The sequence below is a fragment of the Xenopus tropicalis genome, chromosome 6 (assembly GCF_000004195.4).
Source record: "Xenopus tropicalis strain Nigerian chromosome 6, UCB_Xtro_10.0, whole genome shotgun sequence".
NCBI classification, from domain to species: domain Eukaryota; kingdom Metazoa; phylum Chordata; class Amphibia; order Anura; family Pipidae; genus Xenopus; species Xenopus tropicalis.
The window spans coordinates 139778361-139922539 of NC_030682.2; the positions used below are offsets into that span (position 1 = coordinate 139778361).

Genomic DNA, 144179 nt, shown 5'->3' on the forward strand with positions numbered 1-144179 from the left:
ATTTTCCTGCACAAAAGGGCGAATAAAGCAAAAACAAACACATTCCAAGGACGTATTTCCATTGCAAAATCAATAGGGAAAATGAGAAAGTATAGTTGCCCTATTTCCATTGGGGTCTCCAGATTTCCCCCTAAAGCTGCCCATACACATGCCAATAATATTATAAGTACCTGTATGGAGGCCCACCTGTACCAACCAGTATTCATGTACTATGGGAATCAGGCAGGTTTGATGATTTCATCTGTCGATGCCCTGTGTTGGCCAGTGCTTAGTGCAACAAAAGATGGGGACTGCATCTCCTCCGCACTTTCAGTTCTGATCAGTTATGTTCTTTGCAAGCCCATAGGCTGGTTGGTTTGAGAATGTACTTGATTGGCCCATGTATGGCCATCGTAAAGGGAAACTCCATCCAAACACAAGTTGTTACAATTTCCCCTGCCAGGATTTCAAATGCAGATTTCAGATGCAGAAGAACTGTTTTGCAGCTGGATTTCAGCATATAAAATGGTATTTATTCCTACTGTTTGAAGGAACAGATTACAGGGATAGGGATATTAGGGGTTTCTGTGCTGTGTGGGGCTCTTTAACAAATTGTGGTTTGGGGGCAAGGAGAGCATACGCATTCTCAACAAAAAGGAAAGCTGACAACTGATTTAGTGCTGCAACGGGACAAGAGGAGAGACACAAACCACTTCCAGTTGCAAACACCTTTACCAATAGCTTTTTAATCACTGCAACTTTTTAATGAATGTATATTGGGAAGTAACGTAGAATATCATTTTAATTCCTTATGCAAAAAAAAAATTGAAAGTTGCAAGAAGTTAGAAGAAGGCAAATAATTCAAAACCTATAACAAATAAATTCTGAAGACCAATTGAAAAGTTTCTTAGAACTGACCATTCTATAACATACTGAAAATTAACTTAAGGGAGAAGGAAAGGAAAAAACTAAGTAAGCTTTATCAGAAAGGTCTATGTAAATACAGCCATAAGCACTCACAGAAACACTGCACTGAGTCCTCTATCCAAAGATACAGGATTTCTTGTTTGTTTTCCTGTGCCAGAGACACGCAGCTCTCTCCTCTCCTGCTCCTCCCCCCCTTAGGAATGTGTGATCTGAGCCAATCAGCAGGAAGCTTCCTCATAGTCTTACTAACTGCTCAGGTACAGGGGTCTGGGTCTTGGTGCAGGAGTGAGGCATTATGGGAACTTTCTTTACAGAGCTCATTGTTTGTTTTTCCTATGAGGCTTCTGATCATCTGAACGGGAGAAATATGGGGAGACTTAAGGGCACTACTGAGAGAACTGAAGGTATGCCTGCAGCTTGAGATTAACTCTTTATTAGCCTTTCCTTCCCCTTTAAATGTAAACCACCCCTTTACAGGAAACATTCACATTATTTCTTTTTCTAGCTTTCAAGGTATTAGCCGTTTGAACAATGCGGATATAATGAACTTAAAACAACGGCACCACCTGCTGGTCAATTTGGCCAACTGGTCGCGGTCGACAGAAAACAGCGTTAGTGAGCAGAGGAAAGTCTTGTGATGCTGTTATGCTTTTCATAGGGTGACAATTAATGAGGATTAATAATGTAGAAACCCAAGGTGACTGTTTCAGTAAGCCAAGCCCTGCCCCCGGCTGATTGAATTGCCCCTTGTGAGTGGCAGGCAGAAAGCTAGATACCCCATGGCCATCAGGCTGCTCATTTAGCGACAACAATCAACCGAATGAGGGAAAAAATCAAGGAAATAAAGTTGACAGAGTTCACAGAAAGGAGACCCTTCTATAGCCAGTGGCAATTTTATACCGGCAGCCAATCAGAGAGCTACTTGCGCAATGCTTTGCAGGTAATGTATTATGTTGCAGATATTTCCGATGCTGTACGGCCCGCAGATCTGTAACCAAAGCTTGGGAACAGGAGCTGAACGTCTAACCGTGACAGTATGATGGATGCAAACATCCAGATTCGCCTCGTGAACTTTCAGCTGTCACTCATCCTACTCTGTTTATATAAAAACAACACAAACAGGTACAAGCATCGCCATGGCAACAGAGTGAAACTTCATCCTCCGATCAGATAAGGTATCAGGTGAAACTCCTGTGCAAATCACATGTGTTTGACCTAAAAGTGTCGCCTAAACCTGAAGTTATAAAAACTGTTGAACAAACAGAACTAAGAGAATACAAGAGAGGAAAAGATAAACATTGGATTTAAATAAGAATGACGGGGAGGGGGGGTATTTAGAAACAGCATTGAGAGGGGCATCTATGGGGTATTTACTTGTACACTGTGCGACAGCAGAGAATTTGCCCCTGAATAGAACCTTATGGCTGCTGTCAGTGCAGTTTGTTTAGCAGATTAAGGGTAAGAACCAACGGAGCGAGTTACTTCCCTGCGATAGATCTCTTCTATGTGGGTGAGTAAATTATCCAAAAAGGCTTTTCACTGGCAACAACAGAAGTCGCCGGTGGAATGCCCTAAAGGTGCCCATACACCATAAGATCCGCTCGTTTGGCGATGTCGCCAATTGAGCGGATCTTCTCCCGATATCCCCCACCTACGGGTGGGCGATATCGGGAGAATCCAGTGTAATTCGATCACTTGGCCCTGGGGCCAAATGATCAAATTATAACGACGGGTATAGGAAAAGTCGGTCCGGGGACCGCATCAATGAGCCGATGCAGTCCCCGATCCGACTAGATTTTCTAATCTGCCCGATCGAGATCTGCCCAATTTCAGGCCAGATATTGGTCGGGCAGGCCAGTCGGGAGTGACCATATATGGGCCGCTAAGCTGCCAAGTCGGTCCAAGGGACTGATATCGGCAGCTACTATCGCCCGTGTATGAGGACCTTTAGAATAGCTTCAGTTTCCAAAGATGCTCGAAGTTGCCTGCAGGAGGAAACTTTGCGATACTTTGGATTACCGAAGCGACACAAAGGGCTTTCCACCAATGACTTATGTTGTTGCCAGTGGAAAGCCATTTCGGAGAGTTTACTCGCCCACAATAGAAGAGATCTATCGCAGGCAAGTAACTCGCTCTGTGGGTTCTTACCCTAAAGGGTATTAAGGCTACAAATGCTCATTTATCAAGTGCAGGGCGGGTGCAAACGGGCGCAATCTTTCTGCACACTGCACCCTGAAGTCTGCTCAGGATCCCTTGGGTGCAAGTGCTCTGTAGTGACTAAAACAGATCTCTGTGGGAGCTACTGACACCTTTAGAGATCCCTCTGTACCAGTAGCCACACTGTGCTGGATTAGGAAGAGTTGGACAGTGCGAGGGGCGCCAACAACTATACGGAAGCGCAAGGAGGATGCGAGTACCTTTAGTGAATGGGATTATTTTGCTCAAGAACCGGTGCAACTGTGTTTTGACTTGTAAACAAGCCCTTACGGCACTGTTTTTTTGGGTTCAATCTCCAGCCTTTGGTCAGTTTATAACAGCGGTTCTCAACCTGTGGGTCGGGAACCCTTTGGGGGTCGAACAACCCTTTCACAGGGGTCGCCTAAGACCATCGGAAAACACATATTTCCGATAGTCTTAGAAATAATTTTATAGTTGGGGGTCACAACATGAGGAAAAAAAGGTTTGCGGCATTAGGAACCACTGGTTTATAGCAAGGTAGCACAATAAAGTAAGTTACCACAATAGCGTAGAACATTTCCCAACACATTTTTTAAACTTTTTCCAGACATAAAATGCTTCCTTTTCATAAGGGTACATCTTTAAGAGCTGCTTTCCCTAAGAGAAGGGGGCTACGATTTCCAGATGCAGGTATAGATTTGGATCCATATCTCATATATTATCTATATTTTACTCCAATATGTTTTTAAACTTCTTTTTCTACTCCTACTTCCAGTTTGCAGCAACAGCACTTCCTGTTTATTGCTGGTCAGCAGGTTGTGGATAAGGCATTTGTGAGTTTGGTTGCGGGTCCAGTCTCAAAAATTGGTTCTGTGCAGAACTCTACTCCAAGCAACAACTACAGTACGGAGAGTTCCCTATGCCAGCCTCGAGCACCCCCTGCCTCCCTCCCTTCCCATAACCTTCCTCATCTCCTCTAATGCCAATCAGGACACCCTTGAATATTTTATTTCCCAGAAGCTTGTAGTTACATTCCTGAGAAAAGCCAGTTCCATCTTGTGCAGAGATAAAACACCCATAGAAAACACGGCACAAAAGCAACGACAGGCAAGTCTGAAGATACTGACAGAAGAGCTTCATTACATGCTGCGAGTCAAAACCCAGTAATTTGTTCTCTTTCACAAGCAGCAAACAGGTGTCGGGATTTATTATCTCTCACAGGCAATGGGAGGGAAAGGCAGGAAAATAAAGAAGCAGCTTGTGCCAGAAAGAGCACCTGGTGGCACCGCCTGGCAGGTCTCCCCGAAATACTTCCTAAATGACTCAGGATTGAGGAGAAAGCACATTGCATAGGAGAAGATCCATTATGTTCCCTCGTACATGTATCTTCTCCCTCGCACGTGCATCTTGGATGAGAGCTTTGACTTGGCCATTTGAGGACAAAAGCCTTTTGCTCTTGAACTGGTCCAATTTTACTTTGAAGAGCATATTTGGGATAACTGTAGAGATAACTGTAGAGATGCACCAGATCCATCATTTTTGGACTTTTTGGCCAAATTCTGATTCCTCCACAAAACAGAACCCTAAATTGCGATTAGTTGCTTTGAAGGACAGCTCCTCTTGAGTTAAAGAACCCTGTGAATTCTTGTATTCCTAGGAATAGATTGTGAGTGACCTATTTGATATGGGGAGCCTCCGGAGGTGTAACAGGGTCATTATCAAACTGTGATGGATCTAAATAGACATTAACAGGAAAGCTGTGAATTGAAAATGGTGATGTCATATACATCATCTAGTGATATCATATACCATGGATAAACGGGCTGTACAACTAATCCATATTTGATTTTGTGGGATAAATATATTGATTTAGTTTTCTAATTCTGCTTTGCTGCAATAAATACATATGAAACCATAAGCGTGCCCACCAATGCATTTCACTGCTTAAGCAAACTCTATTCACACACAAAACAGGTAATTTTACTTGGCCTGACAGCTATATGTTAGTACCTCAAAGGGAGGGCAGGTCACTATAGGAACTACTATAAAGAAATAGGTTTATTCACAATAATCCTGATGCGTTTCGTGTCAACACGTAGCCATAGGATTTTTCTCTCTCTAAAGACTGATTTCAGTGTGATCCGACAAATCCCTCAAATTATAATAAGGTTAGTGGGCACCGAACATTCGCACATCTAGCGATTTTTCCTGTGGGCAAGAGTAATATTCTTTAACTTGTCGTGGGTCAAGTCTCCTTCAGCTTGGAGTTATATCCTACTGGGAGCAAAGACTTGGGGATCATTATTTTATTTATTCTAATTGAACATTTGATATTTACCCTAAATGTAAAGATTACCTAAGGGGTGTGGTGAATACTAGGGGGCACATTTACTAATCCACGAACGTCCGAAAAGCGTCCGAATGCGTTTTTTTCGTAATGATCGGTATTTTGAGACTTTTTCACGAATTGTTGCGAATTTTTAGAGCGCTCAATACAGAAAAGTCGCGATAATTTGCGAAAGTCGTAATGGCTATGAAAAAGTCGCGACAATTCACGAAAGTCATAATGGCTATGAAAAAGTCGCGACAATTCACGAAAGTCATAATGGCTATGAAAAAGTCATGACAATTCACTAAAGTCATCATGGCTATGAAAAAGTCGCGACAATTCACTAAAGTCATAATGGCTATGAAAAAGTCGCGACAATTCACGAAAGTCATAATGGCTATGAAAAAGTCATGACAATTCACTAAAGTCATCATGGCTATGAAAAAGTCGCGACAATTCACTAAAGTCATAATGGCTATGAAAAAGTCGCGACAATTCGCCAAGTCGTAACGGTTACGAAAAAGTTGCGGCAATTTACTAAAAAAAAGTCGTAACGGCGACGAAAAAATCGCAAAAAATACGAAAAAGTCACAAAATGTTCGTTTTCCAATCTGAATTTTTCTCATTCGGATTCGTGGATTAGTAAATCAGCCCCTAGGACTAAAAAATTCCTACATTGGAACTTCATTCCAAAAATGTCTTTTCATAAAAGGGCACTTGTGTTTTATTGTAAAGTGGGACTTCCATTTAACCAGTAAGTTCCACCCCTCCGATACATCAGAAGCGAGATTTTCAGGTTAACACACCTTGAAAGGCAGCGAGATGCTATAGGAAGGAACCCTTTTCTGCCTGCCTGCTGGTTAATGTGATTAGGCAAACAGAGGAGAGTAACGCTCATGACTAGCACAATTCACAACAGCAGGCACTTTTGACTCAAACAGTCCACATTTCAAGATGGGGAAATGTAGGGGAAGGGAGGCTTCAGTGCAAAATAAAGTTGTGCAACAATCAAGAAAGAAAGTGAAACAAATTCACATTGGCAAAGTTCTGCTGCTCTAGAAACGTATTAAGTTTCGACCAGAAACTAGAGATTTTTTATTTTACGGACCACAACGGATTGTAGCATTACCATATCCGATTAATTGTAGTATTATTAGAGCAGATCTGAAACCAAACATTATTTTTATTTTTGTTCTAGAAAATAAGTTGCTCTGTGACGCACATCAAATAAGTTATGTCTGTGATGAAAATGTGCCTGTTGAAGCTTCTACTTCATTGCAAATGATCATTAAAGGAAAAAGAAAGTCAAAGTCACTTGGGGGTGCCAAAATGTTAGGCACCCCCAAGTGACTTTGACCACCTACCTTTTACCCCGGGCTGGTGCCCCTGTGAGGAGAGAACAGCACCAGCCCGGGGTAGCTGCCGGCGCTTACTTCTTCCTTTTTGCTTGCGCGCGCATGCGCAGTAGAGTGAAAAGTCGAACTTAAACATTGAAGTCGGCTTTTCACTCTACTGCGCATGCGCCCACCGCTGGCATTTGCAGCAACGGAAGCAGGAATCGCTCCGCTCCAGGTACCCCGGGCTGGTGCTGTTTTCTCCTAACAGGGGCACCAGCCCGGGGTACGAGGTAAGCGGTTAAAGTCACTTGGGGGTGCCTAACATTTTGGCACCCCCAAGTGATTTTGCCTTTCGTTTTCCTTTAACACTTTGAACAGATACCCCACCAGCACCAAAAGGCACAAGAGGCAATGTCGGGACAACACTGTGACCTAGGGTGGAGGTTGTTAAGTGAGAAGACACGCGGAGCTACTTAGTAGCAGCTACAGAAACAGACAATGCTGATCATTTACTGATAATTGCCCCTCCGTGAGTTTAGCAGAGGGAATTCTCAGTACTGTTTATGGCAGTTTCCTGGGGTTTAGTAGCTGTGACAAGTAGCTGCTACTAGTAGCTCCATATGTCTTCCCCCTAAGGGTTACTGACGGATGAGGAGAAATCTCCACTACCGCAGGCAGCTATTCTCTAAAAGCCTTCCCACTGGCGATGATGCAAACTTTCAGTGAGACAACATGTGTCACTTTGGCTTTCCAAAGCTGCCCCACGAGGAAACCTCAGGCGACTTCAGAAAGCCAAAGAAACTTAATGTTTTCCTACCAGAGATGTACATTATCACAGGTGGGAAGGCATATGGAGATTAGTCCCCGTGACATAGAGGAAATTTGTAGTGGGCGACTAATCTCCTTATCTGTCATTGCCCTAAAACAGGGGTCCCCAACCTTCTTTTTTTTTTTTACCCCTGAGCAACATTCAAATGTAAACAAAGTTGGGGAGCAACACAAGCAAAAAAAAATTCTGGGGGTGCCAAATATGGGTTGTGATTGGCTATCTGGTTGCCCCTATGTGGACTGGTAGCCAATAAGAGGCTCTGTTTGGCAGTACACCTGGTTTTTATGCAACCAAAACTTACCCCCAAGCCAGGAATTTAAAAATAACTACCTGCTTTGAGCCCACTGGGAGCAACATCAAAAGGGTTGGGGAGCAACATGTTACTCCTGAGCCACTGGTTGGGGATCACTGCCGCCCAAAAAGTATGATTTGCTGCAAGTTAATTCTCCATTAAAATTAACGAGCAACAGCAAACTCCTGAGCATAAAAGTATTTTATATTAAACTGTACGCTGGAGACATATTATGGATAAGCCTCTTTTATGGCTCTACTGTTACCAGACACAAATTTCAGACTACAAGTCCACTTGGACTGGTTATAATTTTGTACTATCAACATCAGACGTCATTACTTGTGGAGGAGATTTTCAAATGAAGTATCTGACGTGCAAAAACAAAAGTAAAAACTATCGATGTGCGTGCAGAATAGAGTTCACCAATTTTATTGGTAGCTGCAAGGTTAGCAGAGTTTGCAAAGCAGTACTATAAAATCACAATGAACAGCACTGGAAAACCCCTGCAAAAAATCCAATTACCCACTGACAGAATACAAAGTGGCTACACAGGATAAAAACCATGAAGTGATCGGGAGAAATGCAGAGTGCGGATGGGGACGGAGCTCACGGAGCTGTACTGATATGAGATTTCAGTGGGAAATTAAAAAAAGAACCGTGTTGGCTAAACGCGAAGCGGCAGAGAGAGAGCCGAGGACGTTGTAGTTCAGTGACGTGTAGCTCTTTTCGCTCTGCAAAAATATTTGGTCGCTCAGAAGCTCAGCTAGAAGCAAATTCCAGAACAAGGAACACAGGCAGCAAAACGCGTCGCTCAAACGTAACTACACTAGACAAAAATATGTGTAATAATGAAAAAAAAACTAGTGGTCATTGTTTTGTCCGCTATTCCAGCTCCCTACCCCACATAAAGTACAACTAACAAAGACAAAAGAAAGAATGTTGTAAAAATGTATTAAAATCTGAATTGTACAAGGTATGTGCTCCCCACATAGTTCTATTTACAGTAACGTCCTCTGACTGCACAACAGCGACTTTGGCACAGCACTGACTTCCGGCCTTCCCCAAAGTCATCGTCCTCGGTGTTTCACGGTTTTCAAAAAGAGAAAAGGTACCCCACTCACAGTAACTGGAACTTCTTGTCGTTTGTCTGTGGGAAGTAGGGGAAAAATGATATCTGTTAATAAAATGGTTAAACAAACATTTATTATTTTATTAAAATGCACAGTTATTTACACATATCGACCGCCCTGCTGAACATATGCAAGAAAAGCTGGCTGAAAGCATACATGGCTCCCAACGCCAAGGAGAATTCTGAAGGGAGGGACTAAGCAAGCTGCCAGAGTGCCAGGTATTTGAAGATTGCATTGAAGCTTTTAACTAATATTTTTGTTTGGGGGGTTGACATGCCCTTTGCTAAAGCACAAGATCCAGAGTAAGAGTCCCTTTTCAGAACTGGTAGGGGTTGGGCCTCGGTTGAGAAGGGGTGGGTTTGGCGCAAGTCTGGACATTACTAGTTCCCCAACATATTCAATAAATAATGTTTTAGGGGGAGAATGACAATGTTTGATGATACCGCAAAGTCTATAGTAAGGAAATTTTGAGAGTGGCGTAACAGCACGGGGGGCCCAGATGGTGGGTCTGTGTAAGTTTCCCCTTTCCATCCCCTTCTCTGAAATATTTGCCACATGCCCCAAATGAGCAGCGAAGATTAAAGGGAAAACTAGCACACATCAGACCCTGCTGCCTGGGCCCCCGTGTCCCCTGGATGTGCAAGAGCGAGGGTGGAAGGGAGGGGCTGTGCTACAGGGTATGTGCCAGGCCGCCTCAAAGATTTTTTGTGTGGGGCACAGCCCAATCAAGGTACTCCACTTAATATACACTGAGCCAATGGCAGGCAATTACGACTCTGATGCAGAGAGAGAAAGCTATGAGGGTGATAGGCTATATTAAAGGGGAACTCCACCCAAACACAACTTTAGCTTTTTAAAAAGACACATAATTTCGAGCAACTTTAAAAATAATATCAGTTAAAAAATATGCAGCCTTTTCATGACACTCAAATAAAATGTAACAGTAGTCGCCTGTCCTCAGCCTACATCCTCCCAATCCCACAATTCCCTGCTGCACACGTGATGTCAATAAGGAAAAGAACATCACAGTGCAATGCATTGTGGGTTGTGTAGTTGCATGCTGTCTGTAAGCGGTGGAGAAGCTGTTACCATTAGTAACATCAATGTTTTAGTCCCTTCTCCCCTGACAGGATTTCGAAGGAGTCACATGACCTGTTGACCACATTGAAATGTTGGAACGTGCTGGTTTTTGTCCTGTTGCAGTTTAAGACAAAATGCAACAACACAGATATTTCAACAAAAAAATATACTTGGGTTGTTGGGGCTTGCGAACCCCAACTGTGTGCGGCTAGAGTTTTACTGATTCTTTCCAGAACTCTAGTCAGGCCCTCTTCTTCTTCTTCAAACCACTGCCTGGTTGCTAAGGTAAATGTAACCCCAGCCCTTTGGCAGGTAAGATTTCAGCCACCAATAGCATCCTTTTTTTCTATTCTGGCAGAGAGGAAACTTCCGCGATTTCAGTGAAATCGCGCCGCCGCGTATGCCATCCCACCGGCGATTTACATTTTCGCCGGTGGGATGGCAATTCGGGGAGATTAGTCGCCCCCGAACAGGGAGATTTGTAATCTCCCCGTGTGCAAGAGCCCTTACACTCTCTTTTATATTATATATCTATATCTTTCTATATAGCGATAAATAGATAGATATACATAGATATACGCAAATACACCCATACAATATAAAATTCACATTACATGACAGCATGGAAACCAGTGCATTCTGCATCAAAATGAATAATCAGCCCTGAAGCATCAACTCCTAAGAAAGATTTAACCTTGTAATTTGCTGATGTTTCACTGGGAAGTCAGTCATTTTGTAAAGAGACATTCAGAGGATTTGGATTTTGGGAAATACAGCCACAATAGCTAGTTCATATATAAAGCTCCTGGCCCCCAAAGGTTTAGTTCCCCTTTTAACAAAATGCTTGAGATTTAGCAGTATTACATATGTACAGATCCTACTTACAAATCAATCATCCCTTTTAGAAAGTCTGCGCCTAACGTGTCTTGGGGGCTCCCAGGTGTCGCTATCATCCGTGTCTCCATTCTCTTCCTCATCATCTTGGTCATCCAAAAAGTCATCCTCGTCTTCTTCCTCTTCATCAAAAGGATCCAGACCAGCATCCTCTCTTTGATGCCTTTCTGCAAACCATTCCCTCACCTGCTCATAGCCCATGCGAGATTTGGAAACCAATTCGTCGAGGTCTTCCTCGTTAAGGAATTTGTGTGTCCCATAGTAGTCCTTTAGCAGTGCTTTCCCAGTTTTGTGTTTTGGCACCGTCACCCTCTCCCAATTATTTGTCCTTCTTGGACCCTTTGGACGCCCTCGAGGCCTCCCTCTTCCTCTACCTCTCGGCCTGCCTCTTCCCCGTTTTCGAGTTGAGGTTTGGCCATTCATAATGTTCTGGTTCTGCCCTTGATATTGGTAGAACCATTTCAGATTGTTATGCTTACACGCATACCTCGTGTCTCCAAACCAGGCCACAATATCACTCCTGGCAAGTCCTGTTTGATCCGCCAGCTTATCGTATTCTGCCGAGGATGGCCACTGTGAATGCACAAATGCATTTTTAAGCATGTGCAACTGTTCCGGGGACTTTTTTCCAAGCTTTGCCGGAAACATTGCCCCCGACTTATTTCCCAAAGCATCACTTTCCCCAAAATTTGCGTCCACCTCTTCTTTTATAGACAGGCCTGCATTACTCTCATTAAGGTCACTTGCTTCCTCCTTTATGCCTGTAGATCTCCTTTTCTCCGAGAACCAGGCATCGACTTCTCTTCTTGTTAGTTTAGTCTGAACCCTTAATTTGTTTAGTTCCTCATCTGTGGGTACAGAGTTTTTTAGAAAACTTTCCTCCAAAGCATCAAGCTGTTCTGCAGTCTTTTCCTTAAACTTCTGAGGTGTGAAATCTGGGAAAGGGTTCCAAGTTTGCCTGCTGCGTTGCGGTGGTGGCACGAGAGTAGGAGAGTCTATTGTTTCATCGCCAGAATCGAAGATTATGCCCCCACCGTCACTAGTGAAATGAATACCATGACTACCCTTTGAATTCCTTTGGTTGTATCGCGTATCACTAAACCATTTTTTGATCTCCCCTTTTGTGAGACCTGTCAGTTTTATTAAGCGTTCAATTTCGGAATTATGTGGAAACTGGCTTTTTAAGTAGCTAATTTTCAGTGCAGTCAACTGTTCCTTTGTTTTCTTTGAACGCATACTGAAATCAATACCTATCACAGTCTGTTCCTGCTTGGGAATCTGTGGTGCGGGGATAGTCAACACTCGTTTTGTTTCTGGTATTGGTTGGGTGGTGGCCAGTGGGGCCTTCTGCAGCTGGGCACTGTTTGGAACTCCAGCTACAGCCAATGCTATGGGTGTAGTCACAGGTAATGCATTTGTACCTGCAACCTGGGTGAGAACAAGACTTGGCTGACCTACTATTTGGCACGTTTGAAAAATAGAAGGCAAACCATTGGCACCAGTGGACAGATGAGCAGGAATCACTGTAATTGTCTGAGGAACGGTATGAACTGTACCGTTGCACTGCTTTCGCCGCGCTTCTTCCACTTCTTCGGGCGTCCAACTGACCCCGTGCTTGAGGCGCTGCGCAGAGAACCAGATTTTTACTTGCTCCTCTGTGAATTTGGTTTGAGAAGTAAGGAGTTTAATTTCCGAGACTGTGGGGTAGGGAAAATTGTTGTAAGCACCGTGTAAAAGGGTATTATTGTCCATGGCAGCGTTGTAGCTGGGAATGCTATTGACAGGTATTAAGACTTTGGAAACGATATTGCAATTCTGTTGTGCCTGAACAGCTGTGATAACTTGTGCTAGGCCAGACTGAAGAACATTAGCCGGAGTTACAATGGTACTAGCGAGTTCTGGGGCATTAGTGATAATGTTATTTACTGTTTTAGCCGGCTCAGAAACAAGCGGAGGTGTCTTTTTTTCTGTCTCTTCTTGCAGTTTCACCTTTTGGTCACTCTCCCTTTTTACATCAATGTCCTCTGCACTGTCATCACCTGCATTTTGAGACACTGTAATCCGCTTCTTGTCGGACTTGTCCTTCATTAGTTTCATGATTGGGGTCTTGCTAATTGATATTCCTGGGGAGTTAGGCTCGTCCTGTTCCTGGTTTTCCTCTTGAACAAAACTGCCGTCGAATGTCAGATCGTTAACCGTTTGTTCGAAAATTGTCTGGTTGTTGCGTTTGACCATGGTTAACTTAAAGTTGTCCTCTCCAGGATGGTACTTCATGTTGTGCTCGGAGAGAGAATCATACCGTTTAGTTAGGAAGTTACACTCCACACAAAAATAGGAAGAATTCAGCACTACATTGGGGTGTTCGGAATCTACATGGAAAGTAAACATATTTAAGTCCGGAGTCTGAAAAGAACAGTATTTACATTCGTAACCGCCTTCGACTGTTTTATTTTGCTGATTGTCAGAATCGTTGGGTTCTACCGTATCATCTTCACTGGAGGAGCTCTCGGGAGCAGGGTTCTCTGCTGTCGTAGGATGAGGAGACCTTTCTTCGTTATCTGAATTTATTTCCAGATCAGGATCAGGCTCGCTAGCGAGCACCATGCATGGTGTTGTCGATTTCCGTTTACTTGCCATAGCAAGTAGCAGTCTCCAAGAAAGGTGCAGGCAGGGGATTCCTGCTATGGACACACCCTCCGAAATGGCTTATTTGTAGTCCCAGTTTTTTTTTGTTTTTTTTTTTGCTTATGCTAAGAATTTTAACATTTGATTTGATGCTGTGGTGCAGGATTAATAAGAGTCATGGTGCAAGGTACCTGGGGAAAAGGACAAAAAAAAAAATATTAAAAATGCTGCATGGGTTCACTTTATACCCAGTATCACTCATTCACCCTTAATCCTTTTTTCTACTTTGTGCAATGTATCCCTGTTCGGCAATGTATGGAATCAGGAGTGCTAAGTCTTTGATTGGCCTAGATCAGTGCTGTCCAACTTCTGTTGTACCGAGGGCCGGAATTTTTCCGACCTACGTGGTGGAGGGCCGATAAAGGAAGCCAGTTTTGACCACTCCCCTTTTTGAAACTGCACCCACTTGAAACCACACCCATGTTATCACATGACCATACCCATATTAATGGTTGTAGTACAGCAAAAACCTGCCATACTCTGCCTGCCCTACCCTGCCTGTGTGTGCCATACTCTGCTTCCCTACCCTCCCTGTGTGTGCCATGCTCTGCCTTCCCTACCCTGCCTGTGTGTGCCATACTCTGCCTTCCCTACCCTGCCTGTGTGCCATACTTGGATGGTTTGTGCCATACTTGGCCTGTGTGTTCCATACTCTGCCTGCCCTACACTGCCTGTGTGCCATACTTGGATGGTTTGTGCCATACTTGGCCTGTGTGTGCAATACTCTGCCTGCCCTACACTGCCTGTGTGTGCCATACTCTGCCTTCCCTACCCTGCCTGCGTGTGCCATACTTTCACTGTGTTTGCCATTCTTGGCTGGTTTGTGCCATACTCTGCCTGTGTGTGCCATACTCTGCCTTCCCTACCCTGCCTGTGTGTGCCATAATGCTGGCACTGCTCCTACAGTCTGCACAATAACTATATATTAAAAAACTTTTTCATTGCAGTACCACCTCAGTATATGTTCTTTTTGTAGTGTGCAGGGATTATTTGTGGGTTTCTACTGCTCCTGAGGTGTGAACAGGGGAACAATGTGGGTGATTACAGCCTGAGCCTGAGGTGTGAACACTGCAGGGGGTGAACAATGCAGATATTAAAAGGTGTGAACAATATAGGGAATTACATATTTAAACAATACAGGGGGATTACAGCCTGAATCTGAGGTGAGAACCATGCAGGGGGCAGTTAATCACAGTACTGATACCATTTAAAGCTTACACAAGAGTAAGCCATCAAAGCAGCCAGACAGGTGGGGGCCACACAGAGGTTGGACAGCACTGGCCTAGATGTATACTGTGGAATGGAAAGGAGGCATAATTGACTAGATGTGGGCATTTCTCTCCAACAAATTGGCCCATGGGGGTCACACACTATATGGCCACCTTTCTTTTGTTGCCTAACCAACCGATATCCAGAGTAAATAGATACTGGTTGGAACCAGTAGGCCACCATAGACGGACCAGTTTTAGGTGTTCTTTTACGATAATGGACCGCCGAAACGTTTTGATCATATAAAGCACATCCCTGAGGGCGAATTATTCTTATAAAGGTTATGGAACTTCACTATAACTTTAATATCGATGCATTAATTCAAGTAATGCACAAGCTATGGACACACATACATGTACCTGGATGCCAGCTGGCCAGTAAATGATGTTATAGCAATGTTACTGGCCAAATATGACAGACAGGGAGGCTGCAGTTTGCTTTTTAAGGCAGCAACAACGTGTATATATTAGGTTACAATAATTAATAAGTTAATAATATATTAAGTCCCTATGTTCCAGGGTTACTGCCCAAGGTACAATGCTACCATGACATTCATTACGGCAGGTGTTTTTATGACATTTTTTATTTTATTAAATTAACACCAACCCAAATAATCTAAGGTTAATACAATCACAAGCTGAATATCCAAGGCTATTTTGGTCTGAACATCTACAGCTAAGTTATCAGCTAGGTATCGCTACATATATAGTTGATTGATTGTATAGATAGGTGTGAATGTGTGTACTTGGGACTTGATGGACATTGGTCTTCTTTCAACCAAACTTAAAGGGATGGTTAACTTTTAGTATGTTATAGAAAGGCCAATTCTAAGCAATTTTTCAATAAGTCTTAATTATCAGTATTTTTGAAAACTATTGCTCAGTTTTATTGTTGTTGTTCCTTTATATTATTTATATTACTTGTTTTTCTATTGAGGCCCCTCCCCTATTCATACACCAGTCTTTCATTCAAACCACACCCTGCCTTGCTAAGGTAATCTGGACCCTAGCAACCAGATAGCTGCTGAAACTCCAAGCTGGAGAGCTGCCAAACAAAAACTGAAATAATTAAACTACAAATAATAAATAATGAAGACCAATTGCATATTATCTCAGAATATTACTCTTTAGATCATACTAAAGGGTAACTCAAAGGTGGACAAGCCATTTAAAAATTTAATAATCCAATTGCAGTGGTGCAATACAACTTATTCAGGCAGGTGTAAAGTGAGGAATAGTGATTGGATTATGGCGACTGTATTACCTTTAAAGGAGTGGTTCACCTTTAAGTTAACTTTTAGTATGTTAGTACTTATTCTTTATATATATTTTTTAATTATTTCTCTTCTACATCTTTCCAGTGGGGGGGTCACTGACCCCAGCAGCCAAGCAACTATTGCTCTGTGAGGTTACCATTTTATTAGTGTTACTTTTTATTTCTTATCTTTCTATTCCGTCCCTCTGCTGTTCATATTCCAGTCTTTAATTCAGACCACTGCCTGGTTGCTAAGGTAAACAAAACCCTAAAAACTTGATAGCTACTGAAATGCCAAACTGAAGAGCTGCGGAACTAAATAACTGAAAATCCACAAAAAATGAAAACCAACTGCAAATCAATGCCTGTCATACTAAAACTTAATTTTAAGGTGACCAACCCCTTTAAGGCTAACATCCCACTTGGACATCAATACTAACTGTAGATATTAGTATCACAATAGCCTTGGATACTATGATTGTTCAAGAACTTATCCAGGCCCCTCTTATAGGCATTAACAGAATCTGCCATTACCCCATCACTAGGAAGGGCATTCCCCAACCTCACTGCCCTCACCGTGAGGAACCCCTGACGCTGCTTGAAATGGAAGCTCCGTTCCTCTAATCTATAGGGGGGGCCTCTGGTGCGTTGATTGTTTTTATAACCCCTTCTGATATACACACAAGTAGTTTTGAGTTGAAATCTGACCCACATTCACAGTGACAGACGGATGCCACTGATATCATAGAACCAAATGTGACATTAGCCTAAGGTTTTAGCATGCTGGGGAAATCACTACATAGACAAAATGAGGCCCTGAAGTTTGCAAATATATATATATAATTTGTTATAAATGGGACTCGTGTCCATGAAGATTTTCATTTGTCCTGATCGCCATATACAGTGTCTATACAGTACATCTAAACAGGGAAGACAGCGCTTTGTAATTTCAAGAAACAAGGCCCGGGTACCAGTTGGAAACAAGGCCCGGGTACCAGTTGGAAACAAGGCCCGGGTACCAGTTGGAAACAAGGCCCGGGTACCAGTTGGAAACAAGGCCCGGGTACCAGTTGGAAACAAGGCCCGGGTACCAGTTGGAAACAACGCCCGGGTACCAGTTGGAAACAACGCCCGGGTACCAGTTGGAAACAAGGCCCGGGTACCAGCTGGAAACAACGTCCGGGTACCAGCTGGAAACAACGCCCGGGTACCAGTTGGAAACAACGCCCGGGTACCAGTTGGAAACAAGGCCCGGGTACCAGTTAGAAACAACGTCCGGGTACCAGCTAGAAACAAGGCCCGGGTACCAGCTGGAAACAACGTCCGGGTACCAGCTGGAAACAACGCCCGGGTACCAGCTGGAAACAACGCCCGGGTACCAGTTGGAAACAACGCCCGGGTACCAGCTGGAAACAAGGCCCGGGTACCAGCTGGAAACAAGGCCCGGGTACCAGCTGGAAACAACGCCCGGGTACCAGTTGGAAACAACGCCCGGGTACCAGTTGGAAACAACGCCCGGGTACCAGTTGGAAACAAGGCCCGGGTACCAGTTGGAAACAAGGCCCGGGTACCAGTTGGAAACAAGGCCCGGGTACCAGCTGGAAACAACGCCCGGGTACCAGTTGGAAACAAGGCCCGGGTACCAGCTGGAAACAACGCCCGGGTACCAGTTAGAAACAAAGCAGGATAAAGTAAATAAACCAAACGCTGCACTCACAGCCCTTCTATAAAACAGGGACAGGTGGTTTATTTTGTGTTCCAACAATTCAGTGACATAATGGCGCCTTCCTCTCCACAAAGGGTGAAACCATTATGTGACAACTTGGGAAGCAAATATGTCCTGTTTCATAAAAGACCTGCAAGTGCAGATTCTATATATCTCTCTGCAATCAGGAACGATCCCATGATGGGCCAAAACAAACTGCCATGGGGGGCCCATACACCGGCCGATAAATCCCGGGGATTCGGCCGTCGGCTTACTGGCCAGTGTATGGGTCCCTCCAACAGCTCTGCCCAGTTTGGCCAAATATTTTCCAGTCAGGAATAAAACATAGGGAAAACAGCACTGCACTCTAATTCATGAACACGCAGAGATCATGCAAATAAAAAAAATAAAATCACATATAAATGATATATATATAGCAATGAATCTCCTGCTGGGTGCAGGGAGGAGTTCAGATATCTATCTATAAAGCTATATATATATATGTGTGTGTGTATTTGGGCACAGAGTGATGTCATCACCCATACAGCTGAGTGACGTCATTGGCATCACATGACTCCCTAAATTGTGCGTTTTATAACCAATAAGATTCTGTGTTGCACAGTAAGAAGCAGCTCACCTGAGGGACTGATATCCGTGTGTATTGCAGCAGTGGGACAGAGCCATTACAGAGAGGGTAGAGCTGCTGTGCTGCTTCCTAGGGAGATGGAGGCCAGTCAGTAAGGGCTATATAACTGGCTATATAACTGGCCCAGCAGGGCAGTGACTGCCCCACACCGAGTCGCCATCAGGGGGGGAGGGTTTGAGGTTGTAGGGGGGCTCGGCTGTGCTGGACCTATTTACATTACCGGACCCCCTATTGCCAGTAACCTGCAGGGACAGTAGTTGCTAGAGTCCCCGGCATGTTGTTCCCCCTACACTGCCCGCCAGCCCCACTCTCCCTAGCACAGCCCGCACTCCCGGAACGCTACCTGCATCTCCTGCAAAACTGTTAAGTGCAGGCTCCCAGCCTCCTGGCTGCCAGGAAATCCCGAGGCCGCACGTCTCATCTCGCGAGATCTGGCTGCTCGGAAAGCGCCGTGACGCACGACGTAGCCGCCTTGTGGGTGTGGCCATCCAGCGTAACTGAGACTTACACAATCGGTAGTAAGCCGCGGTTACTCACCTCACAATCCGTTTTGCCTCAGCCCCCGCCTCCCGCTTTAGTTAGAGAACAAAAAGAAAATAATAAAATATTTGTTTTCCGTGTAGGTTTCTTATCTTGCCCGCCAGCCCCTCAGCTCCATGTTTCCGTAGAAGCCATTTATATTTTCTCTTCAGAGTTCCGACCAATTCCAGGATATTAAAAAAAAAAAAAATATCTATTTCCAGGTTGTCCACAGTCGCTTCCGCTATTCGAACCCTCTCTCCGTATTTTAACAAAAATGGAGGTTTTGTGCAAGTGAAGTCATTTTTCTATTTCAGGTTTATTGAACAGTATGTTACAGTAACAATCTTACACATCAGCTACAAACTTGGGATTGTGGAGTTCAATGACAAATTTTCAAGCTTTCTTTGCTTCATGGTTTTAGAGTTTTTTTTTGGCCTTTTTTGCTTTTTGTAGCAACTTTTTATCATTCATGCTTTTTCAGTTTGGATATTTTAGTAAATGACTTACATTCATGGAAAGTCATGGTTATTGTTTATCATACCTCCCAACATTTGAAAAATGAAAAGAGGGACAAAAAATTTTTTATTGGCCACGCCCCAATTGCCACACCCCATTTAAAAAAAATACCCCTTTTATATAGATCAAATGGCGGGCGCAGATGAAAATGTGCTATACCCTCATACTGAACGACCTAAGGAAAACAATATAGCAACTCCTACATTAAAATACAAGTATAGAGAGAAGGCAGTCAGTTATAAGTGAGTTATAACTAAGTACCAGTTTTGCCCCACCATACACAGTAGCCCCCCCCATACACAGTAGCCCCCAATACAAAGTAGCTCCCATACACAGTAGCCCCTAATACACAGTGTCCCCCTATACACAGTAGCTCCCATACACAGTGCCCCCTATACACAGTAGCCCCTAATACACAGTACCCCCCAATACACAGTGTCCCCCAATACACAGTGTCCCCCTATCACAGTAGCCCCCCATTCACAGTACCTCCCATAGGCGCAGCCTTCATCTGCAGCTTCGTTATGGCTCTCCTTGTGCAGAGGGACAGGCCCTTTTATAAGGTTGGCCCCGTGCGTAATGACGTCACACCCACAGGCGCAACCTTATAAAAGGGCCTGTCCCTCTGCACAAGGAGCCGCATAACGAAGCTGCAGAAGAAGCAAGAACATCCAGCTACAGCAAGCGTATCCCGCTGTTCCGGATAATTCCATGAATGTCCCGCAATGCGGGACATTCATGGAACTATCCGGGACAGCGGGATGCGCCATAAAAAGCGGGACAGTTGGGGGGTATGGTTTATTAGTGACACATAGATCAATACTTTTGGCAGGGTCGCCATTAGGGGGAGACAGTGGTCCCGGGCCTGGCTGTAAAAGTTTTTTAGGACGGGCCCACTTTAAACAATTACGGGCCATGTCATTGGTGGTCAGCGGGTAATCCGATTGGTTGCACCCTATGCGTATGTGTGACGCCAGTACGTACGGGACACAACCTTATAAAAGGGAGGATGTAGTGGGGAGCCAGAGGACCCAGCGGAAAGCGGGCCGTAGTATGAGAACACTGGGGGAGGACCATTAATGTTTTAGGGGGTACCTGCCCTGGCAAACCTTAACCCCCGGCCAACACAGGGCCCTGGCTACCAATGTTTTAGGGCATGGGTAGGGAACCTACGGCTCGGGATCCAGATGTGGCTCTTTTGATGGCTGCATCTGGCTCGCTGCTAAATCTTTAATAAAAATAAATAATGGGGGGGCGTGGCCTGCGCTTGGCGGATAGAAGAAGTGTTCTAAGCTTTAGAACATGTCTTCTATTCGCCGAGCGCAGGCCACGTCCTCCTCCACATTGCATCCGCATCCGGCATCCTTGGCACCCACCCTACCTTATTTATCTGTGGCCTCTTGGGCTCTAACATAGTCTCTCCATGGGAACCAAACTGCATAATAGTCATTATACTAATTGTAGCGTCAACTCTTCCGACATTTCAGGAGTCACCTGATTTTCCCACCTGACCCCCAGTCTCCCAATGGTTATTAAACTCCCCCGGTTCATCCATTCAGTGATGTCATCACACACGTGGAATGACATCAAATAAACACCCCCCACTATCCCCAAGCATGCCGGTTGTCTTAAGCTAATGCCTTATGGAAAGACCGTGATGAATGCCTGTTACCGCAGGTAACTAATCTCTCCGAAATGCCTTTCCACCAGTAACAAAGTGAATTGGCGGTGGAAAGGCACATGCGTCGCTTCATTTTTTCCCAAAGTTGCGCAAAATTTCCTACCGTAGGAAACTTTGTGCAACTTCTCTCAACATCTATTAGTCTTTCTAACCTCCTCTCATTCTGTCAGTAATAATCTAACATCTTCCTTTTATCATCTGTGCTTCATTATATCCATACCTGCCTATCACTTGTATGTCCATCATTTATCTCACTCTATATATTTCCTGCTATTATTGATTTGCTTCTCATATACTGTACAAGTCTTCTTACCATCCATCCATCTTTTTGTCACTTTCACCGTCTCTTTAGCCGTCTGTCAATTTCTCTCTTTCCTTCTAAACATGTTACTCATTGTCTATTCATGTTATAACTTATCTTTCTTGTTTCACCGGTCTCTAACCATCCATCTCTTTACTAAAGATATCTTTTTCTATCTGATTCTATCCACACATCAGCATAGCTGCTTTTCTTGTAACCCTCTGTTATTGAATGAATAGGGGTTTATCTGTGGGGCAGCTTTCCCTCTCGCTAACCATTAATCTATATAAACACCAATTACTGATCCATCCAATTCTTTCCATACTGGTCATTCTAGTTGTACCTATTATCTAACCATCTTTTCTTCATTCTCTCCATACCATCTATCACTGTGACAATCCCTGATTCTCTCTATGCCCGCACCTTTAGTATCTATTCATATCTACCCATCTGTTGCTCTAAAAATATTTTCCTCATTCTCTCCATTTCTTAGGGCCCGTGACACATGGGGAGATTAGTCATGCTGCAACAAATCTCCCTGTGTGTCACGGCCCTTACTATCGGTTCCCCATTCGATGGCTACCTGCCTATTGTCTAACCAGGTTCTTTTATCTCTAACAAGCTTTTACCTCATTCTATCCACAACTCTCTTTTTTTAACCATATTATTCTAATGCTGTCTACCAATACCTGTCTATCATCCATCTCCAGTGTTGGACTGGGATGTCAAGGGCTCACTGGGGCTACCACCTCGAGTGCCCACCACCCCAGCATCCATTGAATCCAACACACAGAACCTACATTAAAAATACAATAATCCTAATTTTTTTTTTTTAATTAAAAAAACCATATATTATTTCTAATTACAAAGCAGTAGCATTATTGCGTTCATGGTTACTACCATGTAAAAACAAGCCCCTCCCTTCACCCTTTGTTTAAACTGTTTTGTCTTAACAGATACGCAGCCAATGATAGAGGAGGAGCTGTCAGCTATTCCAACTCTTCTTACACTGGATTGTTTGGTATAAATAAAAACTTTATTTTGATGACAATATACCATTTCAGAACCAGAAGTCAGATATACAAGATTTCACCTTGGACCTGGCTATACAGGTGGTAAAAAAATCATTTTCCACAATCGTATTTACAGATTTCCAACTCTTAGACTCCATATAAAGAGGGGATGGGGGCGATACACAAATGTGAGGTGCACATTAGTATGAAATACGGTCTGTATCTGAATAATACCTTTTCCAAGTAAATATTTACAAGTAAATAGAACATTTATTAAGGCTGCATATATTATATATAGATCACATCTGGACAGGGCATGTGAGGTAAAATCCATACATTTCATTTTCTGAAGCCATTTATTTCATCTTCCATTTCCTGCAATAAAAATACAAATGTGTAAGCACTAGATTCACAAAACCACTCAGAGCTGACATTATGCAGGGGGGGAGTTGTGCGGCTAATATTAGTCTCAATTTTTAATACCCACAATGCATTGTTTATCAACAGCACCCTATGCAGCAGCAGGTTTACTCAAAGCTCACTCAAGTCCTTTATCAGCCATCAGTTATTAAAGCCATTTATTGTCAGTATGATGAATGTAGTTACTAAAAGATCCATTTAACAATAAAATTCACGGTACCTGTAACCTAGACTCAATTGTATCCCTCCCTGAACTTACGTCAATGATATTAAGTCAGTGATCCCCAACCAGGGGTGGGCAAAATAAGGCCCACGAGCCACATCCAGCAGAAGTATGGACCCTGATTGGTTGCACCTCGTGAGGGTAGCCAGGTGGACAGAAGCAGCCGGAAGATGCAGGGAGAGCCGGTGGGGGGGTGATGGAGGATATTGGGAAGCTGGGGAGTGGAGCTGCAGGATGCTGGGGAGTGGAGGCCCCGTGATTTCTGATGGCAGCCCTGGATTACGCTGGCCCGGCACGGCACGGCTGTAAATCAATGTGGCCCCTGAGCCAAAAAGTTTGCCCACCCCTGTCCTACAGGCTAGTAGTCCCCCATAGGGCTACCAAATAGCCAATTGCAGCCCTTATTTGGCATTCTAAAAGAACTGCTTTCATACTTAATGTGGCTTGCCAACACTTTTTACATGTGGCTCACAAGTATAAAAGGTTGGGGACCCCTTCCTTAAACTTGTGAAAATTATCTACCATCCGCCCAAACATATACCTTTTGGGCAAAAAATCCAGTTCTTTGAACAAAGTCCACAGGATTGCCTGGGAAAGCTGACTGTGCCTAGGTGGTGAGGGAATGATGTACCCCAACCTATGTTTTTAATGCCTTGCAACCCCGGAATTGTTACCGCCAAAGGTGCTTTCATCTGTACCCATATACACCCATAAATTACTCCCACTCCCTCGTGCTGGGCTCTACAGAACCTCAGGATCCTGTTTTGTAGCAAGAGGTGGTGATTGCAGTGGATCTTCAAATGACTCACTAAATTGCATGTCTCACCTTATTGCCCTAGGGATCCCATTTAGCACTTTAATTAAAGGAAATGTAATAATGCATTTGATGGGAGCCTCGGTGTGTACTACAGCATCCTGGCTACTGATAGTAAATAAATGCAATTCTGATTAAATGAATATACAAAAGACAATTAAGATCTAGATCTATAGATGGGAAGTGGGCCTGAGGCTTAAACCCAGAATCACCCTAATGTACCATGTTAAAAGCAGAGGGGTTGCAGCTTGTTTGTGAACACTATACATGCTTCATGATGCACGTGGAAGCCCACTGAAGACACGTATCGGTCTAAAAAACACAACGAAATGCTGTATAAAAAAACTATACCTTTAGTAACATCGTTTTATCGTAGTCTTTACGATGTCTGTATATACACTGGCTGAGTAAGGCATACATCTTTTCCAGCTGAAATACATTATATTCATTGCTTCTTACTACAGCTTTGTCCAGAAGATTCTGCAAAACGTGAAACAACAATTATATATTTTGTATTACACAAAAGAATTCTAGGATCACAATACAGAAACATCATTCAAAAGGTATGTCCGTAGCAGCCAAGTTATGCACGGCAGATCTGTGACAGTTAACACCTAGGGTTAAGAATTATGGCATTAGGAATAGTTTAGACTTGCCTTAAGTTTCTGATGATCAACATACAAGGCTGGGGTCGCTTCTGAAAGTACCTCCATAGCTTCCTCAACGCTGACCAATTGCTGCTGTTCAACCTGAAGTTGTCTTCCACGGGTCATACGCATAAAATGTACATCTATGAGGACATTCAGAATAAGTCAATTCACTTCCCACTGTGAATACTTAGTGTAACAGATACATACATACATGCATGCAGACCTGGACTTACTACTGGTTGTAATCTAGCCTATGGAAAATTTTGGAGATTTCCTTGTGGTTATGTTTTGAACTGGGAGCCACTGCTTGGCACAGCACTGCCTTGGGCTGGGTTATATGTAGAAATGTGGGTTTCCTGCAGGTAGTACTTTTAGGGCTAGGTATCTGCGAGGGCCAGTGGCCCAATTCTCAAGTAACATTTTAGGTTTGCAGTGACAGAACTTCCAGTTTCAAGCTGACCAGCAGATAAGGAAGTGGACAGTCTCAACGGGCAGAGGGTTAAAGATCCAGGTGGGTTCAGGTTTCAGAAATAGGACCCAAGCAGGACTTTACTGGCTGATTAGTAGCTGTGCTCAAGGATAATGCAAGAGGTTCGTTACAGTTGTCATTCGTGCAACACGTACATTTCAGTGAAACTAAAGCTAGTGCTACGTACCACCTGATTCACTGTTCTCTACAGCATCAGCTTCTTTTCTTGTTGGCTCTTGAGGTGCCGTAGATTCAGGTTCCTCAGTATTAACAGCGGCTTTTAATGTGTGCATTGGAAAGTCCTCAGTATGATTGTCTGCTGCAGGCGTCTCATTCCCTGCGTCGGCTGAAGAATCCAGCTCTATCTCCGTATGGTCAAGGCTCGATTCTGGATTTTCCTGGTCAGCCTCACTTTCAGCCTTTCCATTAATTTTCTCGTTTTCATTTTTAAAAGATGGGAGAAGCTTCTTTTTTTTAGTACAGTTACCCGAACTCCAACGGCTTTTCCTCCTGTATTTCTTTTTATATTGGGCTACAAAGGACATTAATGAAACAAATCAGATATAAAAAGCAACACAATACCTATATAGAATACATATCACCACCGAATGTTAGAAAAACTTTCTTCTGCAAAATATCAAGTAACATCTGTCAACTTCTGGTTTTCATGGTAATAAAATGTTCCGCACCACTTTCAATATTAAATGAAAAGCCCCGGACCAGTGACATGGATAGCTTTGCAGCAAAATGTTTACGTGAGGTTTTACTTTGCCTTATGCTGCTCTGCATAATCCAGGTTGCTTTTCAGTTAATATCAGTAGTTGTGACAAGGGCATTTTGGCTGCTGCTCACCACCACTAATGGAAACTGCCTAACACAGTTAGTACAGGCAGTTACTAAAACGTAAGGTGGTTTAAATTTAAATCAACTGAAAGTGGAATGGGTGGTTTCAGCATAATGTAGGCCAAAATTTAGCTTAGAAATAGCCTGTAGAGCTACATATGCATGCATTCACCATCTAGTGACAGATGCAAGGGAAACACAGGCATATACAAGTACTGACTGTGTAAGAGATAGTGAAGTGTGGGTTGACCTGCAACCCGCGGGTTACAATTAGGTCAAGTGGGTTAAGGTTGAAATTTGGGCGACAATTGTAGGTTAGGGTTGGGTGCAGGGCAGACTGGAGAAGCACACTTTCTGCTCTGGATGTTTCCGTGTTGGAACTTAAAGTAAGCACAGAAATAGCACACAGAGCATACGGGTAGGTTTTGGGTCTCAAAGCTCTCGCTCAAAGAACTTTCATATCTAGTATAAATAAATCTAAAGCAACTGGACTTGTTAGGTAATCATTGAAGACGTTTCACTACTCATCTGAGCAGCTTCTTCCGTTCAACTGACTGGTATGGTATCGCCACCGAATGTTAGAAACCCTTTCTTCTATTGAACTGAAGAAGCTGCTCGGATGAGTAGTGAAGCGTCTTCAATGATTACCTAACAAGTCCAGTTGCTTTAGATTTATTTATACTAGATATACCATGACTTGGATGAATGAAAATCTTCATAGACCACTTTCGTGATGTTCTGCTGGCTGTTACTGCAAGCGCAGGCCCATGCATGATTAATTGAGTTAACTGCCAACACAACATTTAAAAGTAAATACAAAACAGCATTAAGTAGTTTGTAAATAAAATGTTAAATTGTAGAATGAATTTGCAAGGTACACAGTGTAATATAGTTTTAAAATGATGGCAGCATTCCAGCATAAATCTATGCTGGTGGGGGGGGGAAGCTATTTCTATGGCACTACAATTCATGAAAAACGTTCAGAAAATGCCATGTCCCAAGAAGGCTGCAAACCCAGTACCATAATGATTAGATATGACAGTAGGTGAAGAATGGCACATAAACACAGGTTTAACAACGTACGTGCACTTGGTGTGCTGGCTGCCAGGGGTACCGACGACTGCCCTGTCTTCTCCGTTTCTGCTTTCTTTCCATCTGTAAAGCCATTTTGTTTCGGCAGAACATGGTAAAAAGTTGGTGCAAATGCGGAAGCACAAAAACCTTTGAAAGGAAAAGAATAAGCGTGATATTACAATACATTTTTAATGACAACAGTATTCAGTCACACAACTGAACATTTTCTTGCATTCAGGGATATATAATGGACAGTTGTCCTTTTAATAATGGTAGCACCACCCTACATTGTGTGAATGTTTTAGCACAAAGGTTTTCAAAACTTCAAGAGATTAAAAACCTCTTTGCTGTGCATGTTTAGATACTTCTTTATACTTCAAATAATGCCCAAGCTTGTGATGCTCACCTGTGCCCAAATTATTTAAGCTGTGATCACAATATGCGGATCGCCAGAGTTGATTAAGTCTATAATAGTGCTGGGATCCCTCCAGTCTGTGCTGGCCAGGTGTGTTATATGGAAAGCTAGCTCCGCATGATTTATTTTAGACTTGCTGAACTGACAGCCCCATCTGAGGAATGGAGTATCCAAAAGGATTGGTGGACAGTAATTACAGTCTTGGATACCACGAATGTCTTCAAATAAACACTCAGCAATACAAGACAGACAGAAGAAGTAGCTGGCAATTGTATTGAGTCTGGACATAAGGTTATTAGCTTAAAATGTTAAATTATCAAGTCAGTTAAACCTAAAAGGAAGCAGAGGCAAAACAAATATAACCATCATCAGATACTTGATAGGTAACCTTCTTGCCTATTTATGCTTATATATATTCCATAGATTCCATTTTAATCTTTACTGACTATCATAAATGGATTGCTTATGCCATTTCTTCAGGAATTATGGATGTTTCAATACTCTTAATGGACAGTTTGAATGATTAGTAGCAAGGTATACCTTTTATTCCTGTTATATAGGATGCTGGCCACTAGATGGCGTTGGCTTATAGGATATAAATGAAATTGTTGGCTGTCAATGCAGCTTGATAAAGGGCTAGCAAACTACTTGGGAGGTTCTGTAGGACACTGTCAGATCAACCAATTGCATCCTACAAGGTTGGATGTAGTTGAATGGGTTAAAAAATAATGTGTGAGAAAAATCTGGATGTGTAAACATGGAAGCTTTGCCATTCAATGCGACAAACCTGTCTTAAGGGAAGGTTGCATGATGTGCCTGCATCCAGCAAGATAAAATCTGATGGGTGTCTGACTTATTAAAATACATGGTGTTTGATGTAGATGCAGGAACAAAACACCATTTGAGTTACATTACATGATCAGATGTAAAATCCTTCAAAATCTTGTGCTGTTGCAGAACAGAAAATCTCACCCACAAAATCTGATCAAAATATTTCATGTAGTTTAGCCCTTAGCCCTGAAATAATGTGCCACTGTGCCCTAAACACGCAATAAGGGCAAACACAATCTGCCAACACTACACTTGGTGTGTGCCCTTGCCTTAAAGGCATTTTATTAGGGAAAGTACAGGGCACTTCCAAGTTCCTAGCCCTTTGAGAGCATTATTTTGTTTTGGATACCTGTTAATTCTGCATGTAGCCAAGTTTTTCAACAAAAAACATTTATCCCTGTTTATGCCTATAATACTCCCCCAATTCAAGGGTAGATTGGAAATGTTAGTGTAATCACCAATGGCAGCCCGGTGATTTTGCGGTCACTAGTCCCTGTCCCCAAAAAGCATTTGATTATGGAAAGACCAACTGTGCAGAGTTTAGTCTTAGTTTTAGTCTACTTGCCATGTATATGGTCAGATTGGCCACAGATCTGGCAATTGGCTACTGGGTCAACAACTGCAGATTGCAATTCTATTAACTGGTCTGTTTGTACATTTCTGGGCTTACCTGGACATGAAATAGATTACCCTTCTGCCTGCTGCATATTTCATAATTAGTTCTGAATTCAAGCTAGACCATTGCTTGTTACTGTACCTCTTTTCTTGCGAGATTCTTGGATTTCTTCACAAAGCTTTTCAAATTCTTCATCCAACTCCTCTTTAATTATTGCGTAAGTGGCATCTTTGAGAGTGCACGCTCTGTGCCTGATCAAACGATCTGAAGTTGAATGAATAAAGTACCTGTTACTTTCTGAATAATAAAAATAGTATAAACTAGGTAACCGCTTGTAAAATGGACGAAAGGGAATAACTCACCTCCTGGGTCCTTATCAGGGTTGTACTCTAAAGCATTGCTACATATGAGATCAATATCTTTTAAATATTCCTTCACAGTGTGATACTTGTGCAAATCAATTTTGCTGATGACAGTAGAGAGATCCATCGGCTGTGCAATGACAGTCACATAATCAGGCACCTGCAAACAAAATTTTGAACACTGAGCCAAGAGGAAGAATGCACATTTGTACCCTAAGGGGCAGACTTATCAAAATGTGAGTTTAGAGCTTAATTCATTAAAACCCACCCACGTTCTATTCATTCCAATGGGATTTTTAGAAGCGTATTTATCAACAGGTGAAAGTTAGAACTCACCACTTGATAAATACACTTATTTAAAAACCCACCTTTTATAGTTAAGGGACATGTGCAGAAACCAATCTACACACTTACTAGAAGGGGGTGGACTTTTTTTGTTTAAAAAAACTTCTCACTAGTCCAGTTACCTCTTCTGGATCAACAGGCTTGGTGAAAACTCTGAAGCGTTTGTCTATGGCAAGTCTGTGGGAGACGTCCCTTAAAAAGAGTCTCAGCTCTCGCAGTGTGCTCTCTTCCTGCTCTTCCAATTGTTTCAGTTCCTCAGCTGAGAGCGTGCGTGGCTCAGGTGGAGGAGCAACAGGCAAAACCTCCAATGCCTGCAGAACTAAAGCACAACAGGACTTGCTATAATAATAAGGTGAATTACAACAAAAGAAAAATGAAACAACTGCCAGAGATGACTAACCTGCTTTCTTTTTAGAAACTGGAGCTTTGGCAGCTTGATTTATTATAAGATCCTCAAAGAACACCCTCCTTTCCTCTTTGTTTGGCAACAGAACATGAAATACTTCACCATACTCTTCCACAAAAAGTTCCTGCAACTGTGGGGAAGAGAGTTATTCCTCATTATTTGAATTTACATTTTTTCCCCTATTTACCTGCATATATTTTAAAGTTGAGTTCACTGAAAGTTAACACTTGTGACTACATTGAATAACAGTTTACTAATGCATATGATGGTAAATGAGCCCTTATTTCTTAAAGAGCTTAAAAAATTGAGGTCACAGCATTCACTGGGTTAAACAAAGCAGAATTAAATGAAAAATAAAGCAATTAAAAAAAAAAAAATCTACCTCGTGCGGCAACTTATAATGATCCACATCGCATGTTGCAAGGAGGAGAATAGGTGAAAAGGAAGGAATGCTTTTCAGCAAAGTAACAAATGTTGCCTTCAGTGTGTCACTGACTGTTTCCCACCACAAATGAATATGTGGAATATACAGTATACTTGGGGCAGTTCTCTTAGCTTCCCGAAATAGCTAATGGGACAAAGAAAATGAAAGGGAAAAAAACCCATTAATTCTATTCTATAAGACAAAACGTTAACATTTACTTGATTAAAACGTCTTACTATAATAAATTAAGCTAACCTTCATTATTTCCCCTTTATGCACCTTAGTGTTTTTTGACAGTGTAATTCATCACCGTTCTATCATCCATTTGCCTATGACGTATTTGGGCTGATTCTTGATAATCTGATTTAAGTGCGTTTTTATCAATTAAAAGAAGAGACCCTTAGGGCATATAGTATAATATAATAGGTGAAACCATGGCAATGTCTACTGGCAGGTCACTATTAGGCCCAACGTATCTTTATACTAAGTAAACTAATATATCCTGGAATTAAATCATACAATTCCCATGCTATAACTAAGATATATCCGACTGAACAAGCCAATACACTCTTTCATGCAATTTGACAGCACATAAATACATGCACTGTAGGCTAAAACTTCTAATTTGCTTTCAGAGAGATGGTGTTCAGAGAGGTGGACTAAATGATAAAAGGATATTTGTAAAGGGATAGACAAGAAATCCTTTATTCTATAATAAATTATAAATGTGTACTGGTATGTGACTCCTCAGTAAAGGAAAATCTTAAACCTCCCATTGATTTAGTCACATTCAGCACTTTGGGAACACAGGGGCTGTAAGGCATCTCTAAGAGGAATACTGCACAGAAACCACATCAGTGGCCATAGTAAAGTTACCTGAGCGCATGTCTCTTCAGGAGATGTAGCACCAACACCAAACAGAACAGCAAGATCTGCTGTGTATACAGTAAACTTCTCCAAGGCATGTATAGCTGCAGGAGCCAGATGTGTCCCTTGCCCATGCCCAGGTTTCCCAGCCAATAGGAGCCTAGGCCTATAGGATGTTGGATGATTATGTGCACTCCTGGGAAAACAACATGTTTGTATACAGTGTTAGATAAACAACTTTTTTATATGCATAAAAAAAGTTAACACCCACTTTAGACCCTTAAGTTGCTCTAAACACTTAACAGTTTAAAAGTATTAGGCAGGGGTGCAGTGAGACTGTGCCCACAACAGAAATAAGATTCTTTATGCTCTCACACACATCAATTTATTAGAGACATTGGCCATATTTGCCCAAACTCACCAACATATGAAGTAATTAGAGGTTAAAGGGAGCTTGAGAATGGCACTGGATAGAAGGCAAACCAGAACGCCAAATTTAACCCAACCCACTTTCTATTTAAAGCAATAGTTCAGTGTAAAAATAAAGGTAGCCTGTGCAAAATGACATTTTAATTAGTTAAATCTAGAGTGAACAGATGTCCAACGTAATAGCCAGAGCACAACAACATGTTTCTTTGCATCTTTCTGCTAGTGATTCAGTCCCCCTTCTTCTAGTCACTGACTAACAAGTTAGAGATGCCAAGGAGGAGCTGTGTTCTAATATGTTAAGACACCCATTCACTCCAGCCTTACATTACATTTTTAGTTGACTATATTGAACACTTATTTTTCACAGCGTTTTAATCAGTTTTATTTGTACACTGAATTGTTCCTTTCACAAATCAGCCTGAAAAGTAAATCACCCATGGCTAACTGTACAGGATTGTCCTCCCACTATATACAAAGTTCAACTGAAGTTTCAAGACTAAAAAGGTTTAAAAGCACCATTCTTTCCTACTAATAGAAGGCAAAACATGCACAAAATGTATCAACCTCCTAGTACAGGTGCTCCTGACTAGCCATGGGTCTAGCTTCTCTGTATAGCACCACAGAATATAGAAAAGGCAAAGTAAGTCAGCACTGTGAAGGCAAGTAAAGCCTGCGGAGGGCCCTGTGCTGAAATGATTTGTTTGCAGACCCTGCACCTGTCCTCACAGGTTGCCTTGGACTTTTAACCCACATATCTACTACTATGGTAAATATTGCAGTTTACTCAACTAAATTAATGCTAAGAAACGTAAATTCCCTCTTCTCAGATTTTAAACAACCTTCAGCTATTCAGATACCATTACTCCTTACATGCTTTGCCCACACAAAGAATAACAGGAAAGCAGACCGACTTTCAGATGTGACTAAGATGCAACAAAGGGTATTAACAGAGGCCTTTTGTACTAAGAACTTGCAAGAGCACAGATTGGCCTACTCCTACTGCCAACGTTCATTCCAAAGTTTTAACATTGCCCACTATGATTGCTTCAAATAACAGCAATACGTCAAGGAGTAAAAATTAGTCTCCAAGTGTATTCTTAAAAACCAGCAAGCTGCACCTCCTGTGCATAAATACAAATATGCAAAGGAAAGCTGTGAACTAACAAACCAAAATTGTCTCACAGCAAATATTCTAGTTAATCAAAAGCTCCTTGTGTATTCAACTATACATTCATAGGTAACAAATTAACTGTCTACATATGTTGTGCCATTTTCTTAAATCATATTAACCCCTGCATGATATAGAATACTTACATATGTAGCTGAAGAAATGGCCGATTTGGTTTGTTTGGCGTTTTGTTAGGTAATCCATTGTCAAAAACTGATAGGCCCTCATCATCACTATATAATAAATCTTCATCCAGCAGGTGATTGGAAAGTTCTAGTAAAACAAAAAAAGTAAATTAGCCACTTCAAAACACCTGGTTATGTTTACTTTTCCAAAGTCCAACCAGGGACATTGGAATCCTTAAACATTGCTATCTGAAATCATCAACCCTTAGATAGGATGTGGAGCAATACTACAAAGGGGAGAGATTGTACTGGGAAGTTCTCTATATAAACAAACCCCTCCCCTTCCCTCACCTCCAGAAAGGGCATCTCATTATACAAAGGTTTCTCTTTGTGGACCGATTTGTTTTGATGTTTGAAATACCAAAAAAACAAAGTAATTAAAGAGGCAAAAAATATGTTCAGCGCAAGCCCTATGGACATTTGAACTAGAGTGAAACTGAATGGTTTCAATACAGCTATAATGGGAGAATTCATCATATCTGAACAAAAAAAAAGGGTTCTGTCTGCAGAATGTTTGGAGCAATACAAATAATTTTCACTGTTAGACATCTTCCCAGGAGGTAAAAGGAACCCAAATGTGAATGTAATTAGACTCATACCAGATTGTTTTTCTTTCTTGATTCCTTCAAGAGCATGAGGAAATATTTTTGTCAGAGCTTTCAGGACTTTACAAAGTGTGTTCTGAAGAAGTGGTTGGATTATTGGAGACAGTGCTTGCCCAGGAGATATGACCGCTCTCTGGGATGCTGGCACGATTTTCTGCATGGCTGTAATGAAGTCTTTAGCAGTAATCTTTATAGAATCAACATCCAGTTGCAATTTTTCTGTTGTGGTATAAATCTGGGGATATCGGCGGCGCAATGAACAAAGAGCTGCTTCTGCACACACAGACTTTATATCTGCTCCACAGTATCCTATAGGGGAATAAAGACAAATGTGGTTAAAAAAAAAAAAAAAAAATTTGCCCCTTACATCCTGCTAATTCTTAAACTCAAACTTCTAAATGCAGTTCTCAAAAACTATAAATGGTGTGTAATCTGGAAAAATCCAGTAAATTAACAAATTACATAGATCTAGTCTTGTGGCAAAGATTGTATTTAACTTTAAGACTTGTTTAATGGCCCCTAGAAGAAATGTTTACAAATGCTCCCCCCTATATAAACTGAAGTCAGACAATACATTCACTCCCAAGATGTAGAAACCTGAAACGTCTTACCAACACATTTTTCAGACAATTCGTCCAAAAACAGGTCCGATGGCTTTGGGTTCCATTCTTTTGTGTGAATCTTGAGAATATCCTTTCTTGCCTTGAAACAGAAGCAAATAAAAAAAAAAGTAAAAAAAATGTTTAAACGTTATTCTTCCCAACTTTTGTTAAGGATTCCCGAGCAACACTTAATAGGGTTATGAAACTTGTTTTCAAATTGTACATTACTTCAATAAATCAAATTTTAAAATGTACAAAGGGGTCTTTATAGTATTCTGTTTAAAAGAGTTGCAAAGTACCCCTTTAACTAAATGACATTGAAAATAATCCACTTATTTGCATTAACTATGTTCTGCATTTCTAGCCATTCTGAAACACAAAATGACTTGGTTAATGTAAAACCTGTTGTATAGTGCCTAAAAAACACAATTACTTTTATTAAAAAGCAGAAAAGGGATTAGTAAAAGTATTAAAACAGAAAATTGTGAACAAAAGTTACACTTCAGGTTTATTAAAACGCAATAGTGCATGTCAAGTAAAAAAGCTTTAGCAGCTGCACAATTCTGCCTTCCCTACAGAAATATAAAGTTTCATCATAACAATTTACCATGCCATTACAAAATGAATTTTCACTCTTTTGCACAATAGTTACCTCTTGGTCAGGCAAGGAAAAAAGAAATTCTCTGTCAAAACGCCCCGGTCGTCTTAAAGCAGGGTCAATTGAGTCAAGTCTATTTGTGGCCCCAATTACCACGATTTCTCCTCGACTGTCCAGTCCATCCATAAGAGCAAGCAAGGTGGAAACAATAGAACTAAAGAATATAAAATGGGATTTGTTTTAAGAACTTACAAAAATGCTACTGTCAGTTCAGCTGCCCTGGTTATAACAGAGAATCAACTTTATTTTACTATATGGATGTATACTTTGTGGCTCCTATGCCCCATATGATGACAGTACTGTATAAAACGGATACAATGTATACAGGAGTGTAGTACAAAAAAAAAGCATTGTATCAGTTTGTATACAGATGGTTTTACATTTACAGAATCATCACATTTAAATGAGAGTTAGATATACCTGTGAATTTGATCCTGTCGACTGGATCTTACAGGTGCCAAGCCGTCTATTTCATCAAAAAATATTATCGAAGGGCGCATCTGATAGGCCTATTAACAAGAATCGTTAAGTTATGTTTGATTCAAAGCAATTCCCCCCCATAAATACAGTAAATCATACTAAATATACCTGATCAAAAAGTAGCCTTAACTGGCGCTCAGACTCTCCAACCCATTTGCTTAGGCAGTCTGCGCCTTTCCTCATGAAGAAAGCTACTCTCCTATCACCAATACTGCACTCATTGGCCAGTGCCCGAGCAACCAAAGTTTTTCCTGTACCAGGAGGGCCATAGAACAGACAGCCACTAAAAAAAGAAATATTTTCAAACAAATCATTGTCAAAAGTGGAAACAAAAATGTGTCTTGACTTAAGTATACAGAATGTTTGCAAACTGACAAAAGCAGACTAAACTGTTCTAATTTGCTACATTAGCTGATCCCCATGTTTCATTAAAAGCCATCATAACTGATACAATAGCTACTGACATTCCACAAGTGCTGTTGAATGTAACTAAAGTAGCAAATTCGGACAGACTGTACCTGGATTATAGAGATGCTAGACAAAACTCCAGAGGAACAGCAAATTGTAACTTCAGTTTTAAAGATACTGATCAGAAATTAAGTTTTGAAAGTAAACAATCCCTATTAAAATTGCAAAAGCTTAAAATAATGGAATTGGGATTATCCACTAACATCTTGCAGTATTTTTTCCTCTGTAAGTGGCCATTTGAGTTGTACAGCCCTCATGTCAGTAAGTTTGACATGTCTGCCACACGCAAGCCAACCTGCCTACATCAAACAAACTCTTAAAAAGACCCATTTAAAGCAGAGGGATCACAAAATCCATAGTATGCTAGGTTAAAGGACATGTAAAGCCTACATTTGCCTACAATGTATATCAGTTGGGCACATCACCCCTAACCAAATGGCATTATTTGTACTGCATATATCCCCTCTGCTTGCCAGCACCATCACATTTTCCTAAAGCAAATAGCAGCTTTCTCCTGGTGGCCATTTACCCTCTGACACATTTATATCTGCAAACAGCATACACACACACACACACACATAATGACTCTTATTCAGCATACATTTCATCAAAAATACAGGCTCATACAGGCAGAACTGTCTCTGAGAAAAGTTCTGCTTTGTTTGAGCTGAGCTCAGGAGAGGAGGTGAAGAGAAAAAAAAAAAAAAAAAGCAGACAGCTAGAGCGGAGTTTCTTTGAGAACCAGCAATGCCATCTCTTTACTGGCTGCTAGACTGGGGGGTGTGTTTAGTAATCTGAGCTAGAACAACTGAGCATGCCCACAAGCCAATGCAAATTCCCTGAGGGAGGGGGCCGAGTGGGTTACAGGAGGAGAAGGAAATCTAAGTGATTAAGGGGATGTTGCAGCCTTACTATTAACCTCTGGACAACCAGTGTGGCAGGTGTTAAGACTTCAAAGAGGCTGTTTATTGATTAAATTTGTGTGTGGGGTTTACATGCCCTTTAAGTAAAAGTAAATAAAAGATTATGTAGAACTGCAAACATGCAATAAGTATTACAAAATCTGTATAAAATAATTCAGGTTCAGTTTAACACAAAATTTTAGAAGAAACCCACCGTGGAGGTTGTATCTTAAATTTTTCAAATATTTCAGGATAAAGTAAAGGGAAAACGACCATCTCCTTGAGAGAAGAAATATGTTTAGAAAGTCCCCCAACACTGCTGAATCTGACCTATAATGCAGGAAAACAAATAGGCAAATTACAAGACTTAATACAGCTGTAGTTACAAGGACCAGTTCCAAAAACAGAGGAAAGTTAACTTCTGTTGAAGGACAGCTCATTGAAAAAGAATTAGTGCAGCTTGTGGGTCTAAAGGTGGCCACACACGTGGCGATTTGGGAACTTCCTGACGGCAGATTTTGCTCAGGCGCCTTCTATGGCGCCCGATCAAAATCTTTAAATATGGCCAATCAGCGAGTTGACCGATATCAGCAGCATCCTGCGATATCGGTCGACTTGCCATACGATGTTTCGAACGATATTATCGGTGCGTGTATGGCCAGCTTTAATGAGCAAGAGTAGAGTCAGCACGCTGACCATGGAAAGGTAGCCTGCATATGCTCTAGTACAGACTACAGATGCTGTTTTAGCCAGTTAAAACTTACAGAAACATACATAGCGATCAATGTGTCACATATGCATAAAAACCCCATAACACGAAAAGTTATTACAGACTTAAATTTCTGCCTCTTTGGAGACTAAACTTTAAATGTAAACTAAATTTCATCCATTATTGACAGCAGCTAATAGGTTATTGCAGCCTAACCTGGACCACTATACTCTACTAGTGCTCCCCATACTCTACTATACCACTATATACCCTACTAAGGCTTGTATCTACCCATTTGCAAAACTGGTGCAGTCGATTTCCTACTATAAAGTTTCTAACACTAATTGTAAGGCTAAAACAACCATACTGCATATGTGCAAGAATGAATGTGGAATTCAGGCAGCAGTAAGATATACTTTACTTTTTATTGGTTTTCAAAATGGCCAGTAACATTGTGTACTCTTCCTTTAAATTCAAGGTCGAGAGAGGACACAGAAAATGCACTAACAAGAGAATTCAGTATTCAGAACTTACAGTTGCATCTATCTGCATTGGATCCACATCTGCAAGGCTTGCTCCTATTTTCATTCTGTCTTTTTGAATTCCCTTTAGATCATCTCTTTGCAGATTAAGAGGTAGGCACCTATGGGTGTGATAAAGTGCAACATTTTCTACACACTTAAAATGAAATAGTTTAAGATTTGTTTAAATTTACATCCAAACAAGGGATATATTCTTATAGGTAATGCTTTGTTTAATACAGACAGACAATAAAATAAAATCAGAACAGTTAGCACTTTGGTAAAAAAAAAAAAAAAAATATATAAATGCCAAATCTACTCATCTGTGGGAAACGGAGTTTAGGTTACATAATATATTCTGATATGTGGTGTATACAACAAAATGGTGTCTAGTGGTTATCTACTGACTAACTAGTTTGCCAAGGATCCTTGAGCTTCCCACCACACATTCCATATTTTGCCAAATCTTTTTAGGAAACCTCTGGCTAGTAGGGCGAGTTTATAAAGAGGTAGGGAATGATTTACCAGCATTATCTGGTTTTATATGTACGATGCTTGGGACCCAATCAATCATTTCCTTGGCAAAGTACAACAATGTTTCATATCTGCACTCTTGCTTGGTTCTTGGATCAAATCATCTCGAATTCACAGTATTAATATATAGTGTTACATTTTGGAACACAATAATTTGAGGGTCGTGGCCTCTGACCAGAACAGAGTAACCCTTGGACAAGACCAGACCATATGTAGAAGTCTGCCTATTTAGTACCACATGTATGGTATTTTGTCTTAGACCTTTATTGTTTGGGTGTAAATTAAAATTAGTGCATCCATTTAAATTGGCTCCATTTATCCCTTATTGAAAATAAATAGCAGTAAGCTCTGTCTGTGCCCTCTTTAGAGTCCTCCACTGTGAAATCCAAGACACTCTTCAGCCATTTGTTATAGGTTGTTTGGAAGGGCAGGGGTGTGGTCTGTAACAGTACAATTTCAGATTGGGGTTGAGTGAGCTGTTCTCTAACCTTACCACACAGGTATTTAGGGAACTTATAACTGGCTATAGGTTGCAGGATATAAAAGGTAGCAAGACTTGTCCCAGCTGATCTTACCGAAGTAGAGTATTATACTGGCTAGGGTAGTTAGGGAGTAGCCCACCACCAGCCAAATAAGATAACATCCAGGGTTGGGGATTGTTTAATTAGGATTGCAAGGGGCTCAGTGGCTAAAGCAAACAGGGGTGAGTGGGCAGCCCTGTCTGGTACAAGGGGGCAAGGGATCCGATAGTGTTCCATTCACCCTAAACTAACCAGTTCTTTGGGAGCAAAGAGCAGGCAAAGCCAATTTAAAAAGTTGGGACTAAAACCACATTTAGACAGCAATGACCAGAAGGCCAATCCACTTAGTACTTTCTCTGGACTCTGCCAGAGCATTTGATTAACAGTGAATCAGTGTTCTACCAGGCAAACACCAATCTGGTCCGGGTGGATCATGCCTGGTTTAACTTGTATTAACCTGCCTGCCAATACTTTGACATGGGTCTTTAAATCTGTATTAATAGGGAGATCGGCCTATTAGGAACTGCAAGGCTATTTCCCAGGTTTTAGTATAATGACGATTAAGTATAAAAAGGAGGGTAGTTGGTATGGATTAGGCTGTTTGTTGCTGCCATGAGTGTGTTCACTAATGGAGGGACTATGTGGTCAAAAGTGAAAGTTTTTTTTTTTATTTCGTTTTTGCAAGCACAACTGGGTCTGCCAGGTGGGGTGGGGGTTGCAAAAGTCTTAATCCAATACCTTGTTACTGTAGGGAAATAATTACCCCCAATTCCTTGTATCTCCATGCACTGTGAAGAAATATGTATTATACCTGCTAATAGCTTTGTTACGACTCCGATTCAGACGCCTCTCAAAATGTTGCTCATCATCTGATGACGAGGATGTGGAATCACTACTATGGATTGCATGTCTTCTCCTAAAGCAAAAAAAAAAAAAAAAATACTAGCAAACAGGTATAAAACTATAGTGTGTTATTCCAACACTGAGCAGTAAAGTGATTTACAATTTTTTCCCGTTTTTCATAAGAGACAAGAACCAAAGTCCCTGTATAATTTCAGTTAAAAAATTTTGAAATATTTATAATACACAAGCCATGAATATTCTGTAAATCATATTATAAATGGTGGTTAGTGATGTCATCAGTTATAATCAGTGTTAGTGAGGTAATTTCGGTCACATGACTTACTAAAACCTGTGTAATAAAATTAAGTACACCCTGTTGAAAAATATGAGGATGTTAAAAGTCACCTTGGCTTTCAGCCCTGTGCTTTTCTATAGTCCTGCAACTCTTCAGTGGACTTCTAATATCCCTGTATTTCACATTATTTCACATTAGCCACTATATATTACACACCTGTGAAATCTACTCCTAATTCTAATGGTTTAAATTAATTTTATAGTTTAGATACTTTTGCATAACACATCTTGCAATAAGTGCATTAGCTGAAGCAGAAAAGGTGTAATAAACCACCATTAACCCCCATATTGACACTAAAAAACTACTCTTCAAAATATTAATATATGTAAAAAGTTCCCTATAGGTCATGTTGATCATTTTCCACTGACAGGGCTGCTTTTGTAAGTAATTGTTACTTAAAGCTCCTAAACCTGACTGTTTTGCCAACCTGACTGTCCCTTCCCAACCTGTCAGTTATAGCTTCTAACAGATTACTGCTACACAAATATGGCAGCCCCCTCAGAGTAACTTGGGGGATCATTTAGGCAATATAAAAGCATTAGGCAAATACTATTATGGAAAAATTATAAAAAGCATGCAAAGACAATGTTATGACTCCTGTAAAAAGGGTTTCAGTTATGGTATCAGAATTTCTTTAAGATAAACCCTCCACATCTTCTGAATAACTTTAGAGTACAAAGGTTTATTAGACATAAGACAGAATGATCAATCTAACACTGATATAATGCCAAGATATGTATTTTATAATAAAGCAAACTTGGACTATCTCGACAAATTCCTGTAGTGGAAAATATCCAGAACTTTAAAACAAGCATCCTTCTAAACCATCACAAACCTTCAAGAAAAAAGGGTTGAGGGGAACTCTAACTGCATTTCACCAAATAGTCAGTGCTTGGATTACAGTATCAGTATATATGATGTCAATGTATACAAGTTTCTTGCACATATAATGCGGTTTGCAAACTATAAACATTCTAGGAAAATATTTTTTTGCAAATTACAGTGGTTCATTCAATAAAAGCTACACAGGTTAAGAGAAAGAAAACTCCTCACAAACCTGTTAAGACGCCTTTTGCAGTAAGGACTTCTTGGTCCAGCAGAACCAAACCGATGATACCTTCTTGTTGGAGAAGCGGTATTGTCATAAAACATACCACGCTTCTTATAGCTCCTGGGTTCTGAAGCACAAAAATATTTAATTGTTCATGACAAGTAAAGCAAAACACAAGACACACTACTAACCAGAATTGGTTTTTAGAATGTAGAGCAGGATTTTTATTTTCTTTTCAGCTGAGACTATCTTATTGAACTTCTAGGCATTTATTTCACTGCTCGTTTGCTAGGTTCTGTGATTACAGCAACAGTTATGTGACAAACCAGAGCTGAACAGCAGTTACATGCGAATGGGTGTGTATTAGATAAAATGGAATAGGATGTTAGGTTATAGTGATATTGTGTTACTGAAATGGCCTGTCTACCAAACTTAGCTCCTTAAAACTTGTAGGTTGGTGAAAAGACTCAACATGCACAAACAATGAGTGAGTATCTTCTGCAAGACTTCAGAGGGCAAGCCTCAATATAACAGCACTACTGGATAATCTAGAGAAGATTCCATTTTGTGTACACAGGGCTTACCAAAAGTCTGTTTTTTTACACCAAAAACTGGCGACTAAAATCCTATTTATTCTGCACAAACCAATCACTGAAATAAACAGCAGTATCCTGAGAGATTTTACTAAGTTTAATTTTAGTATCAGAAATGTAAAGCCAGATATAGCCATATTTTATTACATTTCTATTCGATTATGAACAAGCTTTTTATTTGAACCACAAGTTTTTTTGTACAAAAAACAGGCAAAAGTGTATATAACATCCACTTTAGTCAGCAAACAAAAATCATCACATCTGAGGTGGGGGAATAGTCAAATGTATTTAAAACTACCTGCTAAGGGAGCCTGGTAGGGCACAACTGTTTTTCTCTGACGGAATTCATAACGCTTTTGGTTATCTTCTTCTCCGTCTTCATCGTCATCTTCTTCCTCCTCCTCATCATCATCCTCCTCCTCTTCCTCCTCATCCCCATCCTCGTCTTGCTCTTCCCCTTCTTCAGATGTTTCTAAAAAAGAATGGAAACGATTGTTCTAAAAACTGCTGGAAGGTGGGTTAATACACACATAAGTAAAGTAGACCTCTACATGGGAGAATGATAGCCAAAATACCATCCTTAAATATGATAATGTAGAACTGGCTATATCCGATGGGTCAGGTTAGTGTCTTGAATACATAACTAGTCTCCCTCTACCACTGTAACAAGAGAAGGCTTGAATATAATCTCTCCAAAATGTGCCATTGATTATAAAGGACTGTACATTATTGGAAAATCTATTTGTGTAGACAGAAGTAGTGGCTGTGGTATTTAGCAATTCAATGTACCCCTTTTGAACACATTACACAGGTTTTATGGTGGCTTACGACAGTCACTTACCACCACTTTCCTCTTGATTATCTGTGGTTTCCTCATCTAATCGTGCAGCACCACGTTTTTGCTTCACCCGTGAATACATATCAATGCTCTCCTGAAAGGGAAGGTATTACATATTCTTTAATAAAAAGTCAACGGTGAATTAAGGAAACATACATAAATGCAGTTTACTACAAAACCCATTTCAAAAACTTAGTTTAGGATTTTTATAATTACACACTTCAGTGCTATTGAAGACTCCAAGTTCATCAAGGTCCCGAAGACGTCGGCGGCGCATTTTCTTCATGTGGTCCATCTTTTGCAAAACAGCTTCAGCGGTACTGTAAGAAAGTGTTAACATTTAAGTGTGCACATGTACAGCATGATCTTTTATTAAAAGTCAGGCAGCTGTAATATAGGCATGATTATAGGGGTCGGAGTAAAGCTGCGAGTCAAAAAGGTTCACATCTGATGAGAGGGATAGGAGGACAATAGGAAATCTAATTCACTCACTTGGCAATTGCATCTCACTTTATACAACTGACCCTCCACCCCCTGTGCACCTTTTAGCTGCATTCAATAGCTTTACCTTTAGGTTAGAAGCAATAAAAGCATGTAACCACTCATTTCAGAATGTGCAAAAAAATACAAGGTGTATACATGGGGGTATATTTATCATGCAGTGTAAGAAGTGGAGTGAAGCATTACTGGTGATGTTGCCCAGGGCAACCAATCAGTGATTAGATTTGAACAGTTAAAAAATCAAAACAAAGCATCTGATTGGCTGCTATGATCAACATCACCTGTGATGTTTTACTCCGCTTTTTACACAGCATAATAAATATACCCCCAAGATGTACAATGTTTAAAAAGAGGTTAAGATGTGATACGGAATAATGCCAGATTACACAAGAACCATGCAACATGCTCTTCATGGATACTTTTGAATACTTCAGTTTGCGTAGAACAAGGCAATACATGGCAGCACTCTGTGAGAACTATTTTAACTTACTTTGTTATGAGTTTGTCAAACAGAACAGACTGATTAGTTGTGCTGTAACGGCTTCTCCTGATCCTTCCACTCCGGCGAACCTCTACATCTCCATTCACTTGATGGGCAGCAGCCTTCTCTGTGTTTCTTGTCCTCCTTGAGGTTTCACAAGGAGAGGTTGCTAGTTCTTCTGGTAGAGAAGTTTGAGACATTTCAAATATTGCAAGTGCATAAGTGCAAGTTAAAGTGAAGTTTACCTGAAAACCATAAACCAACTAGCCAGATATTTGCACTGATCTCACTTGAACTGCAAACATTTTGGCTAGGTTCTCTAATTTTATTGTATTTGCTCACACAAACTAATTTCTCAGTGTTCAGTAAAACATAAGTTGCAGGAAAACAACTGCTTAAAACTAAGCCTCAAGGTGCAAGTCATCAAATCCAGTTTAGAGTCTGCAATTCAAGACTGCTAACTCAGATATCCATTACCTTCCCTTATCATAGGTGCCCCTACCTATACTGACTGTTGACACAGCAGGCGATCTATTTACCCCTGTATGGGGGCAAACACTATGGCCTCACTGACTGGTTTCCGATCAGTGATGAGACACAGATGCAGTCTAATTTTGCCAGATACTTACAGAAACAAAGACTCTTTTGGCAACCTGATCAAACTAGAAGATTTATGATCAGCTAGGAAACAGTGAGCTAAACATATACAACCAAATCACTACAAAATAAAAATTGCAAAGGAATTAGCCTGTGTGCAGTCAAATTAAAGAGGAAAAAAAAAAAAAAAAAAAAAGAAAAAAACACATCAGTACCTCCATTGCAGTTTCCATTCATGCTTGCATCTGCTTCTTGCTTTGCCCCCCTTCTAAAAGGAAAAAAAGAGGCTTCATTACCAACAGTTTACCACTTAAATGAGTAAGTCAGTTTTAAGACATACAGAATGGGGGAACAACCCTAGCAAGTCTCAAACAGGGAACACACAACTTATAATTCAGATTTTTAAGAAACCTATAGAATAAGGCCTGTGACTCAAGGCTACATAGACCCAATTGCTACTGCACATGAAATGTGTGCTATCTAGAAGAAATCTTGTAATCGTAGGTACCATACCCAGGCATATGAGATACAGTGCTTGGTTGCGTGTTGCACAGTTCTGGGAGTAGTTTTGTATAACACCCCCCCATCCCTTTATGGATCATATTTAACATTTAATACATAACAAAAGCATTACCTTGTAAGTCTCCTGACTTCATGTTTATCATTCATTTCATTGGTTTTATCCAGGCTTTTATCTGGGCTACTCTGAAGGTCTTCAAACTTCCGCTTTCTTAAAGTTTTCTGAGTATGGCTACTGGGACCCTCATTATCAGAAAAGGGACCCTAACAAAAAAAAAATACGTTAAGACAGGGCCGTGATACGGAAAATGATGAGATTCTAGAAGGTCTTTGGATAAACCTTACTGCACATTCTTCTATTTTTCATATATTGTAACAACCAAAACATCATTATCTCCCTTAAGATTGTCAGTTGATATCTGTAGGTTACATATGTAAGTGTACAGAATGATGTTAACATCTAAGTCAAAACCTAGTTGCAGTTAAACTACTCACATTTCAGTGTGGATACAAGTACTGTGAGCAATTGGGATGACCAACAGGATAGAATTCTCATTACTGCCCCGCAAAGTCCCCACCACACAGATCCACAGCAGCCAGTTTCCACTGACCAACTTAGTGAAAACATGAGACATTTTTATACATACAGAATGGGAGTACAGCCATATATTATTAGATTTGGCTGTTCAGTTTGGCAGCTTTCAACTACACTGGCCAACCAACTCTAAATATAAGCCATTTGGGCTGCTTCGACAGATCGTGCCATCCTATTGGATTGAAGATGCTTGTAAATATTATCCTCCAAGGCAGTGATCCCCAACCAGTAGCTCTTGGGTAACATGTTGCTCCCCAACACCTTGGATGTTGCTCTCAGTGGCCTCAAAGTAGGTGCTTATTTTTGAATTTCTGGTAAGGAGGCAAGCTTTGGTTGCATAAAAACCCTGTATAATGCCAAACAGAGCCTTCTGTAGGCTGCCAGTCCACGAAGGGATATTAAGTAGCCAATTATAGCTCTTATTTGCACCCACAGGAACCTTTTCCATGCTTGTGTTGCTCCCCAACACTTTTTCCATTTGAATGTGGCTCATCGGTATAAATGGTTGGGGATCCCTGATCCAAGGCAGCATGTCAGTCCAATGGGGCATTGGAACACAGTCACAGTCAGTCGACAAGCACTTGTATGTTGCCTGTCCCTATGCAGATACCAGAGGGCAGGGGCGGGCCAAGCCGTCCGGGCGCCCTAGGCAACCCGGTTGGCCACCTCGCCCGCCCCCTCCGTTGGCGCGCATGCGCAGTTCGGGGGGGTGCGATGCCGTGGGTCATTGCCCCTGCCGCTTGTCATTAGCGGCGGAGGCAATGGCAAAGTAGAGGAACTAGGGGTAGGCAGCAGAGGCTTCTCCCTGGCGCCCCCTAATCATTGCGCCCTAGGCAGCTGCCTCTTCTGCCTACCCCTAGTTCCGGCCCTGCCAGAGGGTATTTGTCATCTTTAGAGACCCAGGAAGCCAGCTGTGCAGGAAGGCTTAGGTCCTATGTATGGAGGCCATTCCTCTGTCAGGGGAATTCTGGGAGTTGTAGTTTAAAGGGGAAGTTCACCTTTATATTAACTTTTAGTAGGTTACAGAAAGGCACATTTTAAGCAACTTTTCAGTTAGTCTTCATTGTTTATATTTTTTGATTTGCTGCCTTCTAACTTTTTGAGCTTTCAAATAAGGGTCACTGACCCAAAGAACTATTGCTCTGTGAAGCTACAGTGTTATTGTTACTTTCTAAATACTTATTACTTAATTTTTCAATTATGGGCCCTCCCCTATTCATGTATCAGTCTTTCATTCAAACCACTCCCTGGTTGCTAAGGCAATTTGGATCCAAGCAACCAAATAGGTGCTGGAACTCCAAGCTAACAAAAAAATGAAATTATAAAACTACAAATAATAAAATAATGAGAATATTTCTCTCTACGTCATACTAAAGGGTCACTTAGAGGTGGGCAACCCCTATCTATTTATCTACGTTCGTTAACTTGCCCGTATGTTACTGGGGGGCCAAGGACAATGCTCCAGAATACGGGGTACACCTCAGCCCCCTCGGAACACGCTGAATATAGCCAATAATATACCCATGACTTACTTGGCCAGACCGGGCCGCCCCATTGGTGCCGGTGTTCCTCTGAGACCTCCGTTTGCCCAACTCCGGGGACTCGTTCTGGGGCTCCAGACTCAGAAACTCGGAGCTGGCATCGAGCAGAGAGTCTTGCTCCCGGTAAGAAGGCCCAGCGCCGTTAGCCGTCCCCGTAGAGCTCCGAAGCAGCACCATGACCGCTCCCGCCGCTGATTACAACCCTCACAAACGGATCAGTCGGACGGGACAGCGATTCCAAATTCTGGCGCCACAAAACTTCCACAGCCTGACGCTCTCCCAGATCATATCCCTCCGCCGACTGTCTAAACTATGGTTTTCCTATTTCCAACACCAAGCGCCTTCCGTCAGCGCAGCTAATACTCTCTGCCCGTGTAAACCGTACGTACACGTGTATCGGCCGCGGTGCGAGCAAGTCGCTCGAGGAACTACTACATTCGGTTACACGTATACCGCGGAGGGACACGTTTGTTTTGGCGCGTCCGCAGTTTGTTTTTAGCGCGGGAACTAAAGGGCGAGTTTTGATTGGCTGAAACGTGAACACGTGTTTTACCCTTCGGCCGATGTTTTCGGCGAACGCAGGGACTTTACAGCGGCGACAACTGCAATATTTATAGTGACGTTGAATAATAAGGATTCGTTGTGTGTGGAAAAAGTGTTTGACTTGTGATTAGACAGTCGGGACCGGTGACGGCTTAAAGCCAGCTTAGGAGGGAGAATATAGTGGGTAGCAGTTTCCGGGGGAATGTTTAGGCTGTAGCACCCGGTGGCTTCCTTGTTATTGTGACAGCTGAATGGAAGGCGGCTGTGGTGCAGGGGGAGAGCTATGGAGCAGGCAGCCCAGGTCCCGTCCCTATTGCCGGGGCGCAGTGACTGTCACTATACCGGCTGCTACTGGTAAGCTTGGGGGGAAGGGCACAACTGGCCCTATAGGTTTATGGGTCCCCTCAAAACCAGCAGCTATGAGATTTTCTGCCTGCAGCCCTCCTACTCCTGTCTAAAGGCAATTCCATAATCCCCCCTATTATTATTATTAACATTTATTTATAAAGCGCCAACATATCCCGCAGCGCTGTACAATACCTCTGTAACACTTGTTTGGCTATAATATGGCCAACCCAGGCTAGTAGCGTGCTGTAGAGCTAAGTGGGAGGTATTAATGGAGCTGAGGGTGTTGTTGAACTACAACTAGCTGAGGTAGTGTGGTGCAATAGATAGAAATGGACGCCAGAGGATTCTTATGAATGAACTGGATAATACTTTATTTGTCCAAGACAACGGTATTCAGGGTATTCAATACTCAATAGATGCAGAACAGTATGCAGTTATACAGTTGATGTAAAATTGATAAATAGCAGAAATATGATGCTCCCCTGTGTATCCCTTCTCATCAAGAGGTTTGGGCAGGTAGAACAACAACAGCGTGATAGGTAGGAAAGCTCACCGGCATAGTCCCATGCTCTGGTGGAGGTTAGGGCAAGGCATATTTGCTAACCTATTCCCCTAGCACTTCTGTGTCCCTAATCTAAGGCCAGTAATGCCTGTTAGGAAGACTACTCCTTTGCTATTATCCTGGATGGAGCAAATGGCTGCTCGTTCTATATAGTTCTGTCTGAACTCACCACTCCTAGAGGGTGCTATGAAATATGCTGCTATACTGTCTTCTCCTCATTCACGGGGCCCTGTCCCCGACTTCAGATGATATAAGTGGCTTTTACTGGGGCCGTCTGCACCCAGGCTCAATGGACTGATGCCTGAGACAGGGGCAGCCAAAGAGGAAGACACTCCCTTGTGCAAGACACTATATAGTCTGCCAAGGGGAGTGGTCAACCGGACTAAACCTGTAGGGGATAGCTTAAAGGAACAGTAACACCAAAAAATGAAAGTGTATAAAAGTAACTAAAATATAATGTGCTGCTGCAACCGTAGCTATAGGCCGACTGCAGGGCTCGGAGTTGCCACAAACTGAGAGAGAAACACCTGTGTCTGTCGCCATATGGAAACCTAAATAAAATAAGATAAAATGAGATCTTGGAAATATTAACACTTAGGGCCAGATTCATTAAAGTATGACTCACGAAATCCAATAATTTCTGATCATTGCGAAAGTCACAAAATCTCCTTTCGTTTGAATACGAAAATTTCGTACTTACAATCCGAAATTTTTGTTTTGAAACGATCGTTTGTGATAGTCATGAAATTTTCGTATTCAAACGATCGTAAACGGTGGGAAAACCTTTCTGACTTTGATCCTTCAGTGCATGATTTTGGAAGCATCGCATAGGGCTCAATGGCACTCTGCAGCTCCAACCCGGCCCAAGGAAAGTCTCCCATAGGGCTCAATGGCACTCTGCAGCTCCAACCTGGCCCAAGGAAAGTCTCCCATAGGGCTCAATGGCACTCTGCAGCTCCAACCCGGCCCAAGGAAAGTCTCCCATAGGGCTCAATGGCACTCTGCAGCTCCAACCCGGCCCAAGGAAAGTCTCCCATAGGGCTCAATGGCACTCTGCAGCTCCAACTTGGCTCAAGGAAAGCCTCCCATAGGGCTCAATGGCACTCTGCAGCTCCAACCGGCCCAAGGAAAGTCTCCCATAGGGCTCAATGGCACTCTGCAGCTCCAACCCGGCCCAAGGAAAGTCTCCCATAGGGCTCAATGGCACTCTGCAGCTCCAACCCGGCCCAAGGAAAGTCTCCCATAGGGCTCAATGGCACTCTGCAGCTCCAACCCTGCCCAAGGAAAGCCTCCCATAGGGCTCAATGGCACTCTGCAGCTCCAACCCGGCCCAAGGAAAGTCTCCCATAGGGCTCAATGGCACTCTGCAGCTCCAACCTGGCCCAAGGAAAGTCTCCCATAGGGCTCAATGGCACTCTGCAGCTCCAACCCGGCCCAAGGAAAGTCTCCCATAGGGCTCAATGGCACTCTGCAGCTCCAACCCGGCCCAAGGAAAGTCTCCCATAGGGCTCAATGGCACTCTGCAGCTCCAACCCGGCCCAAGGAAAGTCTCCCATAGGGCTCAATGGCACTCTGCAGCTCCAACCCGGCCCAAGGAAAGTCTCCCATAGGGCTCAATGGCACTCTGCAGCTCCAACCCGGCCCAAGGAAAGTCTCCCATAAGGCTCAATGGCACTCTGCAGCTCCAACCCGGCCCAAGGAAAGTCTCCCATAGGGCTCAATGGCACTCTGCAGCTCCAACCCGGCCCAAGGAAAGTCTCCCATAGGGCTCAATGGCACTCTGCAGCTCCAACCCGGCCCAAGGAAAGCCTCCCATAGGGCTCAATGGCACTCTGCAGCTCCAACCCGGCCCAAGGAAAGCCTCCCATAGGGCTCAATGGCACTCTGCAGCTCCAACCCGGCCCAAGGAAAGCCTCCCATAGGGCTCAATGGCACTCTGCAGCTCCAACCCGGCCCAAGGAAAGTCTCCCATAGGGCTCAATGGCACTCTGCAGCTCCAACCCGGCCCAAGGAAAGCCTCCCATAGGGCTCAATGGCACTCTGCAGCTCCAACCCGGCCCAAGGAAAGCCTCCCATAGGGCTCAATGGCACTCTGCAGCTCCAACCTGGCCCAAGGAAAGTCTCCCATAGGGCTCAATGGCACTCTGCAGCTCCAACCCGGCCCAAGGAAAGCCTCCCATAGGGCTCAATGGCACTCTGCAGCTCCAACCTGGCCCAAGGAAAGTCTCCCATAGGGCTCAATGGCACTCTGCAGCTCCAACCCGGCCCAAGGAAAGTCTCCCATAGGGCTCAATGGCACTCTGCAGCTCCAACCCGGCCCAAGGAAAGTCTCCCATAGGGCTCAATGGCACTCTGCAGCTCCAACCTGGCCCAAGGAAAGTCTCCAATAGGGCTCAATGGCACTCTGCAGCTCCAACCGGGCCCAAGGAAAGTCTCCCATAGGGCTCAATGGCACTCTGCAGCTTCAACCCGGCCCAAGGAAAGTCACGATAACAAAGCTTGAGCTTCTGAGCTTTCGTACTCGTTGTGACAATACAATTTTGTCACGCAAAGTACAAAAAAGTCGGGCAAATTAACAAAAATATTGCAGAAAATAGGCAAACGTTGTAAACTTTCGAAAAAATATGATTTTTTTTGTATTGGGACATATTTTGATAAATGTGCCCCTTAGGGTGAAGACTCATAGGGCTACTAGTAGCAGCTACTTGTCGTGGCTACTAAAATAGACAATGCCGATCATTTACTGATAATTGTCTCTACGTGTGTTTTAGCAGATGCAATTCTCATTATTGTCTATGGCAGGGGATTTTCTGGAGTTTAGTAGATGTGAAAAAGTAGCTGCTACTAGTAGCCCAGTGTGTCTTTACCCTTAGGCACTCCTCATGCAGGCCACATTTGGGGTTACCTGAATGAATGTGCCAGTTGGTTAGAGATAAGTGCTGCGCTGATGGGTGGCAGAGTCACCTTGCTGTGTACAGGTGTAGGTTCATTGAGTTCTGGTGTAGAGAGTATATGTAGTTTAGGGACATAAGAGTGTAGTGCAGCTGCCTGTTATAAGCAGCATCTATTTATGTCACCTCCTACCCCCTATGTACTAATCTTCCAAGCCTTATCAAGTTGTCTTCAGTAAGGTTTGGAGAAAGCCAGCTTGGTAGCTCATCACATATAGCATGATAGCACAGGGCGCAGTGTTATGCACTGGTAAGCTCTTTCATTTCCAATTAAACAAAATCTGTGTTGGTATGTCCTCCTTATGTTTGTGTGGGTTGCCACCATATACACAGGCTTCCCTCTTGAGCCTTAAGGTTGCCATACACTGTAAAGGTGGCCATACACACTAAGATCCGATCGCTTGACGTGGATCGGATCTTCTCCCGATATCAGGCTAATTCGGTCATTTGACCCTGGGGCCAAACGATCGAATTAAAATGATGGGTATAGGCGTCGGTCGGTTCGGGCCGCTGCGGGTCCCAATCAGACTGATTTTTAAACCTGCCCGATCGATATCTGGCTGATTTCAGGCCAGATGTCGGTCGAGCATGCCTGTCTTTAGTGCTGATAGGCTGCTGAATCGGCCCGTGTATGGCAGCCTTAAGATCTGCTCACTTGATGAGCTCACCAAGAGAGCAGATCTTTTTCCTATATGCCCACCTATGGGTGTGTGATATTGGACTAAATAAAATGGTGGGCATAGTCACTGTTGGTTCGGGGACCATATCAATGAGCCGTTGCGGTCCCCAATCTAACGTAAAAATCAAACCTGCCTGATCGAGCTCTAGCCGATTTCAGGGAGGTCCATTGTTGGTGCCTATACATGGGCAGATAAGCTGACAAAATGGTCTTAAGGACTTATATGGGCAGCTAAAATTGGCCTGTGTATGGCCACCTTTAATGCATCCACCTTTCATCAAATCCCACAATTTAACCTGCCATTGGATTGTTTCCTTTGCCTTATCTCTGTCACTCTGCTAATCCTATGAGGGGCTTAGAAACCTCCAATGATGTATATACTGTATGGTGAGTTGTATGTAGGATTTTTTAAACAGCTGTGTTGTAAACTGCCTAAACACAACACAATATTTTGTTCACTAGATTGCAAGAAAAGTCCTAATAAAACCATTTCAAAACTAAGGTTTTTTTTCCTCTCTCTCTTTAAAGTGAAGAAAATGTGTGGAAGCTATGCGAGTATATCCGAGACCAGCGACCTTGTGATCTGGATGAGTTCTCAGCTGTGTTTATATCCAATGAAAACAAGATGGTAAGATGACAGCATGGATACAGAACATATTGCTGACTGGGCATTCTGGGTTGCACTTATGTTAGTAAATTGCCCCTTGTGTTTTATGTGTGATGCACCAAGATGCTGTGTGCAAGTCCTGCCTTGGTGATGTGGAGAATCAGGGCATTGCAGAGAGGGTAAAGCCCCAATCTAAGGGTTGAGATACTGAGAGCTGCTTGGGCAACACTGATGTACTGCAAATATTCTAAATATATACACTTTAAAATATCCTTTTTCCCCCCCAAGGGTCTCACTGTGATGCTGAAGCTCCAGATTTCCGCTCCTAATACTATTCCTGGTAATGCAGTTGCACCTGAATACTAATGTACATTCGGGCCTAGTAAGCTGTTTTCCACAATATTCTGTTCCAGAGTTTGCCACATAATACATTTCCTTCTGTGTCTGTCCTGCAGTACAACATGCCTGGCTTGTATATTAGTTCTTGGGAGGCTTATGCAAGATATTATACGTATGTGCAGAAGTACAGAAACAAAGCCATAAAAAGTCAGGTTGGTGAGAATACTCTCATTGCTATGTTCTTCTTTCAGATACCCATTTGGAAGCAGAAATCTGCGAAAGGGGATGGGCCTGTAATATGGGTGAGTAATCAGCCTTTGTAGAAAATATATTTTGCCTTATCTGTATTAGCTGATGTGCACAGGTGATACACAGGAATATTACGACTTTTACAGCAGATGCTGCAGCTGCTGGAAGGTCCAGGTGTTTAGAGGACCCAATGGCCTAGAGGGCCTTAAAATTTTGCTTTGCTCCTAGAAATCTCTACAATGTTGTTATTCTTTCAGCCTCTGCTTCTTTTCATTTGTGTATAGTTCCTGTCCTGTGAAGTAGTAAAACTGTAACATTAGGCTGGTAAACCTTCTGGCTAGCAGAACTGCAGCTGCTTTAGGAGAATGCATGAGGCATCTCTCACATCACTAGGTGGATAGTAGTTAGTCCACCCATGATTGATTCAATGGGGGGAAACAAAGGTGGCATACAATTCAGTTGCAGTCTCATTTCGTTTGGTGCTAAAGGCCAATACCACACATGTTGTTTTAAACTAGGGTGACAACAGGGACATGCCTAATAAATACATGTTGCAGGGCAGCACTGATTGCATTTGATATCAACTGCAATCAGTTTGGTGCTGCTAGCTGGGTTCTTTAGACGTGGCCCTGAATTTTCAAGTGATCTGGTCACCCTACAACTCAGAACAGAATGTGGTGGTGGTCAAAATACCCTTTTAAAAGAAAGGCTACTGGCACACAAAGCTCATCCAAGGGGAACTAGTGCCAAACTATTTATTAGAGCAAAAACAGTATAGAGGCCTGGGTGTGCATGTGGTATTTTTCATTATCTAGGTGGTCAAAATACTCTTTCTCAATTGCCTCCATTTACTATTGAAAATAGTTTGCTTGGCAGAAACAGGTATTCACCCAAAACAAAAATGCTCTCCTTAGTGTTTCAGAGCTCTTCTCAATATTGTTCACCTCAGTTCTTCCCAAGAGCACCATTTTGCTCCAGGGTGTTATAGCCCTGGGGCACAGAGAGTTTAATTAATTTCCTAAAGTCAGTGGCTTAACAATAAGGCACCAGCCCCCCCCATCCCAGAAAATATTTGGAGGGGCCCGGTGCACCCTCAAACCCTCCCCGCCCACTCACATTCCCTGCTTCCTGCTGCTCACATCCAGGTAGGAGAGTGGGTTGGGAGATTGTCTTAGCTATAGAGGAAGTAGACCCTGCAGTCGTAGGGGGACAGGGGGGGACCGGAACTCTATCATTACACCACTGCCTAAAGCAGGGGTCCCCAACCTTTCTTACTCGTGAGCCACAGTCAAATGTAAAAAGACTTGAGGAGCAACACAAGCACCATAAAAGTTCATGGAGGAGCCAAATAAGGGCTGTGATTGGCTATTAGGGGCCTCTATGCACCCTATCAGCTTACAGGGGCTTTATTTGGTAGGAAATCTTGTTTTTATTCAACCAAAACTTGCCCCCAAGTCAGGAATTCAAAAATAACTCCCTGGTTTGGGGGCACTGAGAGCAACATCCAAGGGGTTGGGGATCACTGGCCTAAAGGGAAAGTTTAGTCAGTTAGAGACAATGATACTCTGATAAGATTTGCAATTTTGTGAATTAGCATTGTGTTCATCAGCTCTCTGGTTTGGAATTTCAGCAGGTATCTGGTTGCTAGGGTTCAATTTACCGAAGCTGCAAGCGTCAGTGACACCCATTTGAAAGCAGAGAAAACAAGAGGAAGAAGAATAAGGCAACTAATTACTAACACTTAATACCATTTGAAATTTTGCTAAGAATAAGACCTTTTGTAGCTTATTTAAAATTAGCTGTTAGCTGTTTTAATGCCTGTGGCAGTAATTCTGTCATTGAACTACAGCTGTTATAAGTGCAAAGCGGAGCAGATCAATATTGAACTACAATAACGTATCGAAATATGATAATAATGAATTGTTATTTCCAGGATTATCATGTTATATTGCTGCGTGAGTCTGCAAGAGATGGGAATTTTGTTTATGATCTGGACACCACCCTGGCCTTTCCCAGCTCATGTAATGCCTATATAAGGGAAGCCCTCAAATCTGACACTAACATCCACTGTGATTTTAAAAGGTAAGATATATATATTTTAACTCATTTATAGAACTTGCTTGCCTATTATATAGTTTCTTTGTTACCACATGATCTAAATCAGAAAATAATCATACATAAACATAACATAAACATGTCTAAATCTACCTAACAGTCTTCATTGGTTTTATGATTACAAACACTTGCAGATGTAACTAATTGGTTTATTAACCAAAATAACTAAATAACTAGCTAGGCAGACCCAATAGCTGCTGAGAAGAAGCCACTGTAGCTAGGCTAAAGAAATGAATGAGGGAATAAGTCAAATCATTGCCAATTTCACTATACAGGTATAGGATATGTTAACCAGAATAATTGGGACTTTTTGGATCTCCATACCTTAAGGCTGCTAAATATGATTTGACCATTAAATAAACCCAATAGGATTGTTTTGCCACCAATATGGATTCATACAACTTAGTTACCATCAAGTGCAAGGTACTGTTTTATTACTACAGAGAAAAAAAGGAAATCATTTTTAATAATTAGAATTATGTGCTTAATTCTGTAATTCTGAACTCTCTGGATAACAGGTTTCCTGACAAAAGATCCCATACCTGTATTTTAGTATTGGTAAAACCTCTAGTTAGCCCTGTGGCACTGGGTTCTAGAACCATTACTCATTTGCAGTACTATAAATCGTCACTAGGTGGCAGAATATTGCCACAGTATATGTATTTGTGTGGAGGTAGGTATGTATACCTTTATTTATATAGCGCTACTTATGCATGCAGCTCTGTACAGCAGAACAATAAATTAATACAACAAACAGGGGGTCGTTACAATAATAGATAAATAAATACATACAAGTATAATCAGAAATACAAATAAATACAAAATACATTTGCATTAAGGAATCCAGGGAGTTAAGTGTCAAAGAGACATGAGGACAAAAGTTCCCTGCCCTGGGAGGGTAACGTACAGGCACAAATAGGAGGGAATTTAGTGCTACAGGTTACAGTGGGTGACACATAAGTGCCAGAACTGGGTCAGGTGTTGTGTGAGTGCTCCCAGGGGGAGTCTTTGAGTTCTGAAGAGAGTAAAGGAAGGCTCTCTCCATAAGAATTCAGGGATGGCATTCCATATGTAAGGAGCAGCAAGGCAGAAAGGTTTCAGGCGGAAAAACAGCAGTGGTAGTGGGAGTTTTTTTAATTTTTTTAACTAAAGGAAAAAATTATTTCTATACTCCAGTAAGTTACATGTATACCTAGTTTGATGGGGCCAGCTAAAAAGCATAAGATCTCCTTCAGTGGGAAACATTTACATGCACCAGTACAAGAGTATTGCAGGCTAAATTTATTTTTTATATATTTATAACGAGGGCTCAGTTGTTTTCCAGCACCAAACCACTATTTCAGCAGTGAGGTTTATATTTGTTGATCTAAATCCTACCGCTGCGTTTGTCCGTAGCTTTAAGTGAGTTCACAGCGCATATCAATTCTACTGGCATTTTATTGTACCGCAGAGCAGATTTATTTCTGCAAGTTTAAATTAAATAAAAGGAAAATAAACAAAATAAAGCACATTTCAGCGGCATACTGCGTCCAGAAGCCTAATTTGTATATTGACATTATAGCACAGATGACAAAATTACAATCACATGGGAACAACAGTTTATCGCCTGCAGTTGTCCATGTTTTTTTTTTTAGCTAGTGAGTTTCAGAAAGTTCCTGGATTTATCATCATCTTACTGATGATTAGTAATGATGAACATTGCTATTCTGCATAACACAAACTTAGAAAATAAACTAAAAAAAAAAAAAATAACTAAAATGTTCTTTTTAAATTACCCGAACTGGACATATCGTAACTCTGTGCTTTGCCAGTTGCCTAAACTGAACGTATTGTTCCATGTTTAATCATCTGCAGTCGTTTGCACTTTATGTTCCTAACCTAGAAAGCTGCGTGTGGTAGGGGCACGTGAATTTCTGCAGACTTTTGCATCTGATCGCTCACATATGAGAGACTCGAGTAGTAACTGGACAAAGCCTCCTCCTCCATATCCATGTATACAAACTGCTGGTAAGTACCCTGTTCATATCATCTCTTATATTACTCATTATTTATGTTCTTTCTCAGGAGCAAAGTGCTGCATTGCTCAGATTTCCCAGGGACCTAGTGAGCAATTCTTTCTCATTCACAGCAGTTCATTCCTTTTTGGTGCTAACACTCTAAGGACCCTACCATGCTTACTATCATAAGGTGTTAGATGTAATTAACCTCTGTCTTAACTATATTTTAAAGTCACTGACAACGGAGAAAATAGCCACAGTCCCCAATTTATGGTAGTTGAGTTTGAAAATAGACACATCCATCAAGTTCAACCTTTTTCCCAGCTAAATGCTAACTTTTAGATGATTCAGAAGAAGGCAAAATGAACTTATTTGAGTTAGTCTCCAGTTTGCCACATAAAGAGAAAAAAACCTTTATAGCTTCTAACGGGCAATTAGGCCTATCCCTGGACCAACATTGTGCTTGACTGAATAGTATTTTCTCACTAAAAGGGCATCTAATGTATCTGCCAATACACATGCTTTAGGAAGGAACTCCAATCATCCAAACCAGTGCTGTCCAACTGGTGGCCCGCGGGCGGACCCCCCTCTGTGTGGCCCCCCACCTGTCTGGCTGCTTTGATGGCTTACCTTTGTGTAAACTTAAAATAGTATCAGTACTGAGATTAACTGCTGTAATCCCCCTGTATTGTTTAAACATGTAATCCCCTGTGTTGTTCACACCTTTTAGTTTCTGCATTGTTCACCCCTTGCAGTGTTCACACCTCAGGCTCAGGCTGTAATCATCCACATTGTTCACCTGTTCACACCTCAAAAATTGTATGTAATGCCTGGACTATGCTGCCTGTGAATATGGCACACACAGACAGCATAGGGTAGGCAAAGTATGGCACATAGGCAGTATAGGGTAGGCAAAGTATGGCACATAGGCAGCATAGGGTAGGCAAAGTATGGCACATAGGCAGTATAGGGCAGGGAGGGTATGGCACACACAGACAGCATAGGGCAGGCAGAGTATGGCACATAGGCAGTATAGGGCAGGGAGGGTATGGAACACACAGACAGCATAGGGCAGGCATAGTATGGCACATAGGCAGCATAGGGCAGGGAGGGTATGGCACATAGGCAGCATAGGGCAGAGTATGGCACATAGGCAGCATAGGGCAGAGTATGGCACACACAGGTAGCTAAGGGCAGGCAGAGTATGGCACACACAGGCAGCATAGGGCAGGCCGAGTATGGCACACACAGGCAGCATAGGGCAGGCAGAGTATTATTATTATTAACATTCATTTATAAAGCACCAACATATTCCACAGAGCTGTACAATAAGTGGGTTTCATACATTGGACATACAGAGTAACATATGAACCAATAACCGATACAAGAGGTGAAGAGGACCCTGCCCAAAAGAGCTTATGGCACAAGGGAGGCAGAGTGCTGTCTGTGTGCCATACTCTGCCTGCCCTATGCTGCCTGTGAAAGGTGAACCTGGCAGGGGTTTGTTCTGGGAGTTTGTTAGTAGTTGGAAACAGCCATTAAATGGTCCCTAAGGTGTGTAATTATGTTGCTGAGGGTTGCTGTGCTATCCACAGGGGAGGAGGAGGCATATGGATTTAAGGGTGTGTCTTAATATGACATAATATAATTCTTTCATATATGAATAACTGGTGATATCCCTGGAGTGAGGACCAAACATTTGGGTTTTTGCTGCACTACCACCATTGTGATAAAATGGGTGTGGCTCGAAGTGGGTGTGGTTCAAAAAAGGGGGAGTGGCCAACACTGGCTTCAATTAGCGGCCCTCCACCATGTATGCTAGAGAAATTCCGGCCCTCGGCACCGCAGAAGTTGGACAGCACTGATCCAAACGATTACAGACACTTTATCAAGTAACTCTGCATCATTACAACTCTACCTCCTTAAGCTCCTATTCACCATTGAAAACAGTTACAACTGTCCAGCCTTTTGTTTAGAACTAAGAACTTGGATACCTCATATCAGCCTATTTGCTCTACTCTGGGCTCTTTTATTTTGAGCAATGTCTCTTTTAAAGGAACAGTAACACCAAAAAATGAAAGTGTATAAAAGTAACTAAAATATAATGTGCTGCTGCCCTGCACTGGTAAAAGTTGTGTGTTTACTTCAAAAAGTCTACTATAATTTATATAAATAAGCTGCTGTGTAGCCATGGAGGCAGCCATTCAAAGGAGAAAAGGCACAGGCACATAGCAGATAACAGAGAAAACACTATTGTATTCTACAGAGCTTATCTGTTATCTGCTATGTAACCTGTGCCTTTTCTCCTTTTTTCCAGCTTGAATGGCTGCCCCCATGGCTACACAGCAGCTTATTATATAAATTATAGTAGTGTTACTGTAGCAAACACACCAGTTTTACCAGTGCAGGGCAACAGTGCATTATATTTTTATTACTTTAAAGCTCTTTCATTTTTTGGTGTTACTGTTCCTTTAAGTATTGCAGACCAAACCGTCACTGCAGTTGCTTGATGGGACATTACCAGTTCTCTGTAAAGGGGGAGAATCACCCTCTCTTCCATGAACCCTAAGAACCTCTGTAAATTTATACTCATAAAATACGGGACAGTACGTTGCTGACCCTTTCTGCTTCTGATTGGCTTTACTTCCTACAGCTAAAGTTATTATCCACAAGTAATCTGACCTTCTCTATAAGTGACTAAAGGTCACTTCAGACAGCATATCTGCCCGTGTATGTGCCTGCCTATGGGATGACTGGCAGGCCACAAGTATCCAAACCCTATCATGTTATAATTTCCCTTTAAGAACACAGATTGGGGTATGGCCTAGCAGTTGGGTAGGTGCTTCACAACATAACAGGCATCATCAGCAAAACTGGTCTAAAAAAATCTTACTCTCCATTGGACTCCGCCACTTGGGGTTTAGCAGGGATAGCTCTCTAGGTTTTTTCAAAGCCAGCACAGAGAGTTATCAGTCAGCTGTAGCCTATACAATAAAACCCCCATTTTACATTTTAGGGAACCAGTAAAAATTGGTGTAAAAACCAGAAAATATAAAATCGGGAGAAATTAATTATATATTGGTGGGACGTACTTCCCCCAAAGTGATTGTGAATAGTATATTTTCCTTCTGCTTTTTATTTCTACTGATAATTATTAGCCGTGCCATTGTCTCTCAGGCTAGCCACCGCCTTTATTATTAATTCTCGTCACCTTCCTACAGTGTTACAATCTTAGATTAAAGTGACCTTTCAAGATACAGCATTTTAGTGTAGCACATATGTGTTCTTCCAGTTTAATTAGATTTCCATTCCCTTAATTGTTTTTCTTTCTAGAATCCACAATGAACTTGGGCGATTTTATCAGCATGAACCCTGAGGTTGGATGGGGCACAGTATATTCCTTGGCAGAGTTTACAGAACGCTTTGGTGACGCAACAGTCTGATTCACAAATCATTGAAAGGTTTTGTGAAAGCAGCAATGCCCACTGTGGCTGAGGAAGTAAGAAGCCATTGTTCTTAAAGTTTCCAGTCCACATGATTAATTCATCTCTCCGAGTGTTCCAGGAGTTGCACTTGGGTGTCAAATTCAGATAAAATGAATTTAATCCCTGTGCCTGCCGGATTAAGCAGTTCCATCTGAAAGCTCTACTTTATATACAATGTTTTTCACCAGCGCTGGCAGTAATTGGTACTTTAAGGGCAACTATACCTTCAAATATTGCAGCAATTACGGCAATACATAACGGTGGCATATTTTTTATGGTATGTTTCTGCTGGCTATAGAAAAACATAGGGGACAGTCTTGCAGAATTGTGTAGGGATATCTATTCTGCCACAGTTATACGCTGTCTCTGTGAAGCTTAGGAGGCTGTTCCTGCTGAATTGTAGGGCACTAATTGCCAGAAAAAATTCAGATACATTTCAGGCTGCCACAAGCCTTTTATCTACCTTGATTAGTGCTGTACAGCACTGCAGCAATACAACATTGACTGAAAATAGGTGTCTTGGTATGTGCTCCTTATTGGCTGAAATAATTTGGACTGGTTACTGAAATGAAGTTAATGAAGGGGAGCAACCATGACTGCATACTTTTATATAATGTCACAGCAATATTTGGGTTGTGGTCAGTCCATTTACAACTGACCATGACCCAGTAACGGTATACCGCGCTCCTGATCTGTCAGACCACATCCCGTTCTGTCCTTTCGTTTGGGATTATAATATAAATTAAGACGGCTGTAGTGAAATATTGTGGCAAGCCAGCCTGAATAGAAGATGTGGCTATAATGGGAAGAGGAAACACGAATAGCTTCAAAGTGACGCAAATAAAATCAACATATATCCTAATATCCAAGAATTTAATATCCTAACCGGAAGAAATATAGCAAAAATTGTCTAGCAGAGCTCCTGGATCTGTTTGCAAAAACAAAATTCTTGTCCCCATTCAGTCACCATGATGGCTTAGTTTATAGGGTTAATATGCAGTGACAAGGGTCAGGATTGCTCTGAATGAAACCGTATTCATTTGCCCATGTTCTTAAGAAAAGTCTGTTATACAGTAAGTGAAATAAATAAGCACAATAAAAGATGTCCTATATGAAAGTAAAAAAACACACAAGTGAAGCTCAATTTTATTGCTTTATTGATTTAGATGTATGGCGAGTACCATATGCCAAGAGAATTATACTGATTTACAAATACATATTGCCACGTTTTTATTCTTTGGGTTATTGGGTACATTTGAAGTGTAAGAAATATGGTAACTGATCTCATAGGTTTGCACAAATCTGACATTTCTCCACTTGAGGTTTGAGAAGAACAGCGGCTGCCACTTTGAGTCTTCAAAATGTTTTTGGAAGAGAAAGAGATTTTGTTGCAGCGCTTCATTGTGTAAGAGCTGGGAGACCCTGGGGATGGAGAGTAGAACCTTTTGCACAACATATTGGAAAATGGATGGAAGGCTCAGTGACAGATGGAACACTAACCAGAAATAGGGCTCAGAAAAGAATATTTTTATCATTAGATTACTGTTAAGGGTTCGTTTATGCATAACTCATTTTTATTGCCATTTTTATCAGACATCAGGATTCCCATACTACATGTTTTACACAAATCTCTGGAGCGTATTTAGCAAAACGAGAGTGAAAACATGCCCCAGATTTCTCCAAAATCCTTCAGCCCTCCATCTGAGCATATAGTCCTATAATTATCTTGGGCGCATTTTTCTGGAAATAACTGAAACAATGATTGTGCCACCTGTAAGCAGAGAGTGGCCCCTCAGTGTATGTAACTGGTGGGGCTGTAGGGGAATCATTGGTGATGGGCGTTCACTGTAGGTACCTACAGAAGCCAGAGAGGCGTTTTCTTGTCCCTAGTTAGGACTGTCTGTGGATAAATACAGGTATGGGATCTATTATCCAGAATGCTTGGGACTTGGGATTTTCCGGATAAGGGTTTTTTCCATAATCTGGATCACCGTTCACAAGTCTACTAAAAAATAATATTAACATTAAATTACCCCAATAGGATTGTTTTGCCTCCAATAAGGGGTAATTATATCTTAGTTGGGATCAAGTACAGGTACTGTTTTATTATTACAGAGAAAAGGGAGTCATTTAACCATGAAATAAACCCAATAGGGCTGTTCTGCCCCAATAAGGGGTAATTATATCTTAGTTGGGATCAAGTACAGGTACTGTTTTATTATTACAGAGAAAAGGGAATCATTTAACCATTAAATAAACCCAATAGGGCTGTTCTGCCCCCAATAAGGGGTAATTATATCTTAGTTGGGATCAAGTACAGGTACTGTTTTATTATTACAGAGAAAAGGGAATCATTTAACCATTAAATAAACCCAATAGGGCTGTTCTGCCCCCAATAAGGGGTAATTATATCTTAGTTGGGATCAAGTACAGGTACTGTTTTATTATTACAGAGAAAGTGGAATCATTTAAAAAAAAAAAAAAAATTATTTGCTGAAAATTGAATCTATTAGTACATTAATCAATGGACCTCTTTATATGAACCTGTTATTACAGAGTAACATCAGCTGTTGCACACACAAGGGGAGGCTTGTGTTCATGGGGGCCCCATATGAATAACTTGTATGGAGCCCCAAAGTTTCTGATGGCGGCACTTTATGCACCAGTATGGGGTACTTTAAGTCTCAGCTCCACATTGCCATGCTCTCCTGGTTCCCCAGCAATCTTCAGTCCTGGAGCTTGCACAGTACATACCTTGGCAAAAAAATTCTGTACATGGCATTTGCTTGCCCAGGCGGCACTGATGATGGAGAGACCAAGGTGTAAGTTCAGCTAAAGTCTTGCCTGTACTGGTCCCAGTTGGGCTGGTCACAACTTTCCTTTTTTTCTCCCATATGGAACAATTAGGTGCTGCCCATAAGGGAGAGATATGACAACAATGGAGGCAGAAACCTAAGCCATCATAGACTCGCACCAGCAGGAATATAGAAATACATAGTTGCCATTGTATGAATGGATCTAAGACCAATACAATAGCTTTCTGAAGAAGAAAAACATTCTAAATAGGTTCCCTTCCCTCTGGAAAGCTGGGCCTTGCTTGCTCTGCAGTATTGAAAGGAACTTGGAGCGATTAGGGATGGAGCGATTGGAGTGTGTCCCCTGTGAAAGGATTAATTGTGAGAAAGTTCCCTGTAAGTAACGTATTGCTAATGGGAAAAGTACTAAGGGAGAGAGTAAGTTCAATATGGCTCCTTGGTGCTTCTCTTAGGCCAACAACTTTTTTGTCACTGAATAAAGCTCAATAAACATATCTCCTACAAACATGTGTTTGGAAGGATTCAGCATTTCCATATTAACTCCAGACTGGAGTTGGCAGATTAATCTAAGGAAGATTTTATTTTTTTTTACTAGTTCAAGCCCCCCCTGTCCAACCACTGTCACAACTAACACAGCAGGGGGTGCAAGGTGAGCGTAGCCCACTGATAAGGTTACTGTACATTATCCCTTATAATACATGAGTGATACTCAGAGTTCCCTGTATAACTCAGCCTGCAGCCTTGTGCCTTTATATGGGCACAGAACCCCTCAGTGACTGCTAATATCCTTATCATTTACAGTAGGGGGTACATTATCCCTTATAATACATGAGTGATACTCAGAGTTCCCTGTATAACTCAGCCTGCAGCCTTGTGCCTTTATATGGGCACAGAACCCCTCAGTGACTGCTAATATCCTTATCATTTACAGTAGGGGGTACATTATCCCTTATAATACATGAGTGATACTCAGAGTTCCCTGTATAACTCAGCCTGCAGCCTTGTGCCTTTATATGGGCCCAGAACCCCTCAGTGACTTCTAATATCCTTATCATTTACAGTAGGGGGTACATTATCCCTTATAATACATGAGTGATACTCGGAGTTCCCTGTATAACTCAGCCTGCAGCCTTGTGCCTTTATATGGGCACAGAACCCCTCAGTGACTGCTAATATCCTTATCATTTACAGTAGGGGGTACATTATCCCTTATAATACATGAGTGATACTCAGAGTTCCCTGTATAACTCAGCCTGCAGCCTTGTGCCTTTATATGGGCACAGAACCCCTCAGTGACTGCTAATATCCTTATCATTTACAGTAGGGGGTACATTATCCCTTATAATACATGAGTGATACTCAGAGTTCCCTGTATAACTCAGCCTGCAGCCTTGTGCCTTTATATGGGCCCAGAACCCCTCAGTGACTTCTAATATCCTTATCATTTACAGTAGGGGGTACATTATCCCTTATAATACATGAGTGATACTCGGAGTTCCCTGTATAACTCAGCCTGCAGCCTTGTGCCTTTATATGGGCACAGAACCCCTCAGTGACTGCTAATATCCTTATCATTTACAGTAGGGGGTACATTATCCCTTATAATACATGAGTGATACTCAGAGTTCCCTGTATAACTCAGCCTGCAGCCTTGTGCCTTTATATGGTCACAGAACCCCTCAGTGACTGCTAATATCCTTATCATTTACAGTAGGGGGTACATTATCCCTTATAATACATGAGTGATACCCTCACTCTTATGCATTTTACCTTTATATGTTTATGGCCAGTAACACCCTCTCTCTAGGCCAGAGAGTCCTGTTTATATAATAGTGGGGGCCCTGCTATAGATACAGAGTGGCCAGCAGAGCAGCCCGGGCTGATTCTACACAAACCTCTCCCCAAGTCGTAGCTCATTTCTGGAGAACATTACCAGAGAGCTTGATTTACTGTGTTATTGAGAAGAACTCGGGAATCGCTATGTATTATGATCCCCTAATATCTCCCCAGGCAGAGCTCGGCCATATTTGTTATGTTTAGTACATCTTCTTGCCAGTTCCAAAATCCCTTCTTGGATGGAGCCCAGTAAGACTTTAGGAGAAAATGTTAAACCTGTTTTCTGTTCCAACTGTAACTTCCAAAACTGAATATTAAAAGGTGTGGAAATCGTCGGGTTTGCTGGCGGGGCACTTGTTCTGTGACAGTCAATAAGAATTAAAGGGGAAATAAAGCTGCGCTGATATAAAACAATGGACAATGCACAGGGCATCTTGTAACAATGCTTTTAAAGGGGCGGTTCATGTTTTATTTAGCATTCTACTATGTTATAGAATAAAGAATTCTTAGAAACTGTTTCAATTGCTCTTCCTTATTTATTTCTTATAGTTCGTAATTATTTGCCTTCTTCAAACGCTTTGTAGCTTTTAAATGGGGGGTCACTGACCCCGGCTGCAGTTTTATTGTTATTTTTATAACTTTTTTTTCTATTCAGTCCCTTTCATATTCACATATCAGTCTCTCAGTCTCTAGCAAAAATTTGAAACTGTTATTTTAACCTGTCTACACAACTGAGGCCGTATATGGCAACAGTAAAGGAACAGTTCAGTTTAAAACTCCTCGCCTGCCCTCAGCCTGCATCCTCCCAATCCCACAATTCCCTGCTGCACACGTGATGTCAATAAGGAAAGGAACATCCCAGTGCAATGCATTGTGGGTTATGTAGTTCCTGCATGCTGTCTGTAAGCTGTGGGGAAGTTGTTACAATGTGTAACATCAGTGTTTTAGTCCCTCCTCCCCTGCCAGGATTTCAAATGATACAGAAAGAGTAGAACTGTTTTGCAGCTGGATTTCAGCATATAAAATGGTATTTATTCCTACTGTTTGAAGGAACAGATTACAGGGATAGGGATATTTAGGGTTTCTGGGTTGTGTGGGGCTCTTAACAAATTTTGGTTCGGAAGCCGGAGTTCCCATTTAAATACTTACACTTACCTTGTAGGCTGCACTGGCATGTCTCTAGGGGGCAAGCTATTACTTAGCAGGGGGGCTCTAACTCAGCGGTTCTCAACCTGTGGGTCGGGGACCCTTTGGGGGTCGAACGCCCCTTTCACAGGGGTCACCTAAGACCATTGTAAAACACATATTTCCGATGGTCTAGGGTCACGGCATTAGGGAGGTTGAGAACAGCTGCTCTAACTTAAGTAGAATAAATCATCAGCAGCACATCTGTATCACCGTACAACGAATCAGAAATAAATTATAATCATCCTTTCAGTTTCCCTTTTTGTTTTTGCTTGTGTTTGTAGCAAATCTGTGGGGGTGTCGGCTGGAGTTGTTGCAATGTGACGGCTCACTATATAATCTTATATATTTCCTGTTCTCACCACTGTCTAGACATGACCATCGGCAGCCATATAAAAGGAAAGGAGCAGCAACACATAAGTGTTTGAATAAAAGGTAACTGGGATTGGAGAGAAATAATTCAGGTTGAATATCACAGAAGCAGCTTGTTCTCACTGCAACATGGACAGCACTCTGTGTTCTATAATCTTTCCACAATTCTCTCATACTCACCCCACGGTGCCTGCACCTCATTGCACCATAAACCATTAAAGCACTATGGGCTGCACTCCCAGTTACTGCCTCAGGAAAGTATATGCATACAGGAACTAGAACTCTCTTAACGGAGCAGGAAGGGTATAATGACTGGGGGTACAGATGTTAGGCAACCCCTGCTGATGATAATGGTCCTGGGCTTTTATTTGCTCTTATTTTCCCCCTACATGTATATGCACACCTGTACAGGATCCAGAAAGAAAAAGATGGCAGAGCACTCCTAAAATAGTATACCCCTGGCTGGGGCAGTTTTTAGTAGGGAGGCACTGAATCCACTGGCCCAACCCTGAATACTTTGTGAAAGATTTGGCCGAATACCGAATCTAAACCTTAATTTGCACATGCAAGGGTTAAAAATCTTCAGCGTCTGTGGTTATGTGATGATATAGTCACATGATTTGAAGGATGGCCGAATCAAACCAAATCCTGGATTCTGTGCATCCCTTGTCTTTTTGCAAACAGCAACATTGGCATTGGGTCTTAAGGTGGGCCATACACGGGCCGATTGTAGCTGCTGATATCAGTCCCTTAGACCAATTTGGCAGCTTATCGGCCCGTGTAGGGGCATTAACGACAGGCCTGCCGGACTGATATCTGGCCTGAAATCGGCAGGATATCGATCGGGCAGATTAAAAAATTTGGTCAGATTGGTGACCGCATTGGCTCGTTGATGTGGTCCCCAAACCGACTGCACCTATTCTGGTGTTCTAATTCGAATTAGCCAAATTCCCCCGTAGGTGGGGATATCGGGAGAAGATCAGCTCGCTTGGCGACCTTCACGTGTATGGCCGCCTTTAGGTAAGCACTTCGGATCACTAGGGAGGGCTCTAGTAATTATACCTTTTCTTCTCCTTTCAAAGGAGGGAACTAAAACTTATCGCAGCCCTTTAGCAGGGCAGATCTGTTCCCCTGAAGATGCCCCCAGTAGCTCTCTGGGCTGCTGGCACCTACCTGTGCTTGCCTAGAAGATGTTAGGGATCCGAATGCCTGAAATAAACCAGGGCTGAACCAGTTGAGTCGCCATTGAATAAAACCACCTGAGACGGGACAAGGTGATACCTGCACGTAATTTTATTCTCTTACATGCAGCCTGTCCATACGATGCAAACAGAACATTGTAAAAAATAAATTGCAAAATGCGCATCTCACAAAGTCTCCTGCAATTATTGCACCAGATATACAGATTAATGACACGAGGCAGCGAGGAGGAGGAGGAGGAGGAATTCAAACACTCAATAAACACTAGGAAATTCGTCTGCACCAAATCTGTGCTCTTTACAGGGAAACAGAGTAAACACCAGCAACTTCAGATAAATATATATATTTTTTGCCTAACACAGGCCTAATCAGTTCTATGTAGTTCTCTTCATCTTCATATAATGATCCCATTTAAAAAGTACCGTTGTTTTGTTTGCTTTATATTCAGCCCCTACTGCTCTAGGTGTTTATATGTCTGGGGTGTCCCATCCCAAGCTAACAATGTTTTCATCCTTTTCATTTCATTCCCAGTTGTCTCCCCGTTCCATAAGGGACTTAAATATTCACTTCACTTCTAATGGGCATATTTATTATAGTGTGTAAGTCAACAACATCGCTGATGCTGCCCATAGTAACCAATCAGCAATTAGATTTAAACAGTCAGCTACAAATAACGTTTATACAATATTGAATTGTTTAACTCATCCACCACCCCTTTAGTTTGCAGGCTGGTGTTGCCTTATGGGGAAGCCATAGCTGACACAAAACTACACATTTGGATCCCAGTACTTCTGTGTATAGTGATTATAGGTGCAGAGCTGGCTCCACTTACAGTAACCCTGAGCTGTCCAACTGGAGGCCTGTGGGCCAGATGTCGCCCTCCAAAATTGTATGGCCCCCAGTTTGCTTAAAGGCTTCATAGACTTTACTGTATGACATCATTATTGCACCTTTGGCGCAGGTACATCTTGGCGCAGGACTGCTATGAAGTCATTTACACAGTGGTCATACTGGTTAGTAATGTGACGGTCAGGGCCGACACCCTTCTCAAGGCCTGAGGCAGCTTTGGAACCCACGCTAACATGATAGAGGGGCGAGGGAAGCCGCACCCCACTAATATTCACCTGCAGATTATGAAGAAATTAGCGGGGTCGAGCAAACCTGGTGCATTTGGGGTACAGTGTAAAGCCCTTGATCACAGTGACCAATAATATACTTACACGTATGAAGGTACTATCACCAAAAACGGAACCTTGGCTCTATTAGTGGTATTGCCTGAAGTAATTCTGCACAAAGAAGTCCAATATTTATAGCACATATTGCTCCATCCGGAGCAGCTCAAATCCTTTCCAACATAGTCTCTATTTACAGCCATTTTTGCAACATGTCCTTATAATATAACAAATAGAAATGTAAAAAAAAAAAAGTGCTTGGTTACCTATGAATTGTGCTGTACATGCTGCGATTGAGCTCATGATTGAATGAATACTTTCAGTTTGCTTTAAGACACTGTGGGAAAAATTAAAAAATGCTAAAGTCTCCCAAAAATGATAAATAAGTATTACAAAGCATCAAAAGTTGTTTCAGTTTAAATACAATTGCACATTCTAGAGATTCCCTTGTTTTTGTTACTGGAAGTACCAACTGCATCAAATACAGTAAAGAGCCAAAACGACCCCTGATTGTATGCGTGGCTGGTAACATGGCTGCAAAATGGCGACCCTTTCCTTCCAGATATGCGTACATATGAACTAGGGTTGCCACCTCGATGGCAGAACACCTGCCAATGCCAGGGCTGGAATTACAAATTTACTGGCAATGTAGTTGCTGTTAAATTTGTAATTCCCCTTAAGTCCCCCTAAGTCCCAGGCCAGAACCTGGGTGAAACTTACCTTTTCTTTTCCTCTTTCTCCTTCCCGAGCCTTCTTCAGATCTCCCTGACATTACAGCCCCACCCCCTTTTATCACCCGCCAATATTATGACCGCCACTTTTGTAACTGCCCCCTGCTGGCACATAAATTCTTACAAGGTGGCAACCCTAATATGAACATACTCCTATATGAACCTTTCGCCATGATAAAAAAAAGAAAAAGGTGCTGTTCGTCCATTACAGACTTATATAGATCATGTTTATATATACACAAAGTGCTTTCACCATTCTGGTAGTAGAGCAACCTACAGGCCTCTACTGTTCTACAGCAACTCCCACCGTCCTTCCGACAGTCGATAGAAGGATGGTGGGAGTTGTTGTACAAGATCTGAAGGTAATAGGATGGACGTCCATAGAATACAGAATAAATTAAAGACCTCTCAGCCACATTCCACTTAAACTTTTGGGCAGCTACTCTACAAACTCACAAATTCTCCATGGGGTTTAGGGAATCGTCCTTGTGGCTCCTACTCTTAAAAGAAGTAGTTAAAAGATAACAGGTTCAGAGGTAGAAACGAGTGTGGTGTATAGCAAAGGTCTATGAAGGAACTGCTACAGAATAGCAGAGCTACACAGGAAATAAGAGTTACCATGATGTTGGTAAACTAGAAGTGTTACTGGACCTAGACAGTTCTATGAGAAAAAAAAATGCAAAACACAAAACTTATAAATAGTCCAATAAAAAAAAAAACTGGTGACCAGTTAGTCAACGTGCTTCATCGCATCAGGGAAGCCGTGCTGCATTGCTCACTTCAACAAAACCTTTTATTCTGGAAGTCAATGAAGTCCTCCGTTCAGAAGTTCCAATAAAATCACCTTGCAAAGTTCTTCTCTCATGGTTTCCTTCAAAACGAGTCGCTTCCTTCATGACAAAACTGATCTCCGCCCCCATTCATTCTCCACCTGGTCTTGAGTCAGTCATTTGTGAAATATACAATATTTACATGTAAAAGTAATCAAGCTCAGCATGGAAATGTGTGTCGGAATCCAAAAGCAGTTCCCAATTTAAGGGGGAAGAAAAAAACCAGATTGAGCTCCGCAGATCAGAACCGGAACAGGTTGATAAAATCCTGTGGTGAGAGGCAGACGAGGCAGCTTTCTGGGTTATTGGCTGTGCAAGGGTGATCTGTGCCCTGGGGAGAGAACATAAAGCAATGTGAGCTGGGCATAAATGGAAGGGGGGGGGGGCAATGTCGCATAAAATGAGTAATAAATGAAACCTAGACCTGATCCCAGAGCACCGGCCTCTAACCTCCCTCCCCAATCATTCTTAGGTAAGTATGAGGTATGTGCGCTTGGGGGGGGGTGGTGTTGGTGGAACCCCCATTGGGCCCTGCACACCCCAGTCCAACCCTGATTCCAGTCAGGGCATTATCTGCAAGGGATTTGTTCTCCCCCTGAATGGGGTTCCATTGGGTGCTCCGGTTTCCTCCCACACTCCAAAAACATACAGGCAGGTTAATGGTGTCCTGATAAAACTGCTCATAGTGTATTAATTCCGTCATTCAGAAACCACTGCCCATGCCACAATGTATCTCAGAAACTCTCTCTATTTGTATCATATGAAGCCTATTTAGAGCCAATACATATAAACACAGCCCTACATATAAAGAACAAAGAAAGCAACACAGGTGGCTCACCTCCCAGGACAGAATGTGACAATGGCGACAAAGCTGCAGGGTCTGTCCGTACTGCTCCCTCTTGGGGTAACACCGGACCAGCTTAAAATACATTTTTTTCCAGTCCAGTTGCCCCTTGTCTGATATGATGAGCCTTTTGCGGATCTAAAGAGAGAAATGGAACAGTAAGCAAATGATCTTCCACTGGTTTGCATGGACAGTTCATTGCAAGTCATCGCTAGGTTATGGGTATAGGACTTATCACCGTCACTGAAGAATTAGGGGTACAATTAGGAATCTGATGAAGGATATTGTTTAGCATTTAAGCTGGAATAAGATGATCCTCCACAGAATAAGAACCAAAAAATGGAATCACATGAGCTGGTGAGAGCCATGCAGATAACTATGCGCAACACCCAAAGCCATCCTTGTATGACTTGCCTTCACAGTAGAGTCCAGCACAGGTCCAGGTTGGGCAGACAGGTGCCCAACCCAGACCCGTTGACCCACAACCTGCCCACACCCACTGCCCAATATGTTCTGCTACCTAGACCTGCTACTTAACCCTGGCTTCAGAAAGGTAATTTACCCTCTGACCTGGGACCTGTGAAACCGAAACTGACATTACTCCGGATCCAAATCAGGAGGATAAGGGAAAAATTAGCGGTATCCATAGGGAAGGGTGGGAGGGACAACTCCTGCACTTTAGCCAGGTACCAGGTAGGATACAAGTGGACTGCCCGCATAGGCAATCAGGAAAACCCAATCGCTCTGCATGTATTCTGTGGGCACGGTCCTCAACTGACCATAATTTCCAACCATCATGATATAAACACCTGACGGATAATAGTTGGTAAAGTTGATAGCCTGCTAGTTTGGCCAGGAAAGGTGATATCTGTAGAACCCTGCACATAATGCAGTTAGCTCATTATCCATTGTAAAGCATCCTACACTGAGGGCAATAGGGTTCTGTAGTGGCACTATAGCCTGAATGTGCAGTCATGGATGGTGGCACACAGTGCCCCAGTGACTCTTGCCTTGTTGGATGGGCTTACGGAGGTGAATTGCAGACCAAACATTGTTCTTTTGTGCGCAGCGGTATAACGTTACCTGGCGCTCTGTAAAGTGATACTGGCAAAGCTTTTTCCACAGCAGTCGGTCCTCGCTGAGCACTTGCAAATCTGACGACACCTGTCCCAGGCAGACAATGTCTCTCCCGTCGGCTAACCTCTGCATGATGTTCAGCTGGAGGCTCAAGGGCAGATCGGTTAAGGTCGTTCCCTTGAGAGAAGGCTAAAGATAGAAAGACAAAAGGGATGAGGAATGTGAAACCTTCTGTACAGTCAGCCCTGAGAACAAAGGCAAGTTCAACCTTTAATTTATGGCAAGATTATGTGCTAGAATGTTCAGTACGGGGCACCTGAACCTGCTCCTGAAGGCTTGGAGACCATTAAACAACCCGTTTCCCTACAGTCATGCAATGAACCTAATAACCTTGGACTTCTTATAGGGGAACTTTGGCTTCTAAACCAAAATATGTTAAAGAGCCCCACACAGCACAGAAACCCCTAACATCCCAATCCCTGTAATCTGTTCCTTCAAACAGTAGGAATAAATACCATTTTATATGCTGAAATCCAGCTGCAAAACAGTTCTTCTCTTTCTGCATCATTTGAAATCCTGGCAGGGGAGGAGGGACTAAAACACTGATGTTACACATTGTAACAACTTCCCCACAGCTTACAGACAGCATGCAGGAACTACATAACCCACAATGCATTGCACTGGGATGTTCCTTTCCTTATTGACATCACATGTGCAGCAGGGAATTGTGGGATTGGCAGGATGCAGGGCTGAAGGCAGGCTGAGGACAGTCGACTACCTTGTGACACAAATAAATGTAACAGTAGTCAGCCAGATATCTGGCCAAAAATTGGGCAGATCTCAATTGACGGGTGAAAAAATCTCGTTGTAGCAATGACCACATTGGCTCGTTGACGTGGCCCTTGCTCTGATGCCCTGTATCCCTATGTTGTGACCCAATCATTAGGCCCTAGGGTCAGATATCACCCACAATTCAATATAATTCTTTTGATTTCTGGCCAACTTTACTGATCCCTATCGGTCAGATCTTGACATCAAAAAACATGGAGAAGCATGGTGTAGTTTCAGTTTCTAACTTCCTGGTTCTTAGAGGCTGATAATCAGATTACCTGTAATCATATAAACCCCTTGCGTGTCTGTGTGCCAAAAAAGTCAAAACAAAGGGGTGAAGGAAGGAGTTGTTTATACAGAGCTCATTATCAGCAATTTGAAATAACTCATTCAGCCTTCCATCCCAGCATCACATAGCTGAGGTTAATGACCTTGTTGGATTACGCTTCATAGAGTTTAGATCAGCGCAGCTCATTAACATTCCTAAATCGCTGCTCACCCGGGGAATGTTTATGAAGAGGGGTTTTGAAAGAGTATCTCTTTTTCTCCCATTATCCTTAATTCCTTCTCTATGGTTTTAGTATTACTTATCCTTTCTTCTATAATGAAGTCTGGTTTCTGTTGATTAAAGATAATACACCACAATCCTTCCTTATATTATATAATGCCTTCTCTTGTTTTAGAGGTCCTAAAACAAGAGCTTGAGCTGTGGATTGAATGGACACAGTGGCACATATCCTATCTGATCCCCCCCATTGTAAGCAGCAGTCCTGCCCTGCTTTATGGCTGAGATTCTAGCTATCTGTATAACAGAGCATTCTGTCACAGTGGCACAGATCCTATCTGATCCCCCCATTGTAAGCAGCAGTCCTGTCCTGCTTTATGGCTGAGATTCTAGCTATCTGTATAACAGAGCATTCTGTCACAGAGGCACAGATCCTATCTGATCCCCCCATTGTAAGCAGCAGTCCTGCCCTGCTTTATGGCTGAGATTCTAGCTATCTGTATAACAGAGCATTCTGTCACAGTGGCACAGATCCTATCTGATCCCCCCATTGTAAGCAGCAGTCCTGCCCTGCTTTATGGCTGAGATTCTAGCTATCTGTATAACAGAGCATTCTGTCACAGAGGCACAGATCCTATCTGATCCCCCCCATTGTTAGCAGCAGTCCTGCCCTGCTTTATGGCTGAGATTCTAGCTATCTGTATAACAGAGCATTCTGTCCCAGTGGCACAGATCCTATCTGATCCCCCCCCCCCCATTGTAAGCAGCAGTCCTGCCCTGCTTTATGGCTGAGATTCTAGCCATCTTTATAATAGAGAATTTTGTCACAGTAGTCAGGACTGGTGAAGCCTAGAGCAAGAGCTCAGGCTGTGGGGTGGGACATATAAAACTGCACAGCCCCATCCTAAAGGATAAGTTAGGGTATATGTTCCCATACATTTTCACTAAAACATTTGGCACTGTAGCACTAGCTAAGGGTATGACAATGTACTGCTTGACAACTGTATGACAAGGGTGGGCGGGGGAACCGTGTATGTGATATCAACAGTTTTATTTTTGGGACAAGTCTTTAACATGGTGAGACTCGGGCATGAGCGACAAGTATTTATATACCTGGCAGGATGCCATCTTACCCTGGTGATCTGGATGTTGTTCAGCTGATGCTGCCAGTCAACAATAGTTTCCATCCTGTAGAACCAGACGTTAATGTTCCCAACCAGAACAGACTTGCCCACCCTTTGGACCAGAGTGCACAGGGACGTGTAGAGGGTGTGCAGCAGCTCCTTGATCAGGCGGATATTCTGCTGATCTTCCAGCACTGTCGGAGGAATAATAAAGGGCACGTAGTTACATAGTCACCCTATAGGGCATCAATAAAGCATTTCCACGTAGGGCTGCTGTAAGATGTTATAGGGCTGCTGTATGATGTTATAGGGCTGCGGTATGATGCTATAGGGCTGCGGTATGATGCTATAGGGCTGCGGTATGATGCTATAGGGCTGCGGTATGATGCTATAGGGCTGCGGTATGATGCTATAGGGCTGCGGTATGATGCTATAGGGCTGCGGTATGATGCTATAGGGCTGCGGTATGATGCTATAGGACTGCGGTATGATGCTATAGGACTGCGGTATGAGGCTATAGGACTGCGGTATGATGCTATAGGACTGCGGTATGATGCTATAGGGCTGCTGTATGATGCTATAGGGCTGCTGTATGATGCTATAGGGCTGCTGTATGATGCTATAGGACTGCTGTATGATGCTATAGGACTGCGGTATGATGCTATAGACAGCAAACATTTAGTGGGCTGCTGGGGGGCTGTTTGGGCCTGGGCCTAGTATGAGTCTTAGTCCAAGCCTGGTTGTTGCCACCCAAAATGAAAACATCTGGGTTCTTACCTTTCTGGACAACCTTTTCCAAAATGTTCATGTAGTTCTTCTGGGCGATGCCGCTCAGGGACGTAAGCTGGGACTTGGCGATCAATTCCAGTAGCTGCGGAAACACAATCCATTCCGGGGGGGGGGGGGGTTAGTGTAAGGAAAGGCCACATTCAATGATATCTGTGTTTTATTTATACATAAAGGCAGTTGGAAGCAAAAAAGGTGAACGGTTTCTTTACACCCGGGGACTCTTATATAGCCATGTTATATAGCCAAATTTTTAATTTAGCCAAATATAGACCAAACCATAATTTGCATATTAAAGGAAAACTAAACCCCCAAAATTAATGCTTAACCAACAGATAGATTATATTATGTTAAGTGACCTATTAAAGAAATTGGAATATATACTGTATTTCAGTAAATACTTCTTTTCCCTTGATCATTTAGTGATGGGCTGTGTGCTCCCTCAGAGTTCAGCTGACAGCATTTAACCCCAAATTCACTAAGCTACCATCAGGTGCCCCTCCATCCCCAATTTATTGCTTCACCCAAGGGGGCAGCGAGACAAAACTGTTTGACAGGAAGTGATGCAGCTCTAACTGTAACAGGAAGTAGTGTGGGAGTAAAAGGCAGAACTCTGCCCATTCATTGGCTGATGGGGCCTAGCATGTATGTGTGCACTGTGAATCCCAGGGGGCGGCCCTTAGTACTTAAAATGGCAGTTTTCTATTTAGGATTACCCAATGGCACATACTACTAAAAAAGTATATTTATATGAAAATGGTTTATTTAGAAGAAGCAGGGTTTTACATATGAGCTGGTTTATCTGATATATGTTTTTTATGTTCTGGGGTATAGTTTTCCTTTAACTTCCATATGTTATCTAAGTTTGCCCAGGAGCAGTGACCAATAAATACTACCTGCTGATTAGGTGCTATTATCACTATCATCACTTTTATTGTGGGGATGCCATATCATATGACTTCAAGGGTTTGGGTTCAGTTATGCTAAACACTGTAATCAGCCAAATCAGAACCGTTGGTTTGGGGCAGCGCTAGACCTGAGCATGCTGGGACTCTGGGGAAAGAGAGTGCCCAGGCCAAGTTCACAAGGAACAGACAGTGGGATTCAGTCAGATTCACATGCAGAGAGTTGGGCGTATCGGTCAGAATTCATAAACCTGTCACCAACTCCGGTCTCTCGGCAGTATTCTTGGATATGAACCTGGATAAACAGCCTTTTGGCACCTTTGTACAAGGAGGCCTGATGGGCCTTTGCCAAAACTGATCATATTTTCTCTTCGCTTGATAAAAACAAGTCTCCTGTTACAGGGACTGAAGGGGTAAATCACTTTCATGCCACATGCTTTATGCCATTTTCCAACACCTGAGAGATACGAAGATTCAAACAGTTTTGTCTCGCTGCCCCCTTGGGTGAAGCAATAAATTGGGGATGGGGGGGCACCTGATGGTAGCTTAGTGAATTTGGGGTTAAATGCTTATTTAGTGTTTTGGATATGGGACTATAGGAGAGTAACTGTCACAGTAACCTTGGGGTGAGATATGGGGATGCTGGACTACAATAGGGGGGGCATCGAACCCAGAAAGTCATAAGACCCTCTGCAATAGATGGCTGTAAACACAGCTCTGTGATAGAGGCAGAGTCACATGGAGAGCAGATTGTATTCTTCTATAGAGGAGTGTTAATCCATTTCCCAATAACAGCCCCATCACCAGCAGGCAGCTGACCCACAACACTTGTCCCTGTCGCTCTGCTCTGTCACCGGGCAGATGACTTAGCTTGGCCCAGTGTGACTCAGGAGCTGCCTACCCACCTGCCAGCACCCTGCCCGCACCCCGTGCCCATTCCAACTGATAATTATACATAAACATACACACAGCACTCTAGCAATGAACCCAATCAAATTATGTACAGAAAAGTGCATCAGACATGGGTTCAAGAGGTAGAGCAGTTTGGGCGAAAATATTTAAGAATAAGAAATGAAGACCAATTGCAAATTGTTCCAAAACAGCACTCTCTACATCATTGATCCCCAACCAGTGGCTTGTGAGCAACATGTTGTTCTCCAACCCCTTGGATGTTGCTCCCAGTGGCCTCAAAGTAGGTGCCCATTTTTTAATTTCTGGCCTGGGGCAAGTTTTGGTTGCATAAAACCCAGTGTAAAGCCAAACAGAGCCTCCTGTAGGCTGCCAGTCCACATAGGGGCTACCAAATAGCAAATTATAGCTCTTATTTGCACCCCAGGAATTTTATCCATGCTTGTGTTGCTCCCCAACACTTTTTCCATTTGAATGTGGCTTACGAGTAAGAAAGGTTGGGGATCCCTGCTCTATATCATACTAAAGGTTAGTTTAAAAGGCGAACAACACTTTTAACAGTTACTAAAACCTAAACCCTATGTTGGTCATACAAAACTTTTCTATTTTTTCTTTCTTCAAAGGGATATTGTCATGATTTTTATTGGATACTTTTTATTTTTAAATTCCACTGTTTACACGGCAACTAACTGACTCTATTTAATATTTTATTCTTGAACCAACAAATGTATTTGTAGCTGTAATATTGTATAGGTGCCATCTCAGTGCATTGTGCCTGAGTCTGAGCTTTCAGCCAGCGCTACACATTAGAACTGCTTTCAGCTAACCTATTGTTTCTCCTACTCCCATGTAACTGGAGGAGTCCCAAGCCGGACTTGGATTTCTTACTATTGAGTGCTATTCTGATACCTACTGGGAGCTGCTATCTTGCTCCCTTCCCACTGTTCTGTTGATGTCGAAGTCAGTGGCAGAGGTCCCTTTCCTTTCATTAAAGTTCTTTCTTCTGTATCAAAACTTTAGATTTAACTGGGTTTTTAAGAAAATCATGACTTTTTCGAATTGTTGCAGCAACAATTCGATGAAGTCGGTATTTTCGCCCCAACAATTTGAAAAAGTCAAGTTTGTTACAACTTTTCTCGGAGTGACTTTTTCTTGCAACTTTTTTAGTAAAAATCTGACATTTGGGAAAATGAATTCAGTCGCATTTGAAGATAAAAAAAAAGAGAAATTATGGAGTGTTAGTAAATATGTCCCTTAGTGTGTGAACTGATGCTTTATTTCAGGCCCAAAGAATAACAATCATGTGTATTTTCCATTTAAACGCAAGGAGGTTAATGTACAAGAGAACAACATAAACTGTGTATTTAAGATAAACCTTTGTCCCCGGTACATTCCCCAGTGTTTTTCTTTTTGTATAGCTGGCACCATTACATCGAAGAACATTCCGGCAGCGGAACATTCCAAGTCCTTGTCCTCTGCAGTGACTCAACATTAATGTTAAGCCGGAGCTGCCTGCCAGGCCTCAGGTTACATGCTGTCACCATCGAGTTATTGATCACGGGGCGACCCCGAGGGCTCGGACTAACTACTGAGTTTGTGTCCCCAGCACCTGCTGCACAGATACTGACCCAGGCCAGAGTGGTGATACATTTACAGATGGCTGCTAGCTTACTCACAGGAAGATAACCTAAATAAATGATGTTAGTATTCTATAACTGCTCTGTTTTAGCTCTCTGTACTTTAGTTCTGCCTCTGGGCTATAAACATATATACTGTCCGGTTTCTAGGGTCAGTGACCCCAGCACCAAGACTGATGGCAGGTCTGGATTTGTATCATTATATTTATTACTTATCTTTCTATTCATGCCCTCTCCTATTCCTCCTTGACGCATGGTTTCTAATGTCATAGACCATGGCAACCTAATGTGAAAACTGAAGAGAAACAAAGGGACTTGAAAATACATGAAGACCAGCCACAGTCAGACCGGGGGTTGCAGGGCCCACCACGGCTGCTGCCCCAGGGTCCCCGCACCTCCAAAAGGTGCCCCCCTGCTGCATCCCCCGCCGTGCCCCCCTAACCCCCCCGCAGGGGCCCCTGCCACCTGCCTGACATACTCCCCTCCTGGGGAGGACGCCATTGGGCGGGGAAGCGGTAACAGGGATCGGGTCTGGGCCACCGGGGCCCACCGGGTTTTTTCCAGTCCGAGACCAGCTGTTTAGTGTCTGAGACTAAATAGTGAATAAATGGAAATTTCAGCAAAATCATATGGGGGGGAATTCCACAACTGGGAAGTAAGGGTCTGCATAAAAAGATAAGCAAGTAAAAAAAAATAAAAATGTAGCCCCGCAGAGGAATAGTTTTTAGCTGCCGGGGTCAGTGACCCCCATTTAAATGGGTTGTTCACCTTTGAGGTAACATTTAGTATGAAGCAGAGAGTGCTATTCGGACACAATTTGCAATTGGTCTTCATTTTTTGTTAGTGACTGATATATGAATAGTAGAGCAGATGAATAGAAAGATAAGTAATAAAAAGTATCAATAACAATAAAATTGTAGCCTCACAGGAGGAATAGTTGTTTGGCTGCCGGGGTCAGTGATCCCCATTTAAAAGCTGGAAAGAGGCAAAAGAAGGCAAATAATTCAAAAACTATAAAAGATAAAAATATTAAGACCAATTAAAAAGTTGCTTATAACTGGCCATTCTATAATATATTAAAAGGGAACTGCCCCTTTAACAGTGTTTGCCTGAAACTGGTGAAATGGGCCAAACACTGTTCTCCAGCCCCAGCACAACCCGGTGAAGCCCTGATCTGCCCCTTAATAAGATTTATACAGTCTGGGGCTTTGGTGCTGCTGCCAGATGCTCATGGGATCCTCGCTAGGGATCGGTGTTTGGATAACCCACAAGCTTTGACTATTGCCAGTGCTGCATTAAGACAATACGCAACTCGTGTATTACTCAAGCCTGCCACCACTAAAGGTAAATATTATTACAAGGTTTAATCCTCCCCAGAGCCAAGTAATCACATTCTGCATGATTTATGTGTGAGCGCAGGAAGACGTTGGTAATTGCAGTAAAACAATCATTATGGTGCCCTAGTTAGCAGCCTGGCACACACACACATGCCCCATCAGGTTTGGGCAGGTCATTTCTGTGGCTGGGTAAATATTAAAGGGGTGGTTCACCTTCAGGGTAACCTTTAGTTTCTTATTCAATGGCCTATTCTTAGATATTTTTTTTTGTAAATAGTTTTTAATAATTTTACTTCTTCTATTGACTCTTTCCAGCTTTCAAATATGGGGGAAGGGGTCACTGACCCCAGCAACCAAAAAACTACTGCTGTGTTAGCAATAAAATTCTAGCCTATTGATACTTTTTATTAACTCTCTATTTAGGCCCTCCTCAATTTATGTTCCTGTCTCTCTTTCAAACCACTGCATGGTTGCTAGGCTAAATTGGACCCAAGCAATGAGATACATGCTGAATTCCAAACTGGAGAGCTGCTGAACAAAACTCTAAATAATTAAAAAAAAAAAAAAAAAAAAACACAAATAAAAAATGAAGACCAATTGCAAATATCTCAGAATAGCATTCTCTACATCATGACTAAAAGTTCCACCCTTCAGGAGTTTTCCTAGTTCCTGGTGGGCCAGTCCCAAACACTGCTGAATGGCACATACTAGGCAATGAAAATTAAATGATAATTACCCATGCATGATATGGACTTAAGGGGTTGTTTACCTTTGATGTAACCTTTAGTATGATGTAGAGAGTGCTATTTGGAGACAGTTTGCAATTGGTCTTCATTTTTTATTACTGGTAGTTTTTATTAATTATTTTACTTTTTGTTCCACAGCTCTCCAGTTTGGAATTTCAGCAGTTATCTGGTTGCTAGTGTCCAATTACCTTAGTAACCAGGGAATGGCTGGAGAGAGTGACTGATATATAAATAATAAAGGAGATGAATAGAAGTAATAAAAAAGAATCAATAACAATAAAATTGTAGCCTTACAGAGGAATCGTTTTTTGGCTGCCGGGGTCAGTGACCCCCAGTTGAATGTAGGCTTGTTCTATACAAGACATCTTTGTTACCCGTTAACAAACACACAGCATGCTGGGATACTCACTCGAACCACATAGTTGAACTTTCTGGAATCGTGGATAGCGCTTGAAAAGTCCAAGCGATTGAAGGCTTCACCAAGGGTACAGTAGCCGTGCCTCTAAAAACCCAAGAACAGGAGATAGATTGATCTAAAACGTATATGAATGGTCAGAAAGAGACAAGTAGTACTGCCTTCCAATGGTCTTTATCTACGTGGGACAGTAATAGGAAGGCAGGCTATGGTGGCATTGCTGGACAAACACAGGTATCAAAGAAGGTTCTGTAATTGAAAGGAAAACTATCCCCCCAGAATGAATACCTAACCAACAGACAGTTTATATTATGTTAAGTGACCTATTAAAGAATCTCCCCAAACTGGAATATATATATCAGTAAATATTGCCCTTTTACATCCTTTCCCTTGAGCCGCCATTTAGTGATGGGCTGTGTGCTCCCTCAGAGATCAGCTGACAGGAAGTGATGCAGCTCTAAATGTAACAGGAAGTAGTGTGGGAGCAAAAAGCAGAACTCTGTCCATTCATTGGCTGATGGGGCCTAGCATGCATGTGTGCCTTGGCTTGTTTGTGTGCACTGTGACTCCTATGATCCCAGGGGGCGGCCCTTAGAACTTAAAATGTCAGTTTTCTATGTAGGATTACCCAATGGCACATACTGCTAAAAAAGTATATTTAGATGAAAATGGTTTATTTAGATGAAGCAGGGTTTTACATATGAGCTTGTTTATATATATTTATTATATTTTATATATAGTGACCTACATTGTTTGAGGGTATAGTTTTCCTTCAAAAGTACAGGTTCACTCAGTTGCATGGTGGCAGGGGAGTACAGGGAAAGAGGGCGCTAGCAGGGAGACTGGGCACCACACACATAAGGACAATGAGAATCTTACCTCTTTGGTACTACCTTTGTGCACGTAGATCCATTTCTCCTGGTGGAGATCTGTTACAAAGATAACAACAGGTACGCAGTCAGGAAGCGCATCCCATAATAAGCTGGGCATGAAGCACAAATGTAATAGAGGCATATTCCGTCTGCTTTTCAGCTAGTGATGCAGTTCAACTCCCTGGGAGGGTTGGAGGGCTGCAGGCTAGACATTCAGAACACTAAAGGGTGTATTTATTAGTATTAAAAACAAACATCACTGATGATGTTGCCCATAGCAACCAGATTTTTTGCCCATAGCAACCAGTGCACACAGATTATGAAGAAAGTCCCCTAATACAGGTTTAAGTTTTGATGAGCTGTTTTGTTGGGAACTTTTACCCCCAAACCTTACTCTAACTCAAGCTGTACCGTTTTCTGCATTGCTATGGGCCCTACAGGGTGTTGGGGCAGCCCCCCATAGTAACTTCTACACTAAATATACAAATATAATATTCCTTCAGCAAGGGTGCAATAATGCAGCCAGAGGGGTCTCACTGTGCCCCCAGTTGTTGCTGAAATAAAACCCCCTAACGGGTAAGGGGAGAGGGACAGACGGGTATAATGGGGAGAGGGACAGACGTGTATAATGGGGGGAAGGACAGACGGGTATAATGGGGGGAAGGACAGACGGGTATAATGGGGGGGAAGGAGAGACGGGTATAATGGGGGGGAAGGACAGACGGGTATAATGGGGGGAAGGACAGACGGGTATAATGGGGGGAAGGACAGACGGGTATAATGGGGGGAAGGACAGACGGGTATAATGGGGGGGAAGGAGAGACGGGTATAATGGGGGGGAAGGACAGACGGGTATAATGGGGGGGAAGGACAGACGGGTATAATGGGGGGGAAGGACAGACGGGTATAATGGGGGGGAAGGACAGACGGGTATAATGGGGGGAGGGACAGATGGGTAAAGGGGGTGGGCCAGTTTTTCAATACTATGGCTGGAGCTCCCACCGATACTTGTGGTTCTCCTGGACCCAAACCCCCATAACGAGAGCACTAAGGTGCTGGGAGCATTTCCTTGTGCAAGAGAACAGGGACTCATACTCACACTGGATCTTGGTGTTGTTGTTCAGCAGATCCTTCCTCCTCTTTTTAACAGCGATGTCGTAATTCAGATTATTCAGCATGTTCTCTTTATTGCGCTCAGTGTTGCAATAGCTGCAGGAACAGCAAGGAAAAGGGTCGTTACTGACTGCCGATACCGACCCAGGAAATAGCCCCATTATCTCTCTTATGAGTAATCATATATATCAGTGTGTTACTCCTCATATCTCTTATCAGTTATCCTATGTATCACACACTGCTGGTACTGGCATATGCCTCCCATTAGCATGGAACTTCTTTGTACAGGTATAGCACCTTTTATTTAGAATGCTGGGGTTTTAAATATAAGGGGTGTTTCTGTAATTTGGATCTCTATACTTTGTCTACTAAAAAATAATTTAAACATGAAATAAACCCAATAGGGCTGTTCTGCCCAAATAAGGGGTAATTATATCTTAGTTGGGATCAAGTACAGGTACTGTTTTATTATTACAGAGAAAAGGGAATCATTTAACCATGAAATAAACCCAATAGGGCTGTTCTGCCCCCAATAAGGGGTAATTATATCTTAGTTGGGATCAAGTACAGGTACTGTTTTATTATTACAGAGAAAAGGGAATCATTTAACCATTAAATAAACCCAATAGGACTGTTCTGCCCCCAATAAGGGGTAATTATATCTTAGTTGGGATCAAGTACAGGTACTGTTTTATTATTATAAATCATAATAAAAAAATAAAAATTATTTGCTTAAAATGGACTATATAGGAGATGGCCTTCCCTTAATTTGGAGCTTTCTGGATAACAGGTTTCCGGATCCCATACCTGTAGTTTAATAAAAAACAAGTTGTGCCAGTGTCTATGTACAGAGCACAGGTACCCACAGCCTTTAAGCCCTTATATTTTGCCTCAGACTGCAAGGCTGGACTGCTAAGGGAAATTGCAAATAAACTGCCCCTTTACCAGTGTGCCTTTGGGGTTTTAATAATAAAGCTGAACCCATCTTGGCAACAATAGTAGATAAAGGATAATATTGTTCTGCACACTTGGGTTTGAGTTATATGAGGGCAACTTCACCTCCATGTTTATCAGAATTTAGAGAAAAAGCTTGCAGTTGGTTAATTCACTGTAAAATCTGTTGGAAAAGCCATAGAGAAATTATTTGGGGCAAGTAAAAAACCCCCAGACAAAATGTAACTAGTTTCTTTTCAAAGGGGTAGTTTACCTTTAAACTGACTTTTATTATGATGCAGCTATCTGGTTGCTAGGGTCCAATTTACCCTAGCAACCAGGCAGTTGTTTGAAAAAGAGATTGGATGAAAAGAAGAAAGGCGGAAAAAAATGGCAGTTTACCTTTAAATTAAACATGTATTATAATGGTTGCTAGAATGCAATTTACCCTAGCAACCAGGCAGTGGTTTACATGAGAGATAGGTGAAAGAATAGGAGAGGCCTGAGAGACAAATAATAAAGAGTAACAATAACAATAAAATTGCAGCCTCAGAGAAATAGTTTTTGGGCAGCTGGGGTCAGTGACCCCCTATTAAATCTGGAAGGAGAGGATTTAATAATGATAAAAACTAAAAATGAAAATAAATGTAAAAGTTGCTCAAAATAGGCCATACTAAGAGTTAAATTAATGTTGAACTACACCTTTAAGCTCAGTGCTCATGTTTTGCAAAGGTGTTCCTTAATTACAGCTTACATAACGAATACAGACAGTTATATATGTCATTCCGGGAATGAGAGACACAAGGGCACTAATATTGTTCTTCCGAGTGACGTCAAGTGCCCATTATGAACCTCTAGTCTCTATCAGTGGCACAGCTTGTCCTTTAGAGTCACGGGGGAAGAAATCATTCCTATCCCAATGCACGGGTCAGGCCATAGGACCCTTTCTCACGCCACACATCCCATCAGAAGAGCCCCCGCTGGGAGTTCCTGGGTGACTCAGTGCTGTGCTCAGTGTTTGGCTTTCTGGCAGCCAAGATTTCTAAGTGTTACACTAAACATAAACCTGGCGCTGCAAATACAATATGGCTTCGCCGCAGGCGCTCCAGACCCCCCTAGTGTTTACCCCTCAAAAGAAATACAGGATAAACAATGACAAAAGCTGAAGAGCAACACCACCCGCTCCGCTGGTCAGATTTATCCACAATGTGACTGGCACAAGGGGGGAGTCTTAGGATTTGGCACAGGGCCAACATACAGGAGCCAACAAGGCTAACGAGGGTTCCGAAATTCTGTGTTTATACGGAATATATCCTGGTCCTTATTTATGTTCCTCCATATGTCCTCCCTTAACACTCAAGAAGCTGCCCATACCAGCACTGGGATACCAGGGTTCGAGAAGCGGGCCACCCATGTAAATGGGTAGAAATGTCAGCGATATAAAAAAAATATGATAATGGTCACACATCAAATGGTTATTTGGTTCACAAAAAATGTTTAAAAAAATTAGAGTATATCTTAGTTGGGACCGAGTACAGATACTGTTTTATTATTACAGAGAAAAGGGAATCATTTAACCATTAAATAAACCCAATAGGGCTGTTCTGCCCCCAATAAGGGGTAATTATATCTTAGTTGGGACCGAGTACAGATACTGTTTTATTATTACAGAGAAAAGGGAATCATTTAACCATTAAATAAACCCAATAGGGCTGTTCTGCCCCCAATAAGGGGTAATTATATCTTAGTTGGGATCAAGTACAGGTACTGTTTTATTATTACAGAGAAAAGGGAATCATTTAACCATTAAATAAACCCAATAGGGCTGTTCTGCCCCCAATAAGGGGTAATTATATCTTAGTTGGGATCAAGTACAGGTACTGTTTTATTATTACAGAGAAAAGGGAATCATTTAACCATTAAATAAACCCAATAGGGCTGTTCTGCCCCCAATAAGGGGTAATTATATCTTAGTTGGGATCAAGTACAGGTACTGTTTTATTATTACAGAGAAAAAGGAAATCATTTTTTTGAAATGTTAAATTATTTGAATAAATTGAGTCTATGGGGGATGGCCTTCTTATAATTCTGAGCTTTCTGGAAAATACATACCTGTATTGTTTATTCAGGGTCAAGGGCAGTATTGACGTTGTTAGGTGTTATAAAAAATATAAACAATTACCAAACAATATCTATATATGTGTCTATAAAATAAGCCCTTTGACCTTTTTCTCTATGTTTTCCCCTCCTCTATGAGCCCTAAATCTAAGAACCCAGAATCAGATTCACAATTCTGGACTGTCCCAAATCCAGTCTATATACACTGACATGCAGATAGCTATACACAAATAATTATAGTAATCAATATATTTTAGTGTACAGCGGCCCTTTATGTGGCCTTTCAGGTGCAACCAACTTGTGACCTAGCAGATGTAGTGACGCTACTATTCCCATTACTCACTGGTCACATGGAGGCACAAATAAAGTCAATTAGGTAATCTTCCGTCAAACCTGAGTGGTGTGACAGCTAAAGGACTAAAGGGACGGTTAAATCTGTTTGTTTAAGTTTCCCTTTAGCATCGTGGGCGCAGCTGTACGACGCGGCTCTAAACACCTGACCTTTTTCCATTGTGTATAAATTCCCCATGACAACATGAAGGGTTCTCTAACAGGCTATTACAGCCGCAGTGTTGCAACGAGCTGCAGGTAGAACTGTCCGTCACTAGGATACATCTTGCACAATAAATAGGTTGCACTTTAAAAACACAAAAGGGCTTTCTGAGGTTAAAGACGGAGATTGCTGTGCTCTCATACTGTGACGCTGGTTACAAGGAAACATAATGATCATTTTCATAAAATGGGAAGAAAAAAAAAACCAGTATCCAGTCCAGCCAGCTGTGGTTGTACTACAACTCCCAACATGCCTAGGACGCCTTTGGCTTGGAGAGCTGTAGTTCAACAAGCACTTGAGACCCCCAGCCTTAGAGGCGCCCTGTGCAGGTCTAATACTATCCATTTCTAAAGAATAATTATAACATACTAATAAGAGTCCAATATCTAGGCTACTTGCCAACTGCCTCTAGAGCTCCCCCTGCAGGTCCCTGACAGCACCCAAGTCACATGCTAGACAGGGAAAAAAAATAATAATAAAAACAAAGTGTATTTTTCCAGCAGCTCAGATGGCAGCAGGGGGAAGCCGATCCCTCCGGAAAGCTCTCGGCCAAGGCGATGTTTACATTCCCTACGGATCAGTTTCACTGGGGAAGAAGCTTAGGGATTAGCAACAGGCACCGGAGCTCCCTTCCCACCTTGGGCACCTTGGCACTGAGAGGGACCAGGGCGAGGATGGGGAAACAATGGGGTCGGGTTAAATTCCATATGTTACAATGGAAAATGTTTTAACTATTTAATGGCTGCTTTGCACTGAGGATTGAATGCCTTGTGGCGACTATAGGTGTACTATGTGATTATTATAGGTCTGACTGTATGTACAGGGGTGTCTGTGTGGGAAGGGGGGGTCAGACAATTCTAACGCAGTCATAGCATCATGGGGACCACTTAATGTCCTGAATAATAACCCCTTGGGTGCCAGGTGCCATTAGATATCACTATTTGGTATTCATCATTTATTATTATTATGATTATTATTGTTATTATTATGAAGGACTGTATCTATTTGTTGGGGGTTTTTTTTAGGGGGGGGGCAGACAGGTCAAGTTCAATGTCAATGGGGCAATGACAGCATCAGGTAAACCCACCTGAACCATTAACCCCAAGTTTGCCGTCAGTTGGAGTGTTGGAGTGTTTATTTGTGCCAAGCACTCACCTGTTGATGTCACTGATAAAATGACTCTGCTCCTCCAGAAACCTCTTCCAGCCATCCCCAGTCTTCACCCAGCTCTGCCCAGGGGACCTCCAGTCCTGCCCAAGGAAAGGCATGGCCAATCAGATCCTGTAGGTACAATGCCCCTGCGATTTTTCTACTGCTTCTGCAACTGCGACCTGCTCAGCGCTGCGCATCTGCCGCCTCCTTCCCCTGCTGCATTATTTATAGCGGAGGCTGCTGCCTTTGTTGCCGGAAACGTGAGACGCCCCGCCCCCCCGGGACACGTGGTTTTGTTTATCCCACAGAGCGCTGGGATTGCGCAATCCCTCCTGGGGCAGCTGCTGCCTCGGCGCAATGTCTCCCCCCCCCCCCCCCCCCCCAGCGCTGGGATACAGGGGCTACAGGAATTGTGGATAATAATAACTAGAATGGGGAGCTCCACTCCATAATAAAAAAATGTCTAAATTCTAAGCAACATTCCACTAAACAGACACATGACTCCCTTTCTGTCAGTAAATGTACCTGCCATTGTCGCTACTATCTGTCTGGCTGCTATAGTCGCTGCAGTACTAGTTCTGACTTTTGAAACAAAGAAACCAAAGGCACCTGTGGAGGGGAATGACCTCCTACATTTTTTCAAGAGTCAGACTCACATTAAAGGATATGTTAAACAAACTAAACCTCTCTCTGCTGGTTTTTTTCTTTTCTCCTTCTGTAATGGTTTGCTTATTACTATGTGGCACTGATATTTCTGCTACTCTGTTCTGTTTTAAAAAGAAAACAATAAAAAAAACAAACTAAACCTCTGAAAATGTTGAGTGGAATGTTGCTTAGAATTAGATTTTCTTTGGTTAGGTATAAAATATAATATTTAAGCTCTTATTATTATTATTATTATTATAACATTTATTTATAAAGCGCCAACATATCCCGCAGCGCTGTACAATAAGTGGGTTTCATACATTGGACATACAGAGTAACATATAAAGCAATCAATAACCGATACAGGAGGTGAAGGGAGCCCTGCCCAAAAGAGCTTACAATCTACATTATTATTATCATTTATTTATAAAGCGCCAACATATCCCGCAGCGCTGTACAATAAGTGGGTTTCATACATTGGACATACAGAGTAACATATAAAGCAACCAATAACCAATACAAGAGGTGAAGAGAGCCCTGCCCAAAAGAGCTTACAATCTACAAGCTGTTCCCTTTTTACAGACAGTGCAATTAAATAACAGAGCCCATCTTAGCTTATGGAGCTTGCAAACGCTTATATTTTATTCTTATATACTCTAAATCTATATTTATTTATACAAGACCCTTTTTAGCCCCTTTAATTAAGGAGCTGCTGGTTGCACTTCACATGAGCCTGCCCAGATCATCTCTTTAACAGGGGCTGAGTGGGAGTGAGCTGTATCCCATTGGCAAAATACTTACATTGTGATCTGCCATTCTTTTGGATCTGAGGTCTTCAGAGTTTCTGGGTTCAGCCTTCTGCTTCTGGTTTGGTTCTGTTGGGCCCCACTTATCTCAGAATAAAGGCAGATATATTTGGGCATGGTCATATACTCCCAGGTATAACTCCAACTGGGATTCTAGCTGTGCCCACCACCTTCCTAAACTATAGCCCATTTGGGGCTCTGAGGAGAGCAATCCCTAAACCACCGCCATAGACTTCATGCATTCATGGACAGGACCACTTTTAAATCCTACGAGTGCTGTCCTTGTTTCATATATATACACACACACACACACAAACTGTATACTATATACTTAATGGAGACAAATGGGACAACATGAATAGTTGAGGAGCCTGTTCCATCTGGAGTTGGACCAGTCTCTGGTTGAGAGCTGCTGTGGGTTTAACTCTGACACTAATTATTAATTAACCACTTGATAACAAATCATAATCATCATTATCATTATATACTGGTGATGTAGCCAAACAGCCAAGTATATCCCTGTTACCAAATTGCAACCAATCAGCAGTTAGTATAACCACATCTGGTGGTCTACTTGGTTCTTAGCACTGAGATGATTTAAAATTCATCTCCTGACCCTTAGCAGGGATCCAGGGAATTGTAGTTTAGCAACAGAAGGAGAATCACAAATTGAAGATCTATGTGTATATAGAGTGTATATACGCACTTGGTGTGTGTGTGTAACCAGATCATGCCCCAGCGTGCTGCTAAATATTTATAAAGAAGCCAGGCGCTGGATTGTTTTGAACAGAAAGTTCTGTGCAGAAGGAGAAGGAGGGGGACCTGTCACCTTCTATACCCCGCCTCCTTCTTTTCACGAGCCAATCAGGAGCTGCCTCTGGGCAAAACACAGGCTGACTGACTCACAGTGAGTGGAGAATAAAGGGGAAGTCAGAAATCAGGTTTAAAGGGTAATTTATCTTGAAATGAACATTTTGTGTATGTAGAGGGGCAAGTGATTGTGGGCTATGGAGGAATTCCTAGTTTTTCCTACCGGGGAAGGGATGGAAAATGTCAGAACAGGGAGTGCAGGGCGAGAAGTAGAGAGAGCAATAGAAAGCCAGAGTATTTATAAAGGTAAGAAATATGAATGGGATAAGCAGTGTCCGGTCAGTAACAAGAGCAGACTCTGCAAATCCGGGGGGTCCAGTAACTTTAAGTTACGTCCTTCTGTTCAGCCCCCACTGCATGTCCCTACTGCCCCCAGTACTAAAGCAAACCATAGACTTACACTGTTATTGCTCAGTGACATTACAGCAAATTGCCTTTAGGCACAGAATTTGGATTTGGTCACAGTGACTAAAGATGCCTGGAAAACCAAAAATGTGTTATGTACTGACATAAAAACTATGCAAAATGACTCCTGTGTCTCCTTAAAAATACTACTGCCATTGTACTTAGGGCGAGGTTTAACATACACTGTATTTATTATAACTGGGATGTACATACTATAGCCCCCCGGCAACTCCCCGTACCCACAAAGTCTTGATTTGCATTTTGACCCCTTATATTTAGCGTTCCCTCATCTTGCAATGCTCCGGGACCCAGCCTCTTCAAGCCTGCAATCATCCATTACAAAAGGCATCACTGGCACGTTACATCTAAACATGAGCTGCATTGCATCACCGCTTCCCAGATTCATGATGGCAGCTGCTTGTTCCCTTGGGTGCCCTTGTTGGTTTCTTGGCACCATCACAAGTCAGAGAAGTCAGGTGTAGCCAACAAAAATTCTAGTGTGTGGTGCTGAACAGCTACAAAAAATGATACTATATGGTGGGTGCTCACTGCAGGGGTCCCCTGTGAGATCCCCAAAACAACAACAATATGCAGGAGAAGCAGGGCACATCCAATTATTATGACAAAAAACTTTATTTTACATCAAAAACCCAACGTGTTTCGACCCCCCCCCCAAAAAAAAGGGGGTCTTCATCAGGGGCTCATATAAAAAAAGCAGGTACTAGCCAGCAGAAGTAGCCGACAAGACCATCGATGTAGCAAATCTGCTGGGAGTTGTAGTTTATCAACACCAGCAGAGTGGGAGATATGACCCCCCCCCCCCGCTGCATAGAGACACAGCCAGAAATAATTACTGAGAGCTGCCTGCCAGGGGCAACAAAGACAATCAGACATCAATGACTGCTATAGGGGACACAGAATGTCATTGTCAGGTCAGAGGCAGCATTGTCACACATCTGTCACAGTGTCACCCAGCACCCGCGGGTGCAGGCACATTCCACCAAATAATCAGTCGACTCTCAGTCCTTCTATAAGCCAGAAAGGGACTCTTTCTAGGGAAGCACAACGGAAGGAGTTAATGTCTTCCTTACAGCCCCTGCCAATGTCCATGTCACTGTGCCAGGGCATTGACGTACCCAGCATTCCTTATAGTAGATATTGTGCCTAAATGCCCTATTATCTATAGGAACGCTTGACATTATTCCTGTACATGTTCAGCATGGGTTTGCACAGGGAACATCATTTATGTGTATTTGTGTCACTGCAAGCAGCCATGATTGATCTGATAATGTAATCTCATCAACAGATTTATGATATTTTTACTTTGTTGTAATTCTGATTCATTTTCAGTACCTTGCTTTAAAGGCTAACTAAAGCCTAAAAAACAACATTGATAGAAATGCAGTACAGGTATGGGATCCCTTATCCGGAAACCCATTATCCAGAAAGCTCCGAATTACAGAATGCCCATCTCCCATAGACTCCATTTTAATCAAATAATTCAGAATTTTAAAACTGATTTCCTTTTTCTCTGTAATTATAAAACAGTCCCTTGTAATTGATCCCAACTAAGATATAATTACCCCTTATTGGGGCAGAACAGCCCTATTGGGTTTATTTAATGGTTAAATGATTCCCTTTTCTCTGTAATAATAAAACAGTACCTGTACTTGATCCCAACTAAGATATAATTACCCCTTATTGGGGGCAGAACAGCCCTATTGGGTTTATTTAATGGTTAAATGATTCCCTTTTCTCTGTAATAATAAAACAGTACCGGTACTTGATCCCAACTAAAATATAATTGCCCCTTATTGGGGGCAGAACAGCCCTATTGGGTTTATTTAATGGTTAAATGATTCCCTTTTCTCTGTAATAATAAAACAGTACCTGTACTTGATCCCAACTAAGATATAATTACCCCTTATTGGGGGCAGAACAGCCCTATTGGGTTTATTTAATGGTTAAATGATTCCCTTTTCTCTGTAATAATAAAACAGTACCGGTACTTGATCCCAACTAAGATATAATTACCCCTTATTGGGGGCAGAACAGCCCTATTGGGTTTATTTAATGGTTAAATGATTCCCTTTTCTCTGTAATAATAAAACAGTACCTGTACTTGATCCCAACTAAGATATAATTACCCCTTATTGGGGGCAGAACAGCCCTATTGGGTTTATTTAATGGTTAAATGATTCCCTTTTCTCTGTAATAATAAAACAGTACCTGTACTTGATCCCAACTAAGATATAATTACCCCTTATTGGGGGCAGAACAGCCCTATTGGGTTTATTTAATGGTTAAATGATTCCCTTTTCTCTGTAATAATAAAAGAGTACCTGTACTTGATCCCAACTAAGATATAATTACCCCTTATTGGGGCAGAACAGCCCTATTGGGTTTATTTCATGGTTAAATGATTCCCTTTTCTCTGTAATAATAAAACAGTACCTGTACTTGATCCCAACTAAGATATAATTACCTCTTATTGGGGCAGAACAGCCCTATTGGGTTTATTTAATGGTTAAATGATTCCCTTTTCTCTGTAATAATAAAACAGTACCTGTACTTGATCCCAACTAAGATATAATTACCCTTATTGGGAGCAGAACAGCCCTATTGGGTTTATTTCATGGTTAAATGATTCCCTTTTCTCTGTAATAATAAAACAGTACCTTGTAATTGATCCCAACTAAGATATAATTACCCCTTATTGGATGCAAAACAACCCTATTGGGTTTCTTCAATGTTTTATTATTTTTTTAGTAGACTTAAGGTATGGAGATCCAAATTACAGAAACACCCCTTATCCAGAATACCTTTGGTCCCAAGCATTCTGGATAACGGGTCCTATACCTGTATTTATATACTGTATTTATGGTAACATCCCAGAGGCTCAGCAGCCGTATAACAGTAATGATCCAGGCCTTTAACAATGCTCCCTGCAGCTCCCCATTTTGGATCTTGTTAGGCCATCTTTTGTGTGTCGGTGGCACTGCACGTGCTCAGTGTGCTCTGGGAAGTGGTAGTCAGATATCATCACAATATTAGGAGTGAGGTTACCTCAGTTAAGGCTGAATATTAACTAATTCTGATGACATGTGATATAATAATGAATTAATTATTAATTAACCTTGTACTGTTTTATGTAAAAGTATATTCTCGCACAGAAAAGATCAGTGTATGATCCCTTAAAACCTATATAGTTTAGGAGCCATGGCACTGAAAGGGTTAATCAGCGGCAAAAAAATCTGCATACAATTCAAATTTTTTAATTGAATCAGTACAATGACGAAGTTCAGTTGTTCTTGTAGTTTACATATAAAGCTGCCAGGTTTCCAAACCAGAGATGTTGGAGGTTGCTGGGAGAGATTGAGCGGTAACTGGATACTGACAGAGTGCCAGGCTTGCTCCCTATTTGGCTTTAAGTGCCACAGAGTATTGGCAAAGGGCTTTTCTTTAAACAAAAGAGAGACACAATTGCATGGGGCAGGCACGCTAAACACAATAGGGGAAAATATTTCTTGTAAGAAACCCGAGATTCACAAAGTTTCCATGTAAATCCAGTATTCAGTCTGCTGTTACGACTGCCATGATTGATGGTTCTGTTAATAAGGCTCCTTCATATAAATACCAAATAACTGCTTTAATGCAGTAGTAGGGATTGTATGAAGGTAAAAATGAAACTGGGTAAAACAGATAAAAATAAAAAATGTTTTTGATATAGTAATTTAGGCAAAAATGGCATCCATAAGAGCTGGAGTGAGCAGATGTCAAAACACTACTTCCTCCTTTACAGCTCTCTAAGCTGTTAGCGGTCAGTAGCCAATCAGCGACTTGAGGGGGGCCACATGGGACATAACTGTCGGTTAGTTTGCATTAGAATTTGACCTGCATGCTCACAAACTAAACAAACAGTTATGTCCCATGTGCCCCCCCCCAAAGTAACTGACTAACTAAGAGCTTAGAGAGCTGAAAGCAGGAAGTAGTGTTCTGGCTATTATGTTAGACATCTACCCTCTCCAGGCTTTATAGATGACATCTTTGCATAACTAACTATATTACAAATGTTTTTTTTTTTTTGCAGTCTGTCTATTTTACCCAGTTTCATTGTTACACATTTTTACTCTTTCCACATTTCATAGGTCAGGATTTTCCAGTGCAATTCTCACTCAGGAAATACAGCACCTCATTTTTATGTTGTTGACAGTGTTGGAGCAGGTATCCAATTATTATGGACAAACATCCTCATATTTCACAGCTTCCTGCTTGTGTACATTATCCTGCTCCATCCTAGTGACCCTGCGTGACGGGGACGTTGTTGCTTAGTCAGAACACGTTGGTGGAGGTGAGGGCCAGAGACACACACATGTGACCCGGTATTGACCAAGAATTCTCAGTAGATGTATTTGCGGTCTTGGAGTGAGGCACAGTGTGTAACCTCCGAGAATTCTGAGCATATGAATAGACCGTGCAGCTGACTGAACAGCTGAATTGCTAAGCCACCGGCCGTGCACCCTCCGACTCTGGAATAACACTGGAAATTGAATTTTCCTTGATTTAAGCTTGAGATTAAACCATTCTATAAATTACAGTTTATTTCCAATCACTTCCAGCCCCCACAGCACAGTAATAACCATCTCCAGTCTCCATTGAGAGCACAAAAGGAGTATCAGGGTCCATTCTGAAGTAATTAAAGTAGCTGGATCCTTTATTTATATCTCTATATGTATATACACAAACAGTACATAACAGCAGCATTAGTAATACATGTAAAACCAAGTAAATATCACAGATTTGTTCATACCCTCTACTTCTAAATAAACAGTATTCCAAGCCAAACCGCTTTGCATCCTCATCTTGCAACTCTTTTCTTTAGGGCTGAAGATCTTGCCCGAGGAGTGATCATTGTGTATCTGGGATTTACACTAATAAGTAATAAACACTATAAAGTCCAGCGGATGTTTGTCAAATCTTCCCCAATTCAGACTAAATCTCCCTAATAGTGAATTTCCTCTGTTTAGCTCAATGTCCACAGTCCAAACTACGCTCTAAAACTGACATTATTATGATTATCCATTACTTATATAGTGCCAACCATATGAGGTTAGAAATCAATCATTTAAGTACCATCCCCAATAGAGCTTACAATCTAAGTTACTGTAACACACACAGTCAATTGACATGTCTGTATGATTTGGAATGTGGGAGGAAAGCAAAGTACAGATATGGGATCCCTTATCTGGAAACCAGCTATCCAGAAAGCTCCAAAATATGGGAAGGCCATCTCCCAGACTTCATTTTAATGAATTAATGCATTTTTTTTAAATTATTTCCTTTTTCTCTGTAATAATAAATTAATACCTTGTGCTTGTAAGATATAATTCATCCTTATTGGAGGTGCAAGAATCTTGTTGGGTTTAATTCATGTTTAAATGAATTTTTAGTGGACTTAAGTTATAGATTTCCATATTACAAAAAGACTATTTATCCAGAAAACCCCAGGTCCAGAGTATCCTGAGTAACAGGTCCCATAGCTGCACCTGGAGGAAACCCACTCAGACATACAAGCTCCTTACACTAGTGATTGTGTTTTTTAGTTCAAGCCCCACTTGAAGACCTAACCTTTGGCTGGGGCCACCCTTGAAGGTCCATCCTTTGCTCAGACCCCCCCCCCCCCCCAGTGAAATGACTACAGATATAGAAAATATTGGTATGTATCATAGTGTATCAGTTATTCAGTCATAGTTTCAAGAAGATCTAGGACAGAAAATAAATATTCACTCTAACTCTTACATTCAGTGATCTTCAAACTGGGGTTTCAAGTTTATCTAGAATAGTTAATGACCATTTTCCACAATTCTCACCCTAACAAGCCTTCAGGCTTAGACCCTCGGGACCCCAGCGCTGTAGGACAGCAGTGCTAAACACTGTTCCACCATGCTTACCATTACCAAAAATCCAACAAAGACCAGTGACCATTCAATAGCTCATAATACATAACATATCATTATAAAAACTTATGCTATGTGGCTAATCATGATTAATTATATGTGCTCTCCTAAACCCGTAGGTGGTATTTACTGCAGTGCTGTCTGTACACTTGCACAGAAGAAGACTGTAAGGTTTATGGGTGGGCAACAAAGTGGCAAATAGGATGGTTTGGGTTTTATAGAATATTGGGATGACATGGCCTTTGGTTATAAGCTCTCTGTTGCTGGGATGGCCTTAAAGGAGAATGCAAGTCAAAATGTAAAAAGCATACTGCCCAATAGCCCTCCTATTGTTTAGTAAAAACGCCACACTTTTGGCTCACCTAATCACATATTTACTCAGTCACACTTACTGCACATTTTCTAGAACAGGCAGCCATCTCTAAAAAGGTATTCTCCCTTCCTTTCCCTCCTTGCTTCATACTGCACATGTGTTTCATTCCCTCCCCCCCTCCCCTCTGGCAGATCAGCTTCTGATTGGCTGGTGGGCATGTGTAGCTCAGAACAGGAGACAGGATCAAGTTACACACATGCTCAGAGAATAGGAAGGCTGCCGCTGGCACCTACAGGAAGGGGAGAGAGATTTCAGTGATGTCACTGTAGGCTTCACACTGCTGTAGGCTGCCAGCACCATATCTCAGAGAAGCAAGCAGGGATCTGGGAATTTAGATATGCAGTAAGTACTTGAAAAAATGCCTTTAGACTTACTTTTAATTTATATTAACCTTTCATTGTCCTTTAACCTCCATAAGAGCAGAGCAGTGGTGCAGTGGAGGAACAAGATGAGGAAGATGACTAGAAAGCTGTAGGAAATCTCTTAATTATAATGAATGGCCTATCTGCAAACAAAAAGGAACACAGTATATGAAAGAACTAGTCATAAATATGCAGGCTATAATATATAATATCTAGTAGTAATAAATCTAAAGCAACTGGACGTAAGTCCAGAATCTTTATTTAGACTTATGATTACTAGGAGATGAAGGAACAAGGGTACAGCATGGTCCAGTCAAAAGCTATGAATAGCCTGAAATATATATTTGACCCCTAAAAGTTACTGATCTATGTGCCTCCTGACATGACTTTGCTTAGATTTTCTTAGATTTTGCCTTTGCCTTAATCTTTTTAGTGCTTTCTTCTCATTCTCAGTTCTGTCTGTGGGACCTGGCAGTTACATTGGTACATCATCACCATACAGAAGATCAGATAGTGCACAAGTACTACAGGGTTTTACCCAAAATTGTTTTTAGTAGTAGTGAGTTTGGGGGGGCCTCCCTTATTTTTATAAAGTAGGATTGTAGGACCCTTCAGTTGATTAGTACAGCTCCCTACATTGGGAATTTGACTTCAACAACTGATGTGCTCCAAGTTGGTCAGTGATGTAAGTCATAGTTACATATAGTAACATAGTAAGTTAGGTTGAAAAAAGACATACGTCCATCACGTTCAACCATAATGCCTATATATAACCTGCCTAACTGCCAGTTGATCCAGAGGAAGGCAAAACCCCATCTGAAGCCTCTCTAATTTGCCGCAGAGGGGAAAAAATTCCTTCCTGACTTCAAGATGGCAATCGGACCAGTCCCTGGATAATTTAAAGTCATTTAAAGTGTTATTGTCACCATCTTGCCCACTATATTTACCAACTAAGAATGTGACCCCCTGGCCAGTTACCACTCTCAGGGTACCCTGAAGCCCTACATACATTCAAGCTTTACTATAGTAAATACATAAAATGGGTTCGTAGGCATGGATCACCATTGCTTGTAAGATTTTCTGCTTGCAATGCTGAACAACAAAGCCTTCCGTTTTGGGTGCTGTTAGTTGCAATGTTACAACAACTGAATAGTCACAGGTTGCGCAACACTGATATAAAGCACTGTCTCTATCTTGCCCTATTTTCACCATTATGCCCTATCGTCTTTATCTTTCCCACTGTCATCATTTTTTTTTGTTGCCACCATCTTGCCCTATTACTTCTATCTTTTCCCGTTGTCACATGTTGCTTTACTGTCTCCATCTTGCTCCACTGTGTCCACCTAGTCACATTATCTCTGTCTTGCCCAAGTGTCACAATATTGCTTTACTGTCTCCATCTAGCAATACTGTTTCCATCTTGTTCTGCTGTCTCCTTCTAGCTCTACTCTCACCATCTTTCCCTGCTGTCTTCATCTTGCTCTACTTTATCCATCTAGCCATATTCTCTCTATCTTGCGCAACTGTCACCATCTTGCTCTACTGCCTAGCAATACTGTTTCTATTTTGCTCTGCTTTCTCCATATTGTTCTACTGTCTCCATCTTGCTCTTCTGTCTCCATCTAGCTCTATTCTCACCATCTTTCCCTGCTGTCTTCATCTTGCTCTACTCTCTCCATCTAGCTCTACTCTCACCATCTTGCCCTGCTGTCTCCATCTTGCTCTACTATCTCCATCTAGCTCTACTCTCACCATCTTTCCCTGCTGTCTTCATCTTGCTCTACTGTCTCCATCTAGCCATATTATCTCTATCTTGCCCAACTGTCACCATTTTGCTCTACTGCCTCTATCTAGCAATACTGTTTCTATTTTGCTCTGCTGTCTCCATATTGCTCTACTGTCTCCATCTTGCTCTTCTGTATCCATCTAGCTCTACTCTCACCATCGTTTCCTGCTGTCTTCATCTTGCTCTACTCTCTCCATCTAGCTCTACTCTCGCCATCTTACCCTGCTGTCTCCATCTTGCTGTACTGTCTCCATCTAGCTCTACTCTCACCATCTTGCCCTGCTGTCTTCATCTTGTTCTGCTGTCTCCATCTAGCTCTATGCTCACCATCTTGCCCTGCTGTCTCTATCTTACTCTACTCTCTCCATCTAGCCCTACTCTCATCATCTTGCCCTGCTGTCTTCATCTTGTTCTGCTGTCTCCATCTAACTCTACTCTCATCATCTTGCCCTGCTGTCTCCATCTAACTCTACTCTCATCATCTTGCTCTACTCTCTCCATCTAGCTCTACTCTCACCATCTTGCCCTTCTGTCTTCATCTTGCTCTACTCTCTCCATCTAGCTCTACTCTCATCATCTTGCCCTGCTGTCTTCATCTTGCTCTACTGTCTCCATCTAGCTCTATGCTCACCATCTTGCCCTGCTGTCTCTATCTTACTCTACTCTCTCCATCTAGCCCTACTCTCATCATCTTGCCCTGCTGTCTTCATCTTGCTCTACTGTCTCCATCTAGCTCTACATTCACCATCTTGCCCTATTGTCCTCATCTTGCCCTACTGTCACTATTTATACTGTTTTCATCTTGCCATGCTATACCTCCTGTGCATCTGGCCTCTTATTTTTGCTATACAGTGGAGGAAATAATTATTTGACCCCTCACTGATTTTGTAAGTTTGTCCAATGACAAAGAAATGAAAAGTCTCAGAACAGTATCATTTCAATGATAGGTTTATTTTAACAGTGGCAGATAGCACATCAAAAGGAAAATCGAAAAAATAACTTTAAATAAAAGATAGCAACTGATTTGCATTTCATTGAGTGAAATAAGTTTTTGAACCCCTACCAACCATTAAGAGTTCTGGCTCCCACAGAGTGGTTAGACACTTCTACTCAATTAGTCAACCTCATTAAGGACACCTGTCTTAACTGTTCGAAAATGGAAGGAGCACAAAATGACCATCAATCGACCTCGCTCTGGGGCTCCACGCAAGATCTCACCTCGTGGGGTGTCAATGATTCTGAGAAAGGTGAAAAAGCATCCTAGAACTACACGGGAGGAGTTAGTTAATGACCTCAAATTAGCAGGGACCACAGTCACCAAGAAAACCATTGGAAACACATTACACCGCAATGGATTAAAATCCTGCAGGGCTCGCAAGGTCCCCCTGCTCAAGAAGGCACATGTGCAGGCCCGTCTGAAGTTTGCCAATGAACACCTGAATGATTCTGTGAGTGACTGGGAGAAGGTGCTGTGGTCTGATGAGACCAAAATAGAGCTCTTTGGCATTAACTCAACTCGCTGTGTTTGGAGGAAGAAAAATGCTGCCTATGACCCCCAAAACACCGTCCCCACCGTCAAGCATGGGGGTGGAAACATTTTGCTTTGGGGGTGTTTTTCTGTTAAGGGCACAGGACAACTTATTCGCATAAACGGGAAAATGGACGGAGCCATGTATCGTGAAATCCTGAACGACAACCTCCTTCCCTCTGCCAGGAAACTGAAATTGGGTCGTGGATGGGTGTTCCAGCACGACAATGACCCAAAACATACAGCAAAGGCAACAAAGGAGTGGCTCAAGAAGAAGCACATTAAGGTCATGGAGTGGCCTAGTCAGTCTCCGGACCTTAATCCAATAGAAAACCTATGGAGGGAGCTCAAGCTCAGAGTTGCACAGAGACAGCCTCGAAACCTTAGGGATTTAGAGATGATCTGCAAAGAGGAGTGGGACCAACATTCCTCCTAAAATGTGCGCAAACTTGGTCATCACTTACAAGAAACGTTTGACCTCTGTGCTTGCAAACAAGGGTTTTTCCACTAAGTATTAAGTCTTTTTTTGTTAGAGGGTTCAAAAACTTGTTTCACTCAATGAAATGCAAATCAGTTGCTATCTTTTATTTAAAGTTATTTTTTTGATTTTCCTTTTGATGTGCTATCTGCCACTGTTAAAATAAACCTACCATTGAAATGATACTGTTCTGAGACTTTTCATTTCTTTGTCATTGGACAAACTTACAAAATCAGTGAGGGGTCAAATAATTATTTCCTCCACTGTATATATCTGGATCTGCATTTGGACTTCTATTTTTGCTACCCTATATATGTGTGTGTATCACAAATATTTGTGCACAAAGAATCTCATTCTGAGTCTGGGAAATTCAGTGTTTTGTTTCTCTTTTTATGTTGACTCTACGCCCACACTTTAACTTCTATAACTGTGATTTTATAGGACTTTAATTACAACTCTTACTGGACTGAGAAATTACCGAGCTCGTATAACAGAACAAATATTTCTCAATGAGCTCTATACAGACCATACTTATTTCTGTAATAAAGGCTGCTTTCTGCTCTGGGAATTTGAGGAATGGGACTTTTTACTCTTTTTTTTAAATACATAAACCACAAGAGATTCCTTTAGGGGATGTTATTTTTCTGCTCCATGCAAAACATTTTTGGGTAATGAGCAGTGTCTAATGGATCATATGTTTCTACCAGCACAGGCTTATAACCATTTAGCTTGCAAAAATGATGTACTGTATGCAGCGCGATTACATCAAGAGAATCAATCGCCTGTTTGCATCTACAATGATGCCAGAATTCTTGGGAAAATGCTGCATTGTGGGGGGTAAATGGATTAAATAGTAAAATACAAGCATCTGTTAACCCTTAGGTGGTGCCCCCCAATGACCTGCTTTAGTTGGGCAAGAGGTAGGGTTAATATGATGGGCAGTGTTATAAAGAAACAGCAAAATATAGCAAAGAAGCACATATAAATATATATGTACAGTATATAAACAGTATATTGCAGTCATTTGGGGTGTTCTCTGTCCGTGTCCCTAAAAAATAATTATATTTATTGATAAAATTGGCATTAGAGTGCAAGACAAATGTAAGTAAAGTCTTACCTGTGCCAATACGATGCATGGAATTGGCAATCTATTTATCCTGCCATGTGCAGCTGATTTGTGATGCAGCGTAATTGCATTAAGAGAAAAATCATACAGTTTCCAGGTCCCCGACTGTTGGCAATCATTCTGCCCTCCACTTTCCCTCATCCTACCTTTCCCCACATACACACTATGTTTTCACTGTCCTTTCAAGTTGTCTCTCACTTCTTTCTTTAACTTCTGCTGGTATTACTGTATTAGCTGCATTTTGTGGACTCTACAATGCTTATTTAAAACTGCTAATTATATGTTTATATAATGTTTATATTTGCTCAGGACCCTTGAGTGTTAATTTTGGTTGTGATGGTGCAATGGCCTCTTGTAAGGGACTTGGCATTGAAGTTAGTTAAACTGGTTGGTTAGATGACAGGCCTACTGAAGCCTCAGCTTACCAGGAGCTCCCTTACTGTCCTTGTGGAGGTACAGCCCAGCCTCAGCCGGCCAGAGGGATCCTTTAGTATCCCAGAAGTGTTACAGTCCAGTCTCAGCCTACCAGGAGATTCCATAGTATCCTATTTGTGATACAGGGCAGCTGCAGCCTACCGGTAGATTAACAAGTATTTAAGTGGTAGTACAATCCAGCTTCAGCCTACTGGGAGTTTGCCTAGTATACTCGTGATGCTAGAGCCCAGCTTTAGCCTACTAGGAGATCCTCCATTATCCTAATGGTGGTATAGTCCAACCTCAGTCCACTAAAAGATTCTTTAGTATCCTAATGGTGGTACAATCCAGCCTCACCCCACCAGAAGATTCCCTAGTATCCTATTGTCAGTACAATTCAGCCTCAGCCCACCAGAAGATTCCCTAGTATCCTAGTGGTTGTACAATCCAGCCTCAGCCCACCAGAAGATTCCCTAGTATCCTAGTGGTGGTACAATCCAGCCACAACCTGCAGGATATTCCCTAGTATCCTAGTGGTGGTACAGTCCAGCCTTAGCCTACCAGGATTTGCCCTAGTATCCCAGTGGTGGTACAGTCCAGCCTGAGCCTACCAGCATATCCCCTGGTATCCCAGTGGTGGTACAGTCCATCCTTAGCCTACCAGCATATCCCCTGGTATCCCAGTGGTGGTACAGTCCATCCTTAGCCTACCAGCATATGCCCTAGTATCCCAGTGGTGGTACAGTCCAGCCTTAGCCTACCAGGATATGCCCTAGTATCCCAGTGGTGGTACAGTCCAGCCTTAGCCTACCAGGATATGCCCTAGTATCCCAGTGGTGGTACAGTCCAGCCATAGCCTACCAGCATATCCCCTGGTATCCCAGTGGTGGTACAGTCCATCCTTAGCCTACCAGCATATCCCCTGGTATCCTAGTGGTGGTACAGTCCAGCCTTAGCCTACCAGGATTTGCCCTAGTATCCCAGTGGTGGTACAGTCCAGCCTGAGCCTACCAGCATATCCCCTGGTATCCCAGTGGTGGTACAGTCCAGCCTTAGCCTACCAGGATATGCCCTAGTATCCCAGTGGTGGTACAGTCCAGCCTTAGCCTACCAGGATATGCCCTAGTATCCCAGTGGTGGTACAGTCCAGCCTTAGCCTACCAGGATTTGCCCTAGTATCCCAGTGGTGGTACAGTCCAGCCTGAGCCTACCAGCATATCCCCTGGTATCCCAGTGGTGGTACAGTCCAGCCTTAGCCTACCAGGATATGCCCTAGTATCCCAGTGGTGGTACAGTCCAGCCTTAGCCTACCAGGATATGCCCTAGTATCCCAGTGGTGGTACAGTCCAGCCTTGAGTTGTGGTTGCATGCAGCCCTCGGCCGTACCAGTCAGCTGATCTTTGCATGTATGGCTAACACCATTACTAAATATTTCACACCCATGAAACCTTCTTCAGTAAACTCCATACAAACTAAATTCTCTGCCCAACCCAGGTAGTGGGTTTCAGAGTACATGTAATGTCTATTTATTTTGTGCCTGAATATTTTAACAAATGCGCAGTTAGGAAACGTCACTTATCTGGTCTTTTTAGTAGCAAACTGTTTTACCATTTGTCTATAAATTAGTATGTAACAGGATCCGTGCACTTAATAAATAGAGGGAAATATCCATAACATATGCTGTAGCTCTGGGTTATTTAAGGACTTGTTGCATTTTATTTCTTACTCCTCAATGTACATTTTCTTGGGTAGAATGAATACTGGGCATGCTTAGTGGCACGAGGACAGATGGCACACTAATCATGTAGCTAACTGCTAGTGGCTTATGGGTAGCTGGGCAGAAAAATGGATTAAATAGTAAAATACAAGCAAATGTTAACCCTTAGTGGTGCTACCCAGTGCCTTATAGGTGTCAATGCAATACATGGAATTGGCCATGAGTTCCATAAGGCTTCATACACAGAGCTGGCAGAGTATTTATCCCATGCGTTCCGGGGACATTACAAAACGTACAGTTCTGGCTATTGTGCATGGAATAGGCACTACTTTTATCCTGCATTGTGCTCTGGGGTACTACGCATGAAATTACCACTGCATTTATCCTGCCATGTTTTCTGGGGTACTAAATGTGAAATTATAAAACATCCCAACAGCTGGCACTGGCAATATATTGGGGGATAATCCTGTCCCAAGTTTAACTATGAAAAAAAAGTGAATGAAAATTAAAGGATGCATTGGGCACATTGGTATTCCTTTGTTACACCTAATTGAACGCCAGTGCTGTGTTAGTGCAGATTCATTCCAGAGGATATCCCCCATAAGTCTTAAATAATTAAAGACACCTATAGATAAAAAGATCCTCTACCAGGGGTAGAATGGTCAGGTTGTGGGTGCCCAGTGGAGGCTTGGGGTGGGTTGGCTGGGCAACTGAACAGGAATAATGCTGGAGGGGCAGAGACACTACTATTTTATATATTTTATATCCTGTACATGGAATCTGCACCTACTAATATGAAAGTGTGGGAAATAGTAGTTCATGAGTGTGTTGAACTACAATAACCTAAGGGTGATACAGGAGTCCAGGATTTTGAATGTCTGCTTCTCCCTCTGGGTCAGCTCCTCCAAATACCAAGGAAAGAACTTATTTCCCTCCCTATGAAAAACAAACAAAAAAAACCCAAAATCAGCAAAATGAGGGTCTCTTTTATGGCAGAATTCCATACCGCTGCCTGTAACTTGATGTCCTACATTGAGATCCAACAAACAACGTTTCTAACAATGGAAACACCATGAGTCAGTAAATGATATCAGTCAAATGGACCCATTGGCCCTATTGGCCAGACTAAGCAGAATTTCCCATGGTATAGCCGGGACCAATGCTAAAATAAGGAAAGAGCAGTTTATTGAGACTGGGGATTCTGCACTGAGTGGGGTTGAGACGGGGCCTAGAATAGCTGTATTGCAATCACTCACTTCTGTGGCCTTAAATGCACTGAATGTGTGTGTTTCTGGTTAAACCTGACGGCTCTGTATTCAAAGGCTTTCAGCAACCTCCCCGCACCGGTTCTGTGTATATAGACCGCTTAACCCATGCAGTGTCTCATTTGGTCCTCTGTGAAGTGTAAACTTGGCTTGGCCTCCCAGAGACCGGCATCATTGCTAATGCTAACGCTTGGGCGTGAAGCACAATATGGACAAATACCCGCTGCCCCCAAACCTGGCTTCTCAATGTTTCCCAAAACCACTCCATAGACTCTTCCATTCTCCAGTCTCTCCCATTCACCAGTCTGTCTTTGGGCTGAGCAGGGCAGGGTCAGACTTGGGGGTGCAGGGCCCACTGGGGCTGCCACCCCAGGGGCCCTGCAGGTGACCCCGCCCAGCCGCATCCCCGCACCCCCCGCTGAGCCTCTCTAATGCCCCGCAGGTTCCCCTACCCGACAGCCTCCCTAACCCCCTGCAGGGTCCCCTACCCCACATCCTCCTCTGAGTGTGCATAAGTTTAACACGTCGGGGAGGAACGGTCAGCCAGGGGAGCGCTGGCAAGGGTTGGGTCTGGGCCGCCAGGGCCCACTGGGTTTTTTCCTGGTGTCCCGGCAGCCCAGTCTGACCCTGGAGCACGAAGAAGGACTCAGAGAATAACTAAGATACAAAATAAGGTATGTGTAATATAGAACTGATCATTTGTTCTAGAAGAGTAACTATAGAGGAGAAATATCTTTGAAATACCTAATAATGCAGAAATTCTAGTATTAAAGGGGAACTCCACCCAAACTCAAATCAACTGCTGATCTGGCTGACTACTTTGTGACTCAAATAAAATGTAACAGTAGTCGCCTGTCCTCAGCCTGCCTTCAGCCTGCCTCCTCCCAATCCCACAATTCCCTGCTGCACACGTGATGTTAATAAAGAAAAAGAATATCCCAGTGCAATGCATTGTGGGTTATGTAGTTCCTGCATGCTGTCTGTAAGCTGTGGAGAAGTTGTTACAATGTGTAACATCAGTGTTTTAGTCCCTCCTCCCCTGCCAGGATTTCAAATGATGCAGAAAGAGAAGAGCTGTTTTGCAGCTGGATTTCAGCATATAAAATGGTATTTATTCCTACTGTTTGAAGGAACAGATTACAGGGATAGGGATATTAGGGGTTTCTGTGTTGTGTGGGGCTCTTTAAAAATTTTGGTTCGGAAGCCGGAGTTCCACTTTAATACAACTTATTTCTTTATAGCAGTTCCGGACTAAGATTCAAAATAGACCCTGACATTTCTAGTACACAGAGGCCCAAACAACCCCCTCCCATAGGCCGACTATAGCCTATGACAGTCTATGGCATCTTACAGCAGCCCCTCTGGCCTTTTCCAGAACCCACAGATTGCCAGTCTGGGCCTGCTTTATAGTATTTAATATAAATTTAAAGCTAATGATTATGAGGTTACCATTACTGATACCGAGTTAAACACAAGGAATTCTGGGAACTAATCCCAAAGAGCTCCATGAAAATGCCATTTATATGGGTTTATCCTATAGGCTAAAGCTCACCCACTGCAAGAAAGGTGAAACCGGTCTGTAGTTGGGAATCTGATCAGCTATTATCCTGGCTTCTGCTTTAAACCCAGTGGGAGAGCTTTAGCCTATAGGATAAACCCATGTATATGGCATTTTCTTGGAGCTCTTTGGGATTAGTTCCCAGAATTCCTTGTGTTTATTCGCATACATATGAAGCGGTCTCCTCAACCCCTTTGCTTTATCTGTGGATACCAGGTTACACATCTTTCATACTTGAGTTTATAATGAATGGGGAGCCATACCTTACTCATACTCTATTTATTCCTCTGCGTAGTTCAGTAATTACATAGTAAGCAAATGAATAGCAAGTCTATCAAGTTCAACTATTGGCTGAGGCCACATAGAAGACTTTTCTGGAGCATTCATAAATAGCAATAATGTCCCCAGAAATATATTATCCATATGCTTCTAGCCAAGCTGCAGCAGGGTGTCATTTTCAAGCAGGTATGTGTATGTGTTATATTCACAGCAGAGTTTCCTCACTTTACAACTCACATAGAACAGGGAAATAAAGTGCTCATTTTTCTGACACGGGAACAAGAATAAGAAACCTACTTTTTAATAGCGCCTCGGCCCTTGTTAGGGCAACTTAATCTGGGAAAATTATAAATATTTAATTTACAGTCTTTTTCTCCAGAGCTGTCTCAGTTGTACCTGCTCAGTTTCTACTTCCTAGACAGAAAGCTTTATTATCCCCCCAACCCTTTACAAACACCAGTACTGGCTTTTCCAACCTCAGTTAACACAGCCCCTGTTACTTTCCACCTCTGCTGTGTGACACATAGAGCATCCTGGGAGAGATATACGTTCCCTTAGGCACACCTAACAATGTTGAAATTCTTTGCACCGCTGCTTCTGACTTCTGAAACATTTTTTGCACACGCCCAATTTTGCGACCACACCCCCTAAATATCACTCCCATTTGACTAAATTTGGCAGGTTTTTTAAAGTTTGAACACATTTATTGGGGTTTTGGGATCCTGTTTTATGTGTTATTACAGTTTTGCTGAAAAAGGTGAAATTGCCCTTTAAGTTGTTTAGCTTATTAGATACAATTGTATCTCAGTGCAGGGGGGGGGCTCTTTAACTTTCTGGGCTCTTTGCCAAAAGCTACTTATTTAATTAAAAGCCAGAAACAATGTATCTAAGTGCAGGTGACGCTCATTAAGATTTCTGGGCTCTCTGCCAAAAGCTACTTTTTAATTAAATATGAAAAACACTGTATCTAATTGGAGGTATATCTTGTTAACTTTCTGGGCTCTTTGCCAAAAGCTACTTTTTAATTAAATATGAAAAACACTGTATCTAATTGAAGGTATAACTTGTTAACTTTCTGGGCTCTTTGCCAAAAGCTACCTTTTAATTAAATATGGGAAACACTGTTTCTAAGTGGAGGTATAGCTTGTTAACTTCCTGGGCTCTCTGCCAAAAGCTACTTTTTAATTAATTATGAGATACAATGTATCTAAGTGGAGGTATAGCTTGTTAACTTTCTGGGCTCTCTGCCAAAAGCTACTTTTTGATTAAATTTGTATCTTTTTTAGCTTCAATGCAGGAGATCAAAGGGAAATGAGGGACTTTTCAGCAAAAAGTTGTGTTTGGGTGGAGTTCCCCTTTAACACTTAGAGATCCTTAAGGTGGAGTCTAAAAATCCTAATTATTACCCAATATCAGGATATGTCATAGTTTAGGAACAACACTATACAATGTACCCTAAGCTGCCGATATGGTTGCCAGCCTTTGGGTGCATTGATATTAAAATGTACATATTGATATTAGTGACTTCAGTATGTGTTTTAGGCAATAAAACACATGTGGCAATGTAGCAACAGCAGCAAGTGGCCTAGCAACTGCCTGCTGCTAATTGGTTGCTATGGGTTACGCAACCCGGAGCAAACGATGTACCTGTTCTTATATTCCCCCCGACATTAAATGAAATGGTAGATGCTGCGTCAGGCTTTGCTGTTCTTGTTGCTCTGTTGTAATAAGTGGGCACAACACAGACTGGGCTGGCAGGGGGGACACCTGCTGCTGTAACTCAGGGTTTCACCATCAGTCCCTTCCGTGCCTCCATGTTTTGTAACCAGATCTTTGACCCAATGCCTCCTGTTCTGCATAAACTTGTACAGTCACATGTGCTGTCTTAAATATAGGTGGGTGGGATTGTTTCCACAAAGTGCAGATTACTTCTTGTGTTTATGGAGCCCTGTAAACGTTCCCTGTGCGCACTAGCGCCCCCTGCTGTGGTAGAACTTACTGGCTTTTCAGGAATATTGTTATACCAGACTGATACATGAATAACACTCAACATGGCAATCTGATTCAAATAAGTAAAAAGACCATTGTAATGTATGTGGGTGGTTTGCTGGGAGTCGTACTTTAACAATAGCTGGAGGGCCACAGGCTGGACACAAGTTATGTACAGGATATATTGAGAATCATCTAGATTGTAAGCTCTACGGGGCAGGGACCTCCATCCTCTTGTGTCTTTGATTCTTAACTTATTGCAACTGTATCTTGTATTTATTTGTATTTATTGTTATACTTTGTTTTATTTATTTTATTTGTATTTATCTATTATTATCTTAATAACCCCCTGTTTGTATTAATGTATTCTACTGTACAGCACTGCGTACATAAGTAGCACTTTATAAATAAAGATATACATACATACATACAATTAGGGATTCACTTTTTATAGGACTTGGATTTAGCTTAATCCTCAGATTTCAATATGAATAAATACTGTGACTTTTTTTTCACATATTGCAGTTTTGTTTGGTGGATTTTGCAAATTACAGTTACAGTATTCTGCCAAATCCAAAAAATGTGGATCTGTGGATGTGGTTAATAATGGTCCCTCAATTTGTAGATTGCTCTAGCCTCTGGATGTGCACAAATCATTTGCCAATCACACTTTTGTGTCTCTTTGCCCCCCCTATTTCACAGGGCCCCTGACTGGAGTACTGGCCTGGCTGGACCCCTCTAATGGTTGTTGATAACTTTGACCCTTGCACACTGTTATGAAACAGGAGCGTTATACATGTATAAGGCTTGAATGTGCTTTAGGAACCCCAAAGGATGCCTGTTTGCCATGTAAGTGCCCCCTATACCAGTGTAAAGTCATTTGGTGGGGATCAGCCACCATAGGGGAGGGGTCAGCACTATTACCAAAGTTTAACCCAGAGCCCACAAGAAACCACACCTGATAGTCGCCTTATTGACACAAAGCTGCTCAACCTGCAGATTTTGGGCCAATCCACTCATCACTACAAAGTGCCAGAACCGAACGGACTGTAGATTTTTCTAGGGGTCACTTCCTCTTACAGCCTCTACTTTCCAACAGTAATGCTAGAGTTTTTTTCCCAGCATTGCAGGAAAGCAATAGAATCTCCAACCAGGCAATGTCGGACTGGCCAACCAGAATACCAGGAAAACTCCTGCTGGGCCCAGGTGCTTCTATTTATTTAGCCGATTTCATGGTCATTCCCTATTTCTGTATGGGAACAGGGAGGCTTGATAGATGGAAGAATAAAGTATAGTATGTAGAGGGAGGAGAGGAGGAATTAAAGTTTTGAGAGCGGGTCAAAGGCCCAGTGTTTTCTGGTGGCCCCTTCCATCTCAGTCCAACACTGCCACCAGAAAATATATTTTCGGAGAAAATCTGGTTCCCTGTGGAGAATGACCAAGACCATCCTGTATTATAAAATTCTGTCAAAAATAAAGTAAACCTAAACCCTACTAATTAATATTGGATGTTGCCCCTATAAATCAAATCACCTAACCCTACCCCACTCAGAAACACCGTTGCTTTCTGGCCCTTCAGCCTTGGACCTCTATTGCTCTATTGCTGAAAATGAGCAGAGCACAATCCTGTTTGTTTAGCCACCTCCGACAATGGATCTGAATGTTTGAAAAATTCTTGGAGACCTTCTGGGATGAATTCCAGCCCTTGGTTTCATGATCTCACTTTCATAATAAATCTGACTTGTTCAACTATAAAGGCTACACGGCTACAGCAGAAATAATAAGTCTGGGATAGGAAAACAACTCAAGGATGACATTTATAAAGAAAAAGTAAACTTCAGAGAAAAGAAAGGATTAACATTTTTGTATCTTGTGATCTGTCGTTCTGGGAGGGGGTGCCAAATAGACCTGCTCGGGTCTATGTCCTGCATTGCTGGGCAGAGGAAATTCTATAGGCTTTGTTTATATATTGCTGCTTTTTGTTTTCCTCCCCTGACTTGTTAAAGTGACTGCTCAGGGGAGGATGTCAGGTGGGGGCCCTGCGGGGGGTTAGGGAGGCTCAGCGGGGGCCCCTGTGGGGGGTTAGGGGGGGCACCTGCAGGGCCCCTGGGGCCCTACACCCCTCAGTTTGACCCTGGGTACAGTATATTTACTGGTCACGAGGGTTGCCAGCGTTCCCCTAGGTTGATCAAACCTATTGGGCCTAGGGTTGCCGGTATTTTACCACTCTAACCAGGAAAATATCAGCCAGCACTAGGGCCAGTATTACAAATACCAGTAAATTCTGCCCTGGCCTGCCTCCGATCCACCCTCTTCCCACCTCCTATCCCCTTTCCCAGCTCCCTTTCTAACCTTCCTTGCTCCCTATTTTCCCTTGAATGCTGCCCACCAACATCATGCCCACCCCCACTTATGTCACAAACCTGAAAGAAAATAAAAGATCATTTATATCCAAATAAGGTATCTATTAAACAAAGCTACAAATAAGCATATAGATATCAGTAAATAATGCCCTTTTACATCTTTTCCCATGAGCCACCATTTTGTACTTTGTAGTGTCCCTCACTGATCACCTGACAGGAAATAAAGCAGCTTCTAACAGGAAGCAGTAAAGTCTGGTCAAGTAGTATTTGCACCCAAGGTGGTCAGCTCCATCCTGTTTGACTGCCCCAGGATTGCAAACCACCTAACTGCCACATGCAAACCAGATGGTTACCCCAATGCTCATGGTCTTAGTTTGCCTTTAATCAAAAGAGATTTGCAGCTTATTGGTTCAATTTTTTTCAGAAAGGAAGGAGTGGAGTTAACAAAATTCAGAAAATTAACCTGCTCTGGAATAAACTATATGAGTTATCAGTACATTTGCCCCCCAGCTGGTAGTTCTGCAACCTACTGTAGCTAGGGCCATGCCATGTATTTGCCCCCCCACCTTAGTTAATTACCCCATCTTTTTACAAGTTTATTATAAATTCATTATTTCTTTAATATGAATCTTCACCCAAAAACTTTTTTTTACATAATATCAACTTTCCATTATGTATTCATTACATTTACTTTTACTTTTATCGACAGTTTAGGGTTGAGTTCCCCTTTACCTTTTCCCTGTAATAAAATGGAGCATGTGAATTGAACTGGCACTAAACAGACCCAGCAGTGAAGAGAATAAGAAAACAAAATGTACTGTCTTTCAGTCGTATAGAAATAAAAACGAAGTGTTCCATAACAGAGAACATCTCACCGGGAGTAACCTGACAGCTAAACACTGTGCTTTCATCTAAATATACTCCGTGTGTTCCCTGCAGCCTGGAACTCGCTCTTGGGAAAGGCTCCTGTGCTCTTACACTCAGCGGCAGGGGGTTGGCAAGTAGAGTGGCAGCTCTGTAACATTTATGGGTTCATGCAGGGATCCTCACTGGGACATACATGAACAGTTCCATCATTTCTGTTGAACAGACTTATATAGGTCACTGAACTTGGGTATCACTACTCGTATTGTATTGACAACATACCCCCAACTGGAAGTTATAATATTAGCAGTCACTGAGGGGTTCTGTGCCCATATAAAGGCACAAGGCTGCAGGCTGAGTTATACAGGGAACTCTGAGTATCACTCATGTATTATAAGGGATAATGTACCCCCTACTGTAAATGATAAGGATATTAGCAGTCACTGAGGGGTTCTGTGCCCATATAAAGGCACAAGGCTGCAGGCTGAGTTATACAGGGAACTCTGAGTATCACTCATGTATTATAAGGGATAATGTACCCCCTACTGTAAATGATAAGGATATTAGCAGTCACTGAGGGGTTCTGTGCCCATATAAAGGCACAAGGCTGCAGGCTGAGTTATACAGGGAACTCTGAGTATCACTCATGTATTATAAGGGATAATGTACCCCCTACTGTAAATGATAAGGATATTAGCAGTCACTGAGGGGTTCTGTGCCCATATAAAGGCACAAGGCTGCAGGCTGAGTTATACAGGGAACTCTGAGTATCACTCATGTATTATAAGGGATAATGTACCCCCTACTGTAAATGATAAGGATATAAGCAGTCACTGAGGGGTTCTGTGCCCATATAAAGGCACAAGGCTGCAGGCTGAGTTATACAGGGAACTCTGAGTATCACTCATGTATTATAAGGGATAATGTACCCCCTACTGTAAATGATAAGGATATTAGCAGTCACTGAGGGGTTCTGTGCCCATATAAAGGCACAAGGCTGCAGGCTGAGTTATACAGGGAACTCTGAGTATTACTCATGTATTATATGATATAATGTACCCCTGTATATACTGTATATATATAGTATATAGTTCTTCTTTCTAGTTAACAAGACCACTTAGCCGTGGGCTACTTAAGTCATGCCTGACCATGCCCCCCTATATACCTGGACCCTGCCTGATCCACCAAAACACACCCCTGGCCAGCCCATTCTTTCCTAAGCCCTTGTCCCACTATTCCTGTTGTTGACACCTGTCTGGATTTGAACCGGTCAGCCCATTTCTCTTTCAGGCTATCCAGTTAATCATTGCCAGTCTGGGTTTCAACAATCTAAAGGCGGTATAAAAATCTGCCCTCAACATCACAGCCCCACCCCTTACCCCCTGCCTTCACCCCTATGCCCAATTTCTGTCACTGGCAAAGTGCCAACCCTAACTGCATCTTCTAGCTCTCTAATGTAGATTAGAGAATTATATATGCAAGGGAACTCACCAATGAGAATGCTATGTCAGCCATCTTGCTCTTATTCTGCATATGGAGATTACTGTGTCAGTTTGGCTTCATGATATTACACTGTAAGGGAGGGAACACATACTGCTGTTTATTTGTCTAAAGCTTTCAGTTCTAGTTGCTGGAACAAAGAACAGGTGGGAATCTCTGGATTCTGGACTACAGCTCCCAGCATGCTTTAATCCTGGATATTCTCTTAGTATGCTGGAGTTTCTAGTCCATCATCAATTGATTTAAAGATTATGCAACAGTGTTTAGCTCCCCTTTAAATCACCTCTCCTGCACTTATATAATAATGAACTAAACCTGTTGTCAGGTCAGCAGCTGTTATTGGGATTATGTTATCCTTATCTAATGAGCCAAGCTGGTTGGGCATTCCTGCTTGTGTGCAATACGTAACACATTACAGAGTTGTTGTGTGGTTGTTTTGAGGTTATTTGCAAGTGGTATTAGTGAGTAACTGAGATGGAATTAGCAATAGTTTGTCTTTATGAGTCAGTAGAACCTACAGTACCCATCTGCCCAGTATGTTGCACATCCCAACATGGGTGCTCATTTCTGTGCCTTATGGGCCACCTTCTCATTACTTTCCATAAATGCTTCGATGTGAGGTGCCCTTACTAGAAACACAGACTGTTGAACCTATAAGCGATAATTGTCTGGCACACCTCTACTATTGCAGGTGGCATTTAAAGGACAGATAAACCCAAATTCACTGGTGGAGGTAAGGCTGATGCCACACGAGGCCCGATATCATCATCCATAGAAATAACTTGAAAAGACTCGAAGCAAACCACACAATGCGGAAATACGCTAGAAAACGCCTCAGCACAGATTTTTCAAGCGTAGGCTGAAATACGCCAGTATTTGCACAGCAAGCTATTCCTATGGATACACAAAGGCAGCTGCCAGACCTAGCGGAAATACGTGGCGTTTTTTACTATTTCGCACTATTAGCACTATGGAAATGGGATTTGCTACGCCACCAGTACTAGGCTGGAAAACGCCACAGTCAAGGGCTGTGTGGCTTGTGCAGCGTTTTTAGGCTGAGAAAAAACACAGCGTAAAAACGCCATGTGTGGCATCAGCCTAAGAGTTTGTTAGGCACTTTGCATGTTACTCATGCTCAGGGATCCCAGAGAATTTGGGTTATGTTGTCCAGTTCCAAGGTTTTTATCACCTTTCCAAGGAGCTGCCAATCACTGGGGCTACATAATGCCTACATGCCGCTACACATGCCAATGCGCTAATACTTATAATTTGCCAACCAGCTTTATTTCCACCCTGAAACATCCCTGCTCTGTGTCCCTGACCCATTGGGTTCTGTTACTTTCCATGCCCTCCTGGCTGATACCCGCTGGCTAACACTCCTTCTCCCTTCCATATGCTGGAGAGAAAAATATTTATTATTTCTGCCTTGCGATTCTTCCCCTCCCGTCCCTGGGCCAAATCATTCTTGTTACAGCTTGAGAGACATTTTTACCAAAAAAGAATAACAGCGCCGTGCCAGGAGATAATTTAATGAAGCATCACAACATCAAATAACTGCTTCATTCTTCAGGAATTGCAGGCATTTTTAGTACAATGATCCAGTTCACTGGATTTTATCTGTGCAGGGTGGTATTGCATTTGGTAATACTGTATGCGGGGGGTTCTTCAAGCAGAAGTCTATGTGCTTATACTATAGCCTGTCCTGTAGTGATGTAAGGGGCTGCCCTAGAATCACAGGATCTGCGGGTTTACTCATGGGTCAGGTGGGTTTGGGTTGAAATTTGAGCAACCAATGTATGTGGGTCAGCAGGGCCAGAACTAGGGGTAGGCAGAAGGGACACGTGCCTTAGGCACAAAGGTGTGGGTGGGTGCTACGCATGCAGGGTCGGACTGGGGGGTGCAGGGCCCATGGGGGCTACTGCCTCAGGGGTCCCTCAATGGTCCCCTGTTGCGGTCTTCATACCCCTTGCAAGGGCCGTCACCTTCCATCTAACCCCCTTCCCCCAAGTGCGCATAAATTCATCTTACCTTCAGTGCATTGGGGGAGCGTACCTCCCAACATTTGAAAAATGTAAAGAGAGAAAAAAAAAAATGGCGCATGTAGGGTGCCGATTTTTTTTGATCACGCCCATTTTTGCAGTAACGCCCCCTAAATATCACTCCCGTTTTTGCAAAATTTGGCAGGTTATTTAAAGTTTCAACACATTTCTAGGGGTTTTGGGGTCTTGTTTTTCAGTTTTGCTAAAAAAGGTGAAACTTTAAGCTGCGAGTCTTAGTTTCCCCAAGAGACCTATTTAGCTTATTAGTTATAATTGTATCTAAGTGCAGGGGTTACTTGTTAAGTTTTCTGGGCTCTCTGCCAAAAGCTACTTATTTAATTAAGTTTGAGAAACTTTGTATCTTTTTTAGCTACTTATTTAATTAAGTTTGAGAAACTTTGTATCTTTTTAAGCATTCAGTGCAGGAGATCAAAGTAAGAATCCGGGACTACGGGCTGAGCTGTTAAAAATGGTACTGTCCCGCGAAATTCGGGACAGTTGGGAGGTGTGGCCGAGAGAGACTGGTGGCCCAGGTTGCCTAGGGCTGGCCCAGCACTGCAGGTCTCACTGGGGAAGTACAATCCTCCTCTGATCCTGGTCTTGGAACCAGAGGCACACACAGAAGTAGTATACAAAGCAGGAAGACATTGGAACCAATTAACTGTGCGTGGATAATATATCCAAAACTGTGTAACTGCGTAAAACTGCATTTAACAACAGTTAATTAATTATTGTCGGGTTAATTTATGATCGTTAGGTGCAGAATAAGGATACAGAATGGCACCTATTAAAATGCCAAGCACAATGTGCCGGCTGATACTTGCAATACTAACCTTACTAGCGCCACGCACTACTTTACCAGTTGCATCTACTTTTTGCGATTGAGACACAAAATGGAATCAGACACAATTTATGGGCATAGCAGTTGTTATGCTACAAGGCCAAGCTTTGCCCATTCTTGGGCAATTTACTTACCTCTGCAAATCTTTTAACCTCTGGTACTTAGCACAATATTTTGTGACTGATTATCGCTGGTGCAAGTAGCCTGAAATTCCAGAAAGCTGCATTGTGGGTAAAAAACATGAAAAAATACTCATGATTTCTTGTATTCGGGACTATTAGTAATAAGCCCTTACTGTATGTAACCTGGTTATCTGCCCTCACTACTGTACTATTCTGTCAGCCTTTGTGGCCTCAGAGAGACTGCTGTGTCATTTAGTGGTTCATTCTGTTAACCCCTGAGAGACATTCATGAGATTGACAGGAAGTCTAATGTGCATAATAAAATGGGGCCTAATTCCTTACTTTGTCAAATGGTTAAATTCAGATTTGAGAAGAGTGGGAAGAAACAGCACCCATCTGAAAGGGTTAAATGATTCAATACATTTGCAGTATCCACCCTGCAACCCTCTAGTTGTTGCTGAACTGCAGCTTTTAGAATTCCACTGCTGTGGCACTTTAACAAAAGCTGGAGGGCCGCAGATTAGATTTCCCTGATATACACTGTATACTAAAACTATGTTCCATTTTTGACACCATGTAAAATGCCCTTAATTCTTTCACCTACAGCTTTAACCCAATGGGCCTATTTTGATGCAGGGGTCCCAGGCCAAATGGGTCCCCTCTGATGCTACCTTTTAAACAAGTCAAGACCAGCGCTGACCCCCTCCCTCCATGTTTTTAATTTAATGTGTTTCTACCGAGCCGTAGATTAGGCAGAGAGTCTGATGCCGCACTGGGGAGATTATTGTCTTGGCAGCTGCCTTTGTTTTGCTTCAGGCCTCAGAAGAAGCCGCACTTGGCCAACATTCCTTGGATGGAAGCTGTGAGGCCCAGTCACTGGGAATGTAGTTCCGTCAGTCAGTTACACCATTGCATTCCCTGTGTTACTTACATTGCACTGGGGACATGTAAGAGCTTATTTACTATCACAAGTGCAAAGTGCAAAACTGTATTTGTTCCAATGCTATTTACAAAGGTACTTGCACCCATACACACCCCTATGTACTTGTGCCTTGCACTGACAGTTGCACCTACACTAGGAATGATTTGACAGTCAAATTGTTATCAGCAAAACACAATGGCTACTTGCCATTTGAAGGTGCTGCAATTACACTGGAATTATAGGAAATAACACTGCATTGTGGGTACTGTGTGCATGCTCATTGTGAATGTAGTGTTATATTCACAGTGCCAGCCAGGGGCACACTCACCAAAAGCCAGGAATGTATTGGCCAGGAACGTATTGGCCAAGGGACAGTCTCATTAGGCCAGTGGGAGCAGGCCCAGGGACAGTCTCATTAGGCCAGTGGGAGCAGGCCCAGGGACAGTCTCATTAGGCCAGTGGGAGCAGGCCCAGGGGCAGTCTCATTAGGCCAGTGGGAGCAGGCCCAGGGACAGTCTCATTAGGCCAGTGGGAGCAGGCCCAGGGGCAGTCTCATTAGGCCAGTGGGAGCAGGCCCAGGGGCAGTCTCATTAGGCCAGTGGGAGCAGGCCCAGAGGCAGTCTCATTAGGCCAGTGGGAGCAGGCCCAGGGGCAGTCTCATTAGGCCAGTGGGGAGCAGGCCCAGGGACATTCTCATTAGGCCAGTGGGAGCAGGCCCAGGGACAGTCTCATTAGGCCAGTGGGAGCAGGCCCAGGGACATTCTCATTAGGCCAGTGGGAGCAGGCCCAGGGACAGTCTCATTAGGCCAGTGGGAGCAGGCCCAGGGACAGTCTCATTAGGCCAGTGGGAGCAGGCCCAGGGACAGTCTCATTAGGCCAGTGGGAGCAGGCCCAGGGACAGTCTCATTAGGCCAGTGGGAGCAGGCCCAGGGGCAGTCTCATTAGGCCAGTGGGAGCAGGCCCAGAGGCAGTCTCATTAGGCCAGTGGGAGCAGGCCCAGGGGCAGTCTCATTGGGACAGTGGGAGCAGGCCCAGGGACATTCTCATTAGGCCAGTGGGAGCAGGCCCAGGGGCAGTCTCATTGGGACAGTGGGAGCAGGCCCAGGGACAGTCTCATTAGGCCAGTGGGAGCAGGCCCAGGGACATTCTCATTAGGCCAGTGGGAGCAGGCCCAGGGACAGTCTCATTAGGCCAGTGGGAGCAGGCCCAGGGACATTCTCATTAGGCCAGTGGGAGCAGGCCCAGGGACAGTCTCATTAGGCCAGTGGGAGCAGGCCCAGGGACAGTCTCATTAGGCCAGTGGGAGCAGGCCCAGGGACAGTCTCATTAGGCCAGTGGGAGCAGGCCCAGGGACAGTCTCATTAGGCCAGTGGGAGCAGGCCCAGGGGCAGTCTCATTAGGCCAGTGGGAGCAGGCCCAGGGACAGTCTCATTAGGCCAGTGGGAGCAGGCCCAGGGGCAGTCTCATTAGGCCAGTGGGAGCAGGCCCAGGGACAGTCTCATTAGGCCAGTGGGAGCAGGCCCAGGGACAGTCTCATTAGGCCAGTGGGAGCAGGCCCAGGGGCAGTCTCATTAGGCCAGTGGGAGCAGGCCCAGGGACAGTCTCATTAGGCCAGTGGGAGCAGGCCCAGGGACAGTCCTTAACTTATGAGTGACTGATCATTTTTTGAAGGGCCACAATACAATTAGATTTATTTATAGGCTGTAGCTAATCAGTCTATAATGTAACCTTGTTGTAGCTAAGCCTGTATAATGCCATTTTGCCTCTTTCTGCTTGGCCTGGGCCCCATTGCAGTCACATCATTTATCCTTGGTCACTAAGCCAAACCTCTTGTTGAGGGATTATACCACTACATTATAAATATTCAATACTGAATTAGACACCTATAATGGCTTCCTCTAATGTTTTTCCCTTTATTTTTGTAGGTGTTATTATTTTTTTCCCAGTAAAACCCTTCAAGTTATTGGACCTACAAAACTCCCAGCATCCCCCACAACTGCAGATCTTGGTGGGAAGAGCCATCTGGTTTCACATGAATGTTAGTGGTGCACCAGTACAGAAATCCTGTATAACACAAAGGGCCAAAGAATGATTAGGTTAGTGATACTGATACTGAATACAGTTGAAATAAAAATTTTATTTTGTATAAATATGGAATTTAAATAAAAAGTGCCAAAATGAACAACGCCAACATAAGAAGATCTTTGGCACGAGTCAAACTTGCGTTCCATGAATTGGCATGAATTCCAGCAAACATACACAAAGGACTATGGTTTTATGGTTTCATGATGGGAATAGAGGTCCCTGTGTCCTTTCTACTTTTGTTGCACCCACAGTATATACAGTATATATATATATATAATCATTCTCATTAGCTCCCCCCATGTAAGTATCTATCTCTCAGCAAATTTTCCACTTTAGCAGCTTTATGTCTATATATTTCCGTAACTGATAGCTATGGCTGCACCTAATTTCTTGGACCAACTCACAATGTGCAGCCATTTTTCTAACCCAAATCAAACCCATAAGCAATATAACAAATGGCAGGATTTGGAGAGGAGGTTAAAGGCTAAGGAAGAAGATTCCTTTTCACAGCTTGTTCCAGAGTGTTCCAGAGTGTGCACTTGAGTCTAGAACCACTCTCTATGAGCAGAGAACCAACAAAGTATCCTGAGATGAATAGCTGGGGCATATGGTGTAGGATGAGGATTAGGCCAAGTTTTTGGGGGGACTGTGTGACCATGACAGACTAGATCAGGGGTCCCCAACCTTTCTTACTCGTGAGCCACAGTCAAATGTAAAAAGACCTGGAGAGCAACACAAGCATCATAATGTTCATGGAGGCTCAAATAAGGGCTAAGATTGGCTATTAGGCAGCCTCTATACAGACTATCAGCTTACAGGAGACTTTATTTGGTAGGAAATCTTGTTTCTATACAACCAAAATTTGCCCAAAAGCCAGGAATTAAAGAATAAGCACCTGCTTTGAGGCCACTGGGAGCAACATCCAAGGGGTTGGGGAGCAACATGTTGCTCACGAGCCACTGGTTGGGGATCACTGGACTAGATAATGGGTAGAGTACTTATTTGCCCCAGAAACAGAAGCTGGGAACTGTTTTGCCTACTGTAAATGAGAAGGGACACACTGCAGCGTAAGGCACCCATGGTCAAACAGTCTGTGGGGTAGCTTTCCCTTAGATGTCCATGTATCTGTGTCCAGGTCATAGCAGTCAAATGAATCAGAATCTTCTATGGTATTATCCACAGTCAGACAGCGACCCCCGGTTACATAGAGCTTATTCTGTAGGACTGTGGCCCCATGATGCATTCTTCTGTCCTTCATGTCTGCACATTTGATAAACTTGTTCTGCTTCATATCATAAGCAATTATCCTTCTGGTGTAACCTGCAACTCAAAATAGCTGGGAATCAGTGGTTTGGCAAAGGCTTTCAGGAGTTAAGGTTTTTAGTTGTTCTATATTAACAGAGAGAAGTGAAACTATAGCCTTTAAAGGAGAACTAAACCCTAAAATATGGCTAAAAATGTTATATTTTAGATACTGTACTTACTGCAACAGCCTAAAGTTACAGCATCTCAATAGCAGCAATGATCCAGGTCTTTACAGTTGTCATAGGGGGTCACCATCTTGGAAAGTGTCTGCGACACGCACATGCTCAGTGGGCTCTGAGCATCTATTAAGAAGCTGAGCTTAGGGGCCATCGCCAAATTATCAGCTGTTATATAAGATGATGCTACAGGGTTGATTATTGTATTCTGATGCTAATTGCACTGGTTTCTGAGATGCCATGTACTAATTATCTGTATTAATTACTAGTCAGCCTTGTATTGTGACATTTATATTCTATATATACAGTATATTGTGACATTTATATTCTATATATACAGTATAGTGTGACATTTATACTCTATATATACAGTATATTGTGACATTTATATTCTATATACAGTATAGTGTGACATTTATATTCTATATACACAGTATATTGTGACATTTATATTCTATATATACAGTATAGTGTGACATTTATATTCTATATATACAGTATAGTGTGACTGTTATACTCTATATATACAGTACAGTGTGACATTTATATTCTATATATACAGTATAGTGTGACTGTTATACTCTATATATACAGTACAGTGTGACATTTATATTCTATATATACAGTATAGTGTGACTGTTATACTCTATATATACAGTATAGTGTGACATTTATATTCTATATATACAGTATAGTGTGACTGTTATACTCTATATATACAGTATAGTGTGACATTTATATTCTATATATACAGTATAGTGTGACATTTATATTCTATATATACAGTATAGTGTGACATTTATATTCTATATATACAGTATAGTGTGACATTTATATTCTATATATACAGTATAGTGTGCCATTTATATTCTATATATACAGTATATTGTGACATTATATTCTGTATATACAGTATAGTGTGACATTTATATTCTGTATATACAGTATAGTGTGACATTTATATTCTATATATACAGTATATTGTGACATTATATTCTGTATATACAGTATAGTGTGAGTGGGTACCTAAGTTCAGGTAAGTGCCAGACGCACAGAGTATGTGCTGGGAATCAGCAGAAAAGAAGATGGGGGGCTACTGGGGCATCTTTGGGGGCACAGATCTTCCCCGCTTAAGGGTTTTGGGGGCCTTGGACTGGCGCAGAACCTAATGGCCATCAGCAGGCTTAATTTTGATGATATTTATAATGGGGGGGAGCTGCAAGAAGGCTCAGGGCCCAATCTAAAGGACACCCCAGCTCTAGTTAAAGTGCAAATGCCAACCCAGGAGGTGTTTGTATATATGTATATAGATATATCATATTCTTGATAGATTTGGTACAGCATTTATCCTCCCATGTGTTCTGAGGTTGAGGAATTGGCACTGTAGTTATCCTGCCATGGGTCCTGGGGTATTATAAATAGAACTGGCACTACATTTATCCTACAGTGTATTTGTAACATAATTGTCACTGAATGTAGCCTTCTATGAGTATGATACATGGCATTGGCCCTGGGATACTATGAAGGAATGTGTGATTATCTCTTTAATTAGCCTCCCTAGACATAAAAATCTTCCCTTCTTTATGTGTTTTTGCCCAAAACTCACCTCCAACAATGATAATCTTGTCTCCAATCACCACCGCAGGCGCACAAACATTTTTGACCATCCTGGTTTCCATTCGGAACCACATATTTCTGGAAATGTGGTAGACCTAGAAGGAAGATAGAGAAAAATATGTCTAGTGAGTGAAGCATTTGTGTAACCAGAAACCCCCTCCATTGCCTATTTACTAGAAGATTAATATTGCACCTATGGAGTAGGATAATCTCCAAGAGGAGCAACAGTGCAGTCAGTTATAACCACCAGATGTATAGGCTAAAGTAATAAGCTAAGTACCCATTGCAGCAGATACATAGAAATAAACCTCGCCTAAAATAAATGTACATTTATTGTTATATAAGGCAAAACCTCAAGGGGTTATTTCTTATAGAGGGTATGGAGATACCCACAATGCATTCAGGTGCTGAATATGCAGCCATGCTGTGTTTATTACTATAATTTCCAAGTACTTAGAACAATCATTTCATTTTCCAGGCAACGCGATGGAATTGACAGCTTGGGACCTTGGGAACTCACTGTTCTGCCGCTATAATGACCAAGGAAACTTAATGAAGAAAAAACACAATTATACTTCAACATGTGTCTTTCCTATTCCAAGCCACACTTCAGAGTTTACAAGGAAAATATTAAAGAATTCAAGAGATTCATATTAAAGTAAAACAAGCAGCATTTCCCTAGTTGTCAAACTGTACAGTGGGTCAGTGTGACTGGCGGGTTATATGACAGTCGGTTCTGCTGATCCAACTGCCAACCATCACATATAAATTGCGGAAAAAAAGCTCAGATGTTCAGAAGACTGGTATATAGAGACATAGAATAATCTGTAAACAAACTGTATATTTATATTAATGTTTAGTGATTTCATGAGTTATAAAGGGTGCTTAATGATGTCATAGGATGATGTCATGTGTATATAGATATATAAGTGCAGGGGATAAATACATTTTTAAGCATTACCTGTATAAGCCGTACAGGATTCTGCATTACATCCTCTCCTCCAAAAAGATAGATTCTTTGGTCATTGGCCGCCACAGCAGGGTGAAGAACAGCTACCGGCATGTTAGCCATAGCCTCCCACTTGTTATATATGCTGTCAAATCTTTCCATTGAACCCAGGATTTCCTGTTTTTCACCAATGCCTCCAATGGAAAATATGTAGTTTTTGTATGTTATACTTCTGTGGGAGTAACGTGGGGCAAGCATTGGCTCCCCTTTACGCCACTGGTTTAATTTAAGAGAGAGAATATAAACACTAGAGGTGACTGTGTTTGACTTGGTGCCAATGGATAGCCCCCCTAGGACATAGACATTACCATGTAGACCCACTGAGGAGGCCTTGTAAAGACGCATGGGTAGCTTGGCAAGTCCCATCCACTGGTTGGTCTTCTCACTGTAAAGTAAAACATCTCTAGTGGTCTGCTGGTTGTCCTTTCTGCCACCAATATTGATGAGAAATTCCTGGTGGGAAAATCGTCGAGGAACATGCCACATAGGCTTAACATCAGGAGCCAAAGAAGAGGTGAGCGAGAAGATAAGCCTACATGCTGACTCCAAAATGGTCCTACAGGTTGGGGAGGATTGAATGAGAGGCTCGTTGGCAATGAAGTGGAAGAGGAACGTTGGGTGGACATACTGAAGCCTGACTTTTTTAAACAAATCTTGCACATAGCTCTTCCGTCCTCGGATGTCGTGTCTGATCCACGTCATCAAGGTCTCAAATACTTGCTCCTCTTCTCCACACAGGTCATCATCTCCCAGGTAGCTGAGCAGTTCTGAAGCACAGAGGTCTTTGAGATCATCAGAGAGGGAGACCTCTGAGAAATATTTCAAAGCCATGTCCCATGACTTCTGTTTTAGGCTCATACAACTAAAAAATTCAGACAAGCGCATCATGCTTAAACAATTTTGAGGATTGAGTTGGTCCTGAAGGTATTTGGAGCAGGTCTCCAGTAATTTTCCATACTGTAACATGGAAGCAGCATTAATGAGGTTAAGCACATTGTCCCTGGTGATAAGGATCTCACCCGTGTAAACATAACAGATTAATTGGCTCAGTGAGTCCGAATCGACACCCAATAAAGTCACTTTCTCTTGAGTGCTCTCTATGAAGTTGTTACAAAACATTGCCCTGAAGTAAGGGCTACTAGAAGCCAATACAGTTCTGTGGCAAGGAAACTCGCAATCTCCGGTGCAAATAATGACATCAGTGAGCAAGCGAGATTCTCTAAACTCATTCAGCTGCCTTAGTAATTCACACGACAGGTCCTGATCCTGGAAAAGATAGTTCTCACTATCCATTGTAGATCTGATGTGTGTAGGGTCTTTGGAATATGAAGAAGGTTATCACTTGTGTTCAACCATCGTGCTTCTAGAAGGTCACGGTCACAAGCGTTTGTGTAAATAGGCCACAAACCACTTCTTCTGGAACAACTGTTAGCATCTGCTAGGCCAGAATATAACAGACACATGTGAGTACTTCGTCTTGCCCAATGTAAATACAGGTATAGGACCCATTATCCAGAATGCTCGGGACCAAGGGTATTCCGGATAAGGGGTCTTTCTGTAATTTGGATCTCCATACCTTAAGTCTACTAAAAGATCAATAAAACATGAAATAAACCCAATAGGATTGTTTTGCATCCAATAAGGATTATTTATATCTTATTTGGGAACAATTACACGGTACTGTTTTATTATTACAGAGAAAAAGGAAATCAGTTTTAAAATTCTGTATTATTTGATTAAAATGGAGTCTATGGGAGACAGGCTTTCCGTAATTCGGAGCTTTCTGGATAACGGGTTTCCGGATAAGGGATCCTATACCTGTACCTCACTTGTTTTACAAATTATGAAGGGGTAGATTCACTTAAGCAGGGATCCCCAACCCTTTTTACCTGTGAGCCACATTCAAATGTAAAAAGACTTGGGGTGCAACACAAGCATAATACATGTTCCTGGGGTGCCAAATAAGGGCTGTGATTGGCTATTTGGAAGCCTCTATATGGACTGGAAGCTTACAGGAGGCTCTGTTTGGCAGTACATCTAGTTTTTATGCAACCAAAACCTGCCCCCAAGCCAATTACTCAAAAATAACTACCTGCTTTGAGGCAACTGGAAGCAACTTCCAGGGGGTTGGGGAGCAACATGTTGCTCACAAGCCAGTGGTTGGGGACTACTGCACTAAAGGGTAAATGTATGATTAAATTTCACACGTTTGGCTCTAACTTATACAGCACCAATAGAAAGCTGAAATGCCTGATTCCGCAGTTTGGGAAATAAGTCCTTATTGGGTAATGTAAATCACAAGTTTTGCACCTGGTCTAGTCACCCATAGCTACCAATCAGCATGTAGCTTTGTATTGGTTACCAATTTCAAAGTAAACAGCTTATTGGTTGCTATGGGTCATAAGACCTGTTGCAATCTGTGACATTACCCGATAAGGATAATGGTACCAGCAGAACTGTTTCAGCCTTCCATTAAGGGTCTATTAGTGCTGTATAGGTCCCAGATACTTTTCCCACCCAATTTTCATGTGCGCACAAATTTTGAGGCCAGCGCACACAACAAATTGTGGTGTGCACAAAAAAAGTTTGTGCAAAAACACAAAATGTTGTAGTTTCTCTGACCTGAGCACGTAGTTTGTAAAGTATATACAATGCGCTGCTGCTATCAAAAAAATAAACAGATTAGTTCATGTGACATTAACCTAAGGGCCAATAAAATGTATTTATGGCTACATTACATTTAAGGCTGAATATTAAGTAAAAGAAAGAAAATTCCTCTGAGTTATAATTTGCATGTTTTTTTCCTCTATCTATAGTAGAAATGGCATACCCTCAAGGTGTTATATCTGATACCCTGGCCATAAAGCACAACTGCCAACTGCTTGTTCCAATCTATAATATAAAATGATCAGAGCTGGGGTTATGAAATATACAGGGGAACCAATCTAGTCCCATGGAGCACCTCATACATCTTATTATGGCGTCCTACATCCATGTATAGTCACCACACTTGACCTGGCAAGCCCTGACCGTTCCTCCAGTAATTACCTTGGCTAGGGAAAACATGGATATAGTTACTTGTAACATTATGCAATTGGCTTGGGGTCAGCAGATTCATTTTGCACACATGTACTCCAGGAAACCAATGGCAGGATTTTTTAGCTATGGGCCAGGACCCCAAAACGGGTCCCCATCATCGCTATGATTACAGAAAATATGGTGCATACCTGGCTCTAGGTTCATGGAGTTGATTTTACCTATTAATATGGGTCCCCAGTGCCCCATAGCTACAGTCCACCCCTCACTCTAACTGCAGGCACCACATGGTCAAGGTCAAGTAAACACCCCAGGTTCCAGGGAGGGAATAAAATACCTGAAGGTATGAAGCTTATACCTGGCCTGTCTTTGAATCTGCTACATCTGTGGATCAGTGAGCAAGCAAACAGAGCCTAATGCATGGCAAATGATCTGGGGGCCATACCTACTGCCCCCCAAAAAAGCACCTTGTGCAAGAATAGGACTAATATGCCCATCAAACAAACCCAAGAGCAGCTATTTTTCTTGATCATTTGTTGGTTAGATATTGATGCCACTTAAATACCTATTAAGCAAACTGCTTCATAGATCTGCATACATACATCATATTTTAGCGTTTTTAGATAGCAAGACTAAACTCATTTACCCTAAAACCACCAAAGTCTAGCCATTTATTAAAAGATCACAACTGAAAATTCATGAATAAAATGGAAAAACACACAAAAAACTAGATTTTTCATATTGTCGCACAAATGCCAGCATTAAAAAACCCCCGAAAACCTCTACAACCATAAAGCAAAGGAAGATTTTCCAGTTGTAAAAAGGACACCTGCCATTGACTTCTACATGATTCTGACAGCTTTTAGATGGCGTATTTCTTAATACGGGATTTGTTGCAGGTTTGTCACATAAATGGCGAAAAAAACAAACCCAATAGCATTGTTTTTTCAACTAAAAAGGATTAATTATATCTTAGGTTCAATACATGTTAGTGGTTTATTATTACAGAGAAATAGGAAATTATGTGATTAAAATGGAGTCTATGGGAGATGGCCTTCCCATAATCTGAAGCGGGATAACCTGATAACAGTTTTCCGGATAACAGATCCCATACCTGTACTATAAATGTTAGCGATAAGATTAGAGGGAGGCTTAAGAATAGATTAATATAGCAGAGCTTAATTACCTTGAGGAACGTGTTCTGTTGGAGTGTCATTCGCCCAGTGCTGCTTCTGGGGCCACCGTGCCCAGATATAACCCCCGGATCTTGGGTCACACCAACTTTATGATGCTAGCAATGGACTCCCAGGTTCATGTTTCTGCTTGTGTTTACCCTAGAGCCTTAAGCTTGTCACAGCTTTGAAAACAACCCCCTGGCACAAGAGTGGAGGCGAAATACTGCTAAAGTCTAATTTTAGCCCCCTGTGTACTGTGTTGTCACATGTGACTTGGCTTATTGGCAGCGGCGTGGGCCTCTCTATCAATTACATGTTCAGAGCCCTGTTTTGCAGCGAGTGTTTATATATGTAAGAGGGAGAGGAGGTTTAAAGGAAAGAATAAAATATCCTGGCTGCCGTAGGAGAAACATCTAGAGCACTTTGTCCTGACTGCAACTGTAAACAGCCAGGAATCGATCATGTTGGGGGGGGGGGGGGGGGGGGCAAGACACAAGCTTTTCTTTTAATTGCTTCTTCTATTTTAAAGCTCCTGCACCTTGAATATGTTCTCCACTCTTAAATATACTCCCCTTAAATATCAATATTAATGTAGTTTACACGCTTCTTTCTCCTCAGAGCTCCTTTGGGGGAGATCTACAGTGGAAATTGTGCCATTTTGTTCCACAACAGCCAAAGGAGCAAGGAATCATTGCGCTCAAGCTCCGTACATTATATGGCACGCTTGGTGCATTATTTTCTGGGTGATATGGGGTTATGGTCCCCTGTGTTGTACATCTTGTAGGCAAGAGGGCAGTCAAAGTACTCAATGCAGTGTACTCAAGGGGAATTGTTTGGGTTGTGTTGTTGATCACTGTGCAATGAAGTAGACAGATAACTATACAGTGTGATGCAGGATCATAGAGGTTGTACAATATACTGTGTGGGCACTGGTAGGGTGGTGGTGGGGTACATGTATTGCTGGGGAATAGGGGTGCTGCAGAGTATTATATATTCACTGGGAGCTAAGCAACATACTCCAAGAGCACACTGTAGGGACAGCAAACACTTTTGGCTGTGGAACATGCATTGTACTACGGCAGGGCTGTCCAACTGGAGGCCCATGGGCCGTATCTGACCCTCGGAAAGGTTTTAATGGCCCCCAGTCTGCTCAAGTGCTTCACAGACTTCATCATTTTAATATAACCGGCCCTTGAAAATAATGTATGAGAAAAAATAGGCCCACTACCTCTAATAAATTGGACAGCACTGTTTAACCAGGAGAATCGTACAGGTTTAAGACCTGTTATTCACGATGCTCGGGACCTGGGGTTTTCCGGATAAGGGATCTTTACGTAATTCGGATCTCCATATTTTAACTCTACTAAAAATCATATAAGCATTAAATAAACCCAATAGGACTGTTTTGCCTCCAAAAAGGGGTAATTATATCTTAGTTGGGATCAAGTACAGGTACTGTTTTATTATTACAGAGAAAAGGGAATCATTTAACCATTAAATAAACCCAATAGGGCTGTTCTGCCCCCAATAAGGGGTAATTATATCTTAGTTGGGATCAAGTACAGGTACTGTTTTATTATTACAGAGAAAAGGGAATCATTTAAACATGAAATAAACCCAATAGGGCTGTTCTGCCCCCAATAAGGGGTAATTATATCTTAGTTGGGATCAAGTACAGGTACTGTTTTATTATTACAGAGAAAAGGGAATCATTTAACCATGAAATAAACCCAATAGGGCTGTTCTGCCCCAATAAGGGGTAATTATATCTTAGTTGGGATCAATTACAGGTACTGTTTTATTATTACAGAGAAAAGGGAATCATTTAACCATTAAATAAACCCAATAGGGCTGTTCTGCCCCAATAAGGGGTAATTATATCTTAGTTGGGATCAAGTACAGGTACTGTTTTATTATTACAGAGAAAAGGGAATAATTTAAACATGAAATAAACCCAGTAGGAATGTTCTGCCGGTGCATTAGACAACTTGCAGACTTGTGTGCCCATTACACACAGTGTATCAGATCATCTGACCAGTTGCCCAGAACACATAACTTGACAATTTTTAGCATTTTTTTTTTACACTGGTCAGTGCATTTATTATTTCAGTCAATATGGAAATAACATATCGTGAAATGAAACATCACACAAATACCCAAAGCCAGCAAGGTGCCCGTCACAATCAAAATCAGTGATCTTAAGGCTGAAGAATTATCTCAAATCTCTGCTCTGCCCATACTTGCTGGACCCTTGTATAGGCACCTCAGGGCCATTTTAATAAATAGGCAAAAGAGGCAATTGCCCAGGGCCCCCCCAGGATAGGCAGCCCATTAGCACAACTTTTATCCCGATAACTTTTGGCAGTAGCACCCTGCAGAGATGGAACACCCCTCATTTGAATCAACTCAATAGTACACCATTTTTGTTATTATTTTATTCTGCTCCCAGGGTTGTATTTTCGGGGAAACACACATGGGGAACATGTTTACTTTAGTGAGCACAGACCATTTCCTCACTGCCTGCCTTATTATATTGAACTTCACCTGCTTGAGGCTTATTCTATAACAAATTTCTTGGGGCAGTGGGGGCCGACCAATGAAACTTTGCTGATACCTTAAAGCGGCCCTACCTATGGGCATCAAGCCGAGTTTGATAGTTGGCATTTTAAAGCCAAGCTGGTGTTACCATATCCTAACCCCCCCTCCCGTGCACAATGGTAAGTTTAACAGAAGGAGATATTTTGCTAATAAATGCAGAATATACATATATATTTAATTTTTTTTTTCAATTCAATGTAAAAGAGCCAGCAGCAGCCTGCAGAAATCTCCAGATGTATCTGACTTAATGGCTTCGCCTAAGCTCTTCTTGTAAAGCTGCTGGTATCTCTCCTTGATCGTCTGGAGATCAATCTGCAAGGAAAACACACATGAGACTGATGCTGAGCATTGCACTGATAATGCACAGATAGAGTAAGGTCTGTTCGGCAATAAATACATTATTCCCAAGCACTAAGGGAAGCTCCAGTTGAATCCCTGTGTCCATATAAAGGTGAGAGAACCTGAGGGATGCCAAAGCAGAAGCATAGAAAACCCACTAGCTGCATGGCTAATTGACAAGATTCAGGAAAAGGTACATTTTGCAGTATTTGTGCTTAAAGGGGGAGTTGGCAAACCTAGTATACATCCCTTTATCTTGTGCATCACCATTGCCATTATGTTATTTCTCAGTTGTGCAGAGGCAGACGATTTATTACGCCACAGTGTTCTGGTATTGTTTACTACACAGCACTGCCAGACTGGGCTCCTGCCTGCTTTAGCCTGTCCTGACCAGGTCTGGATTCAAGTCTAAAATAGGCCCTGGTATTTTAAGTACACAGAGGCCCAAACAGCCCCCACCCGCCCAATAAATAGTGAGTGTCTATGGAATCTTACAGCAGCCCCTCTGGCATTTGTCAGAATCCACAGATTACCAGTCTGGGTCTGGTTCGGACTCATTCGGCGACCTTACCAAACGAGCATATCTTTAAATGTATGTCTTTTCTCTTGCTACATGCTGTTGATGGGGTTTTTAAACCTGCCCGATCAATATCTAGCTGACTTTTGGCCAGTCACTGGCCAGACAGGTATGTCGGTGGGGGCACCATACATGACTCCTCAAAATATGAATGTACATTAAAAAGTTGACTATAGGTCATGTTGATTGATTTTCGCTGAGAGATTTGCTTTTGTAAATAATTGTTACTTGAAATCCCTAAACCTAACATAGTAACATAGTAAGTTGGGTTGAAAAAAGACATACGTCCATCAAGTTCAACCATAATGCCTATATATAATCTGCCTAACTACTAGTTGATCCAGAGGAAGGCAAAAACCCCATCTGAAGCCTCTCTAATTTGCCCCAGAGGGGAAAAAATTCCTTCCTGACTCCAAGATGGCAATCGGACCAGTCCCTGGATCAACTTGTACTAAGAGCTATCCCCCCTACCCCTGTATTCCCTCACTTGTACTGAGAGCTATCTCCCCTACCCCTGTATTCCCTCACTTGTACTGAGAGCTATCCCCCCTACCCCTGTATTCCCTCACTTGTACTGAGAGCTATCCCCCCTACCCCTGTATTCCCTCACTTGTACTGAGAGCTATCTCCCATACCCCTGTATTCCCTCACTTGCTAAGAATCCATCCAGCCCCTTCTTAAAGTTATATAATGTATCAGCCAGCACGACTGATTCGGGGAGGGAATTCCAGAACTTCACAGCTCTCACTGTAAAAAAAACCTGACTGTTTTGCCAACCTGTCCCTTCTCAGCCTGTCAGTTATAGCTTCTAATGCTAACGGACTATTGCTGTGCAAATATGGCTGCCCCCTTATAGGAGAACATGGGGGATCAGACAGATAATATAAAAGCATTGGGTAAATACTTTTATGGCAAAAATGAAGGTCATGCAAAGACAATGTTATGATAGATGTAAAAAAAGGTTTAATTTCTGGTGTCAGTATCTCCTGGCTCGATCTAAAAGGACCAAATCGGCAGCTTTTATTGGCCCATTTACGGCCACCTTAACTGTTCAGGAGATATTTTATGTATAAGTAGTTCTGTAACCTTGTAATGAGATAAGGAGGCCTGACTAAATGTTGGGGGCCTTAAGGGCTCTGGTACACGGGGAGATTAGTCGCCGGTGGGATGGCAGAGGGAAGGCAACTCGGGGAGATTAGTCGCCCGCGAGCAGGGAGTTTTGCCGCGGGCGACTAATCTCCCCGTGTACCAGAGCCCTTATACCCCAAAAATCTTGCAAGCTGTGTTCTGGGACCTGCATTATGGGACATGTGACTGCTCTCCCCATTTGTTCTGTATATTAATATTATTCCTACAATGCTATGTACTGGGCCAACTTCTTACCGCAATCCACAGACCTGCCCAGGTTTGTGGAACACAAAGCAGACACAAAGCAGATGGATTTATTAGATAAAGCACTTGTTTACGAGACACACGTTCCCAGCATCTGCTTTTCCTAACCAAAGGGAGCATTTTTTTTCATGTAATACCAAAACCTCCATATTTCTGGCTACACAACGAGCTACAGATCTGCCTTGTATCAAATGCTATTGGCTTGGTTTCTTGTTGAGATGTTGCCCGTTGCCCAATGTTGCATTTAGCAGCTGGCATAACGCAGGTTTATACTTTTTGGGCTTTGCTTTGAAATGTTATTGTTGATGAAGCAATTGGGACGATACATCAAACTGGCCACACACAGGTGAGTCCCTAGTAAACTACGCATAGAATGTAATAAACCTGGTTAGTGTATGAGCCACATTGGCACGTGCCAGAGAAGGGTTGCATAGGGCTTATCTCTTATGGTTATCTTATTGGTCATCCCCTGTGCACTGCGGCTATCGGTGTGTGAGGCCCTCATCCCAACTTCTGAATTTATCTGACACCCCAGCCATAGGCTTTGGGTACCCACCTCTGCTCTGGTTACCAGGATGCGGATCAGCATTGCCTCATTTGTACCTGCTCCTTTCATTGCTTTGTACAACTTCTTAGCAAAGTAGCCTTGGCAATCCCTTGTCACTTGCACTGCAGAAACAGATACACACTGGATTAGGGACATAACAAACAACCCTACACTATCCTGCTGAATTGTGCTTAGTACAGGGGAATCCCTATGTGCCATAGTTTTATGGTATCTCTCTGTACAGGCTATGAGCAAACTTATTGGGCTGTTCCTGCTGAATTGTGCTTAGTACAGGGGAATCCCTATGTGCCATAGTTTTATGGTATCTCTCTGTACAGGCTATGAGCAAACTTATTGGGCTGTTCCTGCTGAATTGTGCTTAGTACAGGGGAATCCCTATGCTGCCATAGTTTTATGGTATCTCTCTGTACAGGCTATGAGCAAACTTAGGGGGCTGTTCCTGCTGAATTGTGCTTAGTACAGGGGAATCCCTATGTGCCATAGTTTTATGGTATCTCTCTGTACAGGCTATGAGCAAACTTAGGGGGCTGTTCCTGCTGAATTGTGCTTAGTACAGGGGAATCCCTATGTGCCATAGTTTTATGGTATCTCTCTGTACAGGCTATGAGCAAACTTAGGGGGCTGTTCCTGCTGAATTGTGCTTAGTACAGGGGAATCCCTATGCTGCCATAGTTTTATGGTGTCTCTCTGTACAGGCTATGAGCAAACTTAGTTCCTAAGTCAACATCGTTTTATGGAATTTTTCCAGTAGAGGCTATGAGAAAAGAGGGGTTGTTCATTCTACTGCTATACATGGAGTATGGAATTACAGGAGAGTTATTGAAAATGATAAACATACTCAGGCTACTTTACTAGGCTGTGTAGAAACTTAAGGTAATAAATATAAGGTAGCCTATACTCCTTATCCCTTGCTCAATAATAGTCCATTCTTACAGACCCACTCAGGACAAATAGCAGTTACCAAGCCCTGCTACTTTGTACCCATAGAGCAGAGGGTGTAGTTTCCTGGAATCATTCCCTCCTTCGTGGTATACCATTTTGCCAAGCCCCTTGCTATTAGCTCATAACATAGATATAGATCAATAGAACATACTGTAGTTATAGGACTATCTAAATGCAGTTCATATTACACCCTTTTGGCCTTCTTGCTAAGCCGCCAACACCCTAGGAGTTTGGGGACCTATGGACCAGACCAACATTGCAGAACCCAATTGTCTCTAAACTGTATTGCTATTTACAGTATATACTGTAGAAGACAATGTACCCAGAAGTCCTGTTCTCTGACCAATTCTCTGGGAGAAAAAAACCTAATTATTTGCTTACTGGCCTCTGATATTAGAGTCCTCTTAGGCCAATGGGATAAAAAGCTGTTTCAAATTCTAATTGGATTCCACAGAGCTCAAAATGCATGGAGCTGTAAGCTGGCGCCTCCCTTTATGAGAAATAGGAGCTAGTTTTGGGCTAGAAAGTGAACCCATTTGCCATTCCCTACCAGGGTTCTGCTCTAGAGCATGGTGCCAAACATTTACATGTAAAGACAGAGCACAACCCCATGAATATACAGTCCCTTAGCGCACACAATGGCAGAATTGTGTATAAAGCTGGAATCCATATTGCCCTGGGTTTATCACTAAGTTATTGCGATTCTTCTGCGGGCAATGCCAGTAATTTCCATTCTCTGCTACTGATTTTAAGAATGCGACCTGCTAACCACATCCTCCCAGTGAGGTGCTACCCGGAGATTATTTCATCATAAAGCATTTTTGTGGCTGCATAGCCTCAGCATGAACGTTTACATGCCAAATCCCAATACACATGGGCTGCTGTTGTACATACACATTAACTGTACAGGCCCAGTGGTAGTGAGGGGGGCCCAACAAGGTAGGAAGGCTTGGCCCCATCTGGGGTGGGGGTGTAGAGAAAGATACTCTAAGACAAATTGTGATTGGTCTTCATTTTTAATGATTAGTGTTTTGGAATCATTTAGCTTCTTGTTCAACTCTCCAGTTTGGAATTTCAGCCAAATTACCCTATCAACCAGGCAGTGGTTTGAATGAAAGATAGGAATATGAATAGGAGAAAGCCTGAATAGAAAGATAAGTAATAAGAAGTAACAATAACAATAATCCTTGGCTGCCTGGGTTAGGGTCCACCATTTGCTGGAAAGAGTCAAAGGAAGAAGGCAAATAATTCAAAAACTATAGAAAATAAAAAATGAAGACCAGTTACTAAGAACGGAAGTTTTATAACATACTAAAAATTAACTTTAAATTCAGTTTAAGTATGATGTAGACGTTGATATTCTGAGACAATTTGCAATTGGTCTTAATTTTATTAATTTTTTATGGTTTTTCAGTTATTTAGCTTTTTGTTCAGAATTTATCCAATTCGGTATTTCAGCAGCTATTTGGTTGCTAGGATCTTATTTACCTTAGCAACCAGGCAGCTGTTTGAACGAGAGACTGGAATATGAATAGATGAAGGACTAAATAGAAAGATAAGATTTAAATAATAACAATAAAACTGGAGCCTCATAGAGCGATAGCTTTTGGCTGCCGGGGTCAGTGACCCCCTATTTGAAAGCTGGGAAGAGGCAGAAGAAGAAGGCAAATAATCCATAAACTATGAAAAGTAAATAATGAAGACTGATTGCAAAGTTGCTAGGAATAGGGTGTGCTTTTTTAAATTCTGATACCCCTGCTTTAATTCATAAGACATGGGAATTTACTGGCCTATGGGTAGAAGTCCCTAACCACCCAGTGTAGTAAAACGTGGGTGACTGCTGGCTGGTTGCTAGGGTCATGAGGTTTATATACCACCCCCGAGTCATAGAGGCAGACAGGAGATACAGTATATGGAGATACAGTAATTATGGAACTTGCTCAGAGGCTGCCGGGATGGGAAACTAATGTCTTTGTGGTTTGAGAGCAGGAAGGAAACAGACCACGTGCTCTCTCATTCAGATATATCTGATCTAACACTGAGTTTAAAAGCCAGAAATAAAAAAAAAAAGGTCTGCATGGAAAAGGATATGGTAACCAAATACAATAATAAAATCATTCCTCTATTTTGAGACACACATAAAGGGCAACTAAAGCCCATAGTGACTTTCTGTGACTTTGTGTGAGGGCAGATCTTTTATATTTCTACCCATGGATAACTGCCCTGTACCTAGTAAATGGCAACCCCTCTATATTTAACCTACTAAACACAGGGCTGCTGGCTGTAAAAAACTATTCAGCAGCACTGACCCTGTATATAACAAGGGGGGTGAGTAGAGCTCTGTTGCTATCTGTATTGGTGAGTATTCTGTTTTAATAAATAAATAAATAAATAAATATATATATATATATATATATATATATATATATATATATATGTATTATTGTGCTCAGTCTGAGGGTTAGATAGTGTCAGAATTGCAGAGAATGCCTGTTAGCTTTCCTAGATGCAGCTGAAAGCCCAGCATGAAGGTCAATTTGGGTGAGATTTGGGGCTGAATGTCTGATACACCAATATATCTATAACCTTGTTATGAGTTTAGGGGGGTTCTGATCACCAATGGGGGTCTTTAACTGAAAAAGTCTGACTACAACTGCCATACAATCACAGAGATCTCAGAACTGCCCAGAAGCAGCAAGTGAGCGCCATCTACAGGTTCGTATGGCACCAACAGCTGGAATTAGCCAAGTGGGTTTATACTGTATATGCGCAGGTCTAACACAATTATATAAAAACCTTTATAGCTTCAGGTGTGTGACAAAGTTACTTATTCTGAGACCCTTACTGTAATGTAAGGGATAGAACAGAAAGTTCCAATTCTAATCATTCTCATGCTCAGAGGCCAGGTCCACATACCTATGGTGGAATAAGCTTTCTTCAGATCCCCGGAGGTTTCACTTTTAATCACGTCCAAAATGTCTTTTCCATGCAGCTAGAAAAGATGTTGGCAGTCATTCAAGGGGCCAAATAAAGGTGTACTGTATGCAGCAGAGAACGCACAGTGGGGGGGGGATCGGATAGTCTCTCCTCAGTCTGAGGTATATACCATAGAAGAGTGCAAGGTAACACATAAGGGTGCATTTATTTACCCTGACACAGTGAGCAAAGCGCACTTTCAGACACATTTGCCATGTTTTTCCCCACAATGCATCGGTTATCATTGCACATGCACTGCGGGGCATTGAATCTGACGTAATTGACGATTTTATCAAAATTGACACAACCACGCTTGCACTTCACTGTAAATTGGACGCAGTTGGAAGCATTGTTTTCACAGTCTGCCTGGCATGAATTCCAGAGTTCACTCACGTCTAGGGTTGCCGCCTGTCCGGTTTTGACCCAGACAGCCCGGTTTTTGGTAGGGCTGCCCTGGTCAAAACTATCTGCCCAGTTTTGGGCAATCACCGATCGCCGTGTCATAGCCCCACTCGTGTGACAGCATGGCCAACCCCCATGACGTCACGTCCCGCCTCCCTGCCTGGAGTTCCAAGGTAGGTAGGGCAGGTGAGGTGGCAACCCTACTTACGTCACGTGGCAAATTTGGATTCGGTTTGGCCAGGCCGAAAAAGGCAGAATCTTGGCAGAACCAAATCATGGATTTGATGCATCCCTAGTAATGAGTCCTTTGTACTTTTTCTCTCATAATGGCCTTCTGATGCTTGGAACTCAGGGCAAATACCATTTCTGTCCTACCATAAAACCAACTCCAGCAGAGGCATAAGCCTGCCCAGCAAGAGAGGAGATACATGGCATTAGCACTAAAAAAGAGGCTACTGGGGGACAGCAATTCCTATGAGACAGGACAATGTACACAAGAATATGGCTGGAAGCCAACTTGGTTGCTACTTACAATCTCATAGGCTTTAAATGTGGCCCTCAGCTGCATGTAGTTCCTTGTTGCCAGGATAATATTGAACTCTGATTCTTCTGTGCCCCACCGAGCCTCTCCAGCCTGAGGGAAACAAACAATTATCGTTAGGGACGTGCTTACTCCAATTAGCCCAGCAGCAATAAACACAATTGCACTCGTGATTCCTCTGTGAGTGTTTAGTCTGTAACCCAATCGTTCCCCTTAAATCAGACTGTAAGAAATAAGTTCTGCCTTTAGTGCAAAATATACTCTATTTATATACAGGTCCTTTTCAAAAAATTAGCATATTGTGATAAAGTTCATTATTTTCTGTAATGTACTGATAAACATTAGACTTTCATATATTTTAGATTCATTACACACAACTGAAGTAGTTCAAGCCTTTTCTTGTTTTAATATTGATGATTGTGGCATACAGCTCATGAAAACCCAAAATTCCTATCTCAAAAAATTAGCATATTTCATCCGACCAATAAAAGAAAAGTGTTTTTAATACAAAAAAAGTCAACCTTCAAATAATTATGTTCAGTTATGCACTCAATACTTGGTCGGGAATCCTTTTGCAGAAATGACTGCTTCAATGCGGCGTGGCATGGAGACAATCAGCCTGTGGCATTGCTCAGGTGTTATGGAGGCCCAGGATGCTTCAATAGCGGCCTTAAGCTCATCCAGAGTGTTGGCTCTTGTGTCTCTCAACTTTCTCTTCACAATATCCCACAGATTCTCTATGGGGTTCAGGTCAGGAGAGTTGGCAGGCCAATTGAGCACAGTAATACCATGGTCAGTAAACCATTTACCAGTGGTTTTGGCACTGTGAGCAGGTGCCAGGTCATGCTGAAAAATGAAATCTTCATCTCCATAAAGCTTTTCAGCAGATGGAAGCATGAAGTGCTCCAAAATCTCCTGATAGCTAGCTGCATTGACCCTGCCCTTGATAAAACACAGTGGACCAACACCAGCAGCTGACATGGCACCCCAGACCATCACTGACTGTGGGTACTTTGACACTGGACTTCAGGCATTTTGGTATTTCCCTCTCCCCAGTCTTCCTCCAGACTCTGGCACCTTGATTTCCGAATGACATACTTTGGACCACTGAGCAACAGTCCAGTGCTGCTTCTCTGTAGCCCAGGTCAGGCGCTTCTGCTGCTGTTTCTGGTTCAAAAGTGGCTTGACCTGGGGAATGCGGCACCTGTAGCCTATCTCCTGCACACGCCTGTACACGGTGGCTCTGGATGTTTCTACTCCAGACTCAGTCCACTGCTTCCGCAGGTCCCCCAAGGTCAGGAATCGGTCCTTCTCCACAATTCCTCAGGGCCCGGTCACCTCTTCTTGTTGTGCAGCATTTTCTGCCACACTTTTTCCTTCCCACAGACTTCCCACTGAGGTGCCTTGATACAGCACTCTGGGAACAGCCTATTCGGTCAGAAATTTCTTTCTGTGTCTTACCCTCTTGCTTGAGGGTGTCAATGATGGCCTTCTGGACAGCAGTCAGGTCGGCAGTCTTACCCATGATTGCGGTTTTGAGTAATGAACCAGGCTGGGAGTTTCTAAAAGCCTCAGGAATCTTTTTAAGGTTTTTAGAGTTAATTAGTTGATTCAGATGATTAAGTTAATAGCTCGTTTAGAGAACCTTTTCATGATATGCTAATTTTTTGAGATAGGAATTTTGGGTTTTCATGAGCTGTATGCCACAATCATCAATATTAAAACAAGAAAAGGCTTGAACTACTTCAGTTGTGTGTAATGAATCTAAAATATATGAAAGTCTAATGTTTATCAGTACATTACAGAAAATAATGAACTTTATCACAATATGCTAATTTTTTGAAAAGGACCTGTATATATATGGCTCATTATACCTTTTCCATAATGATTACAGAAAAATGGACTGGTTATTCTTGCCCAGAGACCTTTATGGATTTATTTTAATGTTTTAATTTATTAAAGGCCAACTAAGGTTTGCAAGAATTTTGACTTCTTTTCATTCCTGTGATGACACAGAGCTGCTGTTCCACTTCCCACCACCAGCAGCCATATGGCATATAAGACAATAAACCCCCAAGCAATGCCCCAATTTTTTACAAGGATATTATGTTACATATGTTTACCTTGAAATTAACTTTTAGTATCACGTAGAAAGTGATATTCTGAGACATTTTGCAATTGGTCTTAATTATTTTATTATCTGTGGTTTTTTAATTATTTAGCTTTTTGTTCAGCAGATTTCCAGTTGGGAATTCCAAAAGCTATTTGGTTACTAGGCTTCAAATTACCTTAGCTACCAAGCACTGGTTTAAACAAGAGACTTTAATATGAATAGGAGAGGGCCTGAATAAAAAGATTCATCATAAAAAGTATCAATAACAATAAAATTGTAGTCTCGCAGAGCAATAGCTTTTTGGCTGCCGGGGTCAGTGACCCCCATTTTAAAGCTGGAAAGGGCCTAAAAAGAAGGCACATAATTCAAATATTATAAAAAAAAAAAAGAATAAAAAAAAGAACTGCCCATTCTATAACATACTATACCTCTTATGTAACAAAAGGCACTACGTTTGCCCAGGAGCAGTAACCCAAGGGGGGCAAGGGGGGCTGTTCTTAGTTACAAGCAAATTAAAACGGTAGGGAACATAAAAAGTGAAGGCATAGTGGCCCTATATGGTTCCTTGTGTGGGGGCCTTTACTCACCTCGTAGAGCCTTTTGGCATCCTGACCGGCAAGATCTTCATTAATAGACAGACCCTCATCCCGATTGGCCTGGAAAAATTATATCATTGCCTGAGGTTAATACTGAGTCTGTACTAGGTTAGTGGTGAGAGTCAGTAGTAGTAAGGGTTAGTAGTAATTAGGGAAAAAGTAGAGGTAGAAGCGGAGCGCCGGGCAATAGTTTAGTAAAAACATGTATTTATTTCCATATCATTAAAAACATGAAAAACATAGAAGAGCGTTCTAACCCATACAGCTTGACGCGTTTCGTGGCTAGCATGCCACTTCCTCAGAAGCTGAATTGTAACTCAGACCACCACCAGTTTTTAACCAATTAGTCCCAAAAGAAAACACACCCACTAATCTATCATTAACCCCATGAGTGAATAAAACCAGTTAAAAACATATGCATCCAAAGGATAACAGGGGAAAAGTACAACCAAGCACATTAACCCCCTAGCCCCCAAACTATCATTATAGCAACATACCATATGAATACATGGTTGATCATACCAAAACAATGAAAAAATACATATATCTCATATATAGGTCACGGAGTCATAATGCATTAAGGGTGTAATGAGTCAAAACTGGAGTAGCCCTAGACTCTAATAAAAACAGGTTTATAACATAAATCCTAAAAGGTGCAATAGAAGCTATCATTTACAGTAACACGATATCTCCCATTCCCTATTAAGGCCCCCATACTGTTCCGTTGTTTTAAGGCGAAAAATCCATTGAACTTCACTCTCCAATAGCCTATTATCCAAGTCACCTCTCCTTATGTTAACCCTTGGTTTATCAATTATTTGGAAAGTCACCCGACCACCATCACAATGTCTCTCTCTTATATGTTTAGCAATTGCCGATTTGTAATCCTGCCTCTCTATAGCTGACAAGTGTTCCAAAAATCTAATCTTAGTAGTAATTAGGGTTACGCTGTTACATTATATCAAAGGGGAAGGTGATAAGGCAGCAATAACTATGTCGTTCTCTGACCTGTCCCAGCAGCCACTGTGCCGTTACATCTTGGATTAAACATTTCATAGGGGCATTTTCTATGATGTGGCCAAATCATTTACCCTCTTCATCCCCCATCCCTGTAGGCAAGATCCACCCCTTCCCATCGGTCTCCTGTTCTTCATCCTGCATTCCCTTGCCTGTTTCTGATTGGATTATATGCTTTATAGTAATTAAATCTAAAAGCCTATTAGGACCTTGTGTGAATTAAATATATTAATAATACACAATAGTCAAAGGTGCCAACCACATGAACTCTAGGGTCATTTCCTTCAGGAACCAATAAACCTGCCTTCTGATCATGTTCTGAGCAGTGCTGAACCCAAGTCAAATGCTAAAGGAAAACTATACCCCCAAAACAATGTAGGTCTCTATAAAAATAAATCACATAAAACAACCTATATGTAAAATCCTGGTTCATCTAAATAAACCATTTTCATACAAATATTTACGGATATATATATTCCAGTTTAGTAAGATTCTTTAATAGGCCACTTAATATGGTATCAACAATCTGTTGGTTAAGCATTAACCCTGGGATATAGTTTTCCTTTAAAGGTACCCCAAGCCCATAGTCCAAAAAGAGATTTCTTAGCCA

General features: G+C 42.2%; 6 protein-coding genes across 9 annotated transcripts in view; 1 reads left to right on the forward strand and 5 right to left on the reverse strand.

Moving 5' to 3' along the window:
* Positions 1–8284: 8284 nt before the first annotated feature.
* Positions 8285–19012, reverse strand: zhx1 (zinc fingers and homeoboxes 1). 2 transcript variants are annotated; one of them, XM_004915056.3, is made up of 3 exons: positions 18878–19012; positions 10967–13791; positions 8285–9018 (listed from the first exon to the last, which is right to left on the reverse strand). In XM_004915056.3, the coding sequence occupies exon 2, from the start codon at positions 13610–13612 to the stop codon at positions 10970–10972; it is 2643 nt and encodes an 880-aa protein (XP_004915113.1). In that variant the 5' UTR covers positions 13613–13791; positions 18878–19012; the 3' UTR covers positions 8285–9018; positions 10967–10969. The 2 variants fall into 2 exon arrangements, with proteins under 2 accessions (XP_004915113.1, XP_004915112.1); XM_004915055.4 differs by having other exon boundaries at positions 18526–18894.
* A 3559-nt stretch (positions 19013–22571) lies between these two features.
* On the reverse strand, positions 22572–47532 carry atad2 (ATPase family, AAA domain containing 2). Of its 2 annotated transcripts, none has more exons than XM_031903490.1 (28): positions 47014–47532; positions 45002–45150; positions 44583–44635; positions 43780–43945; positions 43009–43108; positions 42792–42882; positions 42249–42422; positions 41364–41484; positions 39920–40024; positions 38067–38175; positions 37038–37153; positions 35562–35736; positions 35394–35482; positions 34968–35127; positions 34325–34415; positions 33708–34022; positions 33070–33196; positions 31336–31522; positions 30418–30603; positions 30030–30165; positions 29752–29948; positions 29285–29444; positions 29064–29186; positions 27070–27207; positions 25331–25675; positions 24681–24814; positions 24376–24504; positions 22572–22942 (listed from the first exon to the last, which is right to left on the reverse strand). In XM_031903490.1, the coding sequence occupies exons 1-28, from the start codon at positions 47197–47199 to the stop codon at positions 22907–22909; spliced, it is 4098 nt and encodes a 1365-aa protein (XP_031759350.1). In that variant the 5' UTR covers positions 47200–47532; the 3' UTR covers positions 22572–22906. The 2 variants fall into 2 exon arrangements, with proteins under 2 accessions (XP_031759350.1, XP_012820627.1); XM_012965173.3 differs by having other exon boundaries at positions 43780–43948; positions 47014–47531.
* A 138-nt stretch (positions 47533–47670) lies between these two features.
* wdyhv1 (WDYHV motif containing 1) lies at positions 47671–62114 on the forward strand. The gene is made up of 6 exons (XM_002941396.5): positions 47671–47919; positions 52634–52733; positions 53303–53353; positions 55234–55382; positions 57298–57422; positions 60746–62114. Exons 1-6 carry the CDS (start codon positions 47849–47851, stop codon positions 60853–60855), a joined length of 606 nt encoding a protein of 201 aa, XP_002941442.1. The 5' UTR covers positions 47671–47848; the 3' UTR covers positions 60856–62114.
* Positions 62115–68376: 6262 nt separating this feature from the next.
* fbxo32 (F-box protein 32) lies at positions 68377–89123 on the reverse strand. The gene is made up of 9 exons (XM_002941397.5): positions 88900–89123; positions 84127–84236; positions 83035–83084; positions 82150–82242; positions 76198–76291; positions 75430–75614; positions 72967–73149; positions 71878–72021; positions 68377–71370 (listed from the first exon to the last, which is right to left on the reverse strand). The coding sequence occupies exons 1-9, from the start codon at positions 89010–89012 to the stop codon at positions 71281–71283; spliced, it is 1062 nt and encodes a 353-aa protein (XP_002941443.1). The 5' UTR covers positions 89013–89123; the 3' UTR covers positions 68377–71280.
* A 32977-nt stretch (positions 89124–122100) lies between these two features.
* klhl38 (kelch like family member 38) lies at positions 122101–129797 on the reverse strand. 2 transcript variants are annotated; one of them, XM_004915052.2, is made up of 4 exons: positions 129520–129797; positions 125250–126732; positions 124278–124383; positions 122101–122510 (listed from the first exon to the last, which is right to left on the reverse strand). In XM_004915052.2, exons 2-4 carry the CDS (start codon positions 126588–126590, stop codon positions 122227–122229), a joined length of 1731 nt encoding a protein of 576 aa, XP_004915109.2. In that variant the 5' UTR covers positions 126591–126732; positions 129520–129797; the 3' UTR covers positions 122101–122226. The 2 variants fall into 2 exon arrangements, with proteins under 2 accessions (XP_004915109.2, XP_031760358.1); XM_031904498.1 differs by having other exon boundaries at positions 125250–126735.
* A 1783-nt stretch (positions 129798–131580) lies between these two features.
* The window catches only part of anxa13 (annexin A13), a gene marked incomplete at its 5' end in the record, with an annotated part of 14713 nt that continues 2114 nt past the window's right edge, over positions 131581–144179 (reverse strand). The window contains 5 exon segments of the mRNA NM_001015787.1: positions 131581–132418; positions 134971–135083; positions 138841–138916; positions 139835–139936; positions 142544–142612. Coding sequence (NP_001015787.1) covers positions 132299–132418; positions 134971–135083; positions 138841–138916; positions 139835–139936; positions 142544–142612 — 480 coding nt within the window.

Coding starts and splice junctions, on each gene's coding strand:
- zhx1 (XM_004915056.3), bottom strand. CDS start 13,612: ATGGCAAGTAAACGGAAATCGACAACACCATGCATGGTGCTCGCTAGC.
- atad2 (XM_012965173.3), bottom strand. CDS start 47,199: ATGGTGCTGCTTCGGAGCTCTACGGGGACGGCTAACGGCGCTGGGCCT. Junction 38,176..39,919: donor CGTAACAAAGCTATTAGCAG/GTATAATACATA, acceptor TCACACCCATAG/GTGCCTACCTCTTAATCTGC. Junction 37,154..38,066: donor CAATGCAGATAGATGCAACT/GTAAGTTCTGAA, acceptor CCTGCATTATAG/GTCAGATTCAGCAGTGTTGG.
- wdyhv1 (XM_002941396.5), top strand. CDS start 47,849: ATGGAGCAGGCAGCCCAGGTCCCGTCCCTATTGCCGGGGCGCAGTGAC. Junction 47,920..52,633: donor CACTATACCGGCTGCTACTG/GTAAGCTTGGGG, acceptor CTCTCTTTAAAG/TGAAGAAAATGTGTGGAAGC. Junction 53,354..55,233: donor GGGATGGGCCTGTAATATGG/GTGAGTAATCAG, acceptor TGTTATTTCCAG/GATTATCATGTTATATTGCT.
- fbxo32 (XM_002941397.5), bottom strand. CDS start 89,012: ATGCCTTTCCTTGGGCAGGACTGGAGGTCCCCTGGGCAGAGCTGGGTG. Junction 73,150..75,429: donor ACAACATCCAGATCACCAGG/GTAAGATGGCAT, acceptor TTCTATCTTTAG/CCTTCTCTCAAGGGAACGAC. Junction 71,371..71,877: donor GTCACATTCTGTCCTGGGAG/GTGAGCCACCTG, acceptor TTCTCTCCCCAG/GGCACAGATCACCCTTGCAC.
- klhl38 (XM_004915052.2), bottom strand. CDS start 126,590: ATGGATAGTGAGAACTATCTTTTCCAGGATCAGGACCTGTCGTGTGAA. Junction 124,384..125,249: donor ATCCTGTACGGCTTATACAG/GTAATGCTTAAA, acceptor TCTTCCTTCTAG/GTCTACCACATTTCCAGAAA. Junction 122,511..124,277: donor CAAGATTATCATTGTTGGAG/GTGAGTTTTGGG, acceptor TTTGAGTTGCAG/GTTACACCAGAAGGATAATT.